Below are 144,179 nucleotides of genomic sequence, written 5' to 3' on the forward strand. Positions count from 1 at the left end.
TATTGCGCAGTTTGCATTGTTAGGTACCTTACATCAGCATGCACTCTAATTTCACAAGTGGCTTGCCGCTTTAGAATTCTGTGACAGGTCTTTGAGAACATGGGCTATATTAAAAATTCAATCGTTTGATGGGGGTAATGGAAGTGGCAAAAACTGGCAAAGAACAGGAGAAAATTAAATGCAGATCAGAGAAGAAAAGTGAAGAATAATGTCTCTCGCCTTAGTCACTCATACTTTATTTAGTCGTGACGTTGAATTATTCTTCATTGTAAACAGACTCCTTTTGCTTTCCCCTGTGTGCCAACTGTTTAAAATCAATTATCTGCGTGGGAGTGAGAGAAGGAGATTGTTAACATGGCTTCCAGCCTTTAGCAGGAGAATCTCAGCATCGCTGACAAACCCTTGTAAGTAAAACCCCTTTGTTGTGGTTTTCATATCAAGCGTTCCCACCAGTGACATTAACACGAGTTCCTGTGTTGAAGCACCTATGTACATATCATTCTATTCCAGCAGGGAAAGACAACTTTTGTCAGGTTTTGCAATGACCCTGAAGAGATTTTAGATTTAGTCAATGATTTTGAGTGTTAGGGATTGGGGCACTGGAGTAATTAGTTTTGAGAATGATAAAAGCTGCTGTTAGATCATTGAATCTTTTTTTTTTACTGAGAAATGATCTGACATTGTTGATATTTTTATATAATTAGGCATTCCTGATAATTTAAATAAAAGAGGGACAACCTCACTATCCGACCGTCTTCTGACTCTGCAAGGATCCCATTCTTACCAGCATCTCAACCAAATGGTTATTCCGCATATCTGAACCGAGATGGCTCCGTGAGTAAGTGGTCAGCGGTGGCTCAGTGGGGAGCACTCCCAGTGGCCCACCGAGTCAGGTCCTGGGTTCAACAGCCACTCCAGAGACTTGAGTGCATGACGCTCCCAGTGTCGTGCTGAGGGAGTGCTGCACTGGTGGAGGTGCCATCTTTCAGACGAGACATGAAACCAAGGGTGGTTGTAAAAGATCCTACGGCACTGTTTGAGGAAGAGTAAGGGAGTTCTCCCTGGTGCCCTATCCCTCGACAAACATCACTCAGATTATCCCGTCATTATCTCATCGCTGTTTGTGGGAGCTCAGTGCGTGCAAACTGCCTGCTGCGTTTTCTACATTACAACAGTGACTTACTTCATTGGCTGCAAAGCAATTTGTGATGTCCTGAGGTCATGAAAGGCGCTATGGAAATGCAAGTCGCTGTTCGACGGAACCATGGGGGATTGGAGAATGAGAGCATTTGTCTTGCATTCCTGCACATCTTGGTCAGTGGAAGCACCCAGTCCTGCAAGGTGTTCTCCCTGGTTTAACACAGTTGATGGGAGATGCGACTCCCGTTGCAGACAGTCCAGCGAGGTGATGCTGTATTATGAATGGTGCAACATCTGGGTCCAAGGGGACTCGCATAGAGTGTCGTGTTTCTTTGTTCAACAACAACTTGCATTTATATAGCACCTTTAATGCAGCAAAACAGGAGCGTAATCAGGCACCAAGCCACCGGGCAGGTGACTAAAAGATTGGTCAAGGAGGTAGGCTTTAAAGGACCATCTTAAAAAGGAAGGGAGAGGGGCAGAGTGTTTTTAGGAAGGGAAATCCAGAGCTTAGGGCCGAGGTATCTGAAGGCAAGGCTGCCAATGGAGCGAAGGAAATCAGGGTTGCGCAAGAGGGCAGAATTGGAGGAATGGAGATCTCAGCAGGTTAGGCCTGGATGAGGTTGCAGAGAAGCGGAGGGATGAGACGATGGAGGGACCTCGGTTTGTGGAGCACAATCAACACAGTTTTCACCACATCTGACATCCGCCCACATTTCCTGGCAGCCGGTCACTGAGGAGTGACCAGGAATTCGAGCTCAGGCCGAGTTTCCTGATGCGACTGAGAGTTAGTTCCTGAGGCTAATTGTAGGACCCACCAGCTGAGGCCGCTCAATGTAGTAGCAGATGTGGATCAAAGAAGGACCTTTCCGGTTTGGTGTTATCCCATATAGTACATTCTCCCACAGACTGACAAGGGGAGCTCAGAATCTCTCAATTCACCACCGGAAGGCTCAATAATGCTCACGAGATATCCCTTGGCATCTCTGGACCTCCGAGAATAGAACGACACAGCAGAGCAGGAGGCTATTCGTCCCTTGGTGCCTGTGCTGGATAAGGGTCGATATTTGCTTTTTAAGTTCAACGTGCCTGCTGCTATTTCTTCTGTTCTGAGCAAATCAAGAGAAGCCTCCGAACATCTTGGGCATAGAAGCCACATCCCTTGGGAGGTGCTTTGTGCTTGGACATGGGTTTCCACTCACTCTCATACACCGCACGCCATTCTTGCACGAGGTCTGTGACCACGGATGTCAAAGAAAACATTCCAGACAATTGCCTCAGCGCTCTCTCCGAGACAAGCCAAAGCTGACCTTTGGGCTCTTCCTTCTGCTCCTTCACCTCCTGCACCGTTGCAGTTTGACTCACGTCCCCACAAACCCTTCCCTCTCTGTCTCACCAGCAGGATTTTAAAACTGAAACAAACTGGATCTCCCGTTCCCAACTTGAGCAGGAGTGTCGAATGTTAATGTCACAAAGCATCAGAGCCTGAATGGGGCCTAAATCCAACCAAATCAGTCGAAGGGGAATTTCACAGCTCTTATCCCCCATATTGGCCTGGGCTGTTATCTGGTTTCTCGTCCCTCCCAAGAGATCACATTGTTTAAAGGTGGGGTGGGGAGTTTATATATTGTGATACACAAGGCGTCACAATTGCATGGGACAGGCTGAGTGGACCAGAGGCTCTTTACCAGTCTTTGTTCATATGTCACATCTTCATTACATTTCATGTCAAAGATAGTGTCGTGGGGCAGTTCATGTGCCGTCTCGAAAGAAACTGATCCGTATTGCGTTTTACGTACTGTCAAATTTGAACTGTTATGCGATGTATTTTTACGAATAAGTGTATGTTTGGAAAAAAAAAACTTCATATTTATTTTTGAAGGATAGGGTATAAGAACGCATTCTCAGTCAACCCTCCACTATCCCTCTGGCATTTTCTGTGTCTGTCCCTTTCCATGAAGAAATAGTGGAACAAAACAAAAGATTCTGGCAATTCAAGGTAGGGTTGGTCAGCAATGAAATAACAAAAAGCCACGTTACAGCAGACATGCCCAGTACATGCATAGCCTATTCATAACTTTAAACATGGATGAAATTCAGTTCAGCATCCTCTGGAACTGTATTTTCCTTTAGTTTTAAAATGAACCACAAATGGACAGTAAAAGCGGACATAGGCTGCAAAGATAGCCGCCGAAGGCTTGTGTTTTCAAGAACTGACTCACTATCTGAAAAGGCAAAAGATTACCTTCCGGACGAAGAGGTGTCATCAACACCCATCCTGAAACCACAGGGAGACATTCCTGAATTGAATGATTTTCTCCTGAAACTAAGAAGGTGATTGTCTTAATCCTCCTCGGGATGAACGTCTTCGAGCAATAAAGAGGATGAGGCTAATCAACCCAGATCCTCATCATATTTGGAAAAGGAACTGCGAGAAGTCACATGGTGTGTGTGTGTGTGTGTGTGTGTGTGTGGGTGAGTGGGTGGGGTGTGTGGTGAGTGAGTGACGTAGCGTTAGACTTTCTGGATGAACGTGTGAATAAAAATAATCCTCTTCGTGTGGGTTTAAATAAAGAGTGCCGCTAGTTATTCAAATTGACCGCACACTCGGGGATTAAGGAACACATACATTTTCCTGGTCAGAAACACGTTGATTAAGGACAGGAAAGGGAAGGACTGAGGTTTCAGTTCTCTCTCGATTCTGTCCGTAACACAGTCCAGCTGTGACCATCCAGCTCGAGTTTTCTTGCCTGTTACAGATGTGCAGAGGAATGTTGGGCATTCGTGGTACCTGGGATTTTGTATATCAGGTTTCCACCATTTCTTTTAATGCCTGTGCAAAGGGAATCGTATTCGAAATGAGAGAGGGGGGTCACAAGAAGGACCAATGATGGAATTAGGAGCAATCTGAATTAAAAATAGGGCTGGACATAAACTCATCACAATTAATATTTTCCATTAATTTTATCTGCCATTTCACAGCTGCTGCATTGTCACTTTGTTCCTGGTCACATTCATTTAAAAAAATGAACAAAGCAATTGGACATCTGTCGGAGCCGGACTCTCATGATTCATGCTGGAAGCACAGGGCGAGTAAATCACTGCGTGGGCAACTTTGAGACAGAAAAATAATAATGGACAAATGAACAATACAAAAACAGACAGGAACAAAATTAATAAATCAAATTATTCATGACAAATCAATGTTTGTAGTTGTAAGAAGAATAAATTGTGAGAATATAGCTTCAAAACAGAGAGGGAAAAATAATGTAATCAATCAAATTGAAGAAGATTTGTTTCGCTGTTTAAGTACTTTTGGAGAATATTGGCTACTATTTTTGTCACGACTAACATGTACAACAACATGCAGCACAGTTCATCATATCTAAGCCAGGTCTAGCCATCCGTCTGACAGTCAGGAGGTGGGTAGGGTGAGGTGGGGGCTGTCAGGAATAAGGAGGGAAGGGGCAGCTGGAAACAGCAGCAGTCCAAATTCTCTCTGTGGAACTGACTTAGTAAATTAATTTGTCCCATGTAGTTTAGTTTAGTTTAGAGATACAGCACTGAAACAGGCCCTTCGGCCCACCGAGTCTGTGCCAACCATCAACCACCCATTTATACTAATCCTACACTAATTCCATTTTCCTACCACATTCCCAACTGTCCCTATATTCCCCTACCACCTACCTATACTATGGGCAATTGCTAATGGCCAATTTACCTATCAACCTGCAAGTCTTTGGCATGTGGGAGGAAACCGGAGCACCCGGAGGAAACCCACACAGCCACAGGGAGAACTTGCAAACTCCACACAGGCAGTGCCCAGAATTGAACCCGGGTCGCTGGAGCAGTGAGGCTGCGGTGCTAACCACTGCGCCACTGTGCTAAGGTTTTGCTATTTGAAGATAGGCTACCTCCAAAATTATAGCCAGTGGGAGTTCATGGGCTGGATTTTATGATCCCGCCACCAAGAGTGGCAGCAGGTGCACAAAGTGGCAGCGGTCCCAGCTGTGCCGCCGTGGTTACGCGGCAGGCGGCCATTTAGCATAATGACGGTGGCCATCCCTTCCAATCACGTGGCGGGGATCTAGTCACCTGATGTTGGATTGGAGAGTTCCCTCATTTCCCCCGCCAACAGTATCCACTTGCAGTGCTCTCTCGTTCACCCCCCAACATGATCCACTTATATAGAGCTCCCCCCTTCAACAGTATTCACTTGCAGAGCTCCTCCCTTCCCCTGAAAGCACAGAAGGAGGCCCACTCGGCCCATTAAGTCTGTGCCGGCTCTTTGAAAGAGCTCTCCAATTCGTCCCCTGCTCTTTCCCCGTAGCCCTCCAATTTTTCCTCTTGAAGTATTTATCCAATTCCCTTTTGACAGTCACAACTGAATCTGCTTCCACCTCCCTTTAGGGCACCGCATTCCAGTTCACAACAAAAAGCTGCGCAAAAAAAAAATTCTCATCTCCCCTCTGATTCTTTTGCTGAATTACCCGAAATCTGTCTCACGACTTTTTTTTTTATTCATTCATGGGATGTGGGCGTCGCTGGCCAGGCCAGCATTTATTGTCCATCCCTAATTGCCCTCGAGAAGGTGGTGGTGAGCTGCCTTCTTGAACCGCTGCAGTCCATGTGAGGTAGATACACCCACAGTGCTGTTAGGAAGGGAGTTCCAGGATTTTGACCCAGCGACAGTGAAGGAACGGTGATATAGTTCCAAGTCAGGATGGTGTGTGACTTGGAGGGGAACTTGCAGGTGGTGGTGTTCCCATGTATTTGCTGCCCTTGTCCTTCTAGTTGGTAGAGGTCGCGGGTTTGGAAGGTGCTGTCGAAGGAGCCTTGGTGCGTTGCTGCAGTGCATCTTGTAGATGGTACACACTGCTGCCACTGTGCGTCGGTGGTGGAGGGAGTGAATGTTTGTAGATGGGGTGCCAGTCAAGCGGACTGCTTTGTCCTGGATGGTGCCGAGCTTCTTGAGTTTTGTTGGAGCTGCACCCATCCGGGCAAGTGGAGAGTATTCCATCACACTCCTGACTTGTGCCTTGTAGATGGTGGACAGGCTTTGAGGAGTCAGGAGGTGAGTTACTCGCCTCAGGATTCCTAGCCTCTAACCTGCTCTTGTAGCCACGGTATTTATATGGCTTCTCCAGTTCAGTTTCTGGTCAATGGTAGCCCCTAGGATGTTGATAGTGGGGGATTCAGCGATGGTAATGCCATTGAATGTCAAGGGGAGATGGTTAGATTCTCTCTTGTTGGAGATGGTCATTGCCTGGCACTTGTGTAGTGCGAATGTTACTTGCCACTTATCAGCCCAAGCCTGGATATTGTCCGGGTCTTGCTGCATTTCTACACGGACTGCTTCAGTATTTGAGGAGTCACGAATGGTGCTGAACATTGTGCAATCATCAGCGAACATCCCCACTTCTGACCTTATGATTGAAGGAAGGTCATTGATGAAGCAGCTGAAGAAGATGGTTGGGCCTAGGACACTACCCTGAGGAACTCCTGCAGTGATGCCCTGGAGCTCAGATGATCGACCTCCAACAACCACAACCATCTTCCTTTGTGTTAGGTATGACTCCAACCAGCGGAGGGTTTTCCCCCTGATTCCCATTGACCTCAGTTTTGCTAGGGCTCCTTGATGCCACACTCAGTCAAATGCTGCCTTGATGTCAAGGGCAGTCACTCTCACCTCACCTCTTGAGTGCAGCTCTTTTGTCCATGTTTGAACCAAGGCTGTAATGAGGTCAGGAGCTGAGTGGCCCTGGCGGAACCCAAACTGATAGTCACTGAGCAGGTTATTGCTAAGTAAGTGCCGCTTGATGGCACTGTTGATGACACCTTCCATCACTTTACTGATGATTGAGAGTAGACTGATGGGGCGGTAATTGGCCAGGTTGGACTTGTCCTGCTTTTTGTGTACAGGACATACCTGGGCAATTTTCCACATTGCAGGGTAGATGCCAGTGTTGTAGCTGTACTGGAACAGCTTGGCTAGGTACGCGACAAGTTCTGGAGCACAGGTCTTCAGTATTATTGTCGGAACCTGTAGCTTTTGCAGTATCCAGTGCCTTCAGTCGTTTCTTGATATTCCGTGGAGTGAATCGAATTGGCTGAAGACTGGCATCTGTAATGCTGGGGACTTCAGGAGGACGCAGAGATGGATCATCAACTCGGCACTTCTGGCTGAAGATTGTTGCAAATGCTTCAGCCTTATTTTTCACACTGATGTGCTGGGCTCCCCCATCATTGAGGATGGCGATATTTGTGGAGCCACCTCCTCCAGTTAGTTGTTTAATTGTCCACCACCATTCACTGCTGGATATGGCAGGACTGCAGAGCTTAGATCTGAACCGTTGGTTATGGGATCTCTTAGCTCTGTCTATCGCATGCTGCTTACGCAGTTTGGCACGCAAGTAGTCCTGGGTTGTAGCTTCACCAGGTTGACACCTCATTTTGAGGTATGCCTGGTGCTGCTCCCGGCATGCCCTCCTGCACTCTTCATTGAACCAGGGTTGGTCTCCTAGCTTGATGGTAATGGTGGAATGGGGGATATGCCGGGCCATGGAGGTTACAGATTGTGGTTGAGTACAATTCTGCTGCTGCTGATGGCCCACAGCGCCTCATGGATGCCCAGTTTTGCATTGCTAGATCTGTTCGAAATCTATCCCATTTAGCACGGTGATAGTGCCACACAACACGATGGAGGGTATCCTCAATGTGAAGGCGGGACTTCGTCTCCTCAAGGACTGTGTGGTGGTCACTCCTACCAATACTGTCATGGACAGATGCATCTGCGGCAGGCAGATCGGTGAGGACGAGGTCGAGTATGTTCTTCCCTCGTGTTGGCTCCCCCACCACCTGCCGCAGACCCAGTCTAGCAGCCATGTCCTTTAGGACTCGGCCAGCTCGGTCAGTAGTGGTGCTACCGAGCCACTCTTGGCGATGGACATTGAAGTTCCCCCACCCAGAGTATATTTTGTGCCCTCGCCACCCTCAGTGCTTCCTCCAAGTGGTGTTCAACATGGAGGAGTACTGAGTCATCAGCTGAGGGAGGGCGGTAGGAGGTGATCAGTAGGAGGTTACCTTGCCCATGTTTGACCTGATGCCATGAGACTTCATGGGGTCCACTGGAAATATTTTTTCCTTATTTGTTACACCAAAACCCAATATACACAACATTGTTTTTTTTTTAAAAAAGGAGCGTACACTATAAAGTTTTGAGGCATTTGTAGCTAAATAACAGGCAGTACAACTCCTATTAAAATTGCCGGATAATGCTGCATACACAACAGTAATTCATCACTGCATTAGTGACCAGCGTTGGCGAGAGGGTACTTGAAATAGTTTGGTGCTTTAGAGAGATAATCCATTTGTAGCCATGGAAATGGAGTGAGGTTTCTCAGACAATGTTCTGATGTTTTATATTTCTGCCCTGGAAAACGATGGTGATGCTGACTGCTACACAGGTTATATGAAAGTCAGTGATCTGTTACCAGCAGAGAAACATCAAGGGCATTCAATTTGAGTAGATACTGGATAGGATTAACAAAATGAAAAGAGAAAGGGCTCACCTCAACACGGATTTGTGTTTCCATCCTCAATTCTTTAATGATAAATGCTTTCATGGGTTCAAATTGGAAATCTTTTTGGACGGTTGATCATCACTTTCAAACAGTTGAAACCTGGCTTTGGGTCAAATGGGTGGCCAGTGCAGAAAGATGGTCTGACAATACAAAGTTAAGTGGGAAAGTAAGAGGTGAGGAGAACACTCAGAGGCTGCGAAGGGATACAGACAGGTAGGGTGAGTGGGCAAGAGCATGGCAGATGGAATAAAATGTGGCAAAGTGTAAAGTTATCTTTGGTCGGAAAAATAATTAGAGCAGAATATTTTTTAAATGGAGAGAGACCGGGAAATGTCGGTATTGAGAGGGGCTTGGGTGTCCTTGTACATGAATCACAGAAAGTTAACATGCAGGCATGGCAAGCAATTAGGAAAGCAAATGGTATGTCAGCTTTTGTTATAAAGGGATTGGCGTAGAAGAATAAAGAAGTCTTACTACAATTATACAGGGCACTGGTGAGACCACACCTGTAGTGGTGGGGGACAATTTTGGTCTCCTTACCTAAGGAAGGACATACTTGCCCTAGAGGGAGTACAACAAAGGTTCACTGGAATGATTCCAGAGATAAGGGGATTGTCCTCGGAGGAGAGATTGATAAAATTCCTATATTCCCTGGAGTTTAGAATAATGAGAGGTGATCTCATAGAAACGTTGAAAATTCTTAAGAGGCTCGACAGGGTAGATACTGGGAGGATGTTTCCCCTGACCAGGGAATCGACAACACGGGGTCACACTCACGGAATAAGGGGTTAGCCATTTAGGACTGAGATGAGGAGAAATTTCTTCACTGAAAAGGTTGTGAATCTTTGGAATTCTCAGAGGGCTGTGGATGCTCATTGAGTACATTCAAGACAGAGATTGATAGATTTTTGGGTACTAAATGAATTAAGGGATATCGGGATAGTGCAGCAAGGTGGAGTTGGGATAGAAGTTCAGCCATGATCTTGTTGAATGGCAGAGCAGGCTCGAAGGGGCCGAACGGCGTTCTCCTGCTCCTATTTCGCATGTCATTTTATGGTGCCGGAAATGCTACGTTCGGTTTCAGCTTCCCTGGGTCGAGACAGGAGCAAGGCAGTCATTATTCTTGGCTTTTGAGCACTGTTCAGTGGCTCCCAGTGAAAAGTGGAAGCCTGTCAATATTGGGCTAGTGAGAAAACGGTCACCTCCAGATTTAACCATTCCAATGCCCTCTTGGCTGGCCTCCCATAGACCACCGTAAACGTGAGGCCTTCTACCTGTGACCTGACTCGCACCAAGTCCCGTTCACCCATCACCCCTGTGCACACTGACCTACGTTGGCTCCCGGTTAAGCAACACCTGGATTTTAAAATTCTCATCCTTGTTTTCAGATCCCTCCACGGCCTCGGCGCCCCCATCCAACCCCCATCTCTGTAAAGGGCAGTGGAAGCAAATTCAACCCTAACTTTCGAAAGGGGACGAGAGATACATTTGTAAAGGAGACTTTTGCAGGGCTGGGAGGAAAGAGCAGGGGAGTGGAGCTAATTGGGTATCACCGGACTTGTGTCACTGAACCGCTTTACTGTGTCTGACTCAGCCCTTTATAAAGATTGAAAAGCATTCTTGTGACATCTTGTGGAGAGGTTTCACATTACAACAACTGAATTTATCCACACGGACCCTACCAATAACCCCATTCATGGTAAATTAGAATGCCACCAGCCTTCCACGCACACAACCCCACCCCCACAAATTTTCTGAGCTCCTGTGGATGCTGATTTCCGCCCCATTCATTGGTGTGCATGCGTGGCAAGGTTACTGAATGGCAGTGGGGCGAAAGCTCCCTGGCTGGTTTTACGTTCCTTGGTTTGGGTTGAATGGAGGAACAGGACGAGATCATTTCGTCCCTCAAACCCGTTCTGCCATTTAATTAAATCGTAGCTGACCTGCACGTCAATTCCATCTTGCCGTATTTGCTCCATAGCCCTGGATACAGTTAACCAACAAACATCTATCAATCTCAGTCTTGAAAGCTCCAAGTGACCCCCAGAACCCACAGTCTTTTGGATCATGTATCCCAACACCCCAGGAGGGTCAACGTAGCATTTGGCAGAGTGTGGCATCGAGACCTAGTAAAATTGAAGTCAATGAGAATCAGGGGGAAAACTGGTTGGAGTCATACCTAGCACAAAAGAAGGTCTTTGTTGGAGACCAATCATCTCAGCCTTAGCACATCGCTGCAGGAGTTCCTCCAGGTGGTGTCCTATGCCCAACCATCTTCAGCTGCTTCATTAATGACCTTCCCTCCATCACAAGGTCAGAAGTGGGAATTTTTAAAAAAATTCATTTATGGGATGTGGACGTCGCTGGCCAGGCCAGCATTTATTGCCCATCCCTAATTAGACTCGAGCAGGTGGTGGTGAGCTGCCTTCTTGAACCGCTGCAGTCCATGTGGGGTAGGTACACCCACAGTGCTGTTAGGAAGGGAGTTCTAGGATTTTGACCCAGCGACAGTGAAGGAACGGTGATACAGTTCCAAGTCAGGCTTGTGCGCGGCTTTGAGGGGAACTTGCAGGTGGTGGCGTTCCCATGCACTTGCTGCCCTTGTCCTTCCAGTGTAGAGGTCGCGTGTTTGGAAGGTGCTGTCTAAGGAGTCTTGGTGCTTTGCTGCAGTGCACCATGTAGATGGTACACACTGCTGCCACTGTGCGTCAGTGGTGGAGGGAGTGAATGTTTGTAGATGGGGTGCCAATCAAGTGGGCTGCTTTGTCCTGGATGGTGTCGAGCTTCTTGAGTGTTGTTGGAGCTGCACCCATCCAGGCAAGTGAAGAGTATTCCATCACACTACTGACTTGTGCCTTTTAGATGGTGGACAGGAGGTAAGTTACTCACCGCAGGATTCCTAGCCTCTGACCTGCTCTTGTAGCCACAGTATTTATATGGCTACTCCAGTTCAGTTTCTGGTCAATGGTAGCCCCGAGGATGTTGATAGTGGGGGATTCAGCGATGGTAATGCCATTGAATGTCAAGGGAAGATGGTTAGATTCTCTCTTGTTGGAGATGGTCATTGCCTGGCACTTGTGTGGCGCGAATGTTACTTGCCACTTATCAACCCAAGCCTGGATATAGTCCAAGTCTTGCTGCATTTCTACACGGACTGCTTCAGTATCTGAGGAGTCACGAATGGTGCTGAACATTGTGCAATCATCAGCGAACATCCCCACTTCTGACCTTATGGTCGAAGGAAGGTCATTGATGAAGCAGCTAAAGATGGTTAGGCCTAAGACACTATCCTGAGGAACTCCTGCAGTGATGTCCTGGAGCTCAGATGATTGACCTCCAACAACCACAACCATCGTCCTTTGCGCTAGGTATGACTCCAGCTAGCGGAGGGTTTTCCCCCTGATTCCCATTGACTTCAGTTTTGCTAGGGCTCCTTGATGCCATACTCGGTCAAATGCTGCCTTGATGTCAAGGGCAGTCACTCTCACCTCACCTCTTGAGTTCAGCTCTTTTGTCCATGTTTGAACCAAGGCTGTAATGAGGTCAGTAGCTGAGTGGCCCTGGCGGAACCCAAACTGACCGTCACTGAGCAGGTTATTGCTAAGCAAGTGCTGCTTGATGGCACCTTCTGACGATTGAGAGTAGACTGATGGGGCGGTAATTGGCCGGGTTGGACATGTCCTGCTTTTTGTGTACAGGACATACCTGGGCAATTTTCCACATTGCCGGGTTGATGCCAGTGTTGTAGCTGTACTGGAACTGCTTGGCTAGGGGCGCAGCAAGTTCTGGAACACAGGTCTTCAGTACTATTGCCGGAATATTGTCAGGACCCATAGCCTTTGCAGTATCCAGTGCCTTCAGTCGTTTCTTGATATCACGCGGAGTGAATCGAATTGGCTGAAGACTGGTATTTGTGATGCTGGGGACTTCAGGAGGACGCAGAGATGGATCATCAACTCGGCACTTCTGGCTGAAGATTGTTGCAAATGCTTCAGCCTTATCTTTCGCACTGATGTGCTGGGCTCTCCCATCATTGAGGATGGGGATATTTGGGAAGCCACCTCCTCCAGTTAGTTGTTTAATTGACCACCACCGTTCACGACTGGATGTGGCTGACTGCAGAGCTTAGATCTGATCCGTTGGTTATGGGATCGCTTAGCTCTGTCTATCGCATGCTGCTTAAGCAGTTTGGCATGCAAGTAGTCCTGTGTTGTAGCTTCACCAGGTTGACACCTCATTTTGAGGTATGCCTGCTGCTGCTCCTGGCATGTCCTCCTGCACTCTTCATTGAACCAGGGTTGGTCTCCTGGCTTGATGGTAATGGTAGAGTGGGGGATATGCTGGGCCATGAGGTTACAGATTGTGTGTGAGTACAATTCTGCTGCTGCTGATGGCCCACAGCGCCTCATGGATGCCCAGTTTTTCATTGCTATATCTGTTTGAAATCTATCCCATTTAGCACGGTGATAGTGCCACACAACACGATGGAGGGTATCCTCAATGTGAAGGTGGGACTTCGTCTCCACAAGGACTGTGCGGTGGTCACTCCTACCAACAGTCATAGGCAGATGCATCTGCGGCAGGCAGATTGGTGAGGATGAGGTCAAATATGTTTTTCTCTCTTGTTGGTTCTCTCACCACCTGCCGCAGACCCAGTCTAGCAGCCATGTCCTTTAGGACTCGGCCAGCTCGGTCAGTAGTGGTGCTACCGAGCCACTCTTGGTGATGGACATTGAAGTCCCCCACCCAGAGTACATTCTGCGCCCTTGCCACTTTCAGTGCTTCCTCCAAGTGGTGCTCAACATGGAGGAGTACTGACTCATCAGCTGAGAGAGAGTGATAGGTGGTAATCAGCAGGAGGTTTCTTTGCCCATGATTGACCTGATGCCATGAGACTTCATGGGGTCCGGAGTCGATGTTGAGGTCTTGCAAGACAACTCCCTCCAGACTGTATACCACTGTGCCGCCACCTCTGCTATGATTGTACAATGTTCACCACCATTCTCGACTCCTCAGATACTGAAGCAGTCCTTATGCAGCAAGACCTGGACAACATTCAGGCTTGGGCTGATAAGTGGCAAGTACCATTCGTACCACACAAGTGCCAGGCAATCACCATCTCCAACAAGAGAGAATCTAACCATCGCCCCTTGAGGTTCAATGGTATTCCCATCACTGAATTCCCCCACTATCAACATCCCAGAGGTCACCATTGACCAGGAACAGAACTGGAGTAGCCATATAAATACCGTGGCTACAAGAGCAGGTGAGAGGTTAGGAATCCTACGGTGAGTAACTCAGCTCCTGACTCCCCTAAGCCTGTCCACCATCAACAAGGCACAAGTCAGCAGTGTAATCTAATACTCTCCACTTGCCACTCGAGAAGCTCGACACCATTCAGGGCAAAGCAGCCCACTTGATTGGCATCCCATCCATCACCTTAAACATTCACTCCCTTCACCACAGACGCACAGCGGCAGCAGTGTGTACCATCTACAAGATGCACTGCAGCAACTCACCAAGGCTCCCCAGACAGCACCTTCCAAACCCGCGACCTCTACCACCTAGAAGGACAAGGGCACAAGAGGCATGGGAACACCACCACCTGCAAGTTCCCCTCCAAGCCACACACCATCCTGACTTGGAACGATATCGCCGTTCCTTCACTGTCGCTGGGTCAAAATCCAGAAACTCCCTTCTTCATAGAACAGTGGGTGTACCTCCATGGACTGCAGCGGTTCAAGGCGGCGGCTCACCACCACCTTCTCAAGGGCAATTAGGTATGAGCAACAAATGCCAGCCTAGCCAGCAACGCCCACATCCCAGGATTGAATAAAGAAAAGAAACCTGTACCCCAACACCCAAAGGGAATCAAACTCATCAGCACTTTGAAAGGAGCAACTGAATGTTGTGTTTGTTGTTGCTCCTCCGAAGCGCGGGAGGGCGCTGCAGGCGGAGAGGGCGGCTCATCCCGCAGAGGTTCACTCCTGCCCCCAGTGCACACTCTTTAGCACTGGGAGCGTGGAGGCAGCGCGGGGACCGGGACCGGGAGCGGAGACAGGGACCGGGGACCTGCTCCGTGGCGGGGGGGAGACACGGGGATCAGCGATGTCGGGCGCCGAAGTTCAGCAGCAGCGGCGGCTGCAGAAGGCGGTGGATGGGATGGTGCAGGGCCTGGAGAGGGAGCAGATCCGCAAGATGCAGGTGGGGGGAGGGGGAAGTAAGTGGGGGGGGAAGTTGGGGGAGGGGGAGGTAAGTGGGGGGGGAAGGGGGGGGGGAAGTTGGGGGGGAGGGGGAGGGGGAGGGGGAGGTAAGTGGGGGGGGAAGTTGGGGGGGAGGGGGAGGGGGAGGGGGAGGGGGAGGTAAGTGGGGGGGGAAGTTGGGGGGGAGAAGTTGGGGGGGAGGGGGAAGTAAGTGGGGGGGGGAAGTTGGGGGGGAGGGGGAAGTAAGTGGGGGGGGAAGTTGGGGGGGGGGGAAGTTGGGGGGGAGGGGGAGGGGGAGGTAAGTGGGGGGGGAAGTTGGGGGGGAGGGGGAGGGGGAGGGGGAGGTAAGTGGGGGGGGGGAAGTTGGGGGGGAGTGGGGGGGGGAAGTTGGGGGGGAGGGGGAGGGGGAAGTAAGTGGGGGGGGGAAGTTGGGGGGGAGGGGGAGGGGGAAGTAAGTGGGGGGGGGGAAGTTGGGGGGGAGGGGGAGGGGGAAGTAAGTGGGGGGGGGGAAGTTGGGGGGGAGGGGGAGGGGGAAGTAAGTGGGGGGGGAAGTTGGGGGGGAGGGGGAGGGGGAAGTAAGTGGGGGGGGAAGTTGGGGGGGAGGGGGAGGGGGAAGTAAGTGGGGGGGGAAGTTGGGGGAGGGGGAGGTAAGTGGGGGGGGAAGGGGGAGGGGGAAGTAAGTGGGGGGGGAAGTTGAGGGGGAGGGGGAGGTAAGTGGGGGGGGGAAGTTGGGGGGGAGGGGGAAGTAAGTGGGGGGGGAAGTAAGTGGGGGGGGAAGTTGGGGGGGAGGGGGGGAGGGGGGGGGGGAGGGGGAGGGGGAGGTAAGTGGGGGGGGAAGTTGGGGGGGAGGGGGAGGTAAGTGGGGGGGAAGTTGGGGGGGAGTAGTTGGGGGGGAGGGGGAGGGGGAAGTAAGTGGGGGGGGGAAGTAAGTGGGGGGGGAAGTTGGGGGGGAGGGGGAGGGGGAAGTAAGTGGGGGGGGAAGTTGGGGGGGAGGGGGAGGTAAGTGGGGGGGGAAGTTGGGGGGGAGGGGGAGGGGGAAGTAAGTGGGGGGGGAAGTTGGGGGGGAGGGGGAGGGGGAGGTAAGTGGGGGGGGGGGAAGTTGGGGGGGAGGGGGAAGTAAGTGGGGGGGAAGTTGGGGGGGTGGGGGGGAAGTAAGTGGGGGGAGGGGGAAGTAAGTGGGGGGGGAGTTGGGGGAGGGAGGGGGAAGTAAATGGGGGGGGAAGTTGGGGGGGGGAGGGGGAAGTAAGTGGGGGGGGAAGTTGGGGGGGGGAGGGGGAGTAAGTGGGGGGGGAGGAGGGGGAAGTAAGTGGGGGGGGAGGAGGGGGAAGTAAGTGGGGGGGGAGGAGGGGGAAGTAAGTGGGGGGGGAGGAGGGGGAAGTAAGTGGGGGGGGAGGAGGGGGAAGTAAGTGGGGGAGGGGAAGAGTGAGGGGGGGGGGGAAGAAGGAAAGAATGGGAAGTGGGGGGGGGAGGGGGGAAGTGGGGGGGGAGGGGAGAAGTGGGGTGGGGTGGGAGGGGAGAAGTCGTGTAGGGGGGGTGGGGAGGGAGGGAAGTGGGGAAAAGTGGGGAGGGAAGGGTGGAGCGAGAAATGGGGGGAGGAGTGGGGAGGGGGAGAAGTTAAGAGGGGAGTAGGGAGAGGAAGGGGTGAGGTAGGGGATGGAGGGGAGGAGTGGGGAGGGGGAGAAGTTAAGGGGAGAGGAGTAGGGAGAGGAAGGGGTGAGGTAGGGGATGGATGAGGGTGGAGGGATAGAAAGGGGGCTTGGAGAGGGGAACAGGGGAGAGAGGGAGGCAGGCAGGCAGGGCTGAGGAGAGGGGAGTTGACGGGGTCCACAGGGATGGGGGGAGAAGGGAAAGAGATTATTTTCTCCACCTGCAGTGGTGGGAGGTGTGAGGGGAAGATATCACAACAGGAGGAGACCATTCAGCCCTGTGTGCCTGTCTCACCCTTCAGCTCCATCACAGCTCACCCATGTCTTAACTCCACCTACTGGCCTTGGTTCTCTATCCTTTTATACCCTTCCCAAGCAAAAAGGAAATCAAATCAAATCAATCTCAGTGCTTACATTTTCAATGCCCCCTCCACCCCGCCCAGCCTCAACAGCTGTTTGGGGGAAGAGGGTTCTAGATTTCCACACCCCTTCATGTGAAAGTGCTTCCTGATCTTGCTGCTGAATATCTTAACTCTAATTTTAAGTCAGTGTCCCTTCGATCTGGATTGAAGTAGATTGGATGCATAATACCAGCCTTGCATGTTCAGTCAAAGGATGAGCAATCATGAACAACCGATGCAGTAACAAGGCAGAGAGCCAACAATGTGTGTTGACTCTCCTTCTCAAGCTCCCTTTCTCCCACCAACAACCCACCCCACCTCCGGCTATGCATATTTACTGAAAGCAAAGCTTGATGAGAGTCCAGTGTCATAGCAAAGGTCAATGCTGAGCAATGTGCAAGTCCCTAATTCAAACTTTGTAATCTCCATTTAAGAGGACAGACCGAAAGGGCACAGGGTGAGACTGTTAAAGTAGGTTGGGGGAGATGTGGAGTTATCCCACTGCTGAGGCAGGAAGCATTCATTCAAGGCTCTGTGACATTTAAATGGTGTAATGTGGGGAATTAGAACATCTGACTGCTGTGTGTTTAAACCGCCTCTCTAGGGCAAAATGTTCCGGTGCAGTGCAGACTGCTGCGACAACGGTAACTCTTCCATGGAGGAGGTACATCAGTGTATCGAGCGGTGCCACACGCCCCTTGCCAAGGCACAGGCTGCAGTTACTGGGGAGCTCGAGAGGTTCCAGGTAAGGAGGCGTCTGCAATCATTTCAATCCCTGGTACATTTTAAAATGCGTACATTCATTGGAAGGGGGAAGTGATCTCAACTGACCTCCTGCTTTGGGGGAAATAAGCTGCACTCAATAGGGGAAAATTGGGTGTTGGCTATCAGCAGAGGGATTCACTGGCATGTTCCTGGTATGAGGCACTGGAATGAAGAAAGGTTTGGAAAAATTAGGCCGGTTTCTGTCCGAGAGGAGATTATAGGATGATTTGATCGAGGTATTGAAAATTATGACAGGATGGGATAGGGTAGGTAACAAACCAGTGATTTAAAGATCTCGAATGTGGAATCAGATCTTGGAGTAAATATAAAAGATTTAGGAGAGAGCAGGAGAATTTGATTTTTAAAAAGTGTGTTGTGGATTGTGACCATGGATTGTACTAGGGTCATTCATGATTGAAGGTTAAAGAGTGTAGCAACAGGCTGAGCACAGGGATGTCGGATACGACTCACACACGAGCACGGATTTGCTGGGCTGTTATATTGCAATCGTAAGGTTGAAAAGTAAAAGTCTGCTCTTCTTACCGGGCATGAGAGCCCCACGTGAAATGAGTTTGCCAGTCTCAATTCAATTGAGTGTCGGAGGACCTCCACATAAAATAACCCTACGTTTACCATCTTGCTCAGCAAGGCTTGTATTGGCGTTGCGTGTTAAAAACGGTCACCTAAGCCAAAAAAAAAACTGATTCAAAAGTAAGGGGGGGCAGGAATAAAGTGTTTTCAGACTGACGTGTTTGGTTTTCTCATTGCAGAATCGGCTGCAACGCTGCATGCTGGATTGCAACGACACAGCGAAGGACGCCTTCGACTCGGGAGCGAAAGAGCAGGACGTCAGACAAAAGGTTGAGTCGTGCGTGACTAAATGCGTGGACGATCATGCTCACCTCATCCCAAGTATGACGAGAACGATAAAGGAATCATTAATATCCATAGCAAAATGAGATCGCACCTCCGGTATAAAGTGTAATTTTTTTTTTTTGGCTAAAAGAGGTGCTACACTGAAGCTGGGACATCACGGTGAACCAAACCACATGAAAGAATTCCAGTGTAGTCCATTCGAGTGAACTATGACCCAAAGTCTAGAATGCCGACACAACTGTGAACCATGGACTTGGCTCTAAAGGCATTGAGAACTGATTGCTGTTGCCGAGAGATAGGTAAAGCTGCTGAGATAGACAGGTAACATCGGTACAGGAATCCCAGCTGGGTGGGTCAGGGCCTTTGAGACATGTTTAACAACATAGTCAAATCTGTCTTGCATTGCTGTGCGGTGAAACTTGGATTCTTTCTCCTACCCTATCTATCATGAGAGCGCTGTCTCTTGCTGACAGTTGCTTTTTTTCCCCCAGAGCCTTCTGGTGCTTCAACCAGCTGGCCAAATGCCAGGTTTTTAATGGGGACCGCCGCCAGCCCGGATCCTATTCTCGCCCAACGTTTAGCAACAGTCATTAGATAGTGCTCAAAGTCAACAGTAAATGGTTCCCTGTTGCCGTCCCCCAAATGTAGTTTTGGTTTAGGAATGTACTCAATATTCCGACAGAAATCTTTCTACTGCACTTGCAGTGAAATAAAATGAAGCAGTAGCTCTGCAGCCAGTTCTGACAACTTTGAGAAACTCGAATTCTAACTATGTTCATTCACTTAACAATTCAGTGTCGAATGCTCATTCTAACTGTCGTCTCACACACGGAGTGGCGTTGATTCACTTACTGTGGTGTGCACAGGAAACAGAATGTAGGTGAAATGGTCACGGTGCTGATGCGGGGCCTGATTGTGAAGGGCTTCTCGGGACTGATAGCAAGTTTCCTGCAAGACATGACATGTTGTGTAGTAGACAGGAAGTGTTAATTATTTATGAAATTCAGTGAGTTACACTTCTACTGCCATCTCCCCTCTTGTGCTTTGGTGGTTCTTGGATTGGACCTTTCTGCAGCCTGGGACAGTTGGGAGATGTGGCATAAATGTGTCTCTTATCTGCTGCTGGAGGACCTGCTGTGCTTCTCCCAATAGGTTCCGACTTGTCAATTCATACAAAGAGCTACACATCATTCATTCATTGCAAAACAAAACAGGTTCAGTGAAAAGGAGGTTGATAAAAAGCAGCAGGAGCATTTGTCGAACATTGAACGAATATTTTACAGGGGAGGCATCAGCTGTGCCCTGACTCTCCCCCCTCTCCCCGTGCGTGATCACAACCAGAACCTCCATCTGTGATGTTTCTAACCCTCGCGTAAAACCATGATTGCCACTTGTACCTCAGTTTGAATTCTGACAGCCAAACATTAATAAAACACAAGTATATTTGGAATATTTATCCTTTGTAACACTGTAAACTGGGTGGTGCCCTGAGTCAAAACTTGGGTAAGACAGATTTGCATATTTGACTAGTGAAATATTACATCTGGTGTTGTCTGTGCTGCAGTCTAGAGTTTCCATATGGCCACCCCTCTCCTACAAAAAAAAAAAATGTCTAATTATAATTTTTGGACGGAGAGGTTCATTTCAACAGCTGCTGTGAGATTCTTGTAGAAATATCAGAATCCTTTACGAATCAAGTTGAATCACGAAAAAGCCAAAACCAATTGTGTGTTTGTGCAATCCCCTTGTACAAAAGCAAAAATATAACCACAAATGTGTGGGATCGTCTGTGTACAACGTATACTACTGCTGACCATAATTGCTCCTTGTTATGTCTAATCCGTAAATGGAAGCAGGAGTTTCAATGAAAATACTCTGCTGCAACCGGAGACGAAAAAGTCTGATTGTTTTTTTTTTGTTGGAGCGTGACTAAAATTTACGCAAGGACCCACTCACATCTTGTGAGAACTGTACCTCAAATGTTGTGCTGTGAAGCCTTTTCTCATCTTGTTTATCTTCTGTTTGGAGTTGGTTTGACTGTGAAGTTTTCCTGGCTGTGGGAATGTGTGTCCAATTAAAGAAGGAATAACTTTCCGCTGTTTGTTTTTCATGCACATCTTATAATTTGGATAGTGTAGGTTTAAAAGGGCACAGTTTACAGATGGCACAAAACCTTTAGCTTCCAATGCTGCATGTCATCAGTGAAGATGATGTGCCCAGTTCCCAAGTCTGAGACTTATCTGCATTAGTTTTCATCAGGAGGAGATAAACATCAGAACTCTAAGTGGGAATTGAAGGAACAACATCGAGACACCACAAAATCTAAATGGTACTATTTTGAGGGGGCAAATGCAGAGGCATCTGGAGTGCATATTCACAAATCCTTGAAGGTGGCAGGGCAAGCTGAGAAGGTAGTTCAAGTATATTTTGCACTGGGTTGGAAGACAAGAAAGTCCAACAAATCACTGGTTCGGCCTCAGCTGGAGTATTGTGTACAGTTCTGGGCACCACCTTTTAGTTTAGAGACACAGCACTGAAACAGGCCCTTCGGCCCACCGAGTCTGCGCCGACCATCAACCACCCATTTATACTAATCCTACACTAATCCCATATTCCTACCACATCCCCACCTGTCCCTATATTTCCCTACCACCTACCAATACTAGGGGCAATTTATAATGGCCAATTTACCTAGCAACCTGCAAGTCTTTTGGCTTGTGGGAGGAAACCCACGCAGACACAGGGAGAACTTGCAAACTCCACACAGGCAGTACCTGGAATTGAACCCGGGTCTCTGGAGCTGTGAGGCTGCAGTGCTAACCACTGTGCCACCAAGGATGTCGAAGCTTTTGAATGGGTACAGAGGAGGTTTTGCCAGGGATGTGGGAGTTCAGCAATTTGACGAGATTGGAGAAGCTTCAGGACACAGCTAATAAATCTGTCCAAAAATCGGATGGCTTTTGATACCTCTAAAGCTAATTGACAGAAGAAACAATTTCTCCCTGCTTGTTCTGTGACCTTGGGTTACTGACCCACTTGCCAGAAGAACAAGAGCGACAGGGAATATGAGAAATTTTTTCACATCTGTTTCCACCACCCCTTCAGGTAGTGCATTCCAGATCTAATGCAACTAAAAGTACATCTCCAATTGCCTTTTCAACTACAAAATTGGATAGTTTTCAACGAGCTGGCACAGGCATGATGGACAGAATGGCCTCCTTTGATTCTAATTGGTGTGGTAAGGTTCTCAAAGAGTTGGCGGAATATAGCAGGGGAGTGGAGGGGGTACATTTGATAAAGTGATGTTGCCTGGCTTGCTGATGGTTTCTGGCAATTTCTCTCAATTCCCAACTGCACCTCATTCCCTCTCAGTTCACTTGACCGCTCTCTGGAATCAGGCCATTGATTCCACCATCATCAATCATTAAGCGAGGAAAGTTCCAGACATGTCAATGCAGGACAGGAGCAGAAAGCCAAAAAATAAAGTACTTTATAAACAGTACTCGACAGCCAATCTCAGTATAAAGACAGTTGTGAATGTTTGAAGTGTAAAGCATCATAAACAATGAAATCACTGGCTGCAGTGTTTTTTTTTACAGCAATTTGTGGGAGCTTGCTGTGCACAAGCAACAGTTTGATCATGACCAGTTAATTGGTTTCAGTGATATTGATTGAAGGAGAAATATGTTCCTGGACTCCAGGAATAGTTCCCCTGCTCTTTTACACGCATCTATTTCAAACATCCAAAGCACAGGGGCGCAGTGGTTGGCACCGCAGCCTCACGGCTCCAGCGACCCGGGTTCAATTCCGGGTACTGCCTGTGTGGAGTTTGCAAGTTCTCCCTGTGGCTGCGTGGGTTTTCACCGGGTGCTCCGGTTTCCTCCCACAGCCAAAAGACTTGCAGGTTTGTAGGTAAATTGGCCGTTATAAATTGCCCATAGTATAGGCAGGTGGTAGGGAAATATAGGGACAGGTGGGGATGTGGTAGGAATATGGGATTAGTATAAATGGATGGTTGATGGTCGGCACAGACTCGGTGGGCCGAAGGGCCTGTTTCAGTGCTGTATCTCTAAATAAACCAAGGCCCCATCTGCTTTCTGTTTAGAGTCAGAGTCGTACAGCGTAGAAACAGGCCCTTCGGCCCACCGTGTCCACGCCGTCCATAATGCCTATCTATACTAATCCCAACTGCCTGCATTAATTCCATCCCCCTCGATGTCTTGCTCATTCAAGTACCCATCCAGATGCCTCTTAAATGTTGCTACTGTTCCTGCCTCCACCACCTCCTCAGACAGCTCATTCCAGATACCCACTATTCTTAGTGTGAAACATTTACCCCTTTGATCCCCTTTAAACCTCCTCCCTCTCACCTTTAAATCTATGCCCTCTAGTTTTAGTCACCTCTACCATGGGAAGCAGACTCTGGCTATCTACCCTATCTAAGCCTCTCTCAATTTTATATACCTCTATCATGTCCCCTCTCAGCCTCCTTCGCTCCAGCGAAAACAGATCAGCCTATCCAATCTCTCTTTATAACTCAAGCTCTCCAAACCAGGCAACATCCTTGTGAATCTTTTCTGCACCCTCTCTGGCTGAATCACATCTTTCCTGTAGCGCGGCGACCAGAACTGCACACAGTACTCCAAATGCGGCCTAACCAACGTTATGTACAACTGTAACATGACATCCCAACTCTTGTACTCAATGCCTCGGCCGATGAAGGCAAGCATGCCGTATGCCTTCTTCACCACCCTGTCTACCTGTGTTGCCACTTTCAGGGAACTATGTACTTGCAGGGAACATCTCACCAAACAGATGACACCTCCAGCTGTGCAGCATTGTCATGTCAGCCTTGTGCACAAAAAATCAAGTCCTGGAATGGGACTTGAACCCAGAAGCTTCTGATTCAGCAACAGTGCTACCCAATGAGCCACAGCTGACACTAAAGCAACAGCAAACATTACAGCCGTGATTTTAAATCAGCTTTGGGACGTCCCAGGGCTAACAATAATTTTTTTTGAAAACTTGGCAACACTTCTACATTACAGCCACTTTATTATCTGGTGTTTGGTCATGTACTTATCTCTGCATAATAATAAGACCCACAATTTGATGTTGGCTGAAACACCAAGTAAAACTTCCCTGCTCTTCTAATAATGCCATGGGATCTCTTACATCCACCGAAGAGAGCACCTCTGACAGTGCAGCACTCCCTCGCCAATGCATTGAATTGCTAGCTTGGATGAGGTGAAGCCACAACTTTGAGAGAGGCCAGAGTGTTACCCACGGCAGACACCAACACAGGTCGAGGTTTCATTTGTTGCCAACATTTACATTATTGTGTTGCTTGATTTATTTCTCAATCATTGCTTTCCTGATAAAATCACAATCACGTCCCTTTATTGGTTTTGAAATATTTGTCATGAATTTTTTTCAATGGGACCCCAAAAGGCAAGTTCCCCCCCCCCGCCCCCTTAATCTATTTTACAGCAACAACTGGTATTTGCCCAAGAATGAGCAGGAGCTGAACGTTGCCCAATTGTTTCAGAGCTGCTGAAACGGTGACAGGCAAACCCTGCTACTCTTGCAGCAACTAACATACCTTCTCATCCTCGACTGCTAAATTTCCCTGGGAATATTCGTGTGCTGCCCATTCTGAGGCAGTTGAGAATTAAATTCTCCACTGTATGGGCAAGCTGCAAAATGTCAATCACAGCCCCGACAAAAAAAAACCTGTTTGAGGGAAAGAGCATCTGTATCACAAAGTTTTAAGGTTTGAAGGCAATGTCTCAACACGAACATCGCAATAGCAAATCTATTTGGTGATGATACAGCAAACCGCGAAGGAACCATTTAAATTACAGCACTGATCAAATTTAATCTTCACAAATATTTTCATTTAAAAATGAGGAAATGATTCACGTTGATCATGCTCCCTTCGGAAAACAAAGTGAAGCTCAATTTGAGAGGATGGGGGTCAGAAGGGAGATGAAGATTCAGTTTGGAAAACTATGCATATTCTGGCAGGGTGCCTCAGAGAAGCAATGCTTCTGAAATGCTGTAAAAACGGAGTTGAATTCTTCCGGCCACAACCTCAACTGTGCAGTTGCACTTTGCAGAGGTTTGCACATGTATTTCCAGCAATTACTTTCAGCAGCCGTGCAGCGATGGAGTTGACAGTTAACTATCAAGGGACATTCGGCGAGCCTGTAATCCAAAAGTTAAAAAGGTGTATGTGAAAACTTCATCTCCAACCATGTGTAGGGGTAGATGCACCTTCTGAAATTTCAGAGCCTCCTTGCAACACACAGGAAAATGATATTCATCCTTGGCAGGGGTGCCGTTTACCCTTAAACGTTATTTTCATCCGCCTGAGAGGCTGTCCTAGTTTTTTTTTGGGTCTCTCTCTCTCGCTCTCGTTTCCTCGCTGCTTTGAACGTCCCTTCGGGTCAATTTCGGGCCGGGCGAAATGTCTTTCTTCAGTTTCATGAAGCTTTTTAAGCTGGGTGCCGAGAAGAAGAAGGTGAAACAGTACGAGCGCGTCAAGAGAGACCTGGACCCCGAATATGTGTGGAGTGTTATCGGAGAGCTGGGAGATGGAGCTTTTGGCAAAGTGCTCAAGGTGAGAACGATGAAACAGCACAGTGAGAAGAGCCCACTCATAATACCACGATGTTGATGTTCCCTGCTCTGGGGACGGTGGGAATGTGAGTGGGCTAATTATTACCATCAGTTTTTCTTTCAAATCCCTCCGTGGAAGCTTGAGAATTTTAGAAACAGGAGTTTAAATCAAACTCCACATTCACTCTCGTCGAATAAAGACAGGATTGTCCGTCCAAGAACCCATCTGGTTCACTGACGTCCTGCAGGTTAGGCAATCTGCCATCCTTTGTTCTGGGTCTGGAGTCACATGTAAGCCAGACCAACTGTGTGGTTGACTCTCAAGTGCCCTCTGAAATGGCCTGGCCAGCAATGCCCACCCTGAACATTCATGTGTTCAGTATGGCCTTTTATGCACATCATTCATTGTATGAGCTTCTAAGGGGTATCATAAGTAAAGTTTTATGCTCCATTAAACTTACAGGGATTAAATTTATAGTGATAGCACCCAATTAAGAATGGGCATCTCAAACACAAATCTTTGCCGGTAGGACCTTTTGGGGGATATATTTTGTTTGGGTTGCTGGTGCGCCAGCACAATGCTAGTTGTTATAAATGTCTTAATCTCAAATTCAGAGTGTGTGCCGAAGTGTCTCAAATGAGTTTCCAGATTTGTCTATTTCAGGGAAAAGCTCAATAGACCTCATAAGGATGTTAGGTTTCCTCCCTAAAGGGTGGTAAAAACCCAAACCGATTCACCCGGAAATACAAAGCTGAGAGCATTGAGTGGCTGTTTTGTAAGAGTGCATGTTGACCTATTTCACTCGACCAAATGTAACTTTTAAAACAACAGTTTGGCAGAGAAAGAAGGAGTTTCAGTTGAAGCTTAGAGATCAATGAATTTTATGAGTTTCAAGTGATAGTGTAAACTTGCTTGATACGATTATAAAAGGTGAAAGCTAATTGAAACAGAAAAGAAAACACAGGCCTTAAACTAGGTGTGCTTGCCACACAGATTATTCCCAAGCCACATGGGCAGTCAGGTAATCGGCTCCTAGGCTTCTGATAATGTTGTTCTTGGTTGGATCTCGAGTGGGGGTCTGCTCCGGGAAACTGAGCTCATCCAAGACTCTTCCTGGCCTTGGGAGGCCAGGTGATCTCAGAAAGTGGGACAAGGGAACACTGGTGCTGAGATACTGAAAGTGAGGCAGAGAAATCAACAGACGTCAGAGGGAGAACTGCTTCGACACACACCGATCGACTTCAAAAGGGATGCATGTTGTGCTGAATTGTCCACGAGCAGGGAGACAAAGTGGCTGCCCATGTTTGATGCCCCTTGCATATAACTCGAACCGCACCCTCCCCCTCACTCCCCAAATCCCACTTTTGGGAATCACAGGAATGGAACTTCCTCCAGGGGATCAATGCCTACAGCCCCACCCTCCCTCCCCCCATGAAGTCACTATCTTCCATACTGGAAGCAGAAACGGTTTCAGTGAGTTCATGGCAAAACTGTTTTCTATGATGGCAGTGCCCGTTCACACATCAACATTTGGACAGTATAATTAGCATGCACCCATTGCTTGGTGAGACAATGTATGGGTACATTTGCTGGTCTTTCCAGTTGGCCCATTATTGTGCTCCATTCATTGAACGAGAAATTCACCCAATGTCAAAGCTGTGACACCATAAGCCTTCAGTCTGCAACTAGCTAGGTCTGAACTGCAAAACAGGACAATGAGGAAATGATAGGAAACACCAGCAAAAAGACAGACAAGGGTGGATTGTTGGAAGGTTATTTCACTTTAATAGAGAACTCTTCGAGGTGGTCAGCGAGTTCCAGGTCATTTTTTTTTAATGCAACATGTGGTAAACTTCTTCCTCACATCCTCCTTGCATCTCTTGCCCAAAACCTTACATCTGTGTCCCCTAGTCCTTGTACCATCATCTTTTCTTGTACACCTCTGATTAAGATTCTATCTTTATGTAAACCGATCAATCAAACCTCCCCCTCAACCTCCTTTGCTCCAAGGAGAACAACCCCCAGCTTCTCCAACCTAACTTTGTAACTAAATTACCCCATCCATTCCAGTAAACCTCCCCTCCACACTCTCTAGGAACGATGTGATGGTCCGTAAGTGTGGTGACCAGCACTGGATGCAATACTCTATTGCCCAAATTGGGTAGGCCCAAACGAGCGTAAAATGGATGATGTCCATGGGGGTAATCTGAACTGTGGTGCAAAACACACTAACTACCTGCCCTTCTGAGCTGTGAAAAATACCTGTTTCCAGGTCTTGGGCTATGTTGCTGGAGTGTGATGAGGAGAGAAGTCCCAAGCAGACTCCCCCACCCCAACCCTTGTGCCCCATCCTGGTGTGGAACACCCAGCCCCTGCCATCTCTGAACACGGAATGTCCATTAGCTGCGAAATGCAAGTGAAGCAGACAAGTCGTGCTAACTACAAAGGAGGCAAGACTGTGCTCTGTGCACCTTTTGAAGTTAGGCCGGGAGATCATCACACAACACAAATATTCTAAATGGCAGAAAAGGAAAAAACTGCACACTCACAGCCCCAGATGTGACTCCACAACAGTCAGTTCCAGCAGGATCCCGAATGAGGAGCGCTGTCCCACTCTTCCCAGTCCAGTAACTTCCTGAATGAGAAAAGAGTGGGACTTGGGGAGATCACACAAGACAGAATAGTCTCATTGACTGATGCCATCAGTCAAACTCCACTGACAGCCCAGAACACTGTGGAAAGCCCATCCTCCACTCATGTCAAAGGGAGAGGGGAGAATCAAAGTAAGAGTCTGTCCAGCACTGCTCTCAGTCTCAACTGTGCAGCTGGACCAAGAGCAATACAGGACGGGGCCCTGGGAGCAGGCTTCCTGGGCTCAGAGTTGAATTTCACCCCAAATTATTCTGTCCCAAGAGCAAAATCCTCTGTTTGTTATCCTCCACAGCCTGATTTTCACTTCCATCAACTGCTGCCTGTTTGTGCTCCTGACAAAGTTAAATTCCGCTGTTTTGGAGGCAAAAATTTGGGTGGTAACTTCGAGCAACTATGACAAAATAAATAAAGCATTCAAAATTGATAACGGCTCAAATTTATGGCATAATTACTGGGTTTTAAGATGTGAACAAACAAATAGAGTCAGTTATTCTGGTCCCTTTCTGAAGACTGAGCACAATGTCGAACTGAGGCGTACTGACACACACACACACACATCCATCAAGTGTGGTCCACATCACGATACCTGGAGCACTAACCTCCTTCTCACTTAACTCTTTCCCCCATGGCCAATAAATCTCCTGGAGACGGAAAAGTGTAGAGAAATGCTCAGGGCCAATAGGAGGAAAAAAGACTCGCTGATTTCCTGTCCCCCAGCAAGCCACTTTCCCAAACAAAACTACATCAGGACATCAAATGGATCATGTGTCATCTATAAAGCCTTTTCTTTGATGACACATGGTCAATATGATGGATCCCTGATGGATTCACTACACTGGAATTCCTTCCTGCCGCAGAGCTGCATTTTAGCAGTGGATCTCCTGGGAATTTTAAACCTTATTATATGGGCATCAGCCATAATCTTTGACACTTAAAATTTTCCAGTATGGGTGCATGGCCCAAACATGCTTGCATTGTTACTGGACTCAACCAATGAGTGCAACTTGCCATAAGGTATACATATTTTCCAGTACACTGGGTAGAACTCCTCTGCTCTAATTCTAATAATGCCGTGGGATGTTTTATATTCACCCCAAAGACAGCCTCGTTTCATCCAAAGACAGCACCTCCAACAGTGCAGCACTGAAGTATCAGTGTAGATTTAGTGCTGAAGTCTCTGGGGACCTTCTGAATCAGAAGCAAGTGTGCTGGCACTGAGTCAAGCTTGCCAGCTACATGGTAGATAGGATTAAAAGGAAATTTCATTAGCCAATTGTGTTAAAGTGATAATTCAATGATATCAGATGAGTGCATAGTATATATGAACCAATGAAAAACACAACATTTGAACCAAAGACTCTTTTGACTTTCAAATGCTCCAGAAAAGTCAGACATAGGCCATTCCAAATGCAAACATGTAATATGCTCAGTGTCCTCGCCATGCAGGAGTACATTTGATATTATTTATGAGCAAAAACCTTCCCTTTGCACAAATTCTATGTTTATTTGAGTCTTTTGATAGATTATAAGGCAGTAGTTTCATTGAGCGTTTCCTGGCAATACCAACCAGCAGTATTTTCTTCTGCATAATAAAAGTTATTGTTGTTGAATTTCTTGAAAAGCAGACAGGTGCTATACAAATACAATGCTCCAAGGTGATTTCTCTACCCTGCTTATTTTCCTCATTCCTTTGATGTCAATTCTCCCTTTCACTCCCCCTTCAACCAGCTAAGTGATGGCTTAAAAGACACTGGGCAGCCTGTGCAAATCCTATCTTTATGGATCAGCCTAATTAATAGGGGAACTACAGTTCAACAAGCAGTTCTTCTAATCTGACATCCACACACATACAGTAAACAGTTTCCTGCTACAAAGTGCAAGGCCACAATAGCACCCAAGCTATGCGATTGCCATTCAATTGACAAGGCCATCAGGGCGCCTGTGTGTAAATTGCATCTCACAGAACTTATTGTGGATGGTAAATGTACACAGCCGATTTTACTGTAACTGCAAGTTCAGAAGAGAAGGAAAACAACAGCAAAATGTTCAAATGATCGTATCTAACCCAAGACTGAATGAGAGGACGGTTTCAGGTTTTGTCAGAAAGAGCAAAACCACGGCCACTTCCGAATGATTGCAGTTCGAGCGAGCCTGGCCTGCAGCCACTGTGTGTGTGTGTGCAGTCTGTTCATTGTGCCAAAAGCCCTCGAGCTGTGCCTGCACATGTGCAGTACTGTTTGACTTAAGACTTCTGACTGATCAGCTTACTTCCCTTTCCCTTCCTGAGCAAAAGGCAGCACTGTGTCCGATCCGGCCCTACCCGACCAGAGACCGAATGCCGGACCCGGAAGAGAGAGACCCCAATCCGACCCAAACGCGACACATGTAGTTGGGTCTGGTTGGGTTGCCATTGCTCTAACTTCAATCACCATTATCCCATGATTTTCATTCTGATAAGTCTCTGCACCTGCTCTACTTCACATTATCCATTTCTGCTGCTCAGTCTAGCACCCTTATTTTATAAATCTTGCAGTTATAGCGTTCCTACTCACATCCGTACACCCTGAAGCTCACTGGCCTGGTGGCAGATAGCTTTGCAAGTGTATTAACGATGCGTCAAAAAAGTAGACTTCGAAATAAACATTTGCTGTAAATTTCTGCTTCTGTGCTTAAAACCCAATTCCCCCACTTCGATTGTCCAGTCCGCACAATGGAAGGCTGTGGGGGGAGAAAAGACTAATATAGACACAGGCTGGAACAGAATCAACATCATTTTTTGATTACTGTATGCTCAACATGAATTCAACAGGAAGCAATTTGTTGTTTACTGGATGGAAGTGAATCTCCATGGCAACCAGCGTGCACACCTCAGTCCAACCTCCCCCTCTTTCCATCAACTCCCCTCAGCCCTGCTTCCTGTGCTGTTTACACCAATTATGAAATTTGGAAGGCAAAGTTCTTCAGGGTTGAAATGGGCACTCGGACAATCTCATACGTCTACTTTCCGTATCGAGCTGTTTGGCTGTGACCCAACCTTCAACATGCTGGCAGCAAGCCTCCTGTTCCTGTCACCATCAAACACTGGGCGTCTATAATGGAAGTTCGAAACTGAGGAGTCCAAGAGTCCTGGCTAGAGAAACCTCTGTATAGTCAATTAATAACTCATGCAACACAGACCCTGACAGTATCCTGGGAACAGATGCTCTCTTCGCCTATGTAATCACATTCTTGGTACAGCTACTTACTAGTCCATGGGAGCAGATCCTGCCTTGGATTTATCCTCCATCTCGTCCCATCCCCGGCGAGAAATACTTGAGTTTCCAGAGCCAAATTGAGGTTGCGTGATTAGAACAAAACTGAAGTGGATGCTGTCCATGGGGATCAGGGAATTTGCCCATTAGCTTCCTCTGTGAAACTTCTCTTCCTGACTTCAAGTGAGCTGTATTCTGCTCAATTGTTGCAGGATCTGAAGGGTCAAAGTAATCTCCCGGTCACATTTATTACTCCGTTTCTTCCTTAAAAATTACAGGCTGATGCCAGCCTAGGTTGGGCAACTCGCGCAGCTGTGACAATATGAGGCTCCAGTCCAGTAATTTCCTGAATGGGATGGTGGGGCTGTGGGCAGTGCTCCCCATTGAAAGAGTGGAGCTTCATGGCACCACATGGCTTACCTGGTCCCAGAAACCAGCAGTCTGAAAACATGAAACACAGCACTGGCGAGGAACAAGCAATGGTGAGGAGACATAGGGAAGGGTGTCGTTATTGCCCTTGCAACATCCAGTCTTCTGTGACAATTTCAGGCAAAGCACTCATTGAAGCTGCCATGAAATTGTCTCATAGGAAGCCAAGGGTTTCATCCATTCACTGCCCAGCACAGCTCACTTTCAGTCCAATTTTTTGTGGGGGCAGCAATGGGGATTGGACATTCTCCAACTCCCTACCCCCATATTCACACACAAGGAGAGAAGAATCAGAGCAGCAGTCTGACTTGGAGTTTGAGGTGGCCTAGCTGCACCCCCTTGGCAGATGGCTGGGACAAGGTCTGAACCAGGAAGTGTAACATTTGGAATACTGAATTCAATGCCAAATCAGCAACAGAATGTGGAATGTAGAGAGTGAACAAAAGCGTAGATTAATCGAGAGGTTAAAAAAAAAGGAATTTCTTTTGTAATCAACAATTTACAATTGTGGAGTCTCATTTCTTCAGCTGTTAAAAGTTATTTACTGCCAAACAACCTCTCTGAAACTGAAATTTAAGACTTACCATACTGTTAAATAGGGTACTAGACTTGAATGGACAGGTTGCACAAAGAAATCATTGTAATGAGAAAATGACATGAACTTAACCTGCGCTTGTTCAGTCGAACACAGGCAGCACGCTGATTGCACATCAGGAGCCCTGTGCCCTTTTTTTGTGGGGCTCACCAGTTTGAAACTTTTATTCAAGCCCCAGTTTCCTGAGATTTCCAGCTTGTTTGTTCTATATTCTGCTGTTGGGAATTCATGGCCAAGCGTGTTTACTGTAACAACTTTGGCCTTTTCACTCCCTCCAAGCCCATAATTCATCTAAACCAGTTTAGAAATTCTTTCTAAACCTATTCTTAAGAATAGCTTAATGCTAAAGTAGATGCTAGCACTTCTACTCTTTCCCCACAGAACATATAATTCTTCTCAATTTTTAAAAATGTTACTGCCTAAACTAAGGAAAGTACTATGGATTAAAAACAAGAAATGCTGGAACCACTCAGCAGGTCTGGCAACATCTGTGAAAAGAGAAGCAGAGTTAACGTTTCGGGTCAGTGACCCTTCTTTGGAGGCCGGTCACCTTTCAAACAAAATGCCTGAAATTTTAATTCTGTTTCTCCCTCCATAGATGCTGCCAGACCTGCTGAGTCTTTCCAGGATTGTCTGTTCATACTTTGCTCAAGTAGTGAATTTTAATAAGACAGTTGGGTCCAACTGGTTAATGGGTGAATTTCTACTTTGACCCACGGCTGCGCTCAAGGCTCAATATTCCAGGGTATAGAATCTTCAGGCATGACAGGGGAGGTGGCATTGCACTGTTGATCAAGGACTCAATTACTGCAGTAAGGATGGTTAATATCTTAGAAGGTTCCTCAAATGAGGCCATATGGGTAGAACTTAAAAACAAAAAGAGGGCAATCACTTGGCTGGGAGTGTACTACAGGCATCCAAACAGTCAGGGAGATACAGAGGAGCAGATATGTCAGCAAATCTCAGAGAGGTGTAAAAATAATAGGGTAACAATAGTAGGGGATTTCAACTTCCCCAATATCAACTGGGATAGTCTTAGTTGCAAAGGCTTAAAGGGGGCGGAATTCTTAAAGTGCATACAGGAGAGCTTTTTGAGCCAGTACATAGAAAGTCCTACAAGAAAAGGGGCAGTACTGGACCTAATCCTAGGGAATGAAGCCGGTCAAGTGGTAGAAGTGTCAGTGGGGGAACATTTTTGGCATAGTGACCATAACAAAATTTAAGGTAGTTATGGAAAAGGACAAAGATGGACCGAAAATAAAAGGTACTGAATTGGGGGAAGGCCGATTTTAAGATGATAAAACAGGATCTGGCCAAAATGGACTGGGAGCAGCTACTTGTCGGAAAGTCTACATCAGATCAGTCAGAGTCAAAGAGGAAATAGTGAGAGTTCAGAGCCAACATGTACCCATATTAAGGTGAAGTGTAGGACAAACAAGTCCAGGGAACCCTGAGTGTCAAGGGATATAGAGGATTGGATCAGGAGGGGAAAAAAAGGAGGCCTATGGCAGATTCAGAGGGCTGAAAACAGTGGAGGCACGAGAGGAGTATAGAAAATGTAGGGGGGGGGTACTTAAAAAAGTAATTAGGAGAGCAAAGAGGGGACATGAGAAAACATTGGCGGGCAAGATAAAGGAAAATCCTAAGGCGTTTTATAAGTATAACAAGGGCAAGAGGATAACCAGGGAAAGAGTAGGGCCCATTAGGGACCAAAGTGGCAATTGGTGTGTGCAGCCGGAGGACATAGGTGAGGTTTTAAATCATTACTTTTCATCTGTGTTCACAATGGAGAAGGACGATGTAGGTGCAGAGATCAGGAATGGGGATTGTGATGTACTTGAACATATTAGCATTGAAAGGGAGGAAGTATAAGCTGTTTTAGTGGGCTTAAAAATGGATAAATCCCCAGGCCCAGATGAAATGTATACCAGGCTGTTATGTGAGGCAAGGGAAGAGATTACAGGGCCTCTGACACAAATTTTCAAACCCTCTCTGGGCCACAGGAGAGGTACCAGAGGACTGGAGGACAGCTAATGTGGTACCATTATTTAAGAAGGGTAGCAGGGATAAACCAGGCAATTACAGGACAGTGAGTTTATAGCGGTAGGGAAAATATTGGAAAAAATTCTGAGGGACAGGACTAATCTCCACTTGGAGAGGCAGGGATTAATCAGGGATAGTCAGCATGGCTTTGTCAGGGGGAGATCGTGTCTGACTAACATGATTGAACTTTTTGAGGTGGTGACAAAATGTGTAGATGAGGGTAAAGCAGTTGATGTAGACTTCAGTAAGGCTTTTGATAAGGTCTCGCATGGGAGATTGGTTAAGAAGGTAAGAGCCCATGGGATCCAGGGCAATTTGGCAAATTGGATCCAAAATTGGCTTAGTGGCAGGAGGCAGAGGGTAACGGTCGAGGGTTGTTTTTGCGAGTGGAAGCCTGTGTCCAGTGGTGTACCGCAGGGATCGGTGCTGGGACCCTTTCTGTTTGTAGTGTACATTAATGATTTAGACATGAATATAGGAGGTATGATCAGTAAGTTCGCAGATGACATAAAAATTGGTGTCATAAATAGTGAGGAGGAAAGCCTTAGATTACAGACAATATAGATGGGCTGGTAAGATGGGCGAAGCAGTGGCAAATGGAATTTAATCCTGAGAAGTGTGAGGTGATGCATTTTGGTAGGACTAACAAGGCAAGGGAATATACAATGGATGGTAGGACCCTAGGGAGTATAGAGGGACCTTGGTGTACTTGTCCATAGATCAGTGAAGGCAGCAGCACAGGTAGATAAGGTGGTTAGGAAGGCATATGGGATACTTGCCTTTGTTAGCCGAGGCATAGAATATAAGAGCAGGGAGGTTATGATGGAGCTGTATAAAATGCTAGTTAGGCCACAGCTGGAGTACTGTGTACAGTTCTGGGCACCACACTATAGGAAGGATGTGATTGCACTGGAGAGGGTGCAGAGGAGATTCACCAGCAAGCTGCCTGGGCTGGAGCATTTCAGCTATGAAGAGAGACTGAAAAGGCTGGTGTTGTTTTCCTTAGAACAGAGAAGGCTGAGGGGAGATATGATTGAGATATACAAAATTATGAGGGGCATTGATAGGTTAGATAGGAAGAGATTTTTTCCCTCAGCGGAGGGGTCAGTAACCAGGGGGCATAGATTTGAGGTAAGGTGCAGGAGGTTCAGAGGGAATTAAGAAATTTTTTTTCACCCAGAGGGTGGTTGGAATCTGGAACGCACTGCCTGAAGAGGTGGTGGAGGCAGGTACCCTCACAACATTTAAGAAGTATTTAGATGAACACTTGAAATGCCATAGCATGCAAGGCTACGGACCAAGTGCTGGAAAATGGGATTTGAATAGTTAGGTGCTTGATGGCCGGCACAGACACGATGGGCCTGTTTCTGTGCTGTGTAACTCAATGACTCTAAAGAATTTTCACAAATTGTAAGGCAAATATTCAGATTAAACACTGCAATTTCAGAACAGCTTGGTTCTAATGACTTATTGCTAAAATATTATTCTGTTATCATACTTAAAAATAAGTTATTTAAAATGCATATGTAATAAGATAGAACACAATGGGCTGAATGACCACCTTTTGTGTTGTAAATTTTCTACAGTTCTAATGTTTGATTCTTGAAACATGCTTTCATCTTACTGGTTGAAGGATCAGGAACTATATATTTTCAACTGTTGGTTTTTATAAAAACCAAGTCTTCATAATTAGGAGCAAGAAGGACACAAATTAATTTATTCACAAGTAGGTATCATTGGCAAGACCAACATTGATTCAATGAGGAATTGACAGTGGCTTGCTAAGTCATTTAAGAGGGCAGTTAAGAGTCAATTGCTGTGGGTCTGGAGTCAGTCACAGAGGTCAGACTGAATAAGGATAGCTGATTTCTGTCCGGAAAAGGAATCAGTGAACCGGATGAGCTTTCTGGACAATCTGGCATTTACATGGTCACCATTACCAACTTTGAGTGCAGTCAATAAGTAAATCTAGATTTAAAAATTCCCCAGATGCCCTGGCGGGATTTGAACTCCAAGCCCTGGATCATTAGTCCAGTAACATAACCAATATGGTGGGAAAACAGTCAGGACTTTCCCAAAGATATTGCGCAGATACATCCAGCCTCATCAAAGCAATCTTCTGACAACATCCTTCGCCCAAAACATTGGAAAATACAAGCTTGACATACCCGATCTGAAGGAATGTTGGTCAATCAAAAGTAGCTGTAGCCCAAACTGGAAAGTTGCGCAAAGCCTAGAAGAAAGGCTAGATAACATCAGGAGCGGGTGCCCAAGGCGGGAGGCATGGGGAAAAGTCAAAAGTATTTGCATTTCACATGTTTGCAAAACTCAAAGCTTGGAATAAGATGCGTTGAAGCAAATTAATCGGTGTAGAATTGCAACCTCTACCACCAAGACTAGCAAGTTCCCCTCCAAGCCACACACCATCCTGAATTGGCACTATATCGCCATTCCTTACTGTCGTTGGGTCAAAATCTTGGAACTCCCTCCGTAACAGCACTGTGTGTGTACCGACCCCACACGGACTGCAGCGGTTCAAGAAGGCAGCTCACCACCACCTTCTCAAGGGCGATTCGGGATGAGCAATAAATTCTGGCTTTGCCAGCGACACCCACACCCTGTGAACAAATAAAAAGAAATTGATAACCTAAGCAAAAAAAAAAAAATCTGTTTAATTCGTTCTCAGTTCACTCTACTCATTTAAAAAAAAAAGACGTTGCACAAATTTATTTGGTTGTCTTTTTTTTTTAAAGGCTGAGTTTTTAATTTTTAAAAAACATTTCAACTGCAATCGATTTTTTTGCTGCAGACAAATCTATTTTGTAATATTAAAACACGCCTCCTATTTTCACTTGAAGTTATTTTTTTTAAAAACTAGTTCTGATGTTTCTGCCTCCGTTAGACTTTAGCTTGCAGCATCTCACCTGCCATTCTATGTATTCCAGAGGTAGCAATCCAGCTCATAACAGCCAAAAGCTGCCCAACCTGCTCCTGCAGTAACCACTGGTCTGAGGGGTTTGAATGGTGAGGGGGGCGGGGGGGGGGGGGGGCGGAAAAAGAGAGCAGAATGGAAAGGGGGAGAACAAATGCAGGAGAGAAGGAAGATTGAGTAGCAGATGCCATGCGAGAACAGGGCACCTTCGGAAAATTATGTAATTTGCCATGCATGGCGGCAAAATATGTCCAATCTTAAAAGTTTGAGTTAAGCCTTTTGTGTGGCTTTGTAAAGTGTAATGGATATCTCGAACTCTATTCCCCCCCGAAGGGCGTTGAGGCTGGGCGGTCAACTGAATGGATAGATTTTTGTTAGAAAGGGTATCAAGGGCTGTGGAGCAAAGATGGGTAAATGGAGTGGCAGTGTATGTGCAGCCTGCCACTAGGTTCACAGCTGACCACGCCCCAGCATGGGCTGCTAATGGAGCCGTAACCCAGCATGAGTTAGCACATAAAGCCAGTGTGCTGGGGGTGGGTATCATCAAAAACAAGCTAGTTTTCTTGGGCAGCACAGTGGCGCAGTGGTTAGCACCACAGCCTCACAGCTCCAGCGACCCGGGTTCGATTCTGGGTACTGCCTGTGTGGAGTTTGCAAGTTCTCCCTGTGTCTGCGGGGGTTTCCGCCGGGTGCTCCGGTTTCCTCCCACATGCCAAAGACTTGCAGGTTGATAGGTAAATTGGCCATTATAAATTGCCCATAGTATAGGTAGGTGGTAGGGAAATATAGGAACAGGTGGGGATGTGGTAGGAATATGGAATTAGTGTAGGATTAGTATAAATGGGTGGTTGATGGTCGGCACAGACTCGGTGGGCCGAAGGGCCTGTTTCAGTGCTGTATCTCTAAACTAAACTAATACCAAAATGGTCATGAAATTATGAATTTAAAAGGTAGCGTGATACAGAGGTTCCTTTTCGTTTCCTTGGTGAGAAATGTTGGCTTGGTACGATGTTGCAAATTGTGTTGCGACGTTCCTTATAATTCATTTTCTACATCAAAAGGCACAAAACAGGGAGACTGGGGCTGTTGCAGCTGCCAAGGTGATAAATTCGTTGGAGGAGGAGGAACTGGAAGATTATATGGTGGAAATTGAGATTCTGGCCTCATGTGATCATCCCAACATTGTAAAACTGCTTGATGCTTTCTACTATGGAAATAACCTTTGGGTGAGTCATGAAAGGAAACTAAAAATGGAAGCAAATGTTCCCCCAAAATGGAATACTTAGGTTGCATATTAGACCATCTCTGGTGAATGAAATATTCGACACTTGTCCAATAGTGACTTACATTCTGTCAAATAATTTTCTCATTTAATTCTGACTAGCAAGGGCATGAACACAAAGTTACCATTCAATGCGTCCTGTTCTCCAGCAGATTTTCCCTTTCAGGCAGATGTCCAACTCCCTTTTGAAAGTCCGAATTGACTCTCTAAACCTGTATATTAAGGCAGGGTCTTATGCACAGCTTTGTCCCTGGATAATTCTGGTGGATCAAGGAGGCAGATCATTGAAGCATGGGTAATGAAAGTAACATGTAGATTCTATATAATTCGAATACAAATACAGGGCATCTGACTCAACTGGTCAATTACAATATTTATAGCCCACACAAGCCTCCTCCTGCTCGAATTGCCTGCCACCATGTCCCTCTATTCCCTTCTCCCCATGTATATATCGGACCTCCACCTAAGCAAGTGAATGTGACCTGCTTTGTACACTCCATGGGGCAGCGAGCTCCACGTTGTCATCACATTTTTTTTTAAAAGTGCAAAGGACATTGAGCACTCGAAGATCTTAACCCCTCTCTTTCTCTTCGCAGATTCTCATTGAGTTTTGTGCTGGTGGTGCTGTAGATGCTATAATGTTAGGTAAGTAAAATTAGAAATGATTTGATTCCCCTACCTCCAACTTTTCCCGTCTATTCCTGAAGGTGCTGACTTGTTGGGGTACGGTTACACAGGCTCTAGGTGTTTCGTAGAAGGACCTGCAAAAACAGATACATACAGTGATGTGATTATGCAATGGGCATCCCTGATTGTTTGGCAATTCAATGGCGTTGTCACGTCACCATGGGAGGACTGTTCATCTGTGTCCCATACAAGCCATTAACATGTACGTGACCCAGTGCCTTGCATCATTGCCATTCTTCCCATTCATGTGTGGACATAGCAACACGTGTAGGCCAGTCAGCCCCTTAAGCCTGTTCCACCATTCTGCGACCTAACTCCATATACCCGTCTTTGCCCCATATCCCTTCATATTAATATCTCAAATTTTTATTAAACAATCTCAGATTTATCAAACAATTGATCGAGCATCTGTTGCCATTTGTGGAAGAGAGTTCTCAATCTTCTGCCACCCTTTAACCAATACTTCTACACATAATTTCACTCCTGAAAGGTCGAACTCTAATTTTTACAATATGCCCTCCAGTCCCAGACTCCCCAACCAGTGGAAATAGTTTCTGTCTATCTACACCATCTGTTCCCCTCCATATATTGAAAACTTTGATCAAATCACCCTTTCACCTTCTAAATTCCAGGGAATACAACTCTAGTTTGTGAAATCTCTGCTCAGAATTTAACCCTTGGAGTCCAGGTATCATTCTGGAAATCGACACTGTAATCCCTCCAGTGAGCATTTACAAGTTATTCAACCACTGAGAACATTACAGCTGAATGTGTTAATGTTTTTGTCAGCACCCGCACACTTTATAGTAGCGGTTAATTGGGAGGGGGAATCCTGGTGGAATTTTGCCCTCCTTATACCGGGGGTGTCAAGGGCTATTGTACCACTGCCCTCGCTGAGATTGACTTGTTGATATGTGTGGCCCAGTATCCACTAAATCTTTGGGGGGGGGCGGGGGGGGGGGGGTGGTTTAATTAGATAAAGAAATGAAGGTCCACATTTTTCTTACCTTGGTTTGGTTCTGTCACAGAGCTGGAGAGAGGGTTGACAGAGCCGCAAATTCGTGTTATTTGCAGGCAGATACTCGAAGCACTGCACTACCTCCACAACAACAAGATCATACACCGGGACCTGAAAGCTGGGAATGTACTTCTGACGCTGGAGGGAGACATTAAACTTGGTAAGAAAGATGGAGCAGGGGAGGAAGATTGAGAGAGGAGTAAGTGAGGGATTAACAGTAATCCCAGTGAAACATCTTCCAATATTTACGAAGATATAACTATCAGTTGGAACAGGCACAGTATTATTGAGCTAGTGTGACACAAGCCAAGTTAAGTTGCACTCCAGTGCAGCAAGACATAGCAATAGGATTCAAACAGCAGGAGATCCAAGCTAAATATTGCAAAGTCTGGAAGAAGTTCTTCAATCAAAAAGGTAATCAAGATTACAGGGAAGGTCATTTAAGTAGATAGTCGCTGGGGCTACCTTTGGAGCAGCCCTGTGACAAACGCCTTGTTCTGCTGGGGCTCTGCTGGAACTGGCACTGGAGCAGGCTGGGACCTGTGCCTTATTCTGCTGGGGATCTACTGGGCCTACCACCAGAGCAGCATGTCCCCAGCGCTGCTGCAACAGTAGCCTCAGCAGAGTGACACGCAGGTTGAGGAGGCCAGTGATCATGTTCTTGGGGAAAAGGAGGGATTTAGACATCAGGTGAGAAGATGGATATGGTCTATGAAAAAGGGTACATCTGTTGGTGCCATGCAGACCCCCTCACCTGCCAAGAATGAGGCACATTAATTTCGTCAGATGAACATTGATTTTAAACTGTTGCTGGAGAGAGGAAATGACTTGTTAAATAGATCAGCCGTGGCCGGAAAAAACATTTGCCAACTAACAGACAGTGCTTGGAGGGACAAAGGGGCTATTTCCTGCTCCAATTTAACCCACAATGGACTTTGAGCACCAGGTATTGTGTGCAAGAGGAGACATTCCAGGGTCGGCTATGACAAGAGAATCCACAGACAGATGTGGCCAGACCAGCTAGTCACATGACTAACCTGCTTGGCAACCTGGGTTTTTCTTAATTGTACTAAGGGTTTGAAATAGAAAAGACTGTTTGCTCCTGGAGTGAGAAGATCTCTCCTGTCTGCTCCCATCTCTTTCTCACAAGCCTCTGAGCCCACTGAGGACACATGAACTAAGGGGGAGCTAAAAAAAAGCGTGTTTAAAATAAAACCCTGTTATGTTAAGACCAGGTGAAGGTTGAGAGGGAACCCTAGACTCCTTTCTCACCTGGTCATAACAGTTGGACATCATCCAGTCATTTGGGTTCACTTCTGACAATATTCTGACTCAGAGGCAAGACACCACAGGGCTCCAGTGTCTCTGTCTTCAATATGTTTAATTGCATCCTACTGATGATGGCAGATTATTTGCAGGTGAAGATCATGGGAAGGCTGGTCTCTGTGGTAGTTGGCATGATTGTTTGTGACTGAAGGCCTCAATTCTTGACCTTCAGCCTCTTGTGCCCCCACTGCTCAAGAACTCCAGTTTGGTGGGGCTGTGGTATCAGCGTTGTCTTCATCTCTCTCCATCAGCCTCACGTCTTGTTTGTTTGGAACTTGTCGGCTGCTTTCCTGGTTGTTTTGCGTCAGCTGTCTCGGTCGGCAGCCTCCTGCTCCCACACCCGTTGGTCACTGTTAGCCAGAGAGAGCTGTCTTTTCAGCTGGGTTTTAAAAGCGTTTGAGGGGTGCGCCTGGATCTCACTTACCGGAGTCTAGTTCACCATAAAACACTGCTTTTGGCATTCTGGAATCCTCCATCCATGAATCCTCCTGCCAGCACAATCGGCATTGTATGAGAATGCATTCAATGCTGGGTAGATTAGCTCTGTCGAGGACTTCAATCCATCAGGAATATCAGATGGTCGGGCCACACCACAAACAATGAAGACAGCATTGATGAAAGTGCTCCCTATTTGTTTTCTACACAGAACTCTTGAGGGTGGTGAGGACAACCACTCTGCATACTTGAATTTTGGTTGACATGCGTAGTAAATGATTTCACCAGACACGCTTCCAGAGGCAGCTGAAGGAGTTATTGGACTTAGACAGTCATTTGACCATATCCTTGTTGACAGCGGCATCATTTGAGACAATGTGACCTAGATAGTTAAACAGTTCTACTACATTGAGGTTGCTGCTGTCAATGCTGTGGATTCCAATTTCCTCCAGGCCGTGGTTGGTACAACACTTCTGACCTCTTCAGGTCAATAGTCTGACTAATGTAATGTCATTATGTTGACACATTCTAACCATGTCTGGTTAATCTCCCTTTGATGAGTCTGCACAGTAACATCTGTCTCTTTTCATCGATACCCATGCTTTCTCATTAGTGAAAACATTGCTTCTCATGAGAATACTGGGAAGAGATACCACAAACCTATTCATATCACTGCCTCCCTACAGTCTCGTCGATGAGTTGCCATATTTATTATCTCTTCTCCTGGATGGTTAATGAGCTAAAATTTCCACTACTCTGGGTCTGACCCAGTATAGCCATTGTGGAATGAATATGAATATGTGGGCGTAATTTTAAAAGTTTATTATGGCTATTTTATCAGCTACACCTATATTTATACCAGCTGCACCTATACTTACACGACCGTGAAACGTTTGTTGCTTTTCTATTTTGATATAGTCAGTGAAGGGATGCACACACAGCAGAAATTGCAATGTTTGTGTGGGAGATGATGCATGCATCTTAAAGGTTCTCAGTACAAACTCATCGTGATGGTCTTGTTTCATGAAACGTTGGTCAGCCTCACTTATGATGACATTTATATCGTGTCATGTGGTTGAGCTGCGCGATGAGAATGGAGGAAAAGTTTGCCACGGAGGGCAAAGTTCATCAGTTCCCTCACAGGGTTGAGATCCAGAACTTTGCTCTGCTGCCAATCCCAATCCTAACAGCTGTTGACGAAGCACCATTTACATCAACCCTTCAGTTAGGAGGGCACAAAAAGAGAAAGCATGTAAAACACAAATGTTAATCTCATTCCTCAATAACCCAAACACTTGGTCAAAGCGGTAGGTTTTAAGGGGCATCGCAAAGGAAGAAAGAAAGAGAGGTGCCGAGGCACAGGAGGTTTAGGGAGGGAATTCCAGAACTTAGGGCCTGGGCAGCTTCAGGCAAGACTGCCAATGGTGGAGCAATTACATTCGGGGATGCACAAGAGGCCAGAATTTGAGGAGCAGAGATATCTCAGAGGGAGGTGGAGCTGGAGGAGGTTACATAGATAGGGAGGGGCAAGGCCATGGAAGGATTGAAAACAAGGTCGAGCTTTTTTTAAAATTGAGGCCTTGCATGACCAGGGGCCAATGTAAGTCAGCGAGCACAGAGGCAATAGGGGAGTGTGACTTGGTGCGAGTAAGGACATGGGCAGCAGAGTTTTGGATGACCTCAAGTTTACAGAGAGTAGAATATGAGAAGCCAGCCAGGAGTGTATTGGAGTAGTCAAATCGAGAGGTAACAAAGGCATAAATGAGCGTTTCAGCAGCAGGTGAGCAAAGGCAAGGATGGAGTTGGACGATGTCACAGAGCTGGAAATTAGACAAGTTATAGGCCTTTCTGCACGTGGGTACAGCCTTGACTGCACAGGTACTTGGTCTGATGAGAAGAATACAACCAGAGGGATATAACATTTGGTTATCGAGAGTAGAAATGAAGATAAAAACAGTTAATACTCAATTTGTAACTTTTTGCCACTAAAAGGTCTGTTGTTAATCACACATAAATGAGTTTTAAGTGCCATTAATCTAATGAGTTTTCCTCTCTTCCAGCTGACTTTGGAGTGTCTGCAAAGAACACCCAGACCATCCAGCGGAGAGCCTCATTTATTGGGACACCTTACTGGTAGGTGCTACTCCTTTTCTAGAAAGCAGGACATCTATTCCTCCTCCTTACATTGTGTTTTTTTTTTGGAAACTCTCTTACACAGTCCAGGAGATGGACGGAGGTCGACACATGCAGGGTAGCCAGTGAATTTCAGCAGGCTTCTCACTGGTCAAAGGCACCACAGCTCAGCAGTGTTGCTGCATAGTGAGCAAGAGCACAACTCTATTTTTAGCATTTGAATCCATGGGGCACAGAAGATGATCATAACCACCAACCTGGCTGTCCTGCATAGACGGGGGACCAGATTTTGGACTTTCCCGGCCTGTATGGCTCAACTACTCACTGCTTTCCCCTTAGAGTTTTCACTAGCTTGTCACGTACACTGATAAGAGGTCAGATTGGCAGAGGTCCCTCCTCCAGCCAGCCTAGGCGTTAGCCATAGCTGAGTGGTTGGCACTCTCACCTCTGAGTCAGTAGGTTGTGAGTTTGAGTTCCACTCCAGAGGCAGTGTCTGAGGTGCTGTCTTTCAGATGATACGTCAAACCGAGAGTTCCCATGGTGCTATTATGACAAAGAGTTTTCCCCACAGGCTTTGTCGATATCTTTCCCTCAGTAACACCACAACAGATTATCTGGTCATCATCACATGGCAGTTTGTGAGAGCTTTATTTTTAATTCATTCATGAGATGTAGGCATCACTGGCTAGGCCAGCATTTATTGCCCATCCCCAATTGCCCTTGAGAAGGCGGTGGTGAGCTGCCTTCTTGAACCACTGCAGTCCTTGGGGCGTAGGTACACCTACAGTGCTGTTAGGAAGGGAGTTCCAGGATATTGACCCAGCGACAGTGAAAAAACAGTGATATAGTTCCAAGTTAGGATGGTGTGTGGGGCTTGGAGGGGAACTTGTTGGTGGTGGTGTTCCCATGCGTCTGCTGCCCATGTCCTTATAGGTGGTAGAGGTCACAAGTTTGGAAGGTGCTGTCCAAGGAGTCTTGGTGAGTTGCTGCAGTGCATCTTGTATATGGTACACACTGCTGCCACTGTGCATCGGTGGTGTAGTGAAGGTTGAAGGTGGTGGATGGGGTGCCAATCAAGCAGGGTGCTTTGTCTGGAGTTTTGTTGGAGCTGCACTCATCCAGGCAAGTGGAGCATATTCCATCACACTCCTGACTTGTGCTTTGTCGGAGTCAGGAGGTGAGTTACTCGCTGCAGGATTCCAAGCCTCTGACCTGCTCTTGTAGCCACAGTATTTATATGGCTACTCCAGTTCAGCTTCTGATCAATAGTAACTCTCAGAATGTTGATGGTGGGGGATTCAGCGATGGTAATGCCACTGAACGTCAAGGGGAGATAGTTAGATTCTCTCTTGTTGGAGATGGTCATTGCCTGGCACGAATGTAACTTGCCACTCATCAGACCAAGGCTGGATATTGTCCAGGTCTTGCTGCATCTGGATACAGGCAGTTTCAGTATTTGAGTTGTCGCCAATGGTGCTGAACATTGCGCAATCAACAGCGAACATCCCCACTTCTGACCTTATGATGGAGGAAAGGGCAATTGAGGAAGCAAATTAGCTGTAAATGCAAGGTTATATTATCAACCTCTGCTAATGCTAATTTTTCAGCTGGCCAGGAGAAGTAAACTACTTCGTCTCTGTGACAGGACCCTTTTCCCATTTTCTTCGTCCTCCCACCCACCTCCCTTCCCAGCCAGTGGGTCCCTCCCTCCAGCAATGAGTTTCACAGAGAGGGTTTCAATGTTAGAGAAATGAGCTCCGACTGATGCTCCAAACCTTGTGAAAATTTTGACTAATACTAAAGGAGGTGGATAATGATTCCACTCTTTGGGAGGTTGGTTTATACATCCAAATCCTAAATCAAGGTTGGGATTAGATTGTAGGGATTTTCTGCTTAATATGGCTTCTATTTTCATTCGGCGATTTGTGACCATTGTTACTGCATCAGCGTTAAAAACGGAAGAACTGAGGACTTCTCACCACAGGTCAGATTTTTTTTTTTGGATTGCACAGACTGCCATTTATCAACATCAGGAGCACACTGTGCATTCAATTTGTCTTTCTCTCATTTAGGATGGCCCCAGAGGTTGTCCAGTGCGAAACTTCGAAAGATGCACCGTACGACCACAAGGCTGATGTTTGGTCTCTTGGAATCACACTTATTGAGCTGGCGGAGATGGAACCTCCGCACCATGAACTCAATCCAATGAGGGTCCTCCTGAAGATCACAAAAGCGCCACCTCCAACTCTGGCCCATCCCTCCCGCTGGTAATCAATAAACTCCAATTTAAAATACCCATCTTTCTTCCGGTTACAATCCAGATCAGCTGGGCTGTCGGATGGCAATGTTTGGGTTCCTCCCACCCTGGAAAGGGGATCTGAGTTGGGTCGACTTGACAAGACCCAAAATGTTATTTGGAGAGAGAGGCAGAGTGTAATTTTGACTCTGGCTGATGTAAAAAAGGGGGCAACAATGATTCAGCTTGGTCAATTCCTCACTTTCTATATGAATAAATAATTAACACCTCAATTATTGCATTCACAGGTCAGCAGATTTTAAGGACTTTTTACGAAAAGCTTTGCAGAAAAACGTGGACGCTCGATGGGGCGTAAAGCAGCTTCTCCAGGTGATCATGGCTTTATTACCATCTCCTCCCTGCCTCTTTTTGGAGAGCTGATTCACGTTAGGATCACACACTCATTGCCCTCTGGTTCTTCATTCGTGTCTGAGCCTGGACAGTGAGTGTCAGCAGGATCTGATGCCACAGAGGGTATCACAGTTGGGTGTTCACAGCTGATCGTGGGCCGACCACTGTCAGTGCAGGTTCATGGAGTGTGACCGGGAACAGAAGCAGCACTCCCATTAAGACATTTGGCAGCACCATTGAGACATTTTAGAGCTTAATTGCCAACTGGGTGGTAAGCTGGCGAAACACCCTGCCCCGCACAGCATCCTGCCTGGTTTTTATTCCTTTCTCCCTCTGGTTAGACAACAATTCATAGATCCATTTAAGGAGAAGCTAAAGGTTTGGTTTGCTTTCTGAAGACTTGATAAAGGCTTCTCACTTCCAGTCCCTTTCATAACCTCAGGACATTGGTTGTAAATTGCTTTGTGATACAGTCATAGAGTCGTACAGCGTAGAAACAGGCCCTTCGGCCCACCGCGTCCATGCCGACCATAATGCCTATCTATACTAATCCCACCTGCCTGCATTAATTCCATATCCCTCTATGCCTTGCTCATTCAAGTACCCGTCCAGATGCCTCTTAAATGTCGCTACTGTTCCTGCCTCCACCACCTCCTCAGGCAGCTCACTCCAGATACCCACTATTCTTTGTGTGAAACATTTACCCCTCTGATCCCCTTTAAACCTCCTCCCTCTCACCTTAAATCTATGCCCTCTAGTTTTAGTCACCCCTACCACGGGGAAACAGACTCTGGCTATCTACCCTATCTATGCCTCTCATAATTTTATATACCTCTATCGTGTCCCCTCTCAGCCTCCTTCGCTCCAGGGAAAACAGACCCAGGCAACATCCTTGTGAATCTTTTCTGCACCCTCTCTAGCTTAATCACATCTTTCCTGTAGTGCGGCGACCAGAACTGCACACTGTACTCCAAATGCGGTCTAACCAACAGTTATGTACAACTGTAACATGACGTCCCAACTCTAGTACTCAATGCCTCGGCCGATGAAGGCAAGCATGCCATATGCCTTCTTCACCACCCTGTCTACCTGTGATGCCACTTTCAGGAAACTATGTACTTGCACCCCAAGGTCTCTCTGCTCAACAACACTCCCCAGGGCCCTGCCATTCACTGTATATGTCCTGCCCTGGTTTAACTTCCCAAAATGCATCACTTCACACTTGGCTGCGTTAAATTCCATTTGCCAATCCCTTGCCCACTTTCCCAGTTGATCTATATCCTGTTGTAACCTTAGACAACCTTCTTCACTGTCCACTATACCGCCAATTTTGGTGTCATCTGCAAACTTACTAATCATGCCCCTTACGTTCATGTCCAAGTCATTAATATATATGACAAACAACAGAGGGCCCAGCACCGATCCCTGCGGCACACCACTGGTCACCAGCCTCCAATTTGAAAAACAACCCTCCACTACCACCCTCTGCCTCCAATTTGCTAGCTCACCCTGGATCCCATGTGTTCGAACCTTCTAAACCAGCCCCCCATGAGGGACCTTGTCAAAGGCCTTGCTAAAGTCCATGTCGACAACGTCCATCGCCCTGCCCTCATCAATCCTCTTGGTCACCTCTTCGAAAAACTCAAATTCGTGAGACATGATTTCCCACACACAAAGCCATCATGACTATCCCTAATCAGACCATGCCTTTCCAGATGCATATAAATCCTGTCTCTCAGAATCCCTTCCAATAACTTTCCCACCACTGATGTAAGGCTCACCGGCCTGTAATTCCCTGGCTTATCCCTGCTGCCCTTCTTAAATAAAGGCACAACATTAGCTATCCTCCAGTCCTCCGGTACCTCACCCGTGGCTAACAATGATACAAAAATCTCTGCCAGGGCCCCAACAATCTCCTCCCTTGCTTCCCATAGCATCCTAGGATACACCTGGTCAGGCCCTGGGGATTTATCCACCTTAATGCGCTTCAAAACGTCCAACACCTCCTCCTTTGTAATGTTGATATGCTCCAGGATATCGGTGTTCCCTCCCTTGAACTCAATAGCTTCCATGACCTTCTCTACGGTAAATACAGACAAGAAATATTCATTTAAGACCTCGCCCATTTCCCATGGCTCCACACATAGATTGCCACACTGATCCTTAAGGGGACCTACTCTCACCCTAGCTACCCTTTTACTCTTAATATACTTATAGAATCTTTTAGGATTCTCCTTTATCTTAACTGCCAGGGAAATCTTTTCGCCCTCCTAATTGCCTTCTTAAGTCTAGTCCTACATCCTCTATACTCCTCGAAGGACTCGCTCGATCCCAACTGCCTATACCTGACATATGCCTCCTTCTTTGTCCTGACCAGACCCTCAATATCCCTCGTCTACCAAGCTTCCCTAAACTTCCCAGCCTTGCCCTTCCATCTAACAGAAACATGCCGGCCCTGAACTCGTCCTATCTCACTTTTAAAAGCCTCCCACTTGCCAGACGTCCCTTTACCTGTAAACAGCCTCTCCCATTCAACATTTGAGAGTTCCTGTCTGATGCGATCGAAATTAGCCTTCCCCCAATTTAGGACTTCAACCTGAGGACCAGTCCTATCCTTTTTCGTAACTACCTTGAAGCTATTAGAGTTATTAGCAATTATTTACAATTAAGTATTTTCTTGAAATGCAGTGGGAGGGAGGAATACAAAGTATGTACAAAGCACTGACCTGGAAACAAAGTGAGAGATAAAGAGAAATAGTTAGATGTGTAGAGATAGAGTCTGAAGCATAACACAACAGAGACAAAAGCAATACAAGTTTCTATCCCTGGACACACACGAGTACAAGAGACAGATAAACCCTTTAGCTCACTTTAGAAACAAAAGGTGTTTCTGTGTAGTTCAGGATAGCTATGAGCAAATATAATTGTGCTGACCTTCAGGATAATAATTGCCCTGGACCAAATCCTCCTGACAAGTGCCATATTTGTGTAGCTTGCCAAGAAAGGCACACATGACATGATTTTCGTAATAATGGTCAAGGGTTCAGTGAGGGCCAGTCAGATGTTTTTGTGATAAATACTGGGCATGCTTCAGTCTTGTGTTTGATTAAACCCTGTTCTTTCTCTCAGCACCCATTCGTTGCTGGTGTTACAAGCAACAAACCAATTAGAGAGCTGATTGCTGAAGCCAAGGCAGAAGTTATGGAGGAGATTGAAGAAGGGAAGGAGGATGAAATGGAGGTACCAGCACAGCTTTCAGTTGGAAAACAATTTAGTTTTTATTCTCTTCCTTTTCCCCACCTTCTAATGCCACATGCCTTAACAACTGAGAAAGCCCTCTGGAGACCAATTCGCAGGTTTCTGTGCTGCTTGGTGCCTGGATGCTCAGAGATATCAGGGTGGCCAATGGTAGGACCTGCTCTCTGCTTCACTCTCGCTGTGGAGAAGTGCCAGGTTTTCACTCTGAGCCTTACGTTGAGACCACGGCCTGTGAATAGGAGCACGGCACGAGAGCAAAACATAGCCACAAGGTGCACCTCTAACAGAGCGAAGAGGTGTCGTTAAGTTGTGCCACAAATTCGAATGCTTTTTTTTTTCTGTCTTCAAAGAGCAGAAACCAAGAAAGCATAAAAAGTTTGAATCCAAACAGCAATGGAAGACTAAATAAGCTTCTAATAAACAGTGCCAACCAGAGTGGTTGGCCGGAATTGTACCAGCCTCTTGGCAACCGCCGGGAAGGCTGTCAAAATGCCACAGGAAGGGGTCAGTGGTAGGGGGGGTTGTGGTGACGAGAGCGTAGGGGGTGCCCAATATCTTTCTGCCATCATGCCAGCAGAGGGGAAGTGGCAGATGGGTCACCTGCTGGGAACCAGTTGAACCATGTAATTATCCAATTAAGGGTCTCGTCCCCAACTCCGCTGACATATTGTCAATAGTGGGGAGGGTGGGTGGCGCCACGTGCAGAGACAATCCAGTGAAACTTGGAGGCTTCCCAGCAGGCTCCTGGTGATTGGTGGGGGGGCCCCGACGGGACTCCTTTCTGAGCACTGCATGGCCCACAGAGGGGAGATCGGGCGCCAATCGCCACACCTGCAGGAACGGCTCTGCCTACACTCAGCAACACCAACCTACTTGGCCCCGGCATCCCCAGACCCCACTTACCTGTCTTTGAGGGCGCACGTCCAATGTGCCCTTATCCTGCAGCCCCAGCAGTGCTGTCCTCAATAGGGCTGGCAGCTGTGGCAGTGGCCACTGCTGGGAAGATGTCTCTCTGGGTCCCGCCACCAGCCCGAGCAGGAGAAGGAGCCTCCCACTTTCAGGCCCAGCGGCGCGGCTTCAGCCTCAAACATCAAATTCAGCCTGGTGTCTTTCATTTTCTGATGGACATACCTGTACATTTTCAGCTATGGCGCTTCCGTTTCTTCAAGTGATATGCTGCTTTTCTTCTTCTGCCAGGCTCTCCCATACCAGCAGTGTTCCGTCAGTGCGCTCAACGCAGAGGAGGAAAAGCCGATGAGCTCCACCAAGACTTCGCTGGAGGAAGAGCCAACAAGTGACGGGCCTATTGACAGCGGTCAGGCTGTCAACTCAGCCTTGAACAGCACTGAAGACGACAAAGCCAACACGACTGAATCAGTGGAGTATTTGGCCAACAGTGAGGAGGTGGAAGGAGTTACGGACGCAAGCGAAACATCTGAAAATGAGGGACTGACAGTGGTTGATGGTAACCTCAATGTTGAGAAGATACATTTAGAAATCCCAGCTGCAAGGCCTAATCTCATAGCCGGTGTTGATCAAGGTCGAGAAGTTACAGATGATGAACTGAGGAGTTGTACTTCTGCTAATCCTTGTGAACTGAAGGTAGATGAGATTACCAAAAGTGATAAGGAACAAAATGATAAACCAAACAATACCACCAACAAATCTGAGCCTGTGAAGGACGAAGATCTGGGACCTAATTTCAAAGAGTTGACACACTCAGCACTTGAAGATTATAGCCATGCAGTGTCCACAGTGACAATGGAAAATGAAGAGTCAAGACTGAGCAATGAGAACTTAAGGACTGAATCCAATGATCCATCTCCTTTGGAAGAGGAGGATCCAGTAGAAACAGAGAAAGCGGTGTCATTACTTGGGAAGACAGAAAGTGAGGATTCAAGGATGTCGGAAGACCCATTGACAGAAAACACTGAATCAATTGAAAAGCGTGTAGAAACAGAAGATTCTGCAAAACCAGAGGAAAGGATTGTGACTCCAGCAGAAATAGAACCAACTCAAACACTTAAAGATATCAACATGGATTTGACAGAGGAAAAGATAGCCACATGTTCCCTTGTACCTGAGAAAGCTGAAACAATTGCAGTGGAAGATCAGAGCGCTTGTGGTATTAAACGTGAAACCTTTTCAGATGTAAAACTAACAGAGATTGCCCAAGACTTCAAAGTAAACGATCAGGATCTAAAGGAGGACAAGTCAATTTCTCAACCCCAGTCAATGAATAATCATTGTCTACATCATGAAGATGCTGTACAGCTATCTGACAATATTATAAGGACTGATGCAAACTCTGAGCGATTACTGTGTGAGAGTGTGGAGTCTGTAATTGGTGAGGAGGAAGAAACAAAGGAAGAAAGATCTGATTTAGAGACAGCAAGTGACAAAATAGCCAGTTCCATGTCGGATGAGTCACAGAACTTGACGGGGGAACTTGCTTCAGAGATAATGCACGTGGGAGTTGGTAGTGAAGATTCAGTTGAATCTATTCAGTGTGAAGAGGTAGAACATCATTTGGTCAAGTTTCCTGAACTGATAAGCACAGAGTCTTCGATTGAGGGGACAGAGGTTGCATACAGTAATGAAGAAACTATGACTGAAGAACCTCAACAATTAGAGTGTGAAGAATTGAGCATGCCACAAACTGCGGGGAATACAACCATTGTGGACATTACCCAAACAGTCAGCAAAGAAAATGCAGAGCAGAAACTTGACTATTTAGTTGAAGATGGGTCAGGATGGAGTGATGATGTCGCCATAGCAAGCTGTGTCGTAAAGGAACTGATCGACTTGATAGTAGCAGGTGAACGAGAACCTGAGGTGAAAAACTCTAAAGAAACTGAGCAAGAAACCACACTATGTCTTGTGGAAGTAGGAAGTTCCTTCAGCAGAGAAGGCTTGGTCCAGGCTGGTGAAGAGGTCAACAGTTCCGATGAAGGGCTGAGACCTTCAAATGAATCTGTCGAGCGAGCAGAGGAAGAACGTGCAAACAGTGATGTGGGGAAGGAAGAAGCATGCCAGCGAGAACAGGAGGAACATGAACGAAGCAGAAAGATGGAGGGTCAAAACATCACGCCTGTCAAGGATACTTCCTGTAACCAGTCAAATGAAACATCTCCAGATCCCCAGACGAAGGTACAGTATACAAATTAATGCAAAGGATAAGGCCAAACAACACATTTTGCAAAGGAAAAAGCTGAGAGCTGCTGGTCCTGGGTTGTTCAGATCATTTTGAAAGAAAAATCTCGCACTTTTTCGAAGTGCCTTTCATGACCACCGGACGTCCAAAAGCTCTTTACAGCCAATGCAGCACTTTTGGAAGTGTAGTCACTATTGTAATGTAGGAAACGCTGCAGCCAATTTGCACACAGCAAGCTCCCACAAACAGCAATGTGAAAATGACCACATAATCTGTTTTTGTGATGTTGGTTGAGGGATAAGTATTGGCTACAACAATGGGGAGAACACCCCTGCTCTTCTTCGAAATACTGCCATGGGATCTTTTGCATCCACCTGAGTGGACAGACAGGGTCTCGGTTGAACGTCTCATCCAAAAAGGCGGCACCTCCGATAGTGCAGGACTCCCTCAGTACTGCACTGGGAGTGTCCGCTTGGATTACGTGCTCATGTCCCTGGAGAGGGACTGACACTTCCAGCCCCCAAACTCTGCCGCAATCTTTATTCCCTCTGTCAACTTTCTATTTATCAATATTCCCATGGCTAGTCTGTTGTTCATTCTAAGCTGCAAATTTTCCATTTTCTATGTTCTTTCCCCGCCATTCTTACTGGATCAAAATGACGACTCATTGCAAAATCGCCCTTTCTAACTCTTCATTTTGGAGCTACCCATCCCCATCAGTGTTACTTTTGTTTTTGGGACTTGAGCGTAACTGGCAAGGCCAGTATTTATTGACCATCCCTAATTGCCCTTGGGCAGGCGGTGGTGAGCCACCGACAACTTGCTGTGCCATTTCAAAGGGGGCAGTTAAGAGTCAGTGTGGGGCTGCAGTCACACGTAGGCCAGACTGGGTAAGTACAGCAGATTTCCTCTCCTGAAATACATTTGTGAACCAGATGGGGTTTTCACATGATGAATGAGACAAGCATGTTATTCCATGTGATTTTAAATCTCTCCAGCTACCATGGTGGGATTTGAACTCATGTCTCTGGATTATTAGTCCAATAACATTACCACCTTGCCACAGTCCCCTGACCATCTCACTGCCCATTTAAACTATTGTAGTGTGCTGAATTACAAACCTTAGCCTTTCACCTCAATTTATCAATGGGAAGAAATCTGGCAGAAGCCTGCAGCATGTCACCATCTCTCCCCTTTGCCAAGCCTGTGTTTTGTGTTTGGACCCAGGGAACCAACGAGTGTCTAAGGAAGGAAATATTACAAATAAAAAAAAATTCTGTGCTTTCATTTCTTAAGAAAATAGAACCAGACGTTTACAAGGAAACCAGCAGACGAGAAGCAAATGGCCTGACCATAGTGGAGGGAGAGACATGGAAATCTTCTGCTGTGAGGCCTCCTTTGGTTGAACGTTCACCGGAGAGAGAGTTTGGGGAGAGGAGAGTTTCCTACCTATATGGCACTGAAGAACGTGAATCGGATCGATTCTTCCCTTGCACTAGTAATGTCTTATATAAACAGGTGACTCAATTTAACAGATGTTCTCCTGTTGGAAACATTTTTGTCATCTTGCACTGTTTTTTCCTGCTACCTTTGCAACAGTTTGATTGGCTGTCTATTTGTTCCTCGTCTTCTTTCCAGAGGCAGTTTGAAGATCTTGAGCAAGGAGTAAGTAAATCTTTGCTGATTTATTTATATGTTTCATTCTTAGCGTTGCATGGGATGTTTGAGATCAGACACATGGCTCACTGATAACTCGTGTAACAAGTGGAAGCAAGCACAGGACCCAGCGGTCATGCAGACCAGAGTTTTAATAGTTAATGCAAGTCAGATTTATTCACCCCCAGCAATTGTGTCTTTAAGGGAAGTGATGAACCAAACAAAAAGGTTCAACTCTCTCCAAAAACACCTCATCTCAACCGAATAATTTCTCTGCCTTTTATCCTTACATGAGGAGCATCATTGCTGATTAAAGGCTAATGATTTCTTAAAGGCTATACTGGCTTGCTTTGGTCATTCCTGCATTTTATAATGTTGTATCCCCATTGTGGATACCAAACTTTCAAAAGGCGAGGATTGACATATCATCCTTCTCGCACTGTTTCACACCGTAATATGCATCAAGTATTCTTCTCCTCATGTAACAGAGAGGGGCTTGTATAAAGTCACATGAGAGGAGTGCAATCCAATCACACCAACCACCACACACCAAGCTGGAGTAAGGCAAAAGGGAGGGGAGCGAGTGGTCCACACGCGAGGAAGAAAAGCTCAGTGACTGTTGTAGTCGAATCAAGTGCTTATTTTTCAAATGGTTAAAACAGGGCAACTGAGCATCCCATTGTCTTTATAAAAATACTGGGATGTCTTCCAGGATAGACCTGCACAGAGAAAGACTTTGAAGAAAACCCGGAAGTTCGTGGTGGATGGAGTGGAAGTGAGTGTCACAACCTCAAAAGTTGTCAGCGAGGACGACAAGAAGGGGCAAGACATGCGGTCAGCCAGGTGAGAGCCCCTTCACCGTCAGTAGAAGGCAAACCTCCCCACCGCTCCCACCACCTCCCCCTTGTCCATCCAATGGCTGAGAAATCATTAAATCCTGCAGCACAGATGGAAACCAATTGGATCATTGCTCCTGTCCTATCCAGTGCCAGACACCCAGAAGTGGCCTCGATTACTAAACTCTCCACAACCCGCTATCATTTACACCCCAGGCCTTCACATTTACATGTGAAGTCTGGCTATTTGATGTGGTACTGTATGGCTCCTGCTTTTGGGAAATCTGGAACTCTCTTCCCCTAAAAAGCTGTGGATGCTGCAGCACCACCGGAGCATTCAGGATTGAGATGGCTAGATTTTTGAGAGGCAAGGGTAGGCAGGGATTTGGAGCCAAGGGAGATAAATGTTGGAGGTACAGATCAGCCATATTCCAATTGAATGGCAGAGGGCTCAGAGGGTTGAATGGCCTTCTCCTGTTCCTGTGTGCCATTGGTATGTAACTTAAAATCTAAATAATATTGTGGGGGTGTTGGTTTTTGATAATGTCATAAGTCAAGCCAGGTTCCTTTTGATTTACTGCCACCTACCTGCTTTTAGACTTGACAACAGATGGCGACACCACACTCCTCCCTGGCCCTGCTGCCCCTCCACATCCCCCCAAGCACAGGTTAGGTGTGTGATCTGTAGCCATGTACGGTCTGAGTGAGACAAGTGATTTCCAACAGGCGTCAGGAGCTACGAGAACTGCGACTGCTACAGAAGGAGGAGCAGCGACTGCAAACGCAGCTCGACCTGAAACTGCAGCAACAGCGGGAGCAAATGATCCGGCAAATCGAGCAGGAAATGATGGTAAAAGGGAGATGTCGGGCTGGGGGAGCAGGATAGGTAAAGATGATCAAGACTATTTGCTGGGTTACTTGCAGTCCCAGCAGTGGCCAGTGCTCTTGGTGGTGCTGCTGAGCTGCCAGTCCTCTGATTGGCCGGCAGCTCTTGGGGGCGGCCAATCAATTGGCTGATACTGACAAATGAGGGTCGGGTCCAACTGACTGCCGAAGCAGGGTTGCCCCCGACCCCCCACAATTTCAAGCCCGTGGTGGGACTCCCCCCCCCACCCCCCACCCACATTCCGCTGCTGAGGCTCTAATCTCTGGAATTCCCTCCCTAAACCTCTCCGCCTTTAAGATGCTCCTTAAAACCTAACTCTTTGAGCAAGCTTTTGGCCCCTTATGTGACTCCGTGTCTAATTTTGTTTGCTAACGGTTAGGGCGGCACAGTGGTGCAGTGGTTAGCACTGCAGCCTCACAGCTCCAGGGACCCGGGTTCGATTCCGGGTACTGCCTGTGTGGAGTTTGCAAGTTCTCCCTGTGTCTGTGTGGGTTTTCTCCGGGTGCTCCGGTTTCCTCCCACAAGCCAAAAGACTTGCAGGTTGACAGGTAAATTGGCCGTTATAAATTGTCACTAGTATAGGTAGGTGGTAGGGCAATATAGGGACAGGTGGGGATGTTTGGTAGGAATATAGGATTAGTAAAAATGGGTGGTTGATGTTCGGCACAGACTCGGTGGGCCGAAGGGCCTGTTTCAGTGCTGTATCTCTAATCTAATCTAATCTAAAGTGCCTTGACACGTTTTATTGTATAAATGCGAGTTATTGCAGATTTCAGATTCTGCATTGTGAGACTCGGAGGTGGCAGTTTTGTGATTTGAGGAACACGGACACTCCAGTTATAGTCGGACCCAATCATATTAAATGCAACAGACATTGTCACAACTAGGCAACTGATGGGGAACTCGTTGGAAACACTGCGTTAGACTCCAACTTTTCACCTCTATTAAAATCTAAAATCCAAATTCAGATCTTACTGGCTGAGACACTGCCCTTAATTCAGCATTAACTAGCAAAACCATTTACATAAGACCAAGGCTAGTTGGGCTAGGGGGTGGGGGGGGGGGAAATGACTCCCGAAAGCTTGTCCCCAACTGCATCAAAAGGTTGTTTGGACAGAGTGCTTTACTCTGTATCGAACCCATGCTGTAGCTGCTGTGGGAGTGTTTAATGTGACCGTGAAGAGGTAGCTTTACCAGAGGTGGTTGTCTAGATAGGGAGGGAAAAGATCATCGAAGGATTTGAACACAAGGATGACGATTCGAAATTGCTAATTTCAGTGCCTGCTTAGCTGATCTCATCTGTGCTACAATTGGGTCTGGAGTGACCTGGTCTAGGGAGGAGGTTAGATTAGCAAGGGCAGATAATCCGATCATTATACAGTCACGTCAGCTGGAATGTACATGTCTGGCACGGTTATGTTAGGTCTGGATAATGCTAAGTGATATCCCACATAGCCTGCCAACTTTCAATGATTTGACCTGGGTGTGAAAGTGGACACTTGGATGAGTTACTGAGCAGCTGTTAACATGTCTGGGATCATCCCTCAGACTGACTCAGTACTGGCAACAGAAAGGGGAGAGAGATCAGAGGAGTTATAACACAGAAGGTACATTGACCTGTTCAAGTAACGTCCATAACTCTGTAATAAGGGAAAATAAGGAGACGGCAAATGAATTTAAACAGGTATGTTGCATCAGTCTTCACGATAGAAGATAAAAGTAACATCCGAGAAATAGCTGCAAATCAGTAAACGGAAGGGAGGGAGGAACTCAAGAAAATTACAATCACCAGGGAAGTGGTGCCGAGCAAATTTTTGGAGCTGCGGGCTGACAAGTCCCCAGGTCCTGATGGACTTCATCCTAGGGTCTTAAAAGTGGCCAGTGAGATAATTAAAAGGTGTTGGGGGAAGGCTTCATTAGATTGGAAAATAGCCAATGTAACTCCACAATTCAAAAAGGGAAGGAGGCAGAAAGCAGGAACCTACAGGCCAGTTAACTTAACAATCGGTCATAGGGAAAATGTTAGAAGCTATTATTAAAAAGACGTTATAGCTGGGCACTTAGAAATATTCAAGGTAATCAGGCAGAGTCAACAATGGTTTTGTGAAAGGGAAATCGTCTTTAACCAATTTATTGGAGTGCTTTGAAGAAATAACATGTACTGTGGATAAAAGGTCGAAGTACTGTACTTCGATTTCCAGAAGGCATTTGAGAAAGGTGTCACATCAAAAGGTTATTGCGGAAAATAACTCGCCAATCTTTTAACCATGCCAAAATGTTACCCCCTACACCATGAGCTTTTAACAGGAAACAGAGAGTAGGCATAAATGGGTCATTTTCTGGTTGGCAAGATATAATGAGTGGTGTGCCACAGAGATCAATGCCGGGGCGTCAACATTTTACAATTTATATAAATAACTTGGATGCAGGGACCGAAGGTATGGTTGCTAAATTTGCTTATGACACAAAGCTAGGTGGGAAAGTAAGTTATGAAGGGGACATAAGGAGGCTACAAAGGGATATAGATAGGTTAAGTGAGTGGGCAAAGATCTGGCAAATGGAGTATAAAGTGAGAAAATGTCAAATTGTCCATTTTCACAGCGAAAATAAAAACGAAGCAGAAGGATCTGGGTGTCCTAGTGCATGAATCGCAAAAGGTTAGTATGCAGATACAGCAAGTAATTAGGAAAGCGAATAGAATGTTACCAATTACTGCGAGGGTAATTGAATATAAAAGAAGGGAGGTTATACTTCAGTTATACAGGGCATTGGTGAGACCACGTCTGGAGTACTGTGTACAATATTGGTCTCCTTATTTGTGGAAGGATGTAAATGCATTGGAAGCAGTTGAGAGAAGGTTTACTAGACTAATACCTGGAATGAGCAGGTTGTCTTATGGAGTTAAGTTTGGACAGGCTAGGCTTGTATCCGCTGGAATTTAGAAGAGAAGAGGAGAGACGACTTGATTGAAACACAAGATCCTGAGGGCTCTTGACAGGGTGGATGTGGAAAGGATGTTTCTCCTTGTGAGAGAATCTAGAACTAGGGGTCACAGAGAAAAAAGTTTCCCCTCATCTCTGTCTTAAATGGGCAACCTCTTATTTTCAGAGGGTGGTGAGTCTTTGCAATTCTCTTCCTCAAAAGGCAGTGGAAGCAGAGTCTGAATATTTTTAAGACAGAGGTAGATAGATTCTTGATAAGCAAGGGGGTGAAAGGTTATCGGGGGTAGGCAAGAATGTGGAGTCGAGGTTACAATCCGATCAGCCATGAACCTATTGAATGGTGGAGCAGGCTCAAGGGGCTGAGTGGCCTACTCCTGCTCCTAGTTCGTATGTAACTTACTTGTGTCGTTTATACCTGAGTAGAACAAGAAACAATTCTATGACCAAGAGATTGAGAACCTGGAGAGAAACTACAAACAGATTATTGATCGACTGGAGCAAGACTACGCAAACCGACTGCGTGATGAGGCAAAACGCCTGAAAGCACGACAAGCAAAAGATTTAGCAAAGCAACAGGAGGCGTTGAAGGACAAAAAGCAAGTAAGAGCTTCTTCATTTCCGTTACTTTCTTTGTGAACTTTAACACCCAGTGCCAGCAACAAAACATTCCCAGGGCAGGTCCAGCACGGGGTTAGATACAGAGTTCATCTCCCTCTGCACTGTCCCATCAAACACTCCCAGGGCAGGTACAGCACAGGGTTGGCTGGAGAGTTTGGAGCACTTTCAGTGTGCAATTAGGCGAAACAATTGCACTTGAGCAGGCTGTGGGTGCTGCAACTTACAAAATAGAAACAGTTCCACAGCTGAACTTCTAAGAACAAAGAAGACCTACATGTTATTTTGGAGAGGTGGATGTTGGACCACCAGAGAACTGTTTTTTGCTGTAACTCTTGGGAGAGGGAGGAGGCGCCAGAAGATCCAGGGGTGCGGCTGCCAAATTCTATGGGCAGCCCCTTGTATTTGCTCTTGTGTTTTTCTTCCATCCTGCACAAAGGGGGCTCCCTCCCCACCCCAACTGTGTGGCTCAGGTCGGCTGGAGCTGCCCGGCTGAATAAAGTCTTTATACAACAGTAGTAAAAAGGAGACAACTAGGTGGCTCCAGCTGACCCAGGCAAAGAACCCGCCCCTAATTGGAAGACTGGTCTTTGGACTCTGCAGTAACATGCTCCAACCACCAATCATAGAGCAACATCCTCGCAGCGTTTCTCTCCCTTCCACCACTTGGCCACCTGTCCACTCTTCTCCTTTTCCCTTTCCACCCCTAACCTCCCCTACTCCCACCCCCACTCCACTTTGTTTGAGGGGTGGGCGTGGCTCTTGGACCCCCATGGCAAACCCTTCTTCGTCGGTGGTGGGGCCTTCTCGCACTTATGCTGCAGCTGCACCTGTTGCCCCGCCACCGTTTATGTTGATACCATCTAAATATGGGGTCAAGAGCTACATCCACCCCAACATGTCAATAGAGGCATGCGTGAGAGCAATGGCAGAGGTTGTTGGCCCCTCGGCCATTGTTGCTGCCTCTAAAATATACGGGAAGGTTGTGTTTTTTCCTGAAGATTGAGCGGGTGGTGTCCCTGGCCCTGAGCAAGGGGCTCACCGTGGCCGAGACCTTTGTGCCATTGGACCCGCTGGAGGCCGCTGCACAAGGGGTCATTTTGTCTCATATCCTGCCCTTCATTCCTGGCGAGCTCCTCCTCCCCCACCTGCACCATCCGGGGGAGGTAAAGACAGGGCTCACCCCAGTCCCGCTCGGTCTTTCGGGAGAACAGCCTGCAGCATGTATACTTCCGCCATCAGCTCTTGTTGCACAGGAGGTTAGAAAGCCAGTTTAATGTGGATTTACCAGGGGGCGAGCTACCAAGTCTTCTGGACCTCTGACGGGGGCACGATGCTATGCTTGCAAGCGGGTGGAGCATGTTCGGAAGAGCTGCCCCAACCTCTGGGCTGCCAACTCCCATCTGAGTGGCAGGAAGGCACGCCCCTTGCAAACAGAACAATAACTTGAGCCGGAGCTTAGCCCTAGGCCCGATCCAGGGGAGGCCACCTGCCCCGCAGCTGAGCTCGGGCCCAAGGGATCTGGGAAGAGGGGCATGGAGGTAGAAGCAGAGGCCTCAACTGAGATGGGCGCGCCCCTCTCGGAATAAGAGGCACCCCTCCGCTCACGTTGGCGGAGCTGTCCGGCATCCTCCACCAGCTCTCGAGGGACAAATCCCCAGGGCTGGAGTTATTTCGATACATTTTAAATAAAGGGGGCCTGGGGAATAAAAGCTTCCTTCAAAAGAAAAAAAGAGGAAAAAACAAAAACGGGTTAGATACAGAGTCTACACTGTCCTCGACACTGCCCCCATCAAGCACTTCCAGGTTGGCTAAAACAGTGTTGTTATATTAGCTGTCTACATTCTTGCTCCACATCTCTCGATCCAACCTTCCAAATTGCCTGAAAAAACCTTGAAGTGTTTGAGGTTTGCTATTGGTAGGCTCCTGATTTCGAATATTCCTTCTGCTCGGCATCTCCCTGCATTCTGAGATGCATTACACATACAGGTGGGATTCCTAGAGTGCAGTATGGCAGCAGTCCAAGCTTCTTGCATAAACCAACACCAACTCCGTCCAATCAAATTCTCAGTCATAGTTAATGGAGCAAAGCAGTGGCTTTTATTCGTGTCTGGTGGATTTTGTTCTAGTCAACTATTTAATGGGACCTTGTTCAGTGGTTTTACCAATCCACCAGCTCTGTTGGAAACTGCTCCTGTTTGGTCCAGGATGAGGGCCATTCCATTTGTTTTCCAGCCTTGTCCTCCATCAGTAAAAAGATACTTTGGTTGGTAGAATCCAAATTAAATATTGCAGGAAGGGACTTGTTCGGGCCAGTCTTCTGTTAGTTTACAGACTGAGTGGAGGCTGCCATAACCTTGTTTACAATTGCGATTCACACTCAGCTCTCCAATTTCACAGCTCAATGTTCTGTTGTCTCTAGCAGGACGTAAAAGTGTGAACCCTCTAATGTCGGCTCGTAGGACATTTTGTGTTGTAACGTAGGGAACGGTGACTGCACCTCAAAAATAAAAGGGGTTGTTTTCCTTGGAGCAAAGGAAATAGAGGGGAGATTTGATAGAGGTGTTCCTGATTATGACTGTCTATGCTATCCAGACCTAAGAAAAATGGATCCCTTTAACTAGTCCAAAGACTGGGGGACAGATTGAAGGTTTTGGGCAAGAGATGCATGGGGGGGAATGCGAGGGAGGACTTTATTTACGCAGCGAGTGCTAATGACCTGGAACTCGTTGCCTACGAGGGTGGTGGAAGTGGAGACGATGAATGATTTCAAAATGAAATTGGATGGGAAATAAACTTGCAGGGGCTGCGGGAATCGAGCGGGGGAATGGGACTGACCGGATTGCTCTGTGGCGATCCGGCATGCACCCGATGGGCCAAATGGCCTCCTTCTGTGCCATTATGACCCCAAAAGCAATTTACAGTCATGGAATGCCCTGAGGTCGTGAAAGCTGCGATATAAATGCGAGCTCTTTCTTTCTTCTCAGGAGCAAGGATTCATTCAGCAGCAACAGCAGCAGCTGAATGAGGCTCTGCAAAAGGTTGTTCAGGAGCGGAAAACAAAAATATCTTCCACTTATTTTGAGCAGCTGATGAAAGGACAACAGCTCAAGAGAGGTGAGGACTCACAAGTGCAAGAGTATTCGGGCCGCATATAAATCCCCATCACAGGTCAGATGCTTCTGGCTCATGACACAAACATAAACACCAACAATGTTTTCAATGCCAGTTTTGTTACTTATTTAAGGGCGGTGTTTGAGTGACATCAGACGAGCATTGCATGGTTGAGGTTTAGGGATTGAGGCTAGCGTGTCAGCTATGGCCTCACGGGTAGCACTCTTACTTTTTGAGCCAAAAGGTTCCAGGTTCAAATCCCACTCCAGGGCTTGAGCACAAGGCTGACACTCCCAGTGCGGTACTGAAGGAGTGCTGCATTTTCAGAAGTGCTGTCTTTTGGAAGAGACGTTAAACCGAGGCCCCTATCTGTGCACTCAGATGGATGTAAAAGATTCCATGGCACTATTTCAAAGAACAGCAGGGGGGCGGAGTTCTCCCTGGTGGCCTGGCCAATACTTAACCCTCAATCAACATCATACACAAAAGAAAAATCTGCTCATTAACACTTTGCTATTTGTGGGAGCTTGCTGTGTGAAAATTGGCTGCTGTGTTTCCTGCATTACAACATTGGCTGTAAAGGCGCTTTGAGATGCTTACCATTTGTAGAGGGCTGGAGAGTAAATTTCATCCAGGGGAGGCAATGGAGGTGAACCTGATCCCATTCAAACTCAGTACCTGCACACAAGCACTTGATCAAATATTTCCCCGACTCCCTAGTCGAGAGATGCTCAGGCAGATTTTTAAATCCTCACTCCTCGTTTTGGAACATTTGAGAGTCTTGAACAACATTGCTAAAAGTTCATATCTGGCGAAGGCACGGTTTAACCGTCTGATTAGCGTGCGTTGTGCTTCCTCTCCCGTGTCTCTACATTAGACCGTGAGTCAGCGGTCTGGGACGTTGAGCAACGCCACCTGCAAGAGAAGTATCATCTGTTCAAGCAGCAGGGAAAGGAGCAATTCTCGCTGCAGAGGCACCTGCTGATGAAGCGACACGAGGTGGTGAGTGAGCATCCTATGTAAACTGCAGGTTCACGTGTTCACCTCTGAGCCTATGTCACCGTGCATGTGTGTGTGTGTGTGTGTGTGTTTTCAGGTGTCTGTGCATTTGTTTGTGTCTCATCACTGAAGGAAGATTGCCTTAAAAGGAGTAAGTTAAACTAATTGAAGAAAATGAAACATTAGTAAAAGTCAGTCGATGAACAGGTTGCCAGGATTTGATAGGTGCACCAATTGATTAACCTACATTTGAACAGCTGCCCAGGTGGCTGCCTGCTAGGATGCCCATAACCACAGGGGTGTTGAACAGACAGATGCTGTCCAACCGTCTGTTCAGCAAAAGTGAGAGAGAGAGAGAGAGATTTCCCCATCCCCAGGGGTGGGAAGCTGTCACAGTCGATGAGCTTCTGGTGTCTCTCTTCAACTGCTGCATGTTGCACTAGAGCAGCTCTTGGGTGTTTCTGCCAGTTGCTCCGGTGGGACAGCGCCCAATGTTACAGTACCTCGGTGCCATGCATCACTGCTGTGCCACCCTGGGTTACTGTGCTCCGTGCAAACCTGACGCATGCTTGAGGTTTATGCTTCATTCTCCTGGGACTGTGCAACCATGTGCAGGCTGACCTCCTGTACACCAAGACGATCATCACAATCTGATATCGAACCAGGTGTCCCTGCCCCTGTACTTTCCTGCCGAGTGACCTCACCAGGTTAATGATGCTGCAGAAAGGGCAGACAGCAAGTCAATCTTCAATTATCTCTCAAGCAGCTCAATGACACCGCTAGGGGAAGGGTCGTGTTGGATGGGAAGTAGTCTCGAGTCCCTGCATAGAACCAAACGAGCTGTAGAAATCAATTTGCAAAATGGAGAGACAGTGGTCAAACTGCTCTTTATACAGAGGAATTTAATGACGGGACAATGACCAGCTGCCTTCTACATCCCTCCCACAGGACACGGACCGAATTTCCCATGATCACAACTGCCTCATGGAGGATTTGAAGAGCCAGCAAGCGCAGGAGAGGGCTCGACTGCCAAAGACGCAGCGCAATGACAGCAAGATCAGACTGAATATCTTCAAACAGAGCCTGAAGATCAAGGCCATTGGGTCAATGGAACAGAGGGAGCTCGTCAAACAGGTCAGCCATTTCAGTTCTGTACTCTGTGTTCATGGTACAAAGTAATAGATGGGATGTACTGACAGATATATAAGGGTCAATCCCTTGCTTCCAGTGAGAAGGTCTATTGTTGGCGAAAGCCCATGATTATCTGCCCACTTGTTACAATGGGTGGGACATCACAGGCTGCGTGACTGGAATTCTCTGTGATGTGAGACCAGTTTCATAGGACTGACTTCCCACAACTGAATAGATTACAGCACAGGCACATTATCTGCAAGAACCCCCTGGTTGGGGGTCCTGGGCTGGAGCATTTCAGCTACGAAGAGAGACTGAAAAGGCGAGGGTTGTTTTCCTGAGAACAGAGAAGGATGAGGGGGGAGACATGACTGATGTATACAAAATTATGAGGGGCATTGATAGGTTAGATAGGAAGAGACTTTTTCCTTTAGCGGAGGGGTCAATAACTAGGGGGCTTTGATTTAAGGTAAGGGGCAGGAGGTTTAGAGGGGATTTGAGGAAAAAAATGTTCACCCAGAGGGTGATTGGAATCTGGAACGCACTGCCTGAAAAGGTGGAAGAGGCAGGAACCCTCACAACATTTAAGAAGTCTTTAGATGAGCACTTGAAACGCCATAGCATACAAGGCAACGGGCCAAGTGCTGGAAAATGGGACCAGAATAGTTAGGTGTTTGATGGCCGGCACAGACACGATGGGTCGAAGGGCCTGTTTCTGTGCTGTATGACTCTATGACTCTATGATGTTATTTCTTTCTTTTCCAGTTCCTGATCCAGGAAGAGGCTCGACAAAAAGAGGAGAGACAACATCAGCAACAAAAACACGACGCTCACCTCAAGGACATGCAGAAGCAATGCGATAACAACATGGTGGAACTACAGCAGCTCCAGGTACCTCATGACCTTTGCACCCTGCCACCACGTAGGTGCTTCCAGGAGGCTAATGCGCTTTTCAATGTAGTTATCTTCCAGGTTTTCATCTTCAGATAGACAGACTGAGACAGAGGTGCAGAGAGAGTCAGGGCCAGGGGAAGAGAAAGATGGGAGAGAGAGACACACACACAAAGATAGCACAGAGAGTCAGACAAGTGGATAATGGAAGGGTCATGTTTGGAGCACTATCCTGCGCTCTGGTGTTTTCTAGCCAGTTCTTTTGTAGTTCGTTCACTGTGACTGGGTCAAATTCTTGGAACTCCTTCCCAAACAGTACTATAGAAGAACCTCCACTAAAAGCAGGTCAAGAAGGCATCTCACCACCACCTACTCAAGGGGCAGTTACAGATGGTGTCTTGCCAGCAATGCCCACATCCTAAGAGAAGCATTCGCAGTGTATTCTTCAGAAAAATTCTTCTTTCCAATATTTTAAATACACGTTGGATCTTACCTGAATCCCACAACAGTTGACAGTTGCCATGTGGTTAACATTTGGGTCTCCGTAGGGTTCAGGAGCTCAGACATTCTGCGAGCTCTGGTGGGATCCAACCCAACAGATAAAAGGGAGAGAAGTACAAATGAAATTTTCTGCCTAATCCTTAACTTCTGGGAAAAGTGAGGCTTGTGTTAAAAATTTAAAGCTCAAGGCGAGCCAGATTGACTCCATTTTTTTTTTGCCTCTTATCAGAATGAGAAATTGCACCTCCTGGTCGATCGTGAGAAAAAGAAGCTGAAGTTGCTCGATGAGGAGCACACAATGGAGCTTAAGGAGTGGAACGATCGTCTTCTTTCACGCAAAGAGGTGAATGTTCCACAGAGCGACGTAGGCTCTAAGTTCTGGGAGTCCCACCTGCCACCGTCCTTCAAAACCTCTGCTGCCTGTATCCGAACTGACACCAAGTCCCGTTCACCCATCACCCCTGTGCTCGCTGGCCGACATTGCAGCACCAGGAGCCAACGTCTCGATTTCTATAATTCTCATGCTGATGGTGGGACCATGGAAGGATCTGAACCTTTCCCTGTATCTGCAGTGTCATCCAGCCCCACAACCCTCCAATATCATAGAATGGTTCCAGCACAGGTGGAAGGCCATTCAGCCCATCATGATTTGCTCATGGAGAGCCGGCACACTCAGCCACTCCCACTCCCCCATCCTCTCTGTAGCCCTGCGAATTTCTTCCCTTCAGGTAATTATCCAACGCCCTTTGAAAAGCCACGATTGATCCTGCCTCCACCACACTCTCAGGCAGTGCATTCCAGACCCTAACCACTCGCTGTGTTAAAAAGTTTTTCCTCATGCCGCCTTTGATTCTTTTGCCAATCACCTTAAAATCGGTGTCCTCTGGTTCTCAACCTTTCAGTCAATGGGCACAGTTTCTCTCGATCTACTCTGTCCAGATGCTTCACGATTTTAAACACCTTTATCAGATCTCCTCTCAACCTTCTTTCAGGAGAACAACCACAGCTTCCCCAATCTATCTGCGTAACTGAAGTTCATCATCCCTGAAACTGGTCTCATAAATCATTTCTGCGCCCTCTCTAAAGGTTGTCGCATCCTTCCTGAAGTATGGTGCCTACAATTGGATACAATGCTCCAGTGGAGGGCCAACGGTGCTTTATGTCTCTGTTTATAAGAGTTAAAAAGCAAGGAAGTTATGATGAACCTTTAGAAAGCCCAGGGTCCTGTGTGCCTTATTACCCATTTTCTCAAGCTTCAATGATTTGTGCACAAATACCCCCAGCTCCATCTGCTCCTGCACCCAATATAGAATTGTATCCTTTATTTTATATTAACTCTCCTTGTTCTTCCTACGAAAATTCATGACTTCACACGTCAGGCCTCTCGGCGTTTAACTAACTTGCTTGAGATTTTTTGATGAGATGCCTTTAACAAATCTGTGCCGACGTTTCTCAAGTAATCCCCATTTGTCCAAGCGACTGTTAATTTTGTCCCGGAGTATTGTTTCTGAAAGCTTTCCCACCACCGAGGTTACTGTGTCTTTGCACTCCTCCAATTCAGGGCTCCTGCGTATTCTTGACTACTTTTACATCACTGGTGTATAGTTGGGATGCTTTTAAAAGTGGACAACACCTTTACAAAGAGGTCCAAAAGGGATGAGTCTCACGCTTTACGCCGCATCCCACCCAGAGTTAGGTCACAGATCAGCCATGATCTCACTGACTGACAGAACAAGCTCAAGGGGCTGAATGGCCTCATCCGGTTCCCATTCCCCTCAGTGGAACACAAGAGGGGAATATTTTGTCGTCGGTAGTAATCTGATCGCGGTGTAGGTCTATTTTCTGACAAATGCCAAGCCAATGCTTGGTCATCACTGTGTGGTTTTTGTGTTTGTGCAGATCCTGGAGGAAGAGCTCACCCGTAAACGTCAGCAGCCGGAGGTCCCTCATCGGCGAAGCAGTGATCCGGACACCTCCAAATCCTCGCTGCACAGAATATCCCGCTTCTTCCCCCTGCCCAGCTTCCCATCGTAGGCACTCTCCAGTCGCCAGCTCCCTGTGGCACTCTGCTCTTCTTTCATGCCCAACACCGGATGCTGAATTAAAACAAGGTGCAAAGACTAAGCAGAGACAGTCTGTTAGGTCACCTATCAGTGGGCTATTGGCTTGCATTTGTAAACCCTTGCTGCTCGTGAATTCCAGACCTGGCTTGGAGAGGCTTTGACCATCTGCCATTAAAGTGGGTGGGGGTGGGGAGAGGGGGGGGGGGGTGGGGGTGGTATCACCGAGAGGTGTTGGGAGAACGTGAACCGAGGAGGTGAAGGGTCAGAATTATGTCCTCGGCCAAATCGGGTAGAGTTGTGTGATTGAGCTCAGGCCCGAGCCCAGGTTGAGCTCACTGCTCCACGAGCCCTGCAACTGGCCTCAGCACCAGTGAGGGAGTGGGGACAATACGGCCATAGTTCCTGCCCCTGATCGTTGTTGAGCGATCCCCACTGGTGAGTGCGAGGATGGTCACCCGGGCGAACACAGGACGGGAGAGGACTGATGCTACCCAGAGTGGAACAGTCTGCGAAGGGTCACTCGGGAAGCTTAATCCATAGGGGAAATTGCTGGAACTCCATCTCCCCTCCCCAACCCCCACCCCAAATCACTGATGCATTCTGGGCTAAAGAGCAGATGAGATTGCCAAAGTCCTACTGTTACGACCAGGTGAGAAAGATGTCTAGGCTTCCCTTTCAGCCTTCATCTGGTCTTACTTTAACAGGGTTTTATTTTTAAACGCACTGTGGTTTAAGCTCCCCCTTTGGTGAATCCTTGTTCAACACTTTCCAATTAGAAGGCAAAAGAAAAGGCTTTCTTAGGCTTAAAGAAGAAAATTTATTAAACTTAAACTCTAATTTGGTTAAGGCCTATGGATACACACCGTGCCCCATGCTAGTATGCATATGCGATACACACATGCAAATAGAGACAGAAAAAAAAAAGAAAGTGGAAAGGTTTGAGGCAATATCTGAAGAGTTTTTGTTACGGTTCTTCGAGCTCACTGTCGAGTCCTTGATTGCAGGTAGATCTTGCTTTTCGTTGGGGCCCAGTATTCTTCTTAAACCTTGTTCGCTGTAGGAGACTTTTCTCTTGGGGGTTCATGTGTCTTCAGTGGATTCTGAGGCTTGTGAGAAAGAGATGGGAGCAGACAGAAGAGGTCTTGTCAGCAAAGAGACTTTCAGGGTTTTCTTTTGAACTGGCCACAGAGAGTTGGAAGTCAGAAACAGCCAGGTAGTCATGTGACCAGCTGGTCGAACCAGCCCAGGCCCTTGTGGATTGTATCCTCCTTAGCAGGCCCTGGAATGCGCTTCCTCACCTTTGATGTCTGTTAGTATGTCAATGTTTTTTTCTAGCTACGGTTGATCTGTTTAACAAGTCATTTCCTCACTCCAACAAGAGTCAAAAATCAATGTTAATGACAAAACTGATGTGCCTCATTCTTTGTAGGGGTCATGCTCGGCCCCACCTAACAAGATTTGCCATTAATCTGAGCCCCTCTTGGCGAATTAATTTTAGAAATGCAGTTCTGAATTAGTCCAGCAGCAGTTGGGAGAGTTGAATGATTGACAGTGCAAGGGTGCAAACAAAGCTTCACAGTTTTAACTTTTGAAGGATAGTGCAGGGTATGTGAGAGTGGGGGAGGTTTAAAGATTGATGGGCCAGCAGGTTTAAACAAGTCATTGCAGCACCAAGATGCTCACAGAGCTGAAAGGCAGTGTGTCTGACAAAATTATACCAGAAATTTACCAGGAGGGAGGGCATAACCTCCCAGAGAGTAATTCTCATCCTGGAATTCTCGGTATTACAGTGTCGGAGGGACAGTTCATCAAACGATGGATCAATCTCTCCAACACTTAATACCAACAATTTTGCTGGTTAAAGTCTTCGGTGTTTTTCTAATATTTCTTGCAACCCTGTAAACCATTATTGTCTACTATTGTAAGTAAAAAAACAAATTGTACATATATACAATGATACACGAGACATTTTATGAGGTTAATGCTGTTTTGTACACAGGACCTCAATAAACTAAAGCCTATACACACACTTTAAGTGTAATACGAGTTTCCTCTTCTAGTTTCTCAAGGCAACTCAGCAGGGAAGACCACACCCCAAGAATTAATAATCAAAGGAAAGCTGTATTCCTCAACTTTGCCCACTTGTACTACCCATTGAGGATGGCACAGGCTTAAATGGAGAACTCCCAGCTACTTTGTGGCCTACCATTTGAAGCATTCTCCATCACCTTTTATCGCACTCTTTGCTGCCACCTCTAACTTGAATAAGGTTGGAAACATGCAGCTTATGCAGAGTCAGAGAATCAGAAAGCAGACGCTGAGGGTGTCAGTCCCAGTTGCCCATCCGCTGCAGCCTCGATTGGGTGTAATTTCCAGTCCGACCTTCCAGTTACACCCACAGAGGAATCGATGGCAAAGATTTGGAGCATTGTTGATTCTCAGCACTTGACAACAGTGCTGCCCATCCTTTGTTGAAATAAAAATAGTCAAGGCGCCTAGGAAGCGTGCGAGTTCCTGGGACATAGAGTGAAAAGAGAATTTCACTGTCTGCCTGTCATTCTTGCCTTGTGCCTCCTTGTCCTGACCATTAGCACCTTGCTGTTGGGGGTAATGTCCACTAGATGGCAGCATTGGTTGATAATTAACACATTCTGTTTGTGGAGACCTACTGCCAGTGTCCAAGGCAGTGGGGGAGTCACCAGTTTGGAAGGTGCTATCGAAGGAGAGTTGGCCAGTTGCTGAAGTGCATCTTGTATTCGGTACACACTGCTGCCACTGTGCAACAGTGGCGGAGGGATTGAATGTTTAAGGTGGTGGATTTGGTGCTGATCAAGCGGGCTACTTTGTCCTGGATGGTGTCGAGCTTCTCGAGTGTTGTTGGAGCTGCACCCATCCAGGCAAGTGGAGGGTATTCCATAACACTCCTGACTTGGAGATGATCAACAGGTTTTGGGGAGTCAGGACGCGAGCTACTCACTGCAGAATTCCTAGCCTCTGACCTGCTCTTGCATCCACAGTATATGTGGCTGGTCCAGTTCAGTTTCTGGTCAACCCTGGCCCAGGGTTCACCTTTGCCTTCCACCTGAGCACCCCAGTGTCTCTTCCTCCACTCTCGCACAGACACAGCTAAGTATGGAACATTTGTTTAACTGGTAGATTCATTTGTATCTGGAATTGCCAAGTGACAAGTGATTGCCAGAGCTGCTCACTGGATAGTATTCATGTGTCTGCTTGGCTCACCTCTAGCTCCAGTCAGCTGTGAGAATGGAAGCCGGCATCCTTACCTGCTTTGGTCTACCTGGTGACTCCAGTCCCATGCTACATGGTAAGATGCAACTCTTTCCTCAAGACCTCATGACACTTCACTGACTATTAAGAGTCAGGTCCCTTGTCGAGGGTCAGTTACTGGAAAGCATTTGTCTGAAACCTCAGAGCTAACAATTCAACATCTGACCAGGCTGGCCCTTTGTAAATCAGATCAATACATCAGACTGCTTTTCTCACTGATTTAATGAAGCTTCGATTAGGGCAGGATACAGGTCAGCCAGAAATCGGTGCCCTGCTCATCAGTCTCTGTCCAGTCGCAGGAATTTCTGATGAGTTTGTGTTTCTTAACCTTTCAGTGGGAATTGAGAACAGCTTTTTTCAAACACACAATGAATTTCAAAGCGAAATCTTTTTTAAAAAAAAATCTCTCCCTGGAGATTTAATGGTTTTTATGAGGATTGTAGTGGGGGGGGAGGGGGAGGGGGGGTGGTTGATTTATATACTGTGATACACAGGCCTGCTGTGTGGGACAGACTGGTGGACCAGAGAGTGATTTCCTGTCCCTCATTGCCTGTCAATCATTACAAAAATCAGGCTTGACTGTTATTTATCTGAATTATGAACAGAAAATGCTGGAGAGCTAAAGCAGGTAAAAAGAGAAAAATAAGCTGTGTGTCTCAGAGGTGCATCTCCTTGATAAGAATGGCTGAGATAAAGTGAACAACCCTAAATATATGTCTTTTCTAGCGGGCTTTAGAAATAACGACAGAGTACAAAAGAGCAAGGAAGTTATGCTATACCTTTACAAACCACTGGTTAGGCCGATGTATTGTGCAATTGGGGTTTCAGGCGCACAGATAATTAAAATGTCATGAAGAGGTACAGAAAATAATTAGAGAAACTACTGGTATCTCAAGGAATAGAAGACAAGGGGGTGGAAATCATGCTCAAACTATGCAAAACCCTGTTTACACCACACCTGGAGTACTGTGAGCAGTTCTGGGCACCACATCTTAGGAAGGATATATTGACCTTAGGGCTGTAGGTTCACCAGAATGATAACTGGATTTTAAGAGTTAAATTCCAAAGGAGAGGATTGTACTGCCTGGAATTTAGGAGGTTAAGGGGGCGATTTGATCAGATTTTAAAGGTATTAAGTGGAAGAGATAGGCTAGGTGTAGAGAAACTATTTCTGCTGGTTGGGGAGTCCAGGACTGGGAGGCATAGTCTAAAAACAAAAAAACAAATAGAGCCAGGAGTGAAATTGGGAAACACTTTTGCACACAAAGGGTGGTAGAAGTTTGGAACTCTCTTCCACCAATGGCAATTGATGCTCCATCAATTGTTCATTTTAAATCTGACAGATTTTTGTTGTCCAAAAGTATTAAGGGATATGGGGCAGAGGCAGGTAGATGGGGTTCGGTCACAGATCAGCCATGATCTCATTGAGGCAGATTGGCCTCCTCCTGTTCCCAAGTTCCAAAACCTTTCTAAACAATCTCTGCAATTTCCAATTAAATCTCCCTCCTTTGGAGTGAGAATGAATTATAATTAGCTCATAGAGTGTTGCACTATTTTTACATATTTCACACACAAAATAAAAAGGCCGGTTTGTTTTCAATTTTTAAAAAAAGCCTCACCTTTGGTGCACATCTGTCACACTTCATGTGAATCGGAGCTGACAGAAAGCCAGTCATTTACTTGTGCTATTTCTCAAGCTGGGGAGTTACAAAAAAAAAAACAATTCAATAGTTGGCCCATAATTGACCTCAAGATGTGCTTGAGCTATGGTCTTAAAGGGACAGGCCCACGTAAACAAACAGACTCATCGGAGAAGCCAAACATCACAAATGTGCGCCAGCTACCAGAGCAACGCCACTGGAGATCAGCTAGTGAGTATTTAAATTAAATGTTCAATCCATCTTACACTTTCTGGTCACAATTCTCGCTTTCAGTGCGCCAAACTGCAGCCAGATCGAAGAAAACAACCTCTGTTTGTCAGATATTGATTTTAATTAAGCACCCATCAATATTTGCTGAGACATCAATTTAATGAGAGGAAATGAAGGAACCGATCATGCCTTTAAATTGCAGCAGTTGCTGGAATTGTTGTTAAGTATGCCTGGTATATATGGGGATGCCCTAGTATTAATTAACATCTAAATCATAGCATGCTTCCATGTGCAGCCTTCCAGCATTTTTTCTGAACCATCCTGCACAGACTATCTGCCAGGCTAAAGTAAAAAAAAAACACGATCAGAGCTCTATTACAGACAAAAAAAAAACCACACCCGTGCAGATCACTTACCCACACCTGAAAAAACATGCTGCGCCAAACTGGCACACAGCCCAACCTCTGAACACAAGCAGGCAGGATCCTCAGAATCTTCCAGAATTAGTTCTCTTCAAGTTGGCATTGAAAGGGAATTTAGCAGGCCTTCTTGAAATAAAAACAAGGAATGCTGGAAATACTCAGCAGGTCTGGCAGCATCTGTGGCAAGAGAAGCAGAGTTAACGTTTCAGGTCAGTGACCCTTCTTAAAATAAAAGGAAACAAGAGTAATTGACACAGTGAACTTCAAAAGATCTTTCAGGGAATTGCTGCAAAGCAAGCAGGGTTGTAGTCTTCTGTTCTTCTCTAGAATTCTCTCCTTCTTCTGCAGCAAACTTGACTTTTATCTTCTTCCAGAAGGTAACACACACACTGACCAACAACCATAAAGCTTGGCGAGATTTTTTTCTGCCCGTCCCAGGTGCGCTCGGTGACGACTGGGTTTATCCAAAGGAGTGCTGGTCACTTTTCTGCCCCAGTTGCCAGGCTTCAAAGCCTAGCCCAAGCCATGTGACAAATATCAACACTGTTGCCAATCCAGCTCCTTCACTGTCCTTTTTTCTTATATAGTTAAGCTAAATAAATGTTGGATTAATTTTTTTTAAACAAAACAGAGTCACTTTCATAGCACAAGATGCACTGCGTCAACTCACCAAGGCTGGTTCAACATCTTCCAAATGCGCGACCTCTACCACCTAGAAGGTCAAAGGCAGCAGACGCTTGGGAACACCCCCACCTGCAAGTTCCCCTCCAAGCCACACACCATCCAGACTTGGAACTATATCGCCGTTCCTTCACTGCCGCCGGGTCAAAATCCTGCAACTGCCTTCCTAACAGCACTGTTGGGTGTAGCCCGAGGACTGCAGCGGTTCAAGAAGACATCGCACCACCACTTTCTCAAGGGCAATTAGGGATGGGTGATATATGCAGGCCTTGCCAGCGATACTCACATCCCAAGAATAAAATAATATGGGAAGTGCTTGAAAAAGAAAAAAAAGACAGCATTTCATACGTTATGATCCACAAACTGGAAAAACAAATCAACTCCGAATTTTAACTGTGAATCAGACCAGCTGATTACATATTTAAAAAGGTATCCACTTGCACCCCTTTGAAAATTAATGCATTAAATCATGATCTATTTAGATTATTAGGGCGGCGCAGTGGTTAGCACCGCAGCCTCACAGCTCCAGGGACCCGGGTTCGATTCCGGGTACTGCCTGTGTGGAGTTTGCAAGTTCTCCTTGTGTCTGCGTGGGTTTTCTCCGGGTGCTCTGGTTTCCTCCCACAAGCTTGCAGGCTGGTAGGTAAATTGGCCATTATAAATTGTCACTAGTATAGGTAGGTGGTAGGGAAAATATAGGGACAGGTGGGGATGTTTGGTAGGAATATGGGATTAGTGTAGGATTAGTATAAATGGGTGGTTGATGGTCGGCACAGACTCGGTGGGCCGAAGGGCCTGTTTCAGTGCTGTATCTCTAATATAAAAAAAAATATTTCGCTTGATGCATTCCTTTATAATCCAGATACATATCTTCTCGTCACTTCCTAAAAGCCTATTCCCTTTTTATTGCATATCCTGATTGATTAAACATTGACATTATGGGATATTCTGCTGCTGCGTGTTGAGGGCTGTCAGTGAGCTAATATTCCAGCTGTTTAAATGTGAGGCTACAAGGAGAAAGGAGCTTTGGTGTGCTGGCCGTTACAGCTCCCCTGGGTCAGTGCAGGGGGAGGAGAGGGGAGAGAATGGGCGTGTTGAAAGCAGCAGATTGGCTCGGTGTCCTTACGTGTTGGCTACAAAAGGCGAAGTGGAGGGGGGGGGAGCGCTTTGCAGAGGTGCTTTTGCCAATTCGCCGCAAGAATGAGCTTCGTCGCCGAGTATTCGCACGGTTCCTACCGAAGGGCTTTCGGGGACCCCCCTGGGTTGAGCTCCGGGATCAGGGTCTCGGGGTCCAAAAGCGTGCCCCCTTCCTCCTCCAGGAGGACCAGCCGCTACTCATCGTCCTTGGACAGCTTTGACCTGGCCCAGTGCAGCGCCGTCAACAACGAGTTCAAGATTATCAGGACCAACGAGAAGGAACAGCTCCAGGGGCTGAACGACCGCTTTGTCACTTACATCGACAAGGTGCGGCACCTGGAGCAGCAGAACAAGGCGCTGGAGGCCGAGGTGACGCTGCTGAGGCAGAAGCAGAGCGAGCCGTCCCGGCTCAACCAGATCTACGAGCAGGAGATCCGCGACCTGAGGACCAGGGTGGAGGAGCTGAGCCACGAGAAGCGCCAGGCCCAGCTCGACTGCCAGCACCTGGCCGACTGCCTGCACAAACTCAAGGGCAAGTACGAGGAGGAGCTGCGGCAGCGGAATGAGGCCGAATGCACCCTGAACAGCTACAGGAAAGACGTGGAGGACGCCGCCTTGACTAGACTGGAGCAGGAGAAGAAGATCGAGTCTCTGCTGGATGAGATAGCCTTTATGAGGAAGGTTCATGAAGAGGACTTAGCAGAGCTGCAAGCAGCACTGCAGGCGTCCCAGGTAGATATATATATATATATATATATATATTGTAACGTTACAAGCCATTAAAACATGTAACTCTCCTCCAGTCCCCGGGAGGACTTTGCACGGTCTAAGGGGGAATGCAGTGAACTCTGCAGTCCCCGGTTCTGCATCAATTCACTAAGTTAACATTTTAAAATGAAGCACAGCAGCGCCGGACTGCGAGCGGTGATGGAGATAGCCTCATTTCAGCTACTTTTTAAAAAAAAAATAAAAACACACAAAAATTTTTTTTTAAGCGTGCAGAAGTGCCCTGCCAAACAGAATCGTGCTGAATAAATTTACAAAAGCTTCGAGTTCAGTAGCTCTGTAGATTTCTTTCACCAAATGTTATGCCAGTAAAATACTGATACCGACGATGTGATACGATTATTTGAGAATAGCAGTGAATTGCCGGCTAATTTTATTTTTAAATGGGTTCACTGTGTCACACGCGGTTTTATATTGCGCGCAGTGATATTTCTAAAAAAAAAAGTCTTGTTCTGTAAAATGCTGTCACCTTGAATGATTCTCTGTTTGAACAAATAACAGATCAAAACAGGCTCAAAATCCACTGATAGCTGGCTTGCAAAATATGATCTGGAACGCAGGGCCTCAAAAGGGTGGTGGAAGCAGACTCAACAGTAATTTTCTGAAGAGAATTGGGGGGGGGGGGGGGGAATTTGCATTAGTGATGGGCAAAGAGGAAAGGGACCCCGGGCCTCATTGGAAAAGCTGGCAGAGGCACGATGAGCCGAAATGATAATCTGTGCAGAAGCACATTTTAAAATTAATTCAGGGAGCCCACAATGGATACTGGTGGAAATTCAGCACTGGTCTCAGTCAGCCAAAGAGTGACCGCACTGGAAAGCAGAGATTGTGCTTCTGGGCTGATTGTTGGAATTTAACAGTATCCATAGTGGGCTCCCTAAATTAATTTTACTTACAGACATCCCTAACTTTGAGGAGAGCAAAACATTTAGAATTTAGAATATTACAGCGCAGTACAGGCCCTTCGGCCCTCGATGTTGCGCCGATCATCTGACCTACACTATTCCATTTACATCCATATGTCTATCCAATGACCACTTAAATGCCCTTAAAGTTGGCGAGTCTACTACTGTTGCAGGCAGGGCGTTCCACGCCCCTACTACTCTCTGCGTAAAGAAACTACCTCTGACATCTGTCCTATATCTTTCACCCCTCAACTTAAAGCTATGTCCCCTCGTGTTTGCCATCCTCATCCGAGGAAAAAGACTCTCACGATCCACCCTATCTAACCCTCTGATTATCTTGTATGTCTCTATTAAGTCACCTCTCCTCCTCCTTCTCTCTAACGAAAACAACCCCAAGTCCCACAGCCTTTCCTCGTAAGACCTTCCTTCCATACCAGGCAACATCCTAGTAAATCTCCTCTGCACCCTTTCCATAGCTTCCACATCCTTCCTATAATGCGGTGACCAGAACTGCACGCAATACTCCAGGTGCGGCCTCACCAGAGTTTTGTACAGCTGCATCATGACCCCGTGGCTCCGAAACTCGATCCCCCTACTAATAAAGGCTAACACACCATATGCCTTCTTAACAGCCCTATTAACCTGGGTAGCAACTTTCAGGGATTTATGTACCTGGATACCAAGATCTCTCTGCTCATCTACACTACCAAGAATCTTCCCATTAGCCCAGTACTCTGCATTCCTGTTACTCCTTCCAAAGTGAATCACCTCACACTTCTCCGCATTAAACTCCATTTGCCATCTCTCAGCCCAGCTCTGCAGCCTATCTATGTCCCTCTGTACCCTACAACACCCTTCGACACTATCCACAACTCCACCGACCTTCGTGTCATCCGCAAATTTACTAACCCACCCTTCTACACCCTCATCCAGGTCGTTTATAAAAATGACAAACAGCAGTGGCCCCAAAACAGAACCTTGCGGTACACCACTAGTAACTAAACTCCAGGATGAACATTTGCCATCAACCACCACCCTCTGTCTTCTTTCAGCTAGCCAATTTCTGATCCAAAGCTCTAAATCACCTTCAACCCCATACTTCCGTATTTTCTGCAATAGCCTACCGTGGGGAACCTTATCAAACGCCTTACTGAAATCCATATACACCACATCCACGGCTTTACCCTCATCCACCTGTTTGGTCACCTTCTCGAAAAACTCAATAAGGTTTGTGAGGCACGACCTACCTTTCACAAAACCGTGCTGACTATCGCAAATGAACTTATTCTTTTCAAGATGATTATAAATCCTGTCTCTTATAACCTTTTCCAACATTTTACCCACAACCGAAGTAAGGCTCACAGGTCTATAATTACCAGGGCTGTCTCTACTCCCCTTCTTGAACAAGGGGACAACATTTGCTATCCTCCAGTCCTCCGGCACTACTCCTGTCGACAATGACGACTTAAAGATCAACAACAACGGCTCTGCAATCTCCTCCCTGGCTTCCCAGAGAATCCTAGGATAAATCCCATCTGGCCCGGGGGACTTATCTATTTTCACTCTTTCCAAAATTGCTAACACCTCCTCCTTGTGAATCTCAATCCCATCTAGTCTAGTAGGCTGTATCTCAGTAATCTCCTCGGCAACATTTTCTTTTTCTACTGTAAATACTGACGAAAAATATTCATTTAACGCTTCCCCTATCTCCTCTGATTCCGCACACAACTTCCCACTACTATCCTTGATTGGCCCTGTTCTAACTCTTATCATTCGTTTATTCCTGATTTCTTTCTTTCTTCTTTTGGGCCTCCTTATCTCGAGAGACAATGGATACGCGCCTGGAGGTGGTCAGTGGTTTGTGAAGCAGTGCCTGGAGTGGCTATAAAGGCCAATTCTGGAGTGACAGGCTCTTCCACAGGTGCTGCAGAGAAATTTGTTTGTTGGGGCTGTTGCACAGTTGGCTCTCCCCTTGCGCCTCTGATATATTCCTGATATACCTATAGAAAGCCTTAGGGTTTTCTTTGATCCTATCCGCCAATGACTTCTCGTGTCCTCTCCTTGCTCTTCTTAGCCCTCCCTTTAGATCCTTCCTGGCTAGCTTGTAACTCTCAAGCGCCCTAACTGAGCCTTCACGTCTCATCCTAACATAAGCCGCCCTCTTCCTCTTGACAAGCGCTTCAACTTCTTGAGTAAACCACGGCTCCCTCGCTCGACAACTTCCTCCCTGCCTGACAGGTACATACTTATCAAGGACACGCATTAGCTGCTCCTTGAATAAGCTCCACATTTCGTTTGTGCCCATCCCCTGCAGTTTCCTTCCCCATCCTACACATCCTAAATCTTGCCTAATCGCGTCATAATTTCCTTTCCCCCAGCTATAATTCTTGCCCTGCGGTATATACCTGTCCCTGCCCATCGCTAAGGTAAACCTAACCGAATTGTGATCACTATCACCAAAGTGCTCACCTACATCTAAATCGAACACCTGGCCGGGTTCATTACCCAGTACCAAATCCAATGTGGCATCGCCCCTGGTTGGCCTGTCCACATACTGTGTCAGAAAACCCTCCTGCACACACTGGACAAAAACAGACCCATCTGAAGTACTCGAACTATAGTATTTCCAGTCAATATTTGGAAAGTTAAAGTCCCCCATAACCACTACCCTGTTACTCTCGCTCCTGTCGAGAATCATCTTCGCTATCCTTTCCTCTACATCTCTGGAACTATTCGGAGGTCTATAGAAAACTCCCAACAGGGTGACCTCTCCTCTCCTGTTTCTAACCTCGGCCCATACTACCTCAGTAGACGAGTCCTCAAACGTCCTTTCTGCCGCTGTAATACTTTCCTTGATTAACAATGCTACACCCCCCCCCTCTTTTACCCTCTTCTCTGTTCTTTCAGAAACATCTAAATCCCGGAACCTGCAACATCCATTCCTGCCCCTGCTCTACCCATGTCTCCGAAATGGCCACAACATCAGGATCCCAGGTACCAACCCATGCTGCAAGCTCACCCACCTTATTCCGGATGCTCCTGGCGTTGAAGTAGACACACTTTAAACCAAGTTCTTGCTTGCCAGTGCCCTCTTGCGTCCCTGTAACCTTATCCCCTACCTCACTACTCTCAACAGCCTGTGCACTGGAACTACAATTTAGGTTCCCATTCCCCTGCTGATTTAGTTTAAACCCCCCCGAAGAGCACTAACAAATCTCCCCCCCAGGATATTGGTACCCCTCTGGTTCAGGTGAAGACCATCCTGTTTGTAGAGGTCCCACCTACCCCAGAAAGAGCCCCAATTATCCAGGAAACCAAAACCCTCCCTCCTACACCATCCCTGCAGCCACATGTTCAACTCCTCTCTCTCCCTATTCCTCTCTTCGCTAGCACGTGGCACAGGCAACAACCCAGAGATAACAACTCTGGTTGTTCTCGCTCTAAGCTTCCACCCTAGCTCCCTGAATTTCTGCCTTAAATCCCCATCTCCCTTCCTACCTATGTCGTTGGTGCCTATGTGGACCACGACTTGGGGGTGCTCCCCCTCCCCCTTAAGGATCCCAAAAACACGATCGGAGACATCACGTACCCTGGCACCTGGGAGGCAACACACCAACCGTGAGTCTCTCTCGTTCCCACAGAACCTCCTATCTGTTCCCCTAACTATGGAGTCCCCAATGACTAATGCTCTGCTCCTCTTCCCTTTTCCCTTCTGAGCAACAGGGACAGACTCTGTGCCAGAGACCTGCACCCCATTGCTTACCCCTGGTAAGTCGTCCCCCCCAACAGTATCCAAAACGGTATACCTGTTGTTGAGGGAAACGGCCACAGGGGATCCCTGCACTGCCTGCTGGTTCCCTTTCCTTCCCCTGACGGTAACCCATCTACCTACTTCTTTTACCTGAGGTGTGACTGCCTCCCTATAACTCCTGTCAATAATCCCCTCCGCCTCCCGAATGATAGCACTAATATGCCCGATAACTGGGCATTCTCTGTTACTACATGGGCAGGACCTGTAGGAAGTGGACTTTGAGATTCACTCTGCCATTAAAAAAGGCCGCAGTTTTAATGCCGTCATTGGTGCTTATGCACAGATTATCATTCGGCTCATCCTGCCTTTGCCGGCTTTTTGAAACAGCTGTTGAATGAGGCCTGGTCCCTTTCCTCTTTGCCCGTCATCACTGCAAATTTCCCATCCCACCTGACAGGGCTAGATTATAAATTCAGAGTGGGATCCGAGAAATGAAGGGGCAGTTTGCAAGCTAATTGTTAAACTTCTATCCTTTCATCTGACACACAGGATGTTGAATTATAGGCGGTGCAAACACAATTAGTAGCTTATTTACCATGCGTTATCACCACTACAACTAAGTTGGATTGAATGGGGCTGCCAACCATGTTGTTGGGTGTCTTTACATTGCATGCATTTATAATCCTCAACCCTCTACCCCAGGAAGGGCCAACACCTTCAAGGAGAGTTTCCCAGCCTTCTTCGGTTTCACCCAAGGAGCCATTCTCAGTGTGTTTTTCGACTATGGCAAGGCACTACAGTCAAGCCAAATCATACCTAAGCCAAATCTCTACATACCTACTGATTCTAATGGAAGTCATTAAAATACAATCTGGAACCAATTGTCTTGGCTTAGGCCGGCCAAGTCAGCACAGACTGAGTTAAACCTGGGACCAGATAATCTTTGTGCCTTCGGGCTGCACCTTGCAATGCCTTCACATTGAACATCTTTCAGATGTGATGTGGTACCAAGGCCCTTACCTGTTACATTGTCATGGTTACTAATTAAGTGGTGGGAGTGCAAGAACATGTATTTCCCATTTTCCCAAGCAAAATGTCTACAGTCCAAACCATAATGTTTCCAGCAGACCAACTACCATTACTACATTGGCCTGGGTAGTATATGCCTCATGTTTGTACCTCTTCATGCTCTGAACTTAATTCATGACTTGTCCTCCAATTGTTTTGCCAAGGTGGCTGTGGAGATCGATGTGAGCAAGCCAGATCTGTCAGCTGCTCTAAAGGAAATCAGGTCCCAGTATGAGATCATAGCATCTAAGAACCAGCAGACTGCAGAAGAGTGGTACAAATCCAAATTTGCCAATTTCACAGAGAATGTGGCTCGTGGGAATGAGGCAGCCCGAGCGGCCAGAGAAGAAATTTCAGATTATCGGCGCCAGCTACAGAGCCGGAACATTGAAATTGAAGCCATCAAAAGCACCAACAACTCTCTGGAGAAACAACTGCAGGAGATGGAGGAGACACACAATGCAGAGATCAGCAACCTGCAGGTAGTCTCAGATTACTCAGGGGGTATCTTTCAAGTCCTGCTCACCCATCACCCCCTCTTACTGACATGGGTTCACCTTCCTTTAAAGACTCAAATCTACAATTTCCATCCTCCTGCTTAACAGATCCACGGTCTCACCACCTCCCCCTGCTCCATCTCTGTAAACTCCCCCAACCCAACCCTTTCCCCATTCTCTGCATCTTGTGCATCCCACATCACTTAGGGGCCATAACCTTAGCTACCTTGACCCTTCCCTCTGGAATTCCCTTTTTGTCTCTCGGTTAGTCTCTCCTCCTTTCGAATGCTTCATAAATCTACCTCACCTGACCCAATATCTCCTTTGGCTTGTAAGATTTTGTCTAATTATGCTGCTGTGCAACATTTTACTGAATTAAAAAGGCATGATTACACATGCAAACTGTAGGTGTTTTCAGTTCGAGGAATGCAAACCCTACACTCTGTTCCTGAATGCAGCACACAGCCCAGATGATGCATTTGTCTTGATGGACCATAATAGTATGTATGAATAAGTTCTACTCCCAGTTTTTCCTCTTTCACTGGGTAAGGTGCCACAATTCCTTATTGAGCAAGGTACCAGAGGGTTGCAGGAAGTTCTTCTTGCATGAGCCCAGTGGTGAGTGTAGTTATGCTATCTGATCTCGGAGGGCATCACACCTATGCCCTATTCTACCTCGATAAATGTTAAAACTGCCTACTTTGTTCACATTCTATTGAGGAAGCTACATTCACCACACTTATTTGTAAATCAATCCACTGGGACAATACGAGACGGTGCAAGTCATTATTCTTTCTGCTGGAGATTCTAATTGGACGATACCATTGAGCAGAATGTGTGTTTCCCACTCAATTCATCATTTTTTTTTTAAAAAAAAAAGCAAATCACTGTGGTAAACCAAAGCATTACCATTAATTCTGTACCTCCATTGCTAGCAAGAGAACATGCAGTGCAGTTTCTCATTGCTCTCTTCAAAACCACATGTGCCTTCAACAAATCTTCAGACACCCAAGTAAAAGGATCTGCATACAAAATATAATGCATACAAACAACTATAATCTCCATTTCCCACTATAAACAGAGTTCATGTTGAGTGAAAAGCACAATTTAGTGTCAGGTTGGCTTACCTGGTGTACTTCCAAGTCTGGGTTATGGAGTTATGGGTTTATCTCCAAGTCTCAATGCCATTATTTAGACTAACATTCCAGTGCAGTAGCATTATTTTCATCTGTTGGGTAAGACATTAAATCAAACCCCTGACTGCTTGCAGAGGTAGATGGTAAGGATCCCACGGCTCAATCTAAAGAACAATATTTCTGGCCAATATTCATCCCTAAAGCAACCACAATAGACTAATAGCCACTAGTCTCATCACAGAATGTATAGTGCTTTGTGAAGTGCTTAGAGTCATCCTTAACAGACATGATAAACATAGGATAAAAACAAGCAATGCTGGAAATACTCAGCAGAGCTGGCAGTATCTGTGCTTTTATCATGATAAATACAAGTCCTTTCTTACCCATTTTCCTTGGTTAAACCTGAAATGTGAACCAGTCTTCCCATTTTGAATTGAAATGCAACTGCTTCTCTTTGGCGTCTGAACTTACGATTTGTGCTCAGTGACGTGGTGATATTCTGTGCAATTATTTTCTCATTCAAGTTTTACAGATACACATTATTCAGCACACTAAAACTGTTAAGCTGTAGCCATGACTGTACCACCTTTAAATTCAACAGGAGACCATCAACCAGCTTGAAAACACTTTGTTGACCTCAAAGAGTGAAATGTCTCACCACCTGAGAGAGTACCAAGACTTGCTCAACGTCAAGATGGCACTGGACATCGAAATAGCTGCATACAGGTTAACGTCTGCTTTGGCTGCAATGATGTCTCAATAGTCTTGTATTATAAGAATCAATTGCTTGGTTAATGCACAATATTAAGCATTTACATAAGGGAACTCTAGGGATTTTTTTTTTAAACACGAGTATCGCCGTTAATTCCTAAAGGTTAACTCATTTTCAATTGGACCATTTTTTTCTTCTGAAAGAATGCACCTCAGATCAGTTGCTAGAAACACAGGAATGACAGATCTTCTCCAGAGGTAGTCAGTTCTGCAAATTGATTAGTGAAAACTGACAAGTTGGGTTTGTGCTTCGAAATGATCACTGGAATATTAGCCAAGTTATTGATAGGCTGACAAGATATCTTTGTTTTAGATTGATAACAGTAATAAAGTCCATCGCTAATCCTTTTGTCTAAAAATTTCTATTCATGATTATTTAAAGGTTTATTTTCACATAGGAATTTCCCAAGAATGTTAAAATAAATGCTTTTAAGTAGTTTTGCAATTCGACTACAAATAGAATCAGACAGCACGGAAGGAGGCCATTCAACCCATAGAGCCTGTGCTGAAAGTATTAAAATGTATTTTGTCCCCAAAATGGAGGCAAAAAAACATCCAGAAATCAGTGTATTTGAATCAAAAATACTGTTTTGAATTTTAAGATGTGATTTTTTTTTTTCCACAAAGGAAACTGCTGGAGGGTGAGGAGACTCGGTTGAACACCATCGGTGGCAGTACCTCTGCATTCCTGAACCCCACCTACACCTACTCCTCTACAATCTTGTCTGGGCCAAAGACCTTTTCTGCTACCAGTGTCAGGAAAAGCACAGAAAGGGATGGCACAGAGAAAACAGCAACCACAAAAAAGGATGAGAAGAAGCCTGAAAAAATGAAAAGCAAAAATTAATTTTTTTGGAAATCCTTCAATCTGCTGTTCCTTCCCATTCCAAATCCCCTCACCCCCAAATAGAAAAATGACAGAAAAAAGTATCTAGCTAAAATGTAGGATATTTTACAGTCATCACGCAGCTTACAGGAGACAGTCAGGATTATTACAACAGAACACTCCTAGAAGATTCTCGTAACGAGTCCAACGTATTCAAAGATATATAATTATCATTAATTCATGACAATTATTTTATATTTGTTTGCACAGGTCATCAATTATAAATATCTGATGTTTTAAAACAAGAATATGTAAGATTAATCACCGAAGGTGATACAGAGAATAACCCTCAGCAATAATTACCAACTGTACCAGAATCGTTGCTATCTATTTATTGACAGTATTTATAAATGTGTTTTTATGTGGATGTTTGCAAAATAAGGATTGCCAATTACAGAAAAGAGAACCAGAGGCCATTCTACATATGAGGGAGTCCGCTCTCTCTTTATTGGCCCGTTAATATTATGATTAGTACAAATACAGCAACAACTTGTCTTTAATGCAGAAGGTGTCTCAAAGCAGTTCACAGAATTGTGGTCATTGGTTGTACTTGAATCTAAGTCACACAGATAACCAAGCAGAGAGGATGAAAGTCAGCTTTGTCGATTGGCTATTAGCGTTGTAAAGTCTGAGCCCAATAGCACATCACACAAAATTGCTCCAGCCTGGGCACTCTTAAGACTATCTCATTCAGAGAAGCCACATAATGGCTATTATGTGAATAGAGGAATGCCATTCGTGCACTGAGCTGAGATATATTGTTGGAGCCTGGTAAAGAGAGCTTAATTATGCATCTTTCCATGCTACAACTGATCAGAGAGTATTTTACGCTGTCACTGGGTGTCTGAAATGAAACACATGGGGTATACCCCAACATTGACATCCTTCAACTGGCTGAGCACAAAAATTCATTGGCAAAATTATCTTGAGAGAAGGATTGTAATATACGTGGCGGCACAATGAAGAAAAGAAACAGAAACCCAGAGTGGCAATTTCCTGCTCCAGATAGTGAGATGCATAATAACTCTACTTGCGTGATACTCACCAATACAATGCAGCTGTTGTGTTGTTGCATGTGGGTTATCTTGCCAAACCACATTTCATTCGTTCCCTGTTGCGCATCAATACTTTATCGCGCCTCAAAATCCCACTTAACAAAAGAACTTCCATACAGAAGACATGGACTGTCTGTACTCTCGAGAACCCCGCCCCCTCCCAACCCCCATTTGGTCTCCCTTCACTCCTTTGCTTCAGTCGTACTGCCAAAGGCCTCTTCTCCTTACAATGCCAATTCTGACCACAAGTCGTGCTTACAACGTTAGCTTGTTCCTCTTCCAGATGTCGAGGACCAGCATTTTGCATTGTGGTTTAGGATTTTCGGCAGTTGCGGGTCTTTTCCTTTCTGCAATACTGGATAATGTAAAATTAAGTAGATGTGATGATGAGTTGAGATTTTCAACTGAATATAAAAAAATTGCCAGCAGAAATTGGGGATGAGTTAGAAACCCACTAAAGAGGAAAATGCCAAGGAGTCATTGAGCTGTAAACTGAAGTGAGGAACTAAGTTATTAACTTGTAATAATCTTCTGAGACTGTGATGCATGATGCTACTTTACAGCTTATGTGTGAGGAACAGCAGTGGAGTTTACTGCAGAGGTATACATGCCTTAAATGTTGAAAGAAAACAAGTATAAAATCTAGCTCCATGGAATTGCAGTGTGCTTATATCATTCATTATATGTTAATGTAAACATCAGTCAATCAGACGCTCTATGTTGGAAAAGTCCAACTACACAAATTTAATTCAAATCTATTCCATTTTATTGCAATAAAAAAAAAGTAATCTCCTGATGCCAAAATAAAGCAATCTACAAACGTTTGTTCTCTCTGCTGTGTGCTTAATGGTAGGCTCTTGTCTTCACTGTGTTTCATTTTAAATTTCTATCTATCGAGTACTGCTCTCAGGTGCAGGCACTGCAAGCTTCACAAGCAGCTAAGTGCAGGCACGGGATTTTGCCCATGGTGAGATATCAAGGCATAAAATTTACATAAAAAGTAAAATACTGCAGATGCTGGAAATCTGAAATAAAAACAAGAAATGCTGGAACCACTCAGCAGGTCTGGCAGCATCTGCGGAAAGAGAAGCAGAGTTAACGTTTCGGGTCAGTGACCCTTCTTCGGAACGAGCAAATATTAGAAATGTCAAAGGTTATAAGCAAGCGAGCCGGGGGTGGGGCAAGAGATAACAAAAGGAGAAGGTGTAGATTGGACAAGGCCACATAGCTGACCAAAAGGTCATGGAGCAAAGGCAAACAATATGTTAATGGTGTGTTGAAAGACAAAGCATTAGTACAGATAGGGTGTTAACGGACTGAAGATTCAACAGCAGCAAGTACAAACATGAATAAAAACAGTGGGTAAGCAAACTGAACAAACTACAATGAAATGAAACAAACAAAATAAAAAAAAGTGAAAAAGAAGAAAAAGTAAAAATAAAAGCTTCCAGCCCTTCATTAAATTTAAAGAAGATATTTTAAATTTTATTAAAAGTTACCTGACCTGAGAATTTAAAAGTTTCAATCCCCTCTCCCACCACCGCCACCCACCAGCCTCCCCCCCCCACCCCATGACTATTAATTGCCCTCCCCCCCAAAAAAAGTAATGTGTAAACTAGTGATCCCGACCTTAACCACCCCCCCCCCCCCCTCACAACTTTCTTCACTTTAACCTGCAAACCCTTCCCACTATCATCTCCACCAAATCGCAATGATTTTCCTCGCTCTCCCCCACACCTGAAAACTCACCTGCTCCCCCTTCCAACCACTGTTCCGTTTAGAGATCCGAAGGCGCAGAAGTTCCGGCAACTGGCCAGAATATTGTAGAGGGACGGATATCACAACGATTTAAGTATTAATTCACTCATCTAAATATTTTCAATGAAAGTCCAATCGCTGAGTGGCGGGGGTGGCTGCTGTGAGGTTTCGCTACCGCCGGTAAAATGGGTCGGGACTTCCCAGCGTCAAGGCCCATGGCAGACCTCTCCCGGAGGTATTTTCTGGGGCCCCACCACCACAACTCCCGACGTCAGCAGATTGGTAAAATCCAGCCCCTTGTCTCCAGAAGTAGGAAATAGCAAGACTGGCCGTTTCGGTTTGCTGTCAGGGCCACCCTTGGTCTAGCCAAGGGCAAAGTGAGCCTTCAATTTACAGTATGATTTTCACATTGCTAGCCTGCATTGCTCAGACACTGAACATATGAATGAGGAGCAGAAATAGACCATTCGGCCCCTCAAGCCTGCTCCGCCATTCAATAAGATCATGGCCGATTGGTTTGTGTTTCGAATTCCACACTCCCATCTACCCTCGCGAACCTTTGACTCCTTTGTCTAACAAGAATCTATCTGTGCCTTAAAAATATTCAATGACCCCGCCTCCACCACCTTCTGAGACGGTGAGTTCCAAAATCGCACAAGCCTTGTACACAAGTTTCATGCTTTTGTTTAATGGGTTACAGTTGGATGCAGCAGGAATGGAGAAGTAAGATTCGATGCCCTTTATTTTACACAACCACTTACACTGACAGCGGCTGTACAATATAATTGGGGGATTGAAACAGAGCTTGTACATACTTCTAGGTCAAGACAAACAATACTCACTTAAAAATGCACCATGTCTAGAAATGTGTTAAAAAATGGTTTGGATTGACAAAGTACAAAAGCATAGGTTGAGCGTCAGTGAATCCTGAGACATTGTTCCAACAAAGTATACTGGATCCTAGGATTAGATTAGATTAGATTAGAGATACAGCACTGAAACAGGCCCTTCGGCCCACCGAGTCTGTGCCGACCATCAACCACCCATTTATACTAATCCTACACTAATCCCATATTCCTACCAAACATCCCCAACTGTCCCTATATTTCCCTACCACCTACCTATACTAGTGACAATTTATAATGGCCAATTTACCTATCAACCTGCAAGTCTTTTGGCTTGTGGGAGGAAACCGGAGCACCCGGAGAAAACCCACGCAGACACAGGGAGAACTTGCAAACTCCACACAGGCAGTACCCAGAATCGAACCCGGGTCCCTGGAGCTGTGAGGCTGCAGTGCTAACCACTGCGCCACTGTGCTTTATAAATAGGGGCATCGAGTACAAAAGCAAGAGGGTTATGATGAACCAGTATAAAACTCTGGTTTGGCCTCAAATGGAGTATTGTGTCCAGTTCTTGGCACCACACTTTTTGAAGGATGCGAAGGCATTACAGAGGGTGAATTAAAAATTCATAAGAATGGATAAGGAATGATAGACTTCAGTTACATGAACAGATTGAAGAAACTGAGGTTGTTCTCCTTGAAGAGAAGGTTGAGAGGAGATTTGATAGAGGTGGTCAAAATTATGAGGGATCTACACAGAGTAGATAGAGAGAAACAGTTCCCAGTGACATAAGGATTGAGAACCAGAGGAAAACAAATTAAGGTAATTGGCAATAGAAGTAACCGTGACATGAGGAAAAGCTTTTTTTTTTTAAACACAGCGAGTGGTCAGGATCTGGAATGCACTACCCAAGCATGTGGTGGAGGCAGATTCAATCAAGGCTTTCAAAAGGATATTAGATAATTATCGGAGGATAAAAAAAATTTACCAGGTTATGGGGAAAAAGATGGATTGGGACTAAGCGAGTGTTCTTGCAGAGCAACGACATGGATGTGATGGACCATCCTTCTGTGCTGTAATCCTTCTATGATTCCAACACACCTGGAATCTTCCTTTTTAAAACTTCCCATTTGAGTTTTATCATCAGGGTTCAAATCCAACATGACAAATGCTCTTCGGTGCGGCCCGGCTGCTGTAAGTGGGAAGGGTATTTTTCTAAAATTATGTTCAACAGGTTATAATGGGATCAAATGATTGAAAGTATGCCTTTAATGAGAAACGTCCTCATTAGTTCAGGTCTCCATATGATAAATGCTTTTTATATTTTCCCCAGTGCCTCCATATGCTTTTTGTAAAAATGATAGCAAAACAGAGAGGCTATAACTATCAGGAAAGACTTAAAACAGGCTGGGGCTCTGACCTGTTTATTAGGTCACTTTTCAGCCTTCTCTTTAGAGATCTTCTAAATCATGAAGGGCTTTGAAAGGTTAGACATCGAGAAGATGCAACCATTTGCAGGAAGTCCAAAACTCGGGGCTGTAAATAGAAAAAGTACACCAATAAATCCAATAAGGAATTCAGGAGAAGCTTCATGAAGCAGAAAGTGTTTAGACTATGGAAACTGAAGTAGTTGGGCAAATAGCAATCCCTTTTATTCCGCTTTCCCTCATGCTATCTCACTTCCCCTTGAATTCATCTAACCCTATCAGCATAGATGCAGAGAAGTGGGAGAGGACGAGACTCCTTCGGAGCCTAAACACTAGCATAGATCAGTTGGGCCGAATGGCCTGGTTCTGTGCTGTAAATTCTACGTCATTCTGTGCAACCTATCTCCACAGATTAAGGACACCAGCTATTGCAGATTATTGCGACATTGACTACGCTACTGAATTCAGATACTGTACCAATAGTCCAATTCAGATTCTGTTGCTGCAAATTGAATCTGGACCCTCCAATGTTTATTTTACCTAGTTTCCAATCTACCACTGGTGAACGTGTCAAGTAGACCGAAGTACTGGGCTTGTAAAAGTGAAAAATATTTCTTTGAGTAGACAGTGTAACTGAGGTGGTCATGATAGTGGACTAGTAATTCAGAGAATGAAGTTCAAATCCCACTGTGGTAGTTTGAGAATTCCAATTTTTTTTGTTTTAAAAACATAACTTCAAATAAAAAGCTGGTATCAGTAAAAATGTCCAGGAAGCTTCTGGTGTGTTGTTAAAAAGCCAAATGGTTCGCTCATAATCTTTAGGGAAAAAAAACCTGTCATCCTTTACGTGGACTGGCCCATATGTAACTCCAGTCCCTTTGAAGTGATGTAGCAAGTCACGCAGTTGTTTCAAGCTGCTAAAGTACAGAGTTTCCAGAAGAAGGCCCACAACCTTTGCAGCCAATTAGGAATGGGGATTAAATTCTGGTCTTGGCCACACATCTGAGAATTTAATAAAGATCCACTGACATAATTCAGAGACCCGACTGTCACGATTGCAAAATGCTCATCTTGGCAACATTTGGTTGTTATCAGGTACTGTTATAAAATAATTTCAATGCATTATTCAAGCAAGTTAGAATCCTACAACGCGGAAGGTGGTCATTAGCTCATCATGCCCGTGCTGGCTCTTTGAAAGTTTAGCCCCACTCCCCTGCTTTCTCCAGAGCCCTGTAAATTTTTCCCTTTCAAGTATTTATCCAATTCCTTTTCATTCAATGAAAATTACTGCTATATCGCCGTTCCTTCAATGTCGCTGGGTCAAAATCCCAGAACTCCCTTCCTAAAAGCACTGTTGGTGACCTCCGCCCCAAGGACAGCAGCGGTTCAAGAAAGCAGCTCACCAACTTCTCAAGGGCTACAAGGGATGGGCAATAAATGCTGGCCTAGCCAGAAATGCCCACATCCCACAAAAAAAAAAATAGAAAAACAAATATGCAGGGAGGGATGTGTTCAACTGTATAACACACAATGTATTATACAGCGAGGGATGTCACACTGTGTAACACAAAATGTATTATACAGCAAGGGAGGAATTATACCGGGGAGCACACAATCTATTCCATAGTGAGGGATGTGTTATACCGCATAACACACAGTATAGTATATAGCAAGGGATGTATTATATTGTGTCATTCACAGATCTATTATATAGCAAGGAATGTGTTTACATCATATAGCAAACCTTTTATTATACAGCTTGAGATGTGTTGTACTTTGAAACACACAATGTATTATTCAGAGAGGGACATATTGTGCAATGTAATTCACAATGCATTATATAGCGAGGGATGTGTCAAATTGTGTAACATACAGTATAAAACATCCCTCACGATATAATGTATTCTAAGGTCAGGGATGTGTTATACCGTGTAACGCACAATGTCGTGAGGGATGATTTATACCGTGTAACGCACCATGTATAATAGTGAGGGATGAGTTATCCTGTCTAACACACAAAGTAATATATAGCAAGGGATGTGTTATACCATGTAACAGACAATGTTTAAATGGTGCAGGTGGAATTAAACCATGTAACCCACAATAGTATAGGGAAGAATTTTTTTGTACTGTGTAACATACAAATTATCGTACAGCAAGTGATGATTCATTGTGTATTACACAGTATAACATATCTCTCACTATATACAACATTGCTTATTACGCAATATAAGATATCCCTTGCTATATAATACATTGTGTATTCCACAGTACAGTACATCACTCACTGTATAATACATTGTGCATTACGCTGTAATAACTCACCCCTCGCTAAATAGTACTTTGTGCATTACACGGAATAACACAACCCTCACTATAGAATACGTTCTGTGTCACAGGGTAGAACACATCCTTGCTATATAATAGATTGTGTATTACACAGTATAACACATACCTCACTCTCAAATGCATTGTGTGTTGCAAAGCATAATTCATTTCTCGCTATTGAATATATTGTGTGTGACAGGAAATCAAACATCCCTCGCTAGATAATACATTCCATGTTACACAGTAGAACATCCCTCGCTATACAAAACAAGGTGTGTTACACAGTACAAGACATCTCTCAGTCTAGAATACATGGTGTGTTACACAGTATGACATACCCCTCGCTATATAATCAATTGTCTGTATAACACATTCCTTACCCTATAATACATTGTGTATTACACAGTAGAACAAATCATTCACTCTATAAGTTGTACATTAAACATTATAACACATCTATCTCCATATAAAACATTGTGTGACACAGTAGAATACACCCCTCGCTATGTAATACAAAGTATGTTCCAGTACAACACTTCCCTCACTAGGGAACCCATTGCGTGTTACATGGTATGATGCATCCTTCGCTATATAATAGTGTGCGCTACACCATATCACACATTGCTCGTTACATAATATGTCCCATGTTACATGGTATAAAACATCCCTCTCTATATAATACATTATGTATTACACACTAACATATCCCTTGCAACATAACACTATGAGTGTTAAACAAGGTAACACATCCCTTGCTACATAATATATTGTGTTACATAGTAGAACACATGCCTCGCTCTAGAATACAATGGGTGTTACAGTCTAATACAAACCTTAATACATTGTATATTGTGGGTTGTACAGTATGACACATCACTTGTTTTATAATGCCATGTATGTTACAGTTTAAGCCATCCCATGCTATATATTGTGTCTTACACAGTATAACACATCCCTTGCTATATAATGTTGTGTGTGTTCCACACTACAACATATTCCTCACAACATAACACAATGACACATCCCTCTCTACCATTTACATTCTATTCTACCCAGTATAACACATCCCTCACCTTGTAATACATTGAGTGTTACGTGGTATAATTCATCCCTCGCGAAATAGTACATTGTGTGTTACACAGTACAACACCTCCCTTACAATATAATACACTGTGTCTTACACTGTGTAACCCAGCCATCGCTAAATTGTACACTGTTACACAGTAGAACACCTCCCTCGCTATCTAATATTGTGTGTTATGCAGTATGGCACACCCCTCGCTATATAATACATTGTGTCTTACACAGTTTAAGCCATCCCACACTATATATAGTACATGTGTCTTACACAGTCTATTACATCCCTCACTACGTGTTACACAGTAGAACACATCTCTTGCTATACAATATATTTTATGTTATACAATATAACACATCCCTTGCTATTTAATACATTGTGTTATAGGGAATAAAACATAACTCAAAATAATACAAGTTGTGTTTTACACTATAACATATCCCTCGCAACATAATACAAATGGGTGTTAGACAGATTGACACCTCCCTGCCTATATAATACATTCTATGTTACCCAGTATAACACATCCCTCGCTATATAATACATCGTGTGTTACACAGTACAACAAATCCCTTGCTGCAGAGTACATTGTGTGTTACAGTGTAACCCATCCTTTGCTAAATAGTACATTGTGTATTACACAGTATAGTATGTCCCTCATGATATAACACATGGTTTGTAACACAGTATAACACATCTTTCGCTATATTATACATTCCGTGCTACACCATTTAACACATCCCTTGCTATATATTACATTGTGTGTTACGCAGTACAGCACATCCCTTGACAATGAATACAAGGGGGGTACACAGTATAATCCATCCTCGATATAGAATACATGGTGTGTTATACGGTATAATTCCCCACTCGCTATTTAATACATTGTTTGTTACACAGTATTATGCATGCCTCACTATATAATAGATTGTGTTACACAGTTGAAACGTGGCTCACTATATAACACAATGTGTGTTACACAGTGCAACACATCCGTCATTATATAATATAAGGTGTGGTACACAATAGAGGACATCCTTAGCCATAAAAAACAATGTCTGCTAGATGGTATAACACATCCTTCCCGACATAATACATTCTATGTTACCCAGTATAACACATCCCTCACTATGTAATATATTACATGTTAAACAGTATAATTCATCCCTTGCTATACAATACATTGTGTGTTAGACTGTATAACCCATCCCTTGCTGCAGAGTAAATGGTGTTACAGTGTAACGCATCCTTTGCTAAATAGTACATTGTTTATTGCACAGTACAGTATGTCCCTCATTATAGAACATATTGTGTGTTACATGGTGTGACACATCCCTTGCATGGTGTGTAACACAGTATAACACATTCCTTGACATAGAATACAAGGGTGGCACACAGTATAATCTATCCTCAATATATAACACATTGTGTGTTACATAGTAGAATTCTACCTGTGCTATTTAATATGGGCGGCGCAGTGGTTAGCACCGCAGCCTCACAGCTCCAGGAACCCGGGTTCGATTCTGGGTACTGCCTGTGCAGAGTTTGCAAGTTCTCCCTGTGTCTGCGTGGGTTTTCGCCGGGTGCTCCAGTTTCCTCCCACATCCAAAAAAGACTTGCAGGTGATAGGTAAATTGGCCATTGTAAATTGCCCCTAGTGTAGGGAGGTGATAGGGAATATGGGATTACTGTAGGGATAGTATAAATGTGTGGTTGTTGGTCGGCACAGACTCGGTGGGCCGAAGGGCCTGTTTCAGTGCTGTATCTCTAAATAAAATAAAATAAATAAAAATAAATTGTCTGTTTCACAGTATTATGCATGCCTCGCGATATAATAGATTGTGTGTTACACATTATAACACATGCCTCGCTATATAACACTGTGTTACACGATATAATTTATCCCTCGCTATATAAAATACACTGCGTGTCACACAGTAGAACACATTTCTCGCTATACAATATATTTTATGTTATACAATATAACACATCCCTTGCTATTTAATACATTAGGTAACAGGGAATAAAACATGCCTCGATATATAATACAAGTTGTGTTTCACACTATAACATATCCCTCGCAACATAATACAGATTGACATGTCCCTGCCTATATAATACATTCTATGTTACCCAGTATAACACATCCCTCACTATGTAATATATTGCATGTTACACAATATATTTCATCCTTTGCTATATAATACATTGCATGTTAGACTGTATAGCCCATCCCTTGCTGCAGAGTACATGGTGTTACACAGTGCAACCCATCTTTTGCTAAGTAGTACATTGTTTGTTACACAGTATGGTACATCCCTCATTATATAACACATGGTTTGTTACGTGTATGACATCCCTTGCTATATAATGCATGGTGTGCAACACAGTATAACACATCTCTCACTATATAATACATTGTGCCTAACAGTATAACACATCCCTGGACATATAATACAAGGGTGGTACACAGTATAATCCATTCTCAATATATAATACCTGGTATGTTACATGGTAGAATTCTACCTGTGCTATTTAATACATTGCCTGTATCACAGTATTATGCATGCCTTGCGATATAATAGATTGTGTGTTACACAGTATAACACATGCCTTGCTGTATAACAGTGTGTTACACGATATAATTTATCCCTCGCTATATATCTTCTGTGTTACAAACTGCAACACATCCCTCATTATATAATGCCTTGCGTGTTACACAATAGAGGACATTCTTAGCCATCTAACAAAATTTGTGCTTACACAGTATAACACAACATTTGATATCCAATACATTGTGCGTTGCATGGTATGACACATTTCTCACTTTATAATGCCATATGTGTTACCCATACTATCTCGTACACTATGTGTTAAATGGTATAACACATCCCTCGCTATAAAATACCTTGTGTTTCACAGTGTAACACACCCCCTGCTATGTAATACATTCTATGTTACACGGTACAACACAGCCCTCGCTAAATAGTACATTGCGAGTTACATGGTGTAGTTCATTCCTCGCTGTGTAAATATATTGTGTGTTACACGGTACGACACAACCCCTCGCTATACATGTTCTGTTGCACACTATAGTATCTCCCTCGCAACATAATACAAATGGGTGTTACACAGATTGACATGTCCCTGCCTATATAATACATTCTATGTTACCCAGTATAACACATCCCTCACTATGTAATATATTGCATGTTACACAATATATTTCATCCTTTGCTATACAATACATTGCTGGTTAGACTGTATAGTCCATCCTTTGCTAAATAGTACATTGTGTATTACACAATAGAGTATGTCCCTCATTATATAACACATGGTTTTGTAACACAGTACAACACTTCTCTCGCTATATAATGCGCTACGCTATTTAACCCATCCCATGCTATATAGTACATGGTGCTTTAAACGGTAGAACACATCCCTGGACAGAAAATACAAGGGGGGTACACAGTATAGTCCATTCTCGATATATAATACCTGGTGTGTTACATGGTAGAATTCTACCTGTGCTATTTAATACTTTTCCTGTTTCACAGTTTTATGCATGCCTCACGATATAATGGATTGTGTGTTACACAGTTCAAGCATGGCTCGCTATACAAAGATGCGTGTCACACAAACTAACACATGCCTCGTTATATAACAGTGCGTAACGTGATATAATTCATCCGTCACTATATAATATCTTCTGTGTTACAAAGTGTAACACATCCCTCATTATATAATACACTGTTACACAGTCGAGGACATCCTTAGCCATCTAATAAAATGTGTACTACACAGTATAATACAACATTTGATATATAATACATTGTGCGTTCCACAGTATGACACATCTCTCGCTTTATAATGCCATGTGTGTTACACAGTATAACCCATCCCACGCTATCTCGTACATTGTGTTAAACGGTACAACACATCCCTCGCTATAAAATACCTTGTGTTTCACAGTGTTACACATCCCCTGCTATACAGTACATTCTACGTTGCACGGTATAACACAGCCGTCGCTAAATAATACATTGTGTGTTACACGGTATAGTTCATTCCTCGCTGTGTAATATATTGTGTGTTACACGGTATGACACAACCCTCACTATACAACATATGTTGTGTTACACACTATAGCATCGCTCTCACAACAGAATACAAATCAGTGTTACACAGATTGACATGTCCCTGCCTATATAACACATTCTATGATAACCAGTATAACACACCCCACACTATGGAATATATTGCCTGTTACTTGATATAATTCATCCCTCGCTATATAATACATCGTGTATTACACTCTATAGACAATCCCTCACTAAACAGTACCTTGTCTGTTACACAGTGTGACCCATCCTTCACTAAATTGTACATCGTGTGTTACATAGTATAACACCTCCCTCACTGTAGAATACATTGGGTGTTACACAGTATGACACATCCCTTGTTATATAATATATTCTGTTTCACAGTAGAACACATCCCTCGCTAAATAGAATTTTGCGTGTTACACAATACAACACATACCTCGCTTTGTAATACATTGTGTATTGCACAGTATAGTACATCCCTCTCTATATAATACATTGTGTTTTATATTGCATACTCCATCCCTCACTAAATAGTACATTGTGTGCTACACGGTAGAAAACATCCTGGCAATATAATGCATTGTTTGTAACACAGCCTTTGGTGTGTAATACACAGTACAACACATATCTTGCAATATCGTGAATTGTCTGTTACAATATATTACATAACTATACTTTGTGTGTTACATGGTAGAACACCTCCCTCGCTCTACAAGATATTGTGTGTTCCATAGTTATACATATCCCTCGCCATATAATACCATGGGTGGCATACAGTATAATCCATCCCTTGATATAGAATACATGGTGTGTTATACGGTATAATTCCCCCCTCGCTATTTAATACATTGTCTGTTACACAGTATTACGCATGCCTCACTATATAATAGATCGTGTTACACAGTTGAAACATGGTTCACAACATAATACAATGAGTGTTACACAGTGCAACACATCCCTCATTATATAATATATGGTGTGTTACACAATAGAGGACATCTTTAGCCATAAAAAACAATGTCTGCGAGATGGGATAACACATCCCTGCCTATATAATACATTCTATGTTACCCAGTATAACACATCCCTCACTATGTAATATATTGCATGTTACACAATATATTTCATCCCTTGCTATAAGATACATTGCGTGTTAGACTGTATAGCTCATCCCTTGCTGCAGAGTACATGGTGTTACACAGCGCCATCCTTTGATAAGTAGTACATTGTTATTGTTACACAGTATAGTACGTCCCTCATTATATAACACGTGCTTTGTTACATGGTATGACATCCCTCGCTATATAACGCATGGTATGTAACACAGTATAACACATCTCTTGCTATATAATACATTGTGCCTTACACTGTATAACACATCCCTGGACATATAATACAAGGGTGGTACACAGTATATTCCATTCTCGGTTTATAACACATTGTGTGTTACATGGTAGAATTCTACCTGTGCTATTTAATACATTGCCTGTTTCACAGTATTATGCATGCCTTGTGATATGATAGATTGTGTGTTACACAGTTCAAACATGGCTCACTATACAATGTGTATTACACGCCTCTCTAAACAACAGTCTGTTACACGATATAATTCATCCTTCACTATAGAATATCTTCTGTGTTACAAAGTGCAACACATCCCTCATTATATAATGCCTTGCGTGTTACACAATAGAGGACATTCTTAGCCATCTAACAAAATTTGTGCTTACACAGTATAACACAACATTTGATATCCAATACATTGTGCGTTGCATGGTATGACACATCTCTCACTTTATAATGCCATATGTGTTACCCATACTATCTCGTACACTATGTGTTAAATGGTATAACACATCCCTCGCTATAAAATACCTTGTGTTTCACAGTGTAACACACCCCCTGCTATGTAATACATTCTATGTTACACGGTACAACACAGCCCTCGCTAAATAGTACATTGCGAGTTACATGGTGTAGTTCATTCCTCGCTGTGTAAATATATTGTGTGTTACACGGTACGACACAACCCCTCACTATACATGTTGTGTTGCACACTATAGTATCTCCCTCGCAACATAATACAAATGGGTGTTACACAGATTGACATGTCCCTGCCTATATAATACATTCTATGTTACCCAGTATAACACATCCCTCACTATGTAATATATTGCATGTTACACAATATATTTCATCCTTTGCTACAAGATACATTGCGTGTTAGACTGTATAGTCCATCCTTTGCTAAATAGTACATTGTGTATTACACAATAGAGTATGTCCCTCATTATATAACACATAGTTTTGTAACACAGTATAACACTTCTCTCGCTATATAATGCGCTACGCTATTTAACCCATCCCACGCTATATAGTACATGGTGCCTTACACGGTAGAACACATCCCTCGCTAGATAATGCATTGTGTGTTAGACAGTATAACACATCCCTGGACAGAAAATATAAGGGGGGTACACAGTATAGTCCATCCTTTGCTAAATAGTACATTGTGTATTACACAATAGAGTACGTCCCTCATTATATAACATGTGCTTTGTTACATGGTATGACATCCCTCGCTATATAACGCATGGTATGTAACACAGTATAACACATCTCTTGCTATATAATACATTGTGCCTTACACTGTATAACACATCCCTGGACATATAATACAAGGGTGGTACACAGTATATTCCATTCTCGGTTTATAACACATTGTGTGTTACATGGTAGAATTCTACCTGTGCTATTTAATACATTGCCTGTTTCACAGTATTATGCATGCCTTGTGATATGATAGATTGTGTGTTACACAGTTCAAACATGGCTCACTATACAATGTGTATTACACGCCTCTCTAAACAACAGTCTGTTACACGATATAATTCATCCTTCACTATAGAATATCTTCTGTGTTACAAAGTGCAACACATCCCTCATTATATAATGCATTGTGTGTTACACAGTAGAGGACATTCTTAGCCATCTAACAAAATTTGTGTTACACAATATAATACAACATTTGATATATAATACATTGCGTTGCACGGTAGGACACATCTCTTGCTTTATAATGCCATATGTGTTACACATTATAACCCATCCCACACTATCTAGTACATTGTGTTAAACAGTATAACACATCCCTCGCTACAAAATACCTTCTCTGTTTCAGTGTAACGCATCCCCTGCTATGTAATACATTCTATGCTACATGGTATAACACAGCCCTTGCTAAGTAGTACATTGTGTCTTTGATGGTATAGTTCATTCCTCGCTGTGTAAGACCTTGTATGTTACCAAGTATGACACATCCCACACTATATAATACAATTTGGGTTACACAGTATAATACATCCCTCACGATGTAATACATTGTGTGTTACAGTGTATAATATATGCTTCGCTCTCTAATACTTTGTGTAACATGGTATGACAGATCCCTCGCTAAATAATACATGGTGTGTGCATGGTACAACACTTCTCTGGCTATAAAATACAATTTTGGGTGTGACACAATGTAACAGATGCCTTGCTAGTTAATACATTCTATGCTAGAGTACAACACATCCCTCGCTATAAAATACAGATCCTTCACTATATAATACATTGTGAGTTACACTGTATAACACATTCCTTGCTATATAATACAATGTGTGTTGCGCAGGAGAATACAGTCCTCACCCGAGAATACAATGGGTGTTGCACGTTGTAACACATCCTTCACTATACAATACATTATGATTTACATCATATAATACATCCCTTGCTACATACTACATTCTATATTATACAGTAAAACACATCCCTCACTTGAAAAGCTTGTGTGTTACACAGTATAACACAACCCTGGCTAGACAATCCATTGTGTGTTACACAGCGTAATACCTCCCACTATATTGTGCATTGTGTGTTACACAGTACAACATATCCCATGCTATATAATACATTTTGTGCTGCAAGGTATGACCCATTTCTCGCTATATATTACAACTTATGTTCAACAGTAAAGCACAGCCCTATCTAAATAATATATTGTGTTACAGGGTATCACATATGTCTGGCTCCCTAATGCTTTCAGTGTATTATATAACAGATTCCTCGCTATAGAATACATTTTGTGTTACAAAGTAGAACACACCCTCATTATGTAATATATAGTGCATTACACATTATAATATATTCCTCTCTATGTAACATATTGCGTGTGACAGTGTCACAGATGCCTTGCTGGTTAATACATTCCATGCTACACAGTATAACACATCCCTCACTATAATCGTACTTTGTGATACACGGCATGACACAAAAAACTCACTATATAATACATTGTATGTTACACAATATAACATATCCCTCACTATGTAATACAAAGTGTGTTACTCAGTACAACAAATTCCTTGCTGTCTAATACATTGTGTTAGAGTATAACACTTAACTCATTATATAGGAAATTCTGTGTTACAAAGTATAACACATCACTAGCCACATCATACACTGTTACACAATATAACACTGAATTATATACTACATTGTGTGTTACACAGCATGACACATCCCTCGCTAAATAATCCATTGTCTGTTACACTGTGCAACACATTCTTCACCATATAATACATTGTGTGTTACACAGCAGAACATATCCTCGCTATATAATGCATTGTGCATTACACAGTTCCCTTGCTAGATATTACTTCCATGTTGCACAGTATAACATGCCTCTATATAATACCTGGTGTGTTACATGTGTTAACGTATCCTTCGCTGTATGATAATTTGTGTCTTACACAAGATAACACGTCCCATGCCATATAGTACATTGTGTATTACAGTATAGCACATCCCCCACTGCACAGGACATTCTGTATTACACAGTGCAACACATCCCTAGCTATATAATACGTTGTGTTAGATGGTATAACACATTCTTCGTGATACAAGACATTGTGCGTTGCATGGTAGAACACCTCCCTCGCTATAGAATACATTGTCTTATTGCACAATACAACACATTCCCAGATATTATATTCCATCTTACACTGTTTAACATATCCCTCACTATATACATTGTGTGACACAGGATAACACATCCTTTGCTATATAATCCAATGTCTGTTCCATAGTATAACGCATCCCTCACTATTTAAAAACATTGCGTGTTACATGCTATGACACCTCCCTCAGTGTAAATACATCGTGTGTTAGAGTTGAACACTTGGCTTGCTAGGTAATACATTCCATGTTGCACAGTAGAGCTTATCCCTCACTGTCTACTACATTGTGTGTTACACAAGATAACACGTCCCACGCCATATAATACATTGTGCATTACACATTATAACACATTCCTCTGTATGTAACACAATGTGTGTTTCACAGTAGAAACGATCACTCGCGTGATAATATAATATTACGCAACAGAACACATCCTTCACTATATCGTACTTTCTGTGGTACATGCTATGACACATACCTCGTGATGGAATATATTTTGTGCTACACAGGCCAACATTGTCCCTCACTATATAATGCAATGTGCGTTACACAGTGAAACACATTCCTGGCTACAATACATTGTGTGTTACACAATATAATGCCTCGCATTATTTAATACATTGCGTGTTACAAAGTACGACACATCCCTCGCGATATACTCCATTGTCTGTTACACTGCATAACACATTCCTTACCATATAATCCATTGTGTGATGCACAGAAGAACAAATCCCTTGCTATATTATACATTGTGTTAAACATTATAACACATCCCTCTTTTTAAAATACATTGCGCGGCACACAGTACAACCTGTCCCTCACTAGATAGTACATTCCTCATTATAAAATACTTTGCATGTTACACAGTATGACACATCCCTCACTATATAATACATCGTGAGTGACACAGTAGAACACATCCCTTGCTATGTAATACAATGTGTGTTACACAGTCCAGCAGTGCTCACTGTATAATACATTGTGCGTTACAAAACAGGACGCATCCCTCGCTATATAATCCATTGTCTGTTAGACTCATAAAACATATTCCTCAACAAATAATCCATTGTGTGTTACACATATTACATATCCCTTGCTATATAGTACAATTTTTGTTCCACAGGACAATTGACCACATTGTTTATTACAGGGTATAACGCATACCTTGCTCGCTAATACTTTCCGTGCAACACGGTATAACAGATCCTTCACTATGTAATGCATTATGTGTGACATGCTGCAACACATCCTTCGCAAAATAATACCTTATGTATTACACAGTATAACACAATCGCTCGCTATATTATACATTGTGTGCTACAGTGAAACACATCCCTTGCGAGACAATACATTTGTTTTACACAGTATAATACATCCCTCGCTATATAATACAATATATGTCACACCGTATAACACATCCCGCACGATAAAATACATTGCATGTTAGACAGTATGACACATCACTCGTGGTATATTACATCATAGGTTACACTGTATAACATATACCTTATAATACAATGTGTGTAACAGTCCACACTATACAATACATTGAAGAGAGTGCTGATTGGTTGGCAAGTGGACTCTGATTGGTACGTTTGGAAATTAAAACTGGCACAACCCTGGGTTTAATACACTCTTGGAGAAATTCAATAGAGAGCCTAGCTGTTCTTAACTTACCCGTATGTCGAACGAAGTTGTTGATATCCCAAATTTGGTCTTTGTTGTACCTCTGTCTCAGGTATACAAATAGTCATTTGGCAGTACAGAACGTCAGTATTGCTGAAAACAAAGACATTTTGTCAAAGCTGGTCATCTCGCACTCATCAGGACAACTCGCAAGAATACCGATGTAAGGAAAAGCAACAAATTTATATTGTAGGAGAAGAGAGTGCTGATTGGTACATTTGGAAATTAAAACTGGCACAACCTTGGGTTTAATACACTGAGAAATTTATGAGACCTGTTGTTAACTTACCTGCAAGTTGAACACATCCCTCACGATATCGTACAATATGTGTTTCACAGTGGAACACATCTCTGGCTACAATATATTGCGTATAACATTATATAATGTGCTACAAAGTACAACACATTCCTTGCGATATAATGATTGTCTGTTATACTGTTTCACACATTCCTTACCATATAATCCGTTGTGTGCTACAAAGTAGGAAAAAAACCCTTGCTATAGAATATGTTATGCATTAAAAATTCTAACACATCTCTCTCATTGTGTGTTACACCATATAACAAATCCCTCAAAATGTAATACTGTGTGTTACACAGTATAATGCTGTCCTCGCTATTTGATACATTGCATGTTACACAGTATGACACATCCCTCATAATATCTATTGTCTGTTGCACTGTAGAACACATCTCTCACCATATAATACATTGTGCTTTACCTCGCTTTAAAATACATTGTCTGATTGCTCTGTATAACACATTCCCATGCAATATAATAGATTTCATGTTACACAGCACAACATATTCATCACTATATAATGTATTGTTTGTTACACAGTACAACACATCCCTGGCTAAAATACATTCTGTGTTACACAACATAACCCCTCGCATTATATAATGCATTGTGCATTGCACAGTAGGACGCATCCTTTGCTATATAATCTGTTACACTGTAAAACACATTCCTCAGCATACAATACATCATGTGTTACACCGTATAACACATCCCACACTATATAATACATCTCGTTACACAGGATAACACATCCCAAGATATATATTTTGTTTTACACATTGTATTATAGAGCGAGAGATGTATTACAATGTGTTACACAGCATCACGCACACCTCACTATATGATACATTGTGTTACATGGAACACACCTCTCGCTCTATAATACAATTTGTATTACAGTCGAGCACAGGCCTCTAACTAGAATACATTGTGTGTTGCAGGGCATAACACATCACTCACTTTTGAATATGTTCTGTTTAACAAGATCCCTTGCTAAATAATACATTCCATGTTACATGATTTAACATATCCCTTGCTAAATAATGCATTGTGTAGTACATGGTATAACACATCCCTCGCTATGTAATACAATATATATTACAGCACAAAACACATCCCTCATTATAAAATACATTGTGTTATGCGGCATGACACATCCCTCACCTGTATAATACATCGTGAGCAACACAGGATAACACAACACTCCCTATAAAATACATTGTGCATTACACAGTATAATACATCCCTGGCTACAATACTTTGTGTGTTACACAATATAATGCCACGCATTATGCAATACATTGTGTGTTACACAGTAGAACACATCCCTCGTTATATAATACATTTGTTTTACACAGTATAATACATCTCTCATCATAGAATACACTGCTTGCACATGGTAAACACATTCCTTTCCACATAAAATAGGATATATGTTAGGCCCTATAACACATCCCTCACTATAAAATACATTGTGTGTTACACAGTATGGCATATCCCTCACTGTTTAATACATGGTGAGTTACACTGAACAACACATTGCTTGCTATGTAAGACAATGTGTTACACAGTATTACATAGTCTTCACTATGTAATACATTGTGTGTTACACATTGGAACACATCCTTTGCTATATAATACATTATGTTTTACGTAGTATAACACATCTCTCACTATATATTCCTTCTATGTTTCATGATATAATACATCCCTCACTCTTTAATAGATTATGTGTTACACAGTGTAACTCATCCCTGGCTATACAATACATTATGCCTTACACAGTGTAAAACTTCCCATGATATAATGCATTGTGTGTGACAGTATAATATATCACATTGTATAATATATTGTGTTACACATTATAACACATCCCTCGCTCAATAATACATTTGTGTTACACATTGTAACACATTCCTCTATGTAACACATTGTAATCGATCACTCACTAGATAATACGTGAAATGTTACACAGTATAGCACAACCTTGCTATATTGTACTTGCTGTCTAACAGCATGACACAGACCTCACTATGCAATACATTTTGTGTTACACATGCTAACACGTCCCTCACTATAAAATACATTGCATGTTACATGGTGCAACACATCCCTCGCTACATAATAGATCGTGAGTTACACTGTATAACATATCCCTTGTTATACAAGACAATGTGTGTTACACAGTACAAAAGAATCCTCACGATATAATACATTGAGTGTTGCACTGGCTAACACAACCCTCATAATATAATACATTGTGTATTACACAGTATCACACATCTCCTACTATATAGGAAATTCTCTGTTACACATTATAACACATTCCTTGCTGTATAAAGCATTGCCTGTTACACAGTATAAAACATCAGTCGCTATAAAATACACTGTGTTACACTGCGTATAATATATACCATGCTTTTTAATAATCGGTGTTAAATGGTATAACATATCCCTCGCTTTAAAATACAGTGTATGTTACACATATAAAACACAACCCTTGCTATTGTCATGCAGGCCAAGAATGAGGCACACATTATTTCGCCACATGAACATTAAAACTTAAAATTGTTGCTGGAAAGAAGAGAGGGCCCATCATAAGGAATTGCCAGGCACCTCACCGGAAAGACCTTTTTTGCATGCTAGCAGACAAAGTTGGAACAAAAAGGACCCTGTCCCGGCTTCCCCAATACACAGAAGACCTGGTCAGACCAGCTTAGTCACATGACTATCTGGTGGTTGGAGCTTTTTTGAATTTGAACTTGCCAGAGTTGTAAAACTCAGAAAGCTCTTTCCTCTTGGACTGAGAACACCTCTCTCCTGTCTGCTCCCATCTCTTTCGCATGGAACTGAAGACCCATTGAAGGCTCATGAACCCCAAGAGAGAAAAGTCTCGTACAGTGAACAAGGTTTAAGAAGAATACTGGGCCGCAACGAAAAGCAAGACTACCTACAAATCAAGGACTACAGCGAGCTCGAAGCACAGTTAAAAAACAGTTTTCAGAGATTGCCTCAAACCTGTTTACTTTATTTTTCTTCTGCTCTTTTCTGTCGCTATTTGCATGTGTGTATCACTAATGCATGCTAGCATGGGGCACGGCGTGTATCTGTCGGCTGCCTCGGAGCACAACCTGGTGTGCTCATTTCTTTACCTGATAATTGGAAAGTGGTGAACGAGGATTCACGAAGGCGGAACTCAAAACAGTGTTTAAATACATAAACCATTACAATAAGACCAGGTGAAGGCTAAAAAAAAGACCCCTGGACACGTTTCACACCTGGTCGTAACACTATAAAATACATGGTATTTCACGGTATAACACATCCCTCGTTAGTATTGCTGAAAACAGACATTTTGTCGAAGCTTTTCGTCTTGCATTCATCAGGACAACTTGCAAGAATACCAATGTAAGGAAAAGCAACACATTTATATCGTATGAGAATATACTGATAATTGGTTGGCAAGCGGACTTTGATTGGTAGGTTTGGAAATTAAAACTGGCACAAACCTGGCTTTAAATACGCTCTTGGAGAAATTCGATAGAGAGCTTACCTGTTCTTAACTTACCTGTAAGTTGAACTATGTTGTGGATATCCCGAATTTGGTCTTTGTTGTACCTCGGTCTCGGGTATACAAACAAACAGTCGTTCGCTAGTACAGAACTTGAGTATTGCTGAAAATAGAAACATTATGTCAGAGCTTTTCATCTCGTACTCATCAGGACAATTCGCAAGAATACCGTGTTACATGGTATAACATAACGCTCGCTAAAGAAAATGCAAATGCAAGGGATGAGAAGAGTGCGCCGATTGGTACATATGGAAATGAAAACTGGCACAGCCTTGGGTTTAATACACTCCTGGAGAAATTCAATACAGATAATTTACCTGTTTTTAAACATACCTGCAAGTCGAACACATCCCTCGCAATGTGATACATTGTCCAGAACATGGTAAAACACATCCCTCACCATATCATACAATGTGTGTTACATAGTATAACAGATCCCTGGCTACAACACATTGTGATTTACACAATATAATGCCTCACATTACATAATACCTTGTGTGTTACAAAGTACAACACATTCCTCACCATATAATCCATTGCATGCTACACTAGAAAAAAAAAACCTCACTATATAATATGCTGTGTGTTAAAATTTGTAACACATCCCTCTCTACATAATACATCGCGTGTTACACAGAATAACACTTCACTCGCTATGTCATACATGGTGTGTTACACAGTAGAACAGATATCTGGCTATTTGTTATATCGTGAGGGACGTGTTATACTTTGTAACAGATTGTATGACATAGCAAGAGATGTGTTATAATGTGTGTTACACAGTAGAACACATCCCTCACGATATAACACAAGGTCTGTTACACTGTATTACGCAACCCACACTATATGATCCATTGTGTGTTACACGGTAGAACACATCCCTTGATATATAATATTGTATAGTGCATGGTATAACACATCCCTTGCTATAAAATATGTTACACTCTAACATCCCTTACCTGTTTAATACATCATGAGTTACACTGTATAGCACATTGCTTGCTATGTAAGACAATGTGTGTTACACAGTATCACACAGTCCTCGCTATGTAATATATTGTGTGTTGCACATTGTAAAACAAATCGCTCACTCTATAATAGATCATGTGTTACACAGTAGAACACATCCCTTGCTAAATAATACATTGTGACTTACACATTATCACACATTCCTCTCGAGACAACAAATTGTGTGTTACACAACACATCACTCGTTAGATAATACATTCCATGTTACACAGTATAACACATTCCTCAGTATATATGTGGTGTTTGACACATACCTCGCTATTTAATACAATGTTTTACACAGGCTTGCACATCCCTCGCTATATAATACATTGTCTGTTACACGGTATGAAACAGCCCCTCGCTATAAAATACACAATCTTGCATGGTATAATACATCCCTGGCTATATAATACATTGTGCGTTACATGGTTTAACTCATGCCTTGCACAATATAACACACCTTGCTCTGAAATACATGGTGTGTTTCATGGTATAACACATCCCTCATTATAGAATACATTGTGTGTTACACATTATAACACATCACTCACTAGATAATATATTCCATGTTACACCATCTAACACATCGCTCTTTGTAAAATAGATTGTGTTACAAAGTACAACACATCCCTCGCGATATAATACATTATGTTACACATTATAACACATCCTTCACCATATAAAACAGTGTTACACAGTATAAAACATCCTACGCTAAAGAATATATTGTATGTTATACATTATAACACATCCCACGCGATATAATCGATTGCATGTTCCACAGTAGAACATGTCCTTCACTATATAATGCATTGTGTGTTACACAAGATAACACATCCCTTGCTGTATATTACATTCTACGTTACATGGTATAATACATCCCTCACTATATAAATCGATTGTATATTACACAGGATAACACATCTCCTGCTATATAGGAAGTTCTGCGTTACACATTATAACACATTCCTCTCTATATAAAACATTGTCTGTTACATGGTATAACACATCCCTCACTTCAAAATACAGTGTAGGTTATACAGCATAACACAACCCTTGTTATAAAATACATGGTGAGTTTTAAGGTACAACACATCCCTCGCTAGTATTGCTGAAAGCATAGACATTTTGTCGAAGCTTTTTGTCTTGCATTCATCAGGATAATTCGCAAGAATACCAATGCAAAGGATAGCAACAAATTTATACTGTATGAGACGATACTGCTGATTGATTCATACACGTGGCAATGAAAACTGGCACAACCTTGGGTTTAATGCACTCTTGGAGAAATTTGTTAGATAGCTTACCTATTCTTAACTTACCTGCAAGTCGAAGACATTGTCCATAATATGGTAGAACACATTCCTCAGCATATAACACATGGTGCGTTACATAGTAGAACGAATCCCTCGCCGTGTAATACATTGTGCGTTAAACATTATAACACTTCCCTCTCTATATAATATATTGTTACAGAGGATGACACTTAGCTCACTATATAATAAATTCCACACCCCATGCAAAACAATACATTCCATGTTACACAGTATAAACACATCCTTCACTCTAGAATACATTGTGTGTTACACATTTTAACATATCCTTCACTATATAAATGTTTTATGTTATAGAACACATCCCTTGCTATATATTACATTCTATGTTACATGGTATAATACACCCATCACTATAGAATACAATGTATGTTACATAGTAGAACACACCCCTCGCCAAAAAACGCACTGTGTTACCAGTACAACACATCCCTGGCTATACAATACATTGTGTTAGAAACAATGTAACACAATGCGTTATATAATGCATTGTGTGTTACACAGGTTAACATTACCCATCGTAGAATATATTTTATGTTATGCATAACATAATATATTGCGCGTTACAAAGTATGATGCATCCTTGCTATATAACACATTCAATGTTACACGGTATAACAAATCCCAAGCTATATAAAATAAGTTGTGGTGTCACACATGTTAACACATCCAACATTATAGAATGCATTATGTGTTGCACAGTATTACATATCCCTTGCTATAGAATAGAATTTTTGTTCCACTGGATAGCGCAGCCCTCTCTGTATCATACATTGTTTGTTAGAGTATAACAGATCCCTCGCGTTCAGACATTGTGCGCGACAAGGTGTAAAACATCCTTCACTAAATAATAGTTTGTGTGTTACTCAGTAGAACACATACCTGGCTATATAATAAACAGCATAGTACATGGTATAACACATCCCTCACTAAATAATACAATATATGTTACACCATACAACACATCCCTCACTATAAAATACATTGCGTGTTACACGGTACAACACATCCCTCGTGGTGTAATACATCATGAGTTACACTGTCTACCACATCCCTTGCTGTGTAATACAAGGTGTGTACCAGTCCTCACTATAATACATCGAGTGTTCACATTGTATTACAACTTTGACGAGATAATACATTATGTTTTAGGTGGTAGAACACAGTCCTCGCTAAATAATACATGCCATGTTACACGGTATAACACATCCCTCCCTACATAATGCATTGGGTGTTACACAGGATAACACATCCCTCGCTGTATAATACATGGTGGTATACCATACAACACATCCCTTGCTATATAATCCAAAGTGTTCTACAGTAGAACACCTCCCTCACTGTAAAATACACAGTATGTTACATGGTAGGACAAATCTCTCGATACGATACATTGTGTTACACAGTATAACACATCCCTTTCTACATGATACATTGCACGTTAGGCAGTATGCCATATCCCATTGTCTGTTACACTGTATAACACATCCCTCACTATATAATGCATCATGAGGTACAGAGTACAACACATCCCTTGCTATGTAATCCATTGTCTGTTACACTGTATAACACATCCCTCACCCTATAATACATTGTGTGTTACACAGTAGAACAAATCTCTCACTATACAATATTTTGTGCATCAAACATTACGACACATCTCTCTCCAAATAATACATTGTGTTGCACAGTATAACATATCTCACCATATAATACTTGGTTTGTTACACGTTCTAACACATCCTTCGCTATATAATACATTGTTTCATGTGGTATAACAAAGCCGTCACTACACATTATATTCTATGTTACAGGTATAATATATCCCTTGCTCTATAATGGATTTAACGTTAGATGGTATAACACATCCCTCACTAAATAATACATTCCTCGCCATCAAATACATTGTGTGTTAGACAGTATAAACACATCCCTCACTATAAAATACATTCCATGTCAAAAAGCATAACATACCCCTCACTATCCTTTACATTGTGTGTTACACAGTATAACACATCCCTTACTACATGATACACAGTAAAACACAGTCCTTGCTGAGTGATACCATTGCATGTGAGGCAGTATGCCATATCCCTCACTATATCATCCATTGTCTGTCACACTGTATAACACATCCCTCACCACACAAGTTGTGGGTTGCACAGTACAACACATTCCTCGCTATATAATATAATGTGTCAAAAAGTATAGCAGATCCCTGGCTTCAATACATTGTGTTATGCAATATAACGCCTCACGGTATATGATACATTGTGTGTTACACAGTATGACACATCCCTCGCTACATAATCCATTGTCTGTTGCATCGTAGAACACATTCCTCACACTAGAATACATTCTGTGTAAGACAGTAGAACAAATCTCTCACTATTAAACAAACATCTCTCTCAAATAATACATTGTGTGTTGCACAGTATGACACATCCCCTACTATATAAAACATTGCATGTTACACTGGATAACACATCCCTCGCTGTAGAACAGTGTTACACAGTATAATACATCCCTGGGTACAATATTTTGTGTTACACAATATAATGCCTTGCATTATGTAATACATTGTGTTACACGGTATAACACATTGCTTGCTATGTAAGACAATGTGTGTCACACAGTATAACACAGTCCTCACTAGATAATATATTGTGTGTTACACATTGTAATACATCCTTTACGATACAATACATTATTGTGTATGTGGTATAACACATCCCTCGCTATATCTTACATTCGGTGTTACACGGTATAATACATCTCCGCTATATAGGAAATTCTGTGTTACACACAAGACATTCCTCGCTATATAAAACATTGTTACACGGTATAAAACATCCCTCACTATAAAAGGACACTGTGTCTTACATGGCCCAATACATCCCTCACTTTTAAAATACATTGTGTGTTACATGGTATAACACATCCCTCACTTTAAAATACACTTTACACAGTAGAACACAACCCTTGCTATGAACTACATGGCGAGTTTCACGGTATAACACATCCCTCTTTACTATTGCTGAAACCAGACATTTTGTTGAAGCTTTTCATCTCGCATTCATCAGGACAATTTGCAAGAATACCAATGTAAGGGAAAGCAACACATTTATATCGTATATGAGAAGATACTGCTAATTGGTTGGCAAGTGGACTCTGATTGGTAGGTTTGGAAATGAAAACTGGCACAACCCTGGGTTTAATACACTCTTGGAGAAATTAAAAACAGTTAGATAGATAGTGTACCTGTTCTTAACTTACTTGCACGTCGAACACATCCGTCATTATGTAATACATTGTCATAAAATGGTAGAACACATCCCTCACTATATCATACAATGTATAATTGTATGGTTCCGGCAGTATCCGGTGAGCTCTCGTTGGCCCTTGAAAATCCTGGGGAGATGGTGTATGTCTTGCTCCAGGCCGTACCCATATCTGCAATAGGTCTCCAAAGTGAACAGTATAACACATTCCTGGCTACAATACTTTGTGTGTTACACAATATAATGCCTCACATTATATAATACATTGTGCGTTACAACGTACAACCCATTCCATACCAGATAATCCATGGTGTGCTACACTGCAGAAAAAAATCCCTCACTATATGTTATGCATTAAAATTTGTAACACATCCTTCTCTACATATTAGATCGCGTGTTACACAGTAGAACACTTCGCTCGCTCTGTCATACATGGTATGTTACACAGTAGAACACATAATCGGGCTGTACAATATATAGTGTGGTACACCATACAACACATCCCTCACTATAAAATATATTTCATTTGACAAAGAAAATATCAGTTTGAAGAAAACAGAGGTCCTGCACCAGCTTGCACCCCAAGCAGAATATAGACCACAGAGCATAGTATTTGAGGAAACCGAGCTGAATACCTTCAAGCAATTTACTTATTTGGGGAGAGTCATTTCGTTTGATGCCACCAAGGACACGGAAGTGGACAATAGGCTCTCAAAAGCAAACAGTACATTCGGCAGAATCTACAAATGTGTGTGGAGCAATCATAGCCTTAGAGCACAGACCAAACTCAAAGTGTACAAAGCCATAGTCCTCACCCCACTTCTGTATGGCACTGAGTCATGGGTCCTATACTGCCATCACATACGCCTTCTGGAGCACTTCCATCAGTGCTGCCTCCAGAGCCGCTGGCAAGACCGTATCTCAAACATTGAAGCCCTGGAAACAGCCATCACCAGCAAATGGAGCCCTTCCTCCTGCAAAGCCAACTGCGTTGGGCGGGTCACATTGCCCAGATGGATGACAGTCACCTGCCCAAGATCGTGTTGTATGGAGAGCTGACCGTGGGCAAGAGGAACAGAGGGGTCCCATGCAAACGTTTCAAGGACTCCCTGAAGAAGTTCCTCTCTGTGTGCCACAGCGACCATCACCAATGGGAAGCCCAGGCCATAGACCGTGATGCCTGGAGATGCTACATCAGGAGGGTTACAGACACCTTTCAGACTGGAGGAAAGAACTAGCATGAAAGAGTAAAAGGAGGAAAAAGGTAGATCCAATCGCTCCCAGCAGCGACTACACCTTCACTTGTACCCGCTGTGGGAGAATCTGCCAGTCACGGATAGGCCTGACTACCCACCAGCGGGGCTGCAACTGATGAGTACAACCGTCCCAAAAATCTTCATTCGCGAAGAGATGCCAAGAGATGTTACAAAGTAGAACATATCCCTCACTATATAATACATTGTGGGTTACATAGGATAACACATCCCATGCGACAGAATAGCTTGTGGTATACATTTTAACACAGCCCTCACTATGCATGTGTGTTACAGCCAAAACACTTCCGTTGCTAGATAAGACATTCCATGTTTCACAGTATAAAACATCCATCACAACATAATATATTGTGTGTTACACAGCAACCCATATACCTTGCGATCGAATATATTGTCTGATTGCACAGTATAACACACCCCTCGCTGCATAATATATTTTCTTTTACACAGTATATCCCTTGCCATATAATGCAATGCGTGTACCACAGTAGAACACACCCCTCACCAAATGATACATTGCGCATAACATGAAATAACACATCCCTTGCCACATAATACAGTGTGTGTTACACAGTATAAACGGAGTCTTCACTAAATAACAAAGTATTGCATGTTAGGCAGTATAACACATCCCTTGCTATATAACCCATTGTGTGTTACACTGTGTACACATCCTTCATCTTGTAATAAATTATGGGTTACACAGTATAACACATCCCTCAAGATAGAACACATTGCCTGATTGCATACTTTAACACATCCCCCGCTACATAATATATTCTGTCTGACATTCCCCACTCTAATACATTGTGTGTTACACAGTATAAACACATGCATCACTATATAATGCATTGTGTGCTACACAGGATAACAGTCTTACACATCCCTTGCTTGACAACACAAGCTCTGTTACACAGTATGACATATCTCTCGCTACAACACATTCAGCGTTGCAGGATATAATGCATCACTTGCTCTCTTATACATTCTGTGCAAAAAGATATAAAAGATCCCTCGCTACAGAATACATTCCATGTTGCATGCTATGACATAATAGCCCTCTAAATAATACCTTGTGTGTTGCACAGTTGAATACATACCTAGCCGTATAATCCATAGTCAGTTGCACTGTGTATTACATAGCAAGCAATGTGTTTTACAGTGTAACTCACGATGTATTGAACAGTGAGGGACGTATTATAGGGTGTAACATATATTGTATTTATATAGTAAAGGTATGTGTTGTACTGTGTAACACATTATAATACATCTCTTGCTATGTAAAACAATGTGTTACACAGTACAACATATTCCTCACTATATAACACATGGTCTGTTACACTGTAGAACGCATCCCACACTATTTGATAACTGGCTGTATAACACACAATGTATGTGTTCTACTGTGTAATATATTGTGTGTCACACAGCATAACACATCCCTTGCTATACAATATATCCCTTGCTATATAACAAGATATGTTGCACCCTCTAACACATCCCTCACTGTTTAATGCATAGCGAGATACACTGTATAACACATAGCTTGCTACGCAAGATAATTTGTTACACAGTAGAACACATCCCTCTCTAAATGTAACAAATTGTGTGTTACACATAACCCGCTTGATAATACAAACCATGCTACACAGTGTAACACATTCCTCACTGTATAATATGTGGGGTGTTACACAGCAGAACGCATCCCTCACTATATCAGACTTTGTATTAAATAGCGAGGTATGTGTCATACCGTGTAACACAATGTGTATTGCAGAGGCTTGCACATCCCTCGCTATATAATAAATTGTCTGTTACACGGTATGAAACATCTCCTCGCTATAAAATACACTTTCACATGGTATAATACACCCCTCGCTATATAATACTTTGTGTGTTAGATGGTACAACTTATGCCTCGCTTTAAAATACATTGTGTGTTGTACAATATAACACAAACCTTGCTACAAAATACATGGTGTGTATCATGGAAGAACACATCCCTCATTATACAGTACATTGTCTATAACATTGTATAATACATGCTTCACTATATAATACAATGTGTTTTACACAGTACAACACATCCCTCGCTATATCATATATGTAATACATTGTGTGTTACAAAGTATGACATATCCCTCGCTATATACCACATGGTGTGTTATACCGTATAACACTTCACTGGCTATACAATACTTTGATTGTTACACAGTTTAACACCTCCAATTATATAATGCATTGTATGTTGCACAGTATAACATATCCCATTGTATAAAATATTGTGTTACACATTATAAAACATCCCGAGATAATGTGTTACATAGTAGAACACATCCCTCGCTGTATAATGTATTGTGTTACAAGGTATAAAACATACTACGCTAAAGACTACATTGTGTGCTCTGCAGGATAACTTGTCCCACGCTATATAATACTTTGTGTAATTACACAGTATAACTCACCCCCCATTATAAAATACATTCCATGTTACATAGTATAACATATTCCACACTACATAATAAATACTGTGTCACACAGGATAACACACCAAGCTAAATAATGTGTTCCTCAGTATAACACATCCCTCGCTCTGCAATACATTGTGTGTTGCATATATTACACATCGCTCGCTAAATGTTACATAGGATAGCACAGCCCTCTAAATAATACATCCCTCGCTCTCTAATACTTTGTGTAACATGGTATGAAAGGGATCCCTCACTATATAATGCATTGTGTGTTTCATACTAGAGCACATCCTTCACTAAATAAAAAATTGTGTACCACAGCATAACAATCGTCGCTACATATTTTGTTTTACACAGTATAATACATCCCTCATTATGTAATACAATGTGTGTACTACAGTAGAATGCATCCCTCACTATATGACACATTGTGCATTACATGGAATAACACATCTCTCGCTATACAATACAATATGTATTACACAGTATAGCACAGCCCTCTCTATTAATACATTGTGTTGCAGGGTATAAAACATCTCTTGCTCTCTAAAACTTTGTGCAATATGGTATAACAGATCCCTCACTATATATTACATCGTGTGTTACACAGCATTACACGTCCCTTGCAATATAAAAAGAGGTAATTGTTTCACAGTGTAATAAATTCCTCACTATAAAATACATTGCACGTTGCATGGTATAATACATCTCTTGCTATGTAATACATTGTTACATCGTGCAACATAGCACATGGTACAATATATTGTGTTAAATATTATAACACATATCTCACTCCACAATACCTTTTGGTGTTGCACATTAGAACACATGACTCGTTACACAATACAACAAATCATTGAAAACTGTCGGCGAGACATTGGTCATCTCAATTTCTCTACCCACCCCCCCCCCACTGTAACCTGTCCCCGTGAAATTGGCGCACTCCATACTCTCAGGTCTAATCCCGACAAAGGGTCACTGACCTGAAATGTTAACTCTGCTTCTCGCTCCACAGATGCTGTCAGAACTGCTGAGTATTTCCAGCATTTCTTGTTTTTATTTCAGATTTCCAGCATCTTCAGTATTTTGCTTTTACAACACATCCCTCAGTATATTGCACTTTGCGTTACATGGTATAACGCATACCTTGCTATGTAATACAGTGTGTGTTACACAGGCTAACACATCCCCCGCTATATAATACATTGTCTGTTATGTGGTATAAAATGTCCCTCACTATAAAATAAACTGTCTTAGATGGTATAATACATCCCTCGCTTTAAAATACAGTGTTACACATTATAACACAAACCTTGCTATAAGATACATTATTTATTTCACGGTATAACACATCCCTCATTATAGAATACATGGTCTGTAACATGGTTTAATACATCCCTCACTTTATAATACAATGTGTTTTACACAGTACAACACATCCCTCACCAAAAACCACACTGTGTGTTACACAGTATAACAGATCCCTAGCTGCACAACACATTGTGTGTTATACTGTAACATACCATATTGTATATTATATGGTGTGTTACACAAGATGACACTTACCTCGCTATATACATTCCACGTTAGACTGTATAACACATCCCTTGCTATGTAACACAGGATAACACATACCACGCGATATAATAGATTGTATTATATAGTGATGGAGGTTTTATACAACGCGTGTTGCACACTATAAATGCATCCCTGGCTACAATACATTCTGTTACACAATATAAAACGTCTTGCATTATAGAATATATTGTGTTTTACAGACTATGACACATCCCTCGCTATAGAATACAGATTTTGTTACACTGGATAGCACCGACCTCTCTACTACATTGTTTGTTGCAGGGTACAACACAGCCCCCGCGCTCTCATACTCTAACATTGTAGAACAGATCCCTCGCTATATAATACATTGTGTAGTTCATGTGGTAACACATCCTTCGTTAAATACTATGTTGTGCGTTAGACAGAATAACACAACCCTCGCTCTACAATACATTGTGTTTTACAGAAGGATAACATATTCCGCGCTATAGAATACATGGTGTGTTCCACAGTATAACACATCCCTTGCTGTATATTTGTTTTACTGTGTAACACTTCCCTCAGTGATATAATACAATGTATGTTACACCATATAATACATCCCTCACTATAAAATACATTGCATGTTACACAATATAACGCCTTGCATTAGATAATCCATTGTCTGTTACGCTGTAGAACACATACCTCACCATACAATACATTGTGTATTACAGCAGAACAAATCCCTTGCTATAAAATACAATGTGTTACACAGGATAGCACAGCCCTCTATATAATACATTGTGTTGCAGGGTAGATCTAATAATTTCTGTGGATCATAGTATAACAGATCCCTCGCTATATACTACATTGTATGTGACAGGTATAACACATTGCCCGCTAAATCAAACGGAGTGCTACACAGTAGAACACATTCCTGGCTACATAATACAATGTGTGTACCATAGTATATAACGCAGCCCTCACTATATAATACATTGTTGGTTACAGGGTATAAACACATCTCTTGCTCTCAAATACTTGCTGTCGAACTGGGTATAACAGATCCCTCGCTACAGAATACAATGTGTATACCATAGTATATAACGCAGCCCTCACTATATAATACATTGTTGGTTACAGGGTATAAACACATCTCTTGCTCTCAAATACTTGCTGTTGAACTGGGTATAACAGATCCCTCGCTACAGAATACAATGTGTATACCATAGTATATAACGCAGCCCTCACTATATAATACATTGTGAGTTACATGGTATAAACACATCCTTCACTAAATGTACTTGCTAGAGTACAACACATCCCTTGCTATATGAGACAGTGTGTTACACAGTATAATATACTCCCCGTGATATAATGCATTCGGTGTTACGCAGTATATCACATCCCATGCCATAGAATATGTTCCAGGTTACACAGGGAACACATCCTTCGCTCTACAATACACAGTGTGTTACACAGGGAACACATCCTTCGCTATATAATACATTGTGTGTTACACAGTATAAACACAACCCTCACGGTGATATGGCACGTGTTACAAGAATAACACATTCCTCTAGACAATACAATTTGTTACAGCGGATAGCACAGCCTCTCTATATAATAGATGGTCTGTTACAGGGTGTAACACAACCCTCGCTAAATAATATGTTGCGCGTTACACAGATTAACACAACCTTCACTATGTAATACATTGTGTTTTACAAAGTATAACATATTCCCTGCTATATAATACAAAGTGTTACACAGGATAGCACAGCCCTCTCTATACAATACATTGTGTGTTACATGGTATAACACATCCCTCGCTGAATAATGCATGGCGTGTTACAGAAGAGAAGACGTCCACGCTATCGAAGACATTGTGTAATTATACAGTATAACACATCACCTGCTATATAACACATTCCATGTTACACAGTATAACAGATCCCTCACTCTAACACCGTCTGGGCTCAGGATAACACATCCAAACACTATAATACATTGTATGTTACTCAGTACAACACATGCCTCGCTCTATAATAAATAAAATAAACACATCCCTCGTTCGCTAATACTTAGTGTAACATTGGTGTAACAAATCCCTCACTAAAATATATTTTTGTTACATGGTATAACACATCCCTTGCGATATAATAGATGGCATGTTATACAATATAACACCTCACATCATGTAATGCATTGTTAAACAGTACGGCACATCCCTCTCCAGAGAATACATTTTGTATTACAGGGTATAAACACATCCCTCGCTCTCTAATAATTTCTGTATAACATGGTATAATAGATCCCTCGCTATATTATGCATTGTGTGTGACACGGTAGAACACATCACTTGCTTAATAAAACATTGTGCATTAAACAGTATAACACATCCCTTGCTATCTCATACATTGTGTGTTACACATTTGAACATATTCCCGGCTATATAATACATTGCGTTATACAATATAATGCATCCCTCACTATAAAATACATTCTGTGTTGCAGGGTATAACATGTCTCACTCTAATACTTTCTGTAATACAGTGCAACAGATCCCTCGCTATACATTTTATGTTAGATGGTATAACACATACTTCACTAAATAATACATTGTGCATGACACAGTCTAAACACATCCCTTGCTCTTTAACACTCTCTTTATAACATGGTATAACACATTCCCCGCTATAGAATACATTCCATGTTACAGTGTAACACATCCTTCCCTACATAATGCATTCCATGTTAGACAGGAAAACACATTCCTCACTATACAATACATTGTGTGTTGCACAGTATAACAGTCCTCACTATAGAATACATTTCTTGTTACACAGTAGGACACATCCCTTGCCATATAGTGCATTGTATGTTACACACACTTCCCTCACTAGATAATACATGGTGTGTTGCACACGATAGCACATTGCATGCTATATAATAAATTGGGTGTTACACAATAGGACACACCCTCACTATAAAATGCATGGTTACATGTGATAATACATCCCTCGCTACATAATACAATTTGTGTTACATAGTGTAGCACAGACCTGTCTATATAATAGATTGTGTGTTACAGGGTATAACACATCCCTTGCTATACAATACTTTGTGCAACACGGTATCACAGATCCCATGCTAAATAACACATGTGTGTTACGCAGTACAACACCTCCCATTATATAATGGATTGTATGTTAAACAATAACATATCCCATTGTATACTACATCTGTTACACTGTATAATACACTCCTCTCCATATAATACATTGTGTGTTACACAGGAGAACAATTCCCTCACGAGACAATACATTCCATGTTACACAGCATAACAAATCCCAAGCTATATAATATATTGTGTGTTACTCAGTATAACACATCCCTCATTCTGTAATATATTGAATGCTACACAGAATAGCACATCCCTTGCTATATAATAAAATGCTTGTCACACAGTATAACACATCCCTCCCTACATAATGCATTGGGTGTTACACAGGATAACATATCCCTCGCTGTATAATACTTGGCGTGGTATACAGTACAACATATGCCTTGCTATATAATCCATAGTGTTCTACAGTATAATGCATCCCTCACTATAAAATACATTATGTATTGCACGGTATGACACATCCGTTACTATAGAAAACATTGTGCATTCCACAGCATAACACATCCCATGCTACATAATACATTGTGTGTTGCAGGGTATAACACATTCTTCGCTATAGAATACATTGTGTGTTACAGAATGGATCACAAACCTGGCTATATATTGGCTTTGCACAGTATAATACATCCCTCACTGTATAATAGATTGTGTAGTACATGGTATTACACATCCTTTGCGATATAATACAATGTATGTTACACCATATAACACACCCCTCACTATATAAAACATGTGCGTTACACGGTAGAACAGTTCTCAGTATATAATACATTGCATGTTACCTAGTAGGACACATCCCTCGCCATATAATTCATTGTTTGGTACACTGCATAATACATCCCTCACCATGTAACAAATTGTCTGTTGACAGTATGACACATCCCTCACTATATAATGCACTGTGCGGATACATTCTAACACATCCCTCTCCCTTTAAAATGCATTGCGTCTTACAGGCTACAGAACTTCCCTCGCGACATAATACATTCCAGGTTACACAGTATAACACACCCCTCACTATCAAATATATCCTGTGTTACACAGTATCACACATCCCTCACTATATAATACATTGTGTGTTCCACAGTGTAAAACATCCCCCACTATATAAAACATTATGTGTTTACACAGTAGAAAACAGACCTGGTTGGAAAGCAAATTGTGTGCTACACAGTATAACACAACACAATGTATGTTATACAGTATGACAGATCCTCACTATAGAATACATTGTGTGTTAGACATTGGAACACATCCTTTGCTCTATAGTAAATTATGTTTTACATGGTATAACACATCCCTTGCTATATATTACATTCTATGTTACATTATATAACATATCCCTCGCTCAAAAGGATTGTGTGTAACACAGTATCGTACATCCTTTGCTAAATAACACATAGTATGTTACACAATATAACACATCCATATTGGTATATTCCTGGCTACACAATATATTGTGTTACACAGTATAACACCTCCCAATAGATGATGCATTGTGTGATACACAGGATAATATCCCACTGTAGAATGCATTCTGAGTTACTCATTATAATACATCCTTCACTATATAATATCATGTATGTTACACAATACAACATATCCCTGGCTACATAATACATTGTGTGTTTCATGGTATAATCCATCACCCGGTATATAAGACATTGCAGACAACTCATTGCTTTTCATCTGATTATATATCAGTGTAAACCTTGACTGCACACATTCCTGTTTTTTTTTTTAAATAAAATCCATCGTCAGCAACAAGCAGAGTGTTGGACTTCATTCGCAGTCTCTAACACAGCGTGCAAAGTTCCAAAGCTAGGAAGTTATCTCTGAGCAATTGCCACACATCTACATGAAAACAGTCTGCCCAGATAATTTATGCCCTCTGGTTTACTCCCCTCCTTAACAAATCAATGGTCCACAAACTATACCAGCCTTCTAGAACCTCTGACGTTGTCTTTTTAAAACTTATCTGTCTTGATGCATTCAGTTTTTGAATTATAGCTGTTCTTGATCTTGTCCTCACTTGACATTTCTAGATGCAAATTTTCCAGAATGTGTTGATGAACAGTGATCAGGAGCAAGATCCCTATCCCATGAATGGATAATTGCAGCAACCTTCCTGCTTTCCCCAGCTGCAATTAACCAATTCATGATGGATTTGGAATGGGACCTTTTAATCTCTCTACTTTAATTGGGTGATGTGTTCACCCACTAGAAACTGAGGAAGTTGAGAAGGCATGATTCATTTACAAAATTAAAACTGAGTTATTTGTCTTTTTCAAAGCGTATGCACTCCTAGTCATTCCTGGACAAAGAGTATGGTAATTGCCCATACTCTTAGGCCTTGCCCAATGGTAATAACCCATGCTGTTAGGCCTTGCCTAATGGCAGCAGCCCATGCCCAATGGTAATAGCCCATGCAGTTAGGCCTTGCCCAATGGTAATAGCCCATACTGTTAGGCCTTGTCCAATGGTAAGAATGTATACCATTAGACCTCATCCAATGGTAACAGCCCGTACTGTTTGGCCTCAGCCAATGATAATAGCCCATACTGTTCCACCTTATTCAATGGTAATATTCCATACCATTCCGCTTTGTTCATGGTAATAGCACATGCAATTCGGTCATGTCCAATTGTATGTACTTGTGCTCTAAGGCTATGTTTAATCGTGTTTGTGACATTACAACAGTGAATATATTTCTAAAATAATTTGTGAAGTACCTGAGAGGGTCCAAGGATATGAAAGGCACTATATAAATGCAAGCTCTTTTTTAAATAGCACACCATTCAATGATTTATTTAGAAATACAGCACTGAAACAGGCCCTTTGGCCCACCGAGTCTGTGCCAACCATCAACCACCCATTTATACTAATCCTACATTAATCCCATATTCCCTACCACCTACCTACACTGGGGCAATTTACAATGGCCAATTTACCTGTCAACCTGCAAGTTTTTGGCTATGGGAGGAAACCAGAGCACCCAGCAGAAACCCATACAGTCATAGGAAAAACTTGCAAACTCCGCACAGGCAGTACCCAGAATCGAACCCGGGTCGCTGGAGCTGTGAGGCTGTGGTGCTAACCACTGTGCCACCACAATCAGTTGTAAAGATGTGTGCAAAAAAGGGCAGGTCTCTCACTCTTTGATTCCCTTCCTCTTAGGCAGGCTTGTGGGTTGGGGGGGAGAGTGGGTAAGCTCCTTATCTCCATTTACCAACTCTGATAGCCAGGCATAATAGTGTCACAATAGCACAGAAGGACGCCATAGCCCTGCAAGTTTATTTCCCTTGAGCACCCGTCCAATTTCCTTTGCCTAATGAGCCTATATCTAATTATGACTTGGTAAAACTGAAATTAACCAGGAGTGCTAGTGAGAGCGGGTAATTGCAGAGCTGCATCAAAAGCTGATGGTAATGTATAACTTTCATTAATCCAACTCGCTTCATGTTCATGATGCTTCCAGTGAATGAACACTTAATAACAACTGATGTTCTGCTTCTCTCATAGCACAAGGTGCATAATCAACACCGACACAAAGGCAGATATGATGAACAATTTTATTTTAAACAAATGCTCCTTTCAGCTTATCTCCAACACTCTTCATGCCTCTTAGCCTTGAAACGCAGTATCCCAGATTCTTCACTGCAGGTGATTTTGCACACAAGTAAATTTGTCATTTTGACTAGACAGCTGTGCTCATCACGATTCTAGACTAGTTGTGGGAACCTCTCGAGGAATATAAAACAGCAGCAGCCGTACCATTTGTGGAAGCCTTTATGGAGATTATCTCAGAATGATCGGTTTACATTACACAGAATCCACAACACAGAAACAGGCCATTCAGCCCATCTAGTCTATGACAGAGTTTATACTCCACACGAGCCTTCTCCCACCCTACTTTACCTCGACCTATCAACATATCCTTCTATTCTTTTCTCCCATATGTACCTATCTAGCTTTCCCTTGTGGTCAGGAGTTCCACATTCTTACCATACCTTAGATAAAGAAGTTTCTTTGAATTCCCTATTGCACTTACTGGACATTACACGCAACCTAAGAAGACTATTGCATAAGAGTCCACGTGAGCTGTATGTATCAGAAGTGAATGAACTATCACCTTATACCGGACAGAATCATAGAATGACACAGCAAGGAAGGAGGCCATTCAGCCCATCGAGCCTGTGCCGGCTGAGATTTTTGCTCGACACCAGCTGCAGCAACAGCACCTTATCTTTCGATTTGGGACTTTACAGCCTTCCGGACTCAATATTGAGTTGAACAATTTCAGATCATAACTACTGTTCCGATTTTCCCACACAGCAGGTGCTTGTAACGGTTCTGCTCTGACCCTTTGCACCTCTTCTGGACCTATCTTTTATTTCTTTACTTTTTCCATTACCACCCTCTTTTGGTTTGCACCATCATCTCATCTGTCCTTTAATCATTCCGACACTGTACTCTGTGCCAAACCTTCCCCTTTGTTCTTTCCTCTCCCCCCACCACCATACCCCCACTGCTTCCCACTTCCTTGGCTCTGCACCTGTTTATAAACAGTTATGTCTCTAGCATCTTAAAGAATACAAGGAATAGGAGCAGGAGCTGAGCCTGCTCTGCCATTCAATACAATCATGGCTGATCTTTGGCTTCAACTCCACTTTCCCGCCCACTCCCATATCCCTTGATTTCCTGAAAGACCAAAAATCTCTCTATCCCAGGCTTAAATATATTCAATGATGGAGCATCCACAACCCTCTGGGGTCAAGAATTCCAAAGATTTTCAACCCTTTGAGTGAAGAAATTTCTCCTCATCTCAGTTTCAACTGATCGACTCCTTATTCATTCCCCCATGTTCTAGATTCCACAACCAGGGGAAACAACCTCTCAGCATCTGCCCTGACAAACTCCTTCAGCATGGCCTGTTCGGTAATTTTACCGCAGGTGGCCTCCTAAGGACGGCAGGCAGGCTCCTGATGCTGCCAGCCCATTCAGTTGGGCCGGCAGCTCTGAAGTCTCAGCAATGCCACCGAGAGGGATGGTCACTGCGGAGGCAGGCAGGAGACCTCGAGCCTACAGCAGGTCAGTAAAACAATTTTTTTAAAAAATCATGGCGGACTGTCAGAGCAGAAACCCATACGGGGAGATCACTGGGGCTGCCTTCCCTGCCTGAAGCCCCCTCTTTGTTCCATAGAGCCTGCCCCTCCGGGCTGTCGATGGGAGTCCACTTCCATTTAGCTGGCGGTCTCCCCACGCGGCGGGGCGGGGAACGGTGGGGATGGTCACACAACCGTCAACAAAATGCCAACGGCACTGTAAAATGGCCTCTAATTGGGCCTTTAATTATGGGAATTGGCTGCCCACCTCCTTGGATCAGGCAGCCTTCCCGTGTCAGTCCCAGCGTTGGTAAAATGCCCAGATAATGGGACTGTGTCGGGAAGCCAATCCAGCACGGCTCCCTGTGATTTTACCAGGCCCCTCCTAAACCTCCCAGCCCGTCCTGGCCCTTAACTCTGTTTCTCTCTCCACAGGTGCTGCCTGACCTGCTGCGTGTTTCCAACATTTTCTTTTTTTATTTCCGATTTCCAGCATCCACAGTATTTTTCTTAGGTTTCAGGGTAAATGTTCTGATTGATTCTACCGAATGAATGAAAATGAGTGTAGATCCTCTGTACAGAATGGAAACCTGTATATTATCCCGCTGAGTTTTCTGATCTGGTGCTTTGTTAGATTGTTGATCTATTCTTTTTTAAAAGTTGTTTGAAGGTTTATGTTGAGAGCGGTAATGTTGACAAGGCGATTTTACAACATGTGAATTTGCTCTGAAAAGAGCAGTGTTTCCTTGAAATAGGAGTTATTAGAAGAACTGGCAGGAATCAATGTTTTGGCCAACATACTCTGCCTGTCATCTGGAGAAATAACTGGAACAGGTTGGAAACAGTGGATTTATATATGACGGAAAATGGGAATGTGGGAGGGATCTTACTGCTGATAGGTCATTACATAATGTTGTTCTTGCTGCTGTTGGTCAGCAATTGTGTCTCGTGGGCCGTTTAAAATAACTTGCCTTTCATTGCAGCAGCTTATTCGGGAGCAGAAAGTGCGAGCGAGTGATCAGCTGGGAAGGTCAGTTTCAAAGTAAACTTAATTTCCTTTTGTTTTCGGCGGAGACCAGGGGGCTGCTGGGTAAGTAAAACCCTATATATTTGGGCCGTTTCTGAACCTGAGACACTACACGGGTAGTGTCTCCCACTCACCCTCCTCCTCTAACCAAAAAAAAAGGACTCGGTGGTGTGCAGATAAGGTAAGGCATTTTCTATTTCTCTTTTTTTTATCGTGTGATTGGTAAAAACTTTTCGTTCCTTTTTCATTTAACTAAGTTAAGCTTAAGATTAAAAATGGCAGGAGATCTCAGACCCGTGTCATGCTCCTTTTGCTCAATGTGGGAGCTCAGGGACACGGCTGATGTCCCTGACTCCTTCACGTGCAGGAAGTGTGTCCAGCTGCAGCTCTTGTTAGACCGCATGACGGCTCTGGAGCTGCGGATGGACTCACTTTGGAGCATGCGCGATGCTGAGGAGGTCGTGGATAGCACGTTTAGCGAATTGGTCACACCGCAGATTAGGATTGCTGAGGGAGAAAGGGAATGGGTGACCAAAAGGCAGAGAAAGAGCAGGAAGGCAGCGCAGGAGTCCCCTGCAGTCATCTCCCTCCAAAACAAGTATACCATTTTGGATACTGTTGAGGGAGATGGCTCACCAGGGAAAGGCAGCAGTAGCCAGGTTCATGGCACCGTGGCTGGCTCTGCTGTTCGGAAGGGCGGGAAAAAGAGTGGAAGGGCTATAGTCGTAGGGGATTCGATTGTAAGGGGAGTAGATAGGCGGTTCTGTGGTCGAAAACGAGACTCCCGAATGGTATGTTGCCTCCCAGGTGCATGGGTCAGGGATGTCTCAGATCGGCTGCAGAACATTCTGAAGGGGGAGGGTGAACAGCCAGTTGTTGTTGTGCACATAGGCACGAATGATATAGGTAAAAAACGGGATGAGGTCCTACAAGCAGAATTTAGGGAGTTAGGAGCAAAGTTAAAAAGTAGGACCTCAGAGGTAGTAATCCCAGGATTGCTACCAGTGCCACGTGATAGTCAGAGTAGAAATGAAAGAATAGTCAGGATGAATGTGTGGCTTGAGAGATGGTGCAGGAAGGAGGGGTTCAGATTTTTGGGACATTGGGACCGGATCTGGGGGAGGTGGGACTATTACAAATTGGACGGTCTACACCTGGGCCGGACTGGAACCAATGTCCTTGGGAGTGCTTTTGCTAACGCTGTTGGGGAGGGTTTAAACTAATGTGGCAGGGGGATGGTAACCAAATGAGGAGGTCAGTGGATAGTAAGGAGGTAGTAACGAAAGCCTATAAGGAACTAGATAATGAAGTCAGCGTGACTAAGGGGAAGAGTAGGCAGGGAGCAGATGATGAACGCAAAGGGACTGGTGGTCTGAGGTGCATTTGTTTTAATGCAAGAAGTGTAGTAGGTAAGGCAGATGAACTTAGGGCTTGGATTAGTACCTGGGAGTATGATGTTATTGCTATTACTGAGACTTGGTTGAGGGAAGGGCACGATTGGCAACTAAATATCCCAGGATATCGATGCTTCAGGCGGGATAGAGAGGGAGGTAAAAGGGGTGGAGGAGTTGCATTACTGGTCAAAGAGGATATCACAGCTGTGCTGAAGGAGGGCACTATGGAGGACTCGAGCAGTGAGGCAATATGGGCAGAACTCAGAAATAGGAAGGGTGCGGTAACAATGTTGGGGCTGTACTACAGGCCTCCCAACAGCGAGCGTGAGATAGAGGTACAAATATGTAAACAGATTATGGAAAGATGTAAGAGCAACAGGGTGGTGGTGATAGGAGATTTTAATTTTCCCAACATTGACTGGGATTCACTTAGTGTTAGAGGTCTAGATGGAGCAGAATTTGTCAGGAGCATCCAGGAGGGTTTTCTAGAGCAGTACGTAAATAGTCCAACTCGGGAAGGGGCCATACTAGACCTGGTGTTGGGGAATGAGCCCGGCCAGGTGGTTGACGTTTCAGTAGGGGACTACTTTGGGAATAGTGATCACAATTCCGTAAGCTTTAAAATACTCATGGACAAAGACGAGAGTGGTCCTAAAGGAAGAGTGTTAAATTGGGGGAAGGCCAACTATACCAAAATTCGGCAGGAGCTGGGGAATGTAGATTGGGAGCAGCTGTTTGAAGGTAAATCCACATGTGATATGTGGGAGGCTTTTAAAGAGAGGTTGATTAGCGTGCAGGAGAGACATGTTCCTGTGAAAATGAGGGATAGAAATGGCAAGATTAGGGAACCATGGATGACAGGTGAAATTGTGAGACTAGCTAAGAGGAAAAAGGAAGCATACATAAGGTCTAGGAGGCTGAAGAAAGACGAAGCTTTGAAAGAATATCGGGAATGTAGGACCAATCTGAAACGAGGAATTAAGAGGGCTAAAAGGGGTCATGAAATATCTTTAGCAAACAGGGTTAAGGAAAACCCCAAAGCCTTTTATTCATATATAAGGAGCAAGAGGGTAACTAGAGAAAGGATTGGCCCACTGAAGGACAAAGGAGGAAAGTTATGCGTGGAGTCAGAGAAAATGGGTGAGATTCTAAACGAGTACTTTGCATCGGTATTCACCGAGGAGAGGGACATGAAGGATGTTGAGGTTAGGAACAGATGTTTGATTAGTCTAGGTCAAGTCGGCATAAGGAGGGAGGAAGTGTTGGGTATTCTAAAAGGCATTAAGGTGGACAAGTCCCCAGGTCCGGATGGGATCTATCCCAGGTTACTGTGGGAAGCAAGAGAGGAAATAGCTGGGGCCTTAACAGATATCTTTGCAGCATCCTTAAACACGGGTGAGGTCCCGGAGGACTGGAGAATTGCTAATGTTGTCCCCTTGTTTAAGAAGGGTAGCAGGGATAATCCAGGTAATTATAGACCGGTGAGCCTGACGTCAGTGGTAGGGAAGCTGCTGGAGAAGTTACTGAGGGATAGGATCTATTCCCATTTTGAAGAAAATGGGCTTATCAGTGATAGGCAACATGGTTTTGTGCAGGGAAGGTCATGTCTTACCAACTTAATAGACTTCTTTGAGGAAGTGACAAAGTTGATTGATGAGGGAAGGGCTGTAGATGTCATATACATGGACTTCAGTAAGGCGCTTGATAAGGTTCCCCATGGTAGGCTGATGGAGAAAGTGAAGGCGCATGGGGTTCAAGGTGTACTAGCTAGATGGATAAAGAACTGGCTGGGCAACAGGAGACAGAGAGTAGCAGTGGAAGGGAGTTTCTCAAAATGGAGACGTGAGACCAGTGGTGTTCCACAGGGATCCGTGCTGGGACCACTGTTGTTTGTGATCTTCATAAATGATTTGGAGGAAAGTATAGGTGGTCTGATTAGCAAGTTTGCAGACGACACTAAGATTGGTGGAGTAGCAGATAGTGAAGGGGACTGTCAGAGAATACAGCAGAATATAGATAGACTGGAGAGTTGGGCAGAGAAATGGCAGATGGAGTTCAATCAGGGCAAATGCGAGGTGATGCATTTTGGAAGATCCAATTCAAGAGTGAACTATACAGTAAATGGAAAAGTCCTGGGGAAAATTGATGGACAGAGAGATTTGGGTGTTCAGGTCCATTGTTCCCTGAAGGTGGCAACGCAGGTCAATAGAGTGGTCAAGAAGGCATACGGCATGCTTTCCTTCATCGGACGGGATATTGAGTACAAGAGTTGGCAGGTCATGTTACAGTTGTATAGGACTTTGGTTCGGCCACATTTGGAATACCGCGTGCAGTTCTGGTCGCCACATTACCAAAAGGATGTGGATGCTTTGGAGAGGGTGCAGAGGAGGTTCACCAGGATGTTGCCTGGTATGGAGGGCGCTAGCTATGAAGAGAGGTTGAGTAGATTAGGATTATTTTCATTAGAAAGACGGAGGTTGAGGAGGGACCTGATTGAGGTTGTCAAAATCATGACAGGTATAGACAGGTTGGATAGCAAGAAGCTTTTTCCCAGAGTGGGGAATTCAATTACTAGGGGTCACGAGTTCAAAGTGAAAGGGGAAAAGTTTAGGGGGGATATGCGTGGAAAGTTCTTTACGCAGAGGGTGGTGGGTGCCTAGAACGCGTTGCCAGCGGAGGTGGTAGACGCGGGCATGAAAGCGTCTTTTAAGATGTATCTAGACAGATACATGAATGGGCAGGAAGTAAAGAGATACAGACCCTTAGAAAATAGGTGTCATGTTTAGATAGAGGATCTGGATCGGCACAAGCTTGGAGGGCCGAAGGGCCTGTTCCTGTGCTGTAATTTTCTTTGTTCTATGTTCTTTGTTCTTTGTGGTAAGTCGATACATACTATTGCTTTTGTCGGGTTTATGTTGGCTGCAGGGCAGGTGATGTGTTTCTTCAGTAGGGGTAGCCAGATATCACTGATGATCAGGCTGCTGTCTTGGGGGACAGTGTGATGTTGGCAGATCTCCATAATCTCCCTGATGTGTTTTGTATGCCAGTGCATCATGGATGAGATGGATTTCACCATGGAGACGGAACAACAACTTTCCATACCATTCATTGATGTTCTCATTACCCTTCTCATTATTCTCATAATGGCGTACCAACATACCACAAGCCTACTCATACTGATAGACACCTGACTTACTGTTCTTTTCATCATTCCTCCACTCTTCAATCAATCTCCAACACCCTCATCGGATCAGCCTACTCCATTAGCGATACGAAGTATCGACAAGAATTGCGCCATATCGAGTTTACACTTCAACTCAATAGATTTTCTTCCCACATATGTCCATCTGTTACTCGCACTACAACAACTACCTCAACCAAGACAAGAGTCAGCCTCCTGTCCATCAGCTCCACCTCGCGCAGAATGTAGTTCAGAGGACATAAAAGTCCAACATAAGTCATCCAAGAAGCTTCACTCCATCCTTCACCCACAAAGACAAGAAACCATCTCACAACAAACCAGGAATTTGCAGTATACCATGCGGCTGCGGACTAGTCTATATCAGAGGAACAGGCCGTAGCCTACGCACTAGACTCAAGGAATACCAGGCCTGCTTCAAACACAGTGAATGGGACAGGTCAGCCATCATCTAGCACGCTCAACTCAATAACAACCGAATGGTCCAATTCCAAACTCATCTCATCCATTACACACTGGCATACAAGACGTGTCAGAGAGGCTTTGGAGATCCGTCAACACCACACTGTCCCCCAAGGCAGTGGCCTGCAAGACAGTGATATTGGCTATCCCTACTGAAGAAACACATCATCACCTGCTCTGTAGTCAATATAACCCTGATAACAGCAAAATATGTATGGACTTACCATGAGATACAATAGCAGACCAATCAGCAGAAAGAACAATAGCTGACCAATCAGCAGAAAGAACAATAGCATGTACTGACTTATTATGGAACACGATTAGCCGACCAATAGCAACAAGAACAACCTATCAGCAGTAAAATCCCACCCACATTTCCCTTCTCCACCACGTATAAATCCACTGTTTCCACCCATTCCAGTTATTTTTCCAGGCAACAGGCAGACTATGTTGCCTGAAGCATTGAGGCCTGCTAGCTCCTCTAAGAATGTCTGTTTTCAGACCAAATTCATATGGTGTAAAACATTACATAAGGGCAGCACAGTGGCGCAGCGGTTGGCACCGCAGCCTTACAGTTCCAGGGACCCGGGTTCAATTCTGGGTACTGCCTGTGCGCAGTTTGCAAGTTTTCCCTGTGACCATGTGGGTTTTCCCTGGGTGCTCCAGTTTCTTCCCACTGCCAAAAACTTGCAGGTGATCGGTAAATTGCCCCTAGTGTCGGTAAGTGATAGGGAATATGGGATTACAGTAGGGTTAGTATAAATGGATGGTTCTTGGGTGGCACAAGACTTGGTGGGCTGAAGGGCCTGTTTCAGTGCTGTATCTCAAAATAAATTATAATTGTTTTTTTCTTATTTATGTGGTGAGATTCTAGTGAGATTGCTTTTAATTCTCATGCTAACTTTGACATTAATTGTTTTTTTCTCTCCACAGATGCTGTCTAACTTGCTGAATGTTTCCACCATTTTCTGTTCTTATTTCAATTCTTTCTTCTGTTGTCAGATTTTTGGTCTATCGAGTTCTTGGGTCTCTGTGTATACATTAAGAGAATTTCAAGTAGCTGTCAGAAAGCCCAGTAATAAAAGAAGCTAAGGCAGATAGATTAGACGAAAGAAGAGTCAGAGGACACTGCTTTGTTTCCATGTTAGTCTATGAGTGCAGCCATGCACAAAGCAATAGTGGCCAGGCAACGGCCATCAGCAATGACAGCTGTCTGATACAAGTCATGAAAGACAGATGTCAACTTAATTACAGAGACAGATAAGGGTACTGAGGCAGGAACAGGTAGCTCACTTGTTTGGGGCCAGTAATGAGGAAAAGCCAAATGCCAAAAGCAGTTTGTTTCTAACACAGGCAACCGTTGAAGGATTGGGTTTGCTTTTTTTATTTCTGCAGATCAGAAAGAGGAATCTTTATTTGAACATGGTCGGAGTGCCTATCATTGTGGATGTTTGACAGTGGTTTTGATTGGCCTACCTTCTAGCTCAGTGGGATCTTCAACAGCAAGCAATCGTTGAGCATAAACTATCTGATGCCTGTATCGTCAGTCAGAATGTGTGGGGCCATGAGTGGGCTGTTCTGGTGGTGAGAGGGTTTCCAGAAGAGAAAGGAAGTCTCTTGGTATCTTGGCCAACAGTCTTCACCCAACCAAAAATAAATTGACGAATCAATTAACTCATTGCTGCTTCGGGGATTTTGCTATGTTCCAGATGGTTGCAGCATTTGCCTACATCACAACTTCTGAACAATCAATGCACATCATCGTAATTCATTATCGGCAAAGAGCTTTGTGATGTTCCTGAGAGACCAATCGGCCAGTAAAATGAACACCACTTCACAAACTGGAAATATTCTCTCCAGGCCGCTGGAGAAGCCCACTAGACCACCCTAGGGCAGCCTGTTCTACCTCAGTGACCGGTGACTGGCCTTGCAAACACAAGATTGCCAGTTTTGGAAATAAAGCCTTGTGCCTCTAAACATGCATCTTGCTCGCTTTTTCACTTGCCTCTAAGAATGGTGGGAATAATGCTGATGTGGAGGGCGGAGAGAGATGTACCAGCAGAATGGAATTAACCCAATTCTGAATGGTCAAGCGGAGCAAAGATTGGTACATTGGAAAATTAACAGAAATTCTGTCAAATTTAGGTAATTTAGGGTTTGAACTTCCTGCACTTCACACAGTGCCATCTGGTCTGGGTGTAGCACATTGCCTCCAATTTCTTACAGAGGAGGACATCATGGGGTTGGTTTCAACTTTTGGGGGGGCCAATCAGTAGATTTCCACCCCCACACCCATACTCGTGGCAAAGAGACGGCAGCGATTTTGAGACACTGGCCTCATTAACATTGGCTCAGTGAGCTATGGGGTGGCAACCAGGCACGGCAATGCAGCTTCCTGGATTGAGGCTTCCCAATATTGAGCAGTCCCAGCTGCTAGCAAAGTATGTGGACATGGGGGTTGCTTTTGAGGAGCGTGCGTGGGAGGAGCAAGGTGGTCCTTGAATGACAAAAGCCTAGATTCTTTTGCGGGGCCCCGAGGAGCATTCCTACTACATAAGAATAATTCCAAAGTGGCCTTTGACTGGGCTCTTTGGCTCTATAATCCATGGAACTGGTCGCTATGTGCATGGCATAGGTTCCAATCAGTTCCAACCTCCAATGGTCATCATAGGGTTCTTAAGGTCTTATTTTACAAATCAGGCACCCAGCAGTAGGCTACTTTCAAAATTGAGCCTGCCTCTTTGCTTGTGTTAGTGAAGCAGTAAACCTGCCGATCCCACTGTAAGCGTGTCACCACCTTACCTGTTAATGCGAGACAAAACAAGAGAAAATTGAATTGAGTCGTAAAAAAAACTAAACTGATCAAAATCTTGGTGGATTTAATAGAATAGAATCACAGAATTATAAAACACAGAAGAAGACATTGTAGCAGGGCATTTAGAAAAATTCAAGGTAATCAGGCAGAGTCAACATGGTTTTGTGAAAGCGAAATCATATTCAACCAATTTATTACAGTTCTTTGAGAGTTACATGTGCTGTGGATAAAGGGGAACCAGTGGATGTATTGTATTTAGATTTCCAGAAGGCATGTGATAAGGTTCATCATCAAAGGTTATTGCAGAAAATAAAAGCTCATAATGTAGGGGCTAACAATTTGGCATGGATAGAAGACTGACTAGCAAACAGGAAACAGAGAATAGGCATAAACAGACTTCCGAAACAACGCATATTTACACTGTACCAACACTGCTGCTATGTCTTCTTGCTGTTTCTGGTTCCCAGATGTTGGAAAAAAATCACATTTTGAACTTGTTCAGCCACCATGCTGCCTGCTGTAGGACTGCTGAGACAGTGGCGCACCACTGCTCCAGCGACCCGGGTTCAATTCTGGGTACAGCCTGTGTGGAGTTTGTAAGTTCTCCCTGTGTCTGCGTGGGTTTCCTCCAGGTGCTCCGGTTTCCTCCCGCATGCCAAAGACTTGCAGGTTGATAGGTAAATTGGCCATTATAAATTGCCCCTAGTATAGGTAGATGGTAGGGAAATATAGGGACAGGTGGGGATGTGGTAGGAATATGGAATTAGTGTAGGATTAGTATAAATGGGTGGTTGATGGTCGGCACAGACTCGGTGGGCCGAAGGGCCTGTTTCAGTGCTGTATCTCTAAACTAAACTGTTACATATCACATGACTCTCCACTTCAGCCGTGAATGTGGCCCCACTGGAACACTTAGACATAACAACTAGTTTCTAGCTGATTAGTTCCCAGCACTTTATACAGATAGTATAACAATATATAACAACTGCTTTCTGGCAACTGCCAGCAATGCCCAAAAAACAGTGATGGCCAATTGGATGGGACCATGTCATGACTATATTTCCCTTAGATGCCTTAAATCTAACCATCAGCAATCCAAGAATATGAAAAATAACTCATTGATACATAGTTGGTGCACAGTTACTGCCAAGAGACGTTCAATGCGTGGTCATTGGCTGATTCTCCCTTAGTGACTATGGCATTTAGCTCTTGGTCATGAAAGTTTGCAGCAATTAGTGCTGACTTATTTTGTGATTACCCCAGAACCAAAATAACTGATGCACACTTAAAGAATAACCAATTATCTTTGCTCTTTCGCGTATGAGCACCAATCTCTGCTCCACACTTCAGCACTGCTCCATGCTTTGACCTCCCATTGCTCTGCAGATAGAATGCTCTTGTGGGCGATGTAACAGAGCAAGAGAGGCACAATATGAGAACCATAGGAATTTGTGGTAGAACTTCAAGAAGTTATATAAAATTTCAGAATAGGTGAGACAAGGCAGTATAGCTTGAAGAAATTGTTGACCTTAATTACCTTTAATCATGAGTGACACCCAGCCTTTCAGGATAAAAGGCAGACGAAGAGTTCAGTAAGGGAGAGGAGCTTGGAGAGGAAGGAGCTGAGAGCGATAAACTGTCTGCTGAAAAGTTATTCATGTTACGGTTTTGTTCATTGCTGCACTTAAAGACACGACTTCCATAAGTGAAGAAACCTGACTTATTTTAAGCATTAAAGCTCCGGTCTGCATATCTGTTGGATCACTGGATCCTGTGCTTCCTTAATTTGTGATGGGTATTCCCATCAAGGTTTGGTGAGATAGGGAATCCTGGTGACTTTTGCTGAAAGGTGTGCATGTGTGGTTAATGTGTGAGAGCTTGGCTGTCGCTAGGGTTGCTAGGGAGAAAGACTACAGAATGCTGTGGGACAGAGGGATCTGGCTTTCTTTGTACATGAATCACAAAAAGTTAACCTGAAGTTGCAGTAAGTAATCAAGAAGACAAATGGAATGTTGGCCTTTATTGCAAGGTGGATGGAGTATAAAAGTAGGGAAGTCTTGCTTCAACAAGGGCGTTGGTGGGACTATACCTAGATACTGTATACAGTTTTAGTCTCACTATTTCAGAAGGGATATACTTGTATTGGAGGCAATTTAGAGAAGTTTCACTAGGTTGATTCCTGGGATGAACGGCCTATATTATGAGGAAAGATTGAGCAGGTTGGGCCTATACTCATTGGAGTTTCGAAGAATGAGAAGTGATTTTATCGAAACATATAACATTCTTGGCTGAGTGGATGTTTCCTCTCGTGGGGGAACAGTTTCAGAATAAGGCATTTCAGGTGGAAATGAGGAATTTCTTCTCTCACAGGGCTGTTAATCTTTGGAATTATCTACTCCAGACAGCAGTGGAGGCTGGGTGATTGAATATATTCACGGCTGAGTTAAAAAGATTTTTGAACTATTGGGGAGCCAAGGGTTATGGGGGGGGGGGGGCAGGCAGGAAAGTGGAGTTGAGGCCACAATCAGATCAGTCATAATCTTATTCAATGGCGGAGCAGGCTCAGGGGGCCAAATGGTCTACTCCTGCTCCTTTTCTTATGTTCTTAAGTTCTTAACCCTCTCGGATTGTCCTGGAGTCTCCAGGAATTCACAATTCAAGCAACGTGGGAGAAAATCTTTTCTTTACTAGTTAGAAAAAGTATCAGAGATGGGGACGTAAAGGCTGATTGGCTGACAGTCATGAATCATCCAATCAACAGCTTCAGAACAATTGGGTAACAGAGTCTGGCAGTCAAACTGCAGGAGTGTGGGGGTAAGCTGTTTGAAGACAGGAGGCCATGGTGATACCCCTATACCAGGGGCAATTTATAATGGCCAATTTACCTATCAACCGGCAAGTCCTAGGCCGTGGGAGGAAACCGGAGTACCCGGCAAAAAACCCACACGGTTCACAGGGAGAACTCGCAAACTCCGCACAGGCAGTACCCAGAATTGAACCCGGGTCGCTGGAGCTGTGAGGCTGCGGTGCTAACCACTGTGCCGCTAACCACTGCGCCACTGTGCCGCCCTGACACTGATGAACACTTATGCTGGGCATGGTGTTCGTATAGGACTGCATCAACCTGACAACCAAACAGCAAATCCTCTGTGTTGTCTCATCTTAAATTGCAGGAGGTGGGAGGGAGTCCTCATGAAGTACACTGGCTGCTGGAGCACCGAACAATGCACCTTCTACAGGATGTTCTGTTGTTATGTTGCCAAACTATCAAAGCAGGCAATCAAACGTGTATATTTCCTAGCCGTTTAAATTTAAAAAACACTGAATGGCCTGGCTCTAATTTGAAGGTTATGCTCTGAAATGGACTGGCTGGGCCATTATGGAAGATACTTGCCCAATACAGCAGCAATATGGGAAAAGAGCAGGGGAGTGGTGGGACTAACTGGATTGCACTTCAAAAGAGCCAGCCCAGACTTGATGGGCCAAATGGCCTCCTTCTGTGCCACACTAATCTTTGATTCTAATATGGATTTTAATAGCTACAAATTTTTTGCCAGCATTTTATTGAATCTTAAGGTTCCATATAAAAAATTTTAAAATAAGCAAAACTTTGTAAATTAGTACTTTCCTGTCTCTTTTCCTCATAATTTTTATTCAATTTGTTTACTACCTTGTGTCATGCTTTCAGTGCTTTTTTGCTTATGATTTTTAACAAAAATATACATGTTCAAGGACTGGATTGTATGAATTAAATGAAGAATATATTTTGACTACATGCCATTTTATATAAATATATTTTTTGTCAATGGTCTTGTATTTTTGATTTTTTTCTGCATTTTCCTCTTTAATATCAGTAGTTATGAGGTTGATGTAGCTTAGTTTAGCGATACAGCACTGAAACAGGCCCTTCGGCCCACCGAGTCTATGCCGACCATCAACCACCCATTTACACTAATCCTACACTAATCCCATATTCCTACCACATCCCCACCTGTTCCTATATTTCCCTACCACCTACCTATACTAGGGGCAATTTATAATGGCCAATTAACCTGCAAGTCTTTGGCATGTGGGAGGAAACCGGAGCACCCGGAGGAAACCCACGCAGACACAGGGAAAACTTGCAAACTCCACACAGGCAGTACCCAGAATTGAACCCGGGTCGCTGGAGCTGTGAAGCTGCGGTGCTAACCACTGCGCCACCGCCCTTAGGACAGGATATAATTTCCACAGAATTCTATGAGCTGTTTAATTCATGAGGATCCTTTCATTGTTCTAGATCTTTTTCTTTACTCCATTTAGAAGTTAGTTATTCTTTTCCATTCAAGGAAGTCATGTGTTTGATATGTCTGCCCTTCCGTTTCCTGCATGTCTCAGTGGACGTGCTTGGGTCTGTGTGCTGCCGACCAAGACAGAAGCGAAAGGTCGTTCATTTTCTTGTGGGTGTCTCAGGCTTTCTGCAGCAGTTCACCATTGCTGGGTGTTAAGCTGCTTCAGATTTCCAGTGTTAAAGATCACTATGGGTGCACACTGTTGGGTTTAGGTGTATTTATATTAGTGGCGTTTCAGGGCATTCTAGACTGCGGTAAAGGTTAACTAACAACTCTATTATTTACAGTTACTATATGCACTCTAAGCAAGCCATTTAGGATAGCATCCTTCTTGCTGCTATACCTTTTTCTCTGCAAACCTATCTCATGTGACAGTTACATGATTCTTGTACAGTGGGAGGGGCCACTCTCACTGTCTTTGGTATTAGCCCTTTACAACCTTATACGACATCTCCCCCCAAGTCTTTATCCAACATCTTTCCGAACATATTTACATTTATGACTTCTCTACCACGCTCTCTCCCTCCAAGTCTCTGACTTTATAGATTCAGTCTCATCAGGGCTTTTTATTCATTCATGGGATGTGGGCATTGCTGGCTTGGCCAGCATTTATTGTCCATCCCTAATTGCCCTTGAGAAGGTTGTGTGAGCTGCCTTCTTGAACCACTGCAGTCTATGTGGGGTAGGTAGCGACGGTGAAGGAATGACGATATAGTCCCAAGTCAGGATGGTGTGTGACTTGGAGGGGAACTTGCATTTGTGTTCCCATGCATTTGCTGCCCTTGTCCTTCTAGTTGTTAGAGGTCGCGGGTTTGGAAGGTGCTGTCTAAGGAGCCTTGGTGTGTTGCTGTAGTGCATCTTGTAGATGGTACATACTGCTGCCACTGTGCGTCGGTGGTGGAGGGAGTGAATGTTGAAGATGGTGGATGGGGTGCCAATCAAGCGGACTGCTTTGTCCTGGATGGTATCAAGCTTCTTGAGTGCTGTTGGAGCTGCACCCATCCAGGCAAGTGGAGAGTATTCCATCACACTCCTGACTTGTGCCTTGTAGATGGTGAACAGGCTTTGGGGAGTCAGGAGGTGAGTTACTCGCCTCAGGATTCCTAGCCTCTGACATGCCCTTGTAGCCACGGTATTTATATGGCTAGTCCAGTTTAGTTTTTGGTCAATGGTAGCCCCTAGGATGTTGATAGTGGGGGATTCAGCGATGGTAATGCCATTGAATGTCAAGGGGAGATGGTTAGATTCTCTCTTGTTGGAGATGGTCATTGCCTGGCACTTATGTGGTGCGAATGTTACTTGCCACTTATCAGCCCAAGCCTGGATATTGTCCAGGTCTTGCTGCATTTCTACACGGACTGCTTCAGTATCTGAGGAGTCACGAATGGTGCTGAACATTGTGCAATCATCAGCGAACATCCCCACTTCTGACCTTATGATTGAAGGGAGGTCATTGATGAAGCAGCTGAAGATGGTTGGGCCGAGGACACTACCCTGATGAACTCCTGCAGTGATGTCCTGGAGCTCAGATGATTGACCTCCAATAACCACAACCATCTTCCTTTGCGCTAGGTATGACTCCAGCCAGCGGAGGGGTTTCCCCTGATTCCCATTGACTTCAGTTTTGCTAGGGCTCCTTGATGCCATACCAGGACAAATGCTGCCTTGATGTCAAGGGCAGTCACTCTCACCTCACCTCTTGAGTTCAGCTCTTTTGTCCATGTTTGAACCAAGGCTGAAATGAGGTCAGGAGCTGATTGGCCCTGGCGGAACCCAAACTGAGCGTCACTGAGCAGGTTATTGCTAAGCAAGTGCTGCTTGATGGCACTGTTGATGACACCTTCCATCACTTTACTGATGATTGAGAGTAGGCTGATGGGGCGGTAATTGGCCGGGTTGGACTTGGCCTGCTTTTTGTGTACAGGACATACCTGGGCAACTTTCCACATTGCAGGGTAGATGCCAGTGTTGTAGCTGTACTGGAACAGCTTGGCTAGGGGCGTGGAAAGTTCTGGAGCACAGGTCTTCAGTACTATTGCCGGAATATTGTCAGGGCCCATAGCTTTTGCAGTATCCAGTGCCTTCAGTCGTTTCTTGATATCACGCGGAGTGAAACGAATTGGCTGAAGTCTGGCATCTAATTTGCTGGGGACTTCAGGAGGAGGCTGAGATGGATCATCAACTCGGCACTTCTGGCTCAAGATTGTTGCAAATGCTTCAGCCTTATCATTCGCACTGATGTGCTGGGCTCTCCCATCATTGAGGATGGGGATATTTGTGGAACCACCTCCTCCAGTTCATTGTTTAATTGTCCACCACCATTCACGGCTGGATGTGGCAGGACTGCAGAGCTTAGATCTGATCCGTTGGTTATGGGATCGCTTAGCTCTGTCTATCGCATGCTGCTTACGCATGTTGGCACGCAGATAGTCCTGTGTTGTAGCTTCACCAGGTTGACACCTCATTTTGAGGTATGCCTGGTGCTGCTCCTGGCATGCCCTCCTGCACTCTTCATTGAACCAGGGTTAGTCTCCTGGCTTGATGGTAATGGTAGAGTGGGGGATATGCTGGGCCAAGAGGTTACAGATTGTGGTTGAGTACAATTCTGCTGCTGCTGATGGCCCACAGCGCCTCATGGATGCCCAGTTTTGCATTGCTAGATCTGTTCGAAATCAA

General features: G+C 44.0%; 3 protein-coding genes and 1 long non-coding RNA gene across 4 annotated transcripts; all 4 read left to right on the forward strand.

Moving 5' to 3' along the window:
* Positions 1 to 329: 329 nt before the first annotated feature.
* LOC137357033 (uncharacterized) lies at positions 330 to 4,340 on the forward strand. Its single transcript, XR_010971125.1, has 2 exons — positions 330 to 404; positions 4,123 to 4,340. It is a non-coding gene; the product is annotated as an uncharacterized lncRNA (long non-coding RNA).
* A 10,390-nt stretch (positions 4,341 to 14,730) lies between these two features.
* fam136a (family with sequence similarity 136 member A) lies at positions 14,731 to 20,708 on the forward strand. Its single transcript, XM_068023499.1, has 3 exons — positions 14,731 to 14,927; positions 17,578 to 17,718; positions 18,509 to 20,708. The coding sequence occupies exons 1-3, from the start codon at positions 14,832 to 14,834 to the stop codon at positions 18,695 to 18,697; spliced, it is 426 nt and encodes a 141-aa protein (XP_067879600.1). The 5' UTR covers positions 14,731 to 14,831; the 3' UTR covers positions 18,698 to 20,708.
* A 3,909-nt stretch (positions 20,709 to 24,617) lies between these two features.
* Positions 24,618 to 68,892, forward strand: LOC137357208 (STE20-like serine/threonine-protein kinase). The gene is made up of 20 exons (XM_068023366.1): positions 24,618 to 25,236; positions 38,200 to 38,364; positions 39,017 to 39,065; positions 40,136 to 40,285; positions 43,947 to 44,019; positions 46,092 to 46,286; positions 46,564 to 46,645; positions 49,796 to 49,906; positions 51,122 to 53,074; positions 54,375 to 54,596; positions 54,717 to 54,743; positions 55,447 to 55,577; positions 56,297 to 56,420; positions 59,822 to 59,998; positions 63,001 to 63,130; positions 64,005 to 64,129; positions 65,075 to 65,260; positions 66,023 to 66,148; positions 66,879 to 66,992; positions 68,549 to 68,892. The coding sequence occupies exons 1-20, from the start codon at positions 25,084 to 25,086 to the stop codon at positions 68,681 to 68,683; spliced, it is 4,428 nt and encodes a 1,475-aa protein (XP_067879467.1). The 5' UTR covers positions 24,618 to 25,083; the 3' UTR covers positions 68,684 to 68,892.
* A 7,281-nt stretch (positions 68,893 to 76,173) lies between these two features.
* On the forward strand, positions 76,174 to 87,726 carry LOC137357245 (low molecular weight neuronal intermediate filament-like). Its single transcript, XM_068023432.1, has 4 exons — positions 76,174 to 76,843; positions 82,786 to 83,103; positions 84,856 to 84,980; positions 85,653 to 87,726. Exons 1-4 carry the CDS (start codon positions 76,175 to 76,177, stop codon positions 85,870 to 85,872), a joined length of 1,332 nt encoding a protein of 443 aa, XP_067879533.1. The 5' UTR covers position 76,174; the 3' UTR covers positions 85,873 to 87,726.
* Positions 87,727 to 144,179: the final 56,453 nt, after the last annotated feature.

The sequence above is a fragment of the Heterodontus francisci genome, chromosome 47 (assembly GCF_036365525.1).
Source record: "Heterodontus francisci isolate sHetFra1 chromosome 47, sHetFra1.hap1, whole genome shotgun sequence".
Taxonomy (NCBI): Eukaryota; Metazoa; Chordata; class Chondrichthyes; order Heterodontiformes; family Heterodontidae; genus Heterodontus; species Heterodontus francisci.

Coding starts and splice junctions, on each gene's coding strand:
- LOC137357245 (XM_068023432.1), top strand. CDS start 76,175: ATGAGCTTCGTCGCCGAGTATTCGCACGGTTCCTACCGAAGGGCTTTC. Junction 76,844..82,785: donor CAGCACTGCAGGCGTCCCAG/GTAGATATATAT, acceptor TGTTTTGCCAAG/GTGGCTGTGGAGATCGATGT. Junction 84,981..85,652: donor ATCGAAATAGCTGCATACAG/GTTAACGTCTGC, acceptor TTTTCCACAAAG/GAAACTGCTGGAGGGTGAGG.
- fam136a (XM_068023499.1), top strand. CDS start 14,832: ATGTCGGGCGCCGAAGTTCAGCAGCAGCGGCGGCTGCAGAAGGCGGTG. Junction 14,928..17,577: donor AGCAGATCCGCAAGATGCAG/GTGGGGGGAGGG, acceptor CCGCCTCTCTAG/GGCAAAATGTTCCGGTGCAG. Junction 17,719..18,508: donor GGGAGCTCGAGAGGTTCCAG/GTAAGGAGGCGT, acceptor TTCTCATTGCAG/AATCGGCTGCAACGCTGCAT.
- LOC137357208 (XM_068023366.1), top strand. CDS start 25,084: ATGTCTTTCTTCAGTTTCATGAAGCTTTTTAAGCTGGGTGCCGAGAAG. Junction 55,578..56,296: donor CAAGACATGCGGTCAGCCAG/GTGAGAGCCCCT, acceptor GATTTCCAACAG/GCGTCAGGAGCTACGAGAAC. Junction 56,421..59,821: donor AAATCGAGCAGGAAATGATG/GTAAAAGGGAGA, acceptor ATACCTGAGTAG/AACAAGAAACAATTCTATGA.